This window comes from Phyllobates terribilis, unplaced genomic scaffold (genome assembly GCF_046119375.1).
Source record: "Phyllobates terribilis strain yellow unplaced genomic scaffold, ASM4611937v1 Scaffold_247__1_contigs__length_2908721, whole genome shotgun sequence".
Lineage (NCBI taxonomy): Eukaryota > Metazoa > Chordata > Amphibia > Anura > Dendrobatidae > Phyllobates > Phyllobates terribilis.
This window is the reverse complement of record NW_027363007.1, coordinates 108,701-252,879: the sequence shown is the minus strand read 5'-3', so window position 1 is coordinate 252,879 and position 144,179 is coordinate 108,701. Positions and strand designations below refer to the sequence as shown.

At 47.1% G+C, this 144,179-nt stretch overlaps 1 protein-coding gene across 1 annotated transcript; it reads left to right on the top strand.

Moving 5' to 3' along the window:
* Window positions 1–84,193: 84,193 nt before the first annotated feature.
* Window positions 84,194–138,415, top strand: LOC141217717 (microtubule-associated serine/threonine-protein kinase 3-like). Its single transcript, XM_073665852.1, has 8 exons — window positions 84,194–84,202; window positions 87,628–87,793; window positions 87,900–87,998; window positions 88,241–88,363; window positions 88,508–88,617; window positions 88,719–88,810; window positions 89,207–89,343; window positions 138,324–138,415. The coding sequence occupies exons 1-8, from the start codon at window positions 84,194–84,196 to the stop codon at window positions 138,413–138,415; spliced, it is 828 nt and encodes a 275-aa protein (XP_073521953.1).
* Window positions 138,416–144,179: the final 5,764 nt, after the last annotated feature.

Below are 144,179 nucleotides of genomic sequence, written 5' to 3'. Positions count from 1 at the left end.
TCTGATGTGTGACCTAATAGTACATCATGGTGACCTGGGCCGATTGGACCAATGACGTACTATTAGGTCATATGGCCATCGCGCCCGCACACAAGCGGTGCGGGGCGATCGCCGCCGGGTGTCAGCTGATAGCACCAGGTATTAGCTGTGACTATGTGCAGGGAGCGGTCCCGCACTGCTCCCGGCACATTAACCCCCTCAATGCTGCGATCGAAGTCGATCGCAACATTGCGGGGGCAAGGGGAGGTGATCGCAATACTCACCTCCTCTCCCGGCCTCCAGCGCTGTTTGCCGCAGCTTCCCGGATGTCGTCATGACAACATCCAGGTCATCAGACAGCAGGAAGATATTTTGGTCATGCGCAGTGCATGACCAAAGTATCTTCTGCATCTGCAGCGTTGACAGCCTGTATAGCTCAGGGATGGTGCTCCATCCCTGTGCTATACAGGCGATCAGAATAAAAAAAGTGAAAGTCCCATAGTGGGAAACAGAATAAAAGTTCAAAAAGTGTTAAAAAATGGAAAAAAAAATTGTAAAAATATATAAAAAAATAAATAAATAAATAATCCACCAAAAAAAATATATATATAATGTACCCATCAATAAATATTATTAGGAAAAAAACAACAAACACAATAAAAGAACACATATTTGGTATCGCCGCGTCCAGAATGACCTGACCTATAAAACTGTCCCACTAGTAAACCCCTTTAGTGAACATGGTAAAAAAAAAATAAAAAGCGAAGCAAAAAACAATGCTTTATCATCATACCGCCAAACAAAAAATGGAATAACATGCGATCAAAAAGACGAATGTAAATAAAAATGGTACCACTGAAAACTGTCATCTTGTCCCTCAAAAAACAAGCCGCCATACAGCTCCATCAGCCAAAAAATAAAAAAGTTATAGCTCTCAGAATAAAGCGATGCAAAAAATTTTTTTTTCTATAAAATAATTTTTATTGTGTAAAAACGCCAAAACATAGAAATACGATATAAATGTGGTACTGCTGTAAACGTACTGACCCGAAGAATAAAGCTGCCTTATCAATTTCACCATACGCGGAACAGCATAAAAAAAAACATAATAACAATTCTGGAATTGCTGTTTTTTGTTTATTCTGCCTCCCAAAAATCGGAATAGAAAGCGATCAAAAAATGTCAAGTGCCTGAAAATGGCAACAATAAAAACGTCAACTCGTCCCGCAAAAAACAAGCTGTCACATGGCTCTGCTGGCCAAAATATGGAAAATTATAGCTCTCAAAATATGGCGATGCAAAAACTAGATATTACAAAAAAATGCGTCTTTTAGTGTGTGACAGCTGTCAATCATAAAAACCTGATATGATTCTGGTATCGCTGTAATCGCACTGACCCGAATAATAAAGCCGTCTAATCACTTATACCGCACGAGGAACGGCGTGAAAAATAAACTCTAGGGTTAGGGTTGTGTTAGGGTTGGGCTAGGGTTAGGGTTGGGGTTAGGGTTGGGCTAGGGTTAGGATTGTGTTAGGGTTGGGGTTAGGGCTGGGCTAGGGTTAGGGTTAGGGGTGGGCTAGAGTTAGGGTTGTATTAGGGTTGGGGTTAGGGTTGGGCTAGGGTTAGGGTTGGGGTTGGGGTTGTATTAGGGTTGGGGTTAGGGTTGTATTAGGTTTGGGATTTTTTTCAAAAGTAAAAAAAAAAAAAAAAGATGACGATATGGTGACTAGTGTTCGCTACTTGAGTTTTCATCGGATGCTTGGGTATGCACCGAGTATCGCGGGTGCTCAAGTGACATGCTCGAGTCTCCACCCCATATGCTTCGTGGCCAAAAAAAAACTCGCAGGGATTGCCTGCCATGCACGAGCGATCCCTGGATGTTTTTTTTGGGGTGTCTAATAACCGTGAAGCATGCGAGCGGGGACTTGAGCATGTCAGTACATGGTGCATACCTGAGTACCCAATGCAAACTCAAGTAGCGAGCACTTGCACTCAAGACTAATGACAACTTATTCAATTTGATGAACTAATGTTATCAAATTCTGTGTCGTACCTCTGGGTTCAAAATGTTCAGTATACCCCTTGATAAAATCCTTGAGGGGTCTAGTTTCCAAAATGGGGTCACTTGTGGGGGGTTTCCACTATTTAGGCACATCAGGGGCTCTCCAAACGCGACATGGCGTCCGCTCTCAATTCCAGCCAATTTTGCGTTCAAAAAGTCACACAGTGCTCCTTCCCTTCTGAACTCTACCGTGCGCCCAAACACTGTATTTTCCCCACATATGGGGTATTGGCGTATTTTTTCCTGTTACCCCTGCGAAAATAAAAAAAATTGTGTCTAAAATAACATTTTTGTGAAAAATGAGGGGTGCAGTTTTTAGAATGGTGTCACTTTTGGGTATTTTCTGTCATAAAGGCCCCTCAAAGTAACTTCAAATATGATGTGGTCCCTAAAAAAATGGTTTTGTAAATTTTGTTGGAAAAATGAGAAATCGCTGGTCAACTTTTACCCCTTATAGCTCCCTAATAAAAAAAATTTTGGTTCTAAAATTGTGCTGATGTAAAGTAGACATGTGGGAAATGTTATTTATCAACTATTTATTAACCATAGATATTCACTACAACCCATGGGAGTGGGTTGTAGCGAATATTCATGAGCTTTAATAGCGGGCACACTGACCACAGAGCGCAGCAGGAGCCGCGCTGTGGCTACAGTGTGCCGGCTATTAAGAGAAATGAATATTCATTGCTCTCCACGCCCATGGGTATGGGGAGCAGGGAATATTCATTTTCTTTAGTAGCGGGCACAGCTAGGCTGCAGCAGGCGGCTGCTGCCTCCTGTGCCCCGCTGATCCCCCGCTGCAGCTCCCCCACACCCACCACCATGCGGCCATACAATAATATAGTATTCGGACTATAAGACGCACCCCCTACTTTCCTCCAAAATTTTGGAGGAAAAAAGTGCATCTTATAGTCCGAAAAATACGGTTATTATTAAGAATAGGAGATTTTTTTTTTTTTTTTTAAATGTAGGTACGATTCAATTATTCCCAAGATCTCACCCCATGGATGGATCCTTTGTATTTGCAATTGGTTGAGGAAGGGCATTGCTAACAATAGGAATTCCAGAGAATGGAGGACTTAACTACAACTCCCAGTATGTCCTTAGCAATGGTAAGGAGATACTGGGAGTTGTTACCAGTCATCATCAGACTGTGGACCGTATAGGAACCAATGTACTGATTAGATGCAAGCAGTGGAACTATTAAACGTTTAAAAAGTAACTTACATTTAGGGATATATATTACATGATTTAGGTCCAATAATTTTGAGCAGATTAGTGCGAATCTGAGACCCTGATCACTCAAAAGATCTCTTAGAAGTGAAGAGGTGAGGAGACATGACTATGACTTTCTGCTGCATTTGCTCTGCTCAGTGTACTCTCCTATCTACTGAGCTGCGCTCTTCTAGGAGGTCTTTTAAGCAAAGGAGCAAAGGATTGGGGTCCCCACAAATCTGCTCAGAATTAATGACCCTAAACCACATTAAAAAACGTCCCAAAAGTTGATTTACACTTTAAGGTTAATTTACACACACACACACACACACACACACACACACACACACACACACACACACACACACACACACACACACTAGCTATTGAACCTGTTCTACGCCCGGGTGGCGAGCATTTTTATTGGTATATGGTCTCCCATGCTGGTATGTTCTGCCCCCCATCCTGGTATTTGTGCTGCCCCCATCCTGTCCCCTCACCCCAATCCGGGTATGCATGGCACCCCTCACCCCAATCCGGGTATGCATGGCACCCCCTCATCCCAATCCGGTATGCATGGCACCCCATCTCTCATCCTGGTATGTATGGCACTGCTCATTCGCCAATCCTGGTATGTATGGCACTCAATCCCTCTTCCTGATGTGCATGGCACCCCATCCCTCATCTTGGTATTTATGGTGCACCTCATCCCTATCCTGTTATGTATGTTACCCCTCATCCTGGTATGCATGGCAACCCATCCCTCATCCTGGTATGCATGGTACCCCTCATTCCTATTCTTGTATTTATGGTACCCCTCATCTTGGTATATATGGCACCCCTCATCCCAATCCGGGTATGTATGGTACCCCTCATCCCCCAATCCTGGTATGTATGGCCTCCTCATCCCCCATCCTGGTATGCATGGCTCTCTCATCCCCAATCCTGGTATGCATGACTCTCTCATCCCCAATCCTGGTATGTATGGCCTCCTCATCCCCCAATCCTGGTATGCATGGTCCCCTCATCCCCCAATCCTGGTATGCATGGTCCCCTCATCCCCCAATCCTGGTATGCATGGTACCCCTCATCCCTATTCTGGTATGCATGGAACCCCACTTTCCTATCCTGGTATGCATGGTACCCCTCACCCCCCAATCCTGGTATGTATGGCACCACTCACCCCCCAATCCTGGTATGTATGGCACCCCTCACCCCCCAATCCTGGTTTTCATGGTTCAGTCACCCCCCAAGTCCAGGTATGTATGGCACCCCTCACCCCCCAATCCTGGTATGTATGGCACCCCTCACCCCCCAATCCTGGTATGTATGGCACCCCTCACCCCCCAATCCTGGTTTTCATGGTTCAGTCACCCCCCAAATCCTGGTATGCATTGTACCCCTCATCCCCCAATCCTGGTATGCATGGTCCCCTCACACCCCTTTCCTGGTATGTATGGTACCCCTCACACCCCTTTCCTGGTATGTATGGTACCCGTCACACCCCATTCCTGGTATGTATGGCACCCCTCATCCCTTTCACGGTGCACACATACAAAAAAATAAACACATACTCACCTTTCTTCCCTGTGCTCCAGTGCTACTGTATCCTGTTCTGCCGGGGGAGCAGTGCGGCGCCAGAGTACGCGCGTGACCATACCGTGCTGTTCAACGCCATTTTACTGAAGACACACTGCAAATATGTCTTCAGTAAAATGGCGCCGGATAGAGTTATGCACATGTCCCGATTCCAACACCTTCACTCCTGCCCTGGTCTCCGGCGAGAAGAGAAACGCCGCTGCAACGCTCCTCCCGGTCAGGTAAGTATGGCGCCGGAGATCGCGGTATGTGTTCAGTGTCTACGCATACCGCAATCTCCGGCGCCATACACACTCCCCTTACCTGTAACGTAATGGGTTCTTCTGTCTAGAGCCAGACTGCGCAGGCATGTAGCACTTGCCAAGTCTTTAAAGGCTTCAGACAGAGGGAGGCTTGTAGCATTATATTATATATACAGTACAGACCAAAAGTTTATTTAAAGATTTTTCTGTATTTTCATGACTCTGAAAATTGTACATTCACACTGAAGGCATCAAAAGTATGAATTAACAAATGTGGAATTATATACTTAACAAAAAAGTGTGAAACAACTGAAAATATGTCTTATATTCTAGGTTCTTCAAAGTAGCCACCTTTTGCTTTGATGACTGCTTTGCACACTCTTGGCATTCTCTTGATGAGCTTCAAGAGGTACAGTAGTCACGGGAAATGGTCTTCTAACAATCTTGAAGGAGTTCCCAGAGATGCTTAGCACTTGTTGGCCCTTTTGCCTTCACTCTGCGGTCCAGCTCACCCCAAACCATCTCGATTGGGTTCAGGTCTGGTGACTGTGGAGGCCAGGTCATCTGGCGTAGCACCCCATCACTCTCCCTCTTGGTCAAATAGCCCTTACACAGCCTGGAGGTGTGTTTGGGGTCATTGTCCTGTTGAAAAATAAATGATGGTCCAACTAAACGCAAACCGGATGGAATAGCATGCCGCTGCAAGATGCTGTGGTAGCCATGCTGGTTCAGTATGCCTTCAATTTTGAATAAATCCCCAACAGTGTCACCAGCAAAGCACCCCCACACCATCACACCTCCTCCTCCATGCTTCACGGTGGGAACCAGGCATGTAGAGTCCATACGTTCACCTTTTCTGCGTCGCACAAAGTCACAGTGGTTGGAACGAAAGATCTCAAATTTGGACTTATCAGTAGTGTTGAGCGATACCTTCCGATATCAGGAAATATCGTATCGGATTGGATCGGACCGATACCCAAAAAGTATCGGATATCGCCGATTCCGGTACCGGAAACCAATGCAAGTCAATGGGACACAAATATCGGAACGAAAATAAACCCTTTCTTTTCTTGTAGGTTAATTCTACATGAAGTAAAACAACTAAGAATAATGTAGAATGTATTATGCGAAAAGCCGGCAATTCATCAGCGGCATACACCTTTACCCGACAATTTACAACAGAAAGAATAGAGCTTCACACATAGATTAGATAGATAGAAACATGTCAGTCACATATATATGAAGTACAGTGACAGTGTTGATTACTGTACTTGTCATTTAGTGTTAAAATAAGGATTTATTTTAAAAAAAATTGGCGTGGGGTTCCCCTTAATTTTAGTCTCTAGCGGAGGTTAAGCAGACAGCTGGGGCAGATGTTTGAAGCCTGGGAAGGGGGTAATACCCACGGAGCTTCCCAGGCTACTAATATCAGCCCCCAGCTGAATACCTAGCCTTTACTAGCTATTAAAATGGGGGACCCCCTATTTAATAGCTAGCAAAGGCTAGGCAGACAGCTGGGGGCTGATATTAATAGCCCAGGAAGGGTGCCATGAATATTGGCCCCCTCCCAGGCTAGAAACACCAACCGTCAGCCGCCCCAGAAATGGCACATGCATAGGATGCGCCAATTCTGGCACTTAGCCTCGCTCTTCCACGCTGCCCTGGTGCGGTGGCAGGGGGTAATAGGGTTGGGGTTCATGTCACCGCCAGCTGCCATGAAGCCCAGGTTAGTAATGATGGGCGTCTATAAGACACCCCCATTACTAACCTACAAAGTGTTAAAACGAAAACACACACTACACCCAGAAAAAAATAATTTATTTGAAATAAAACACACAATTTTATTTAATTCTTAGTTTACTAAAAAAAAATAGTTACCTGTCCACGTTCCTGCGCTGATCTCCCATGCACAGCTGTCACATCTGGAGATGGTGACAGCTGTGCATGGCTGCTGTAAGCTCACACTGCCGGGAACACGTCCGCTCCCGGCAGCGGGAGCCACTGACTGAGGTCACCGGAGTGCATTCAGGCAGCACAGCTCTGGAGACCTCCTTTACGGCAGTGCTGTACCGTGGGAATTTCTCACGATACAGCAGGGCCGTAAAGCAGCTAACCGGAGCAGCGCTGCCTGAACTCCGGCGAACCCGCTTATGCAATGACGGGGCTGCTTTACGGCCCCGTCATTCTAGCAGCGGCAGCGGTTCAGAGCGGTCACATTCTATGTGGCTGCTCTAAACTGGAGATCATCGTGGGACACTCGTGGACTACTACGGAGGGGTAAGGATAAGGTTGTGGTTTATTATTTTATATTTTATTACAGGAGATCGATGGCTTCGGGGAATTAGGTGTCTAGGTGAGTATAGGTGTAGTTTTTTATTTTTTACTTTATTTTAGGTGGCGATCGGCGGGGACAGGTAATGTATGAACTAATTTATTGTAGGCAACCACTGGCCACCAATGACATGTATTTAAAATTTATTGGGGACACAGTAGGGCAATTTAAATAGCAGGATCAGGCTGATGGGAACTACTGCTCCCATCGAGCTGATCCTGCTGGCACGAGTGGACGGGGGACAGACATAGGCCGATGGGAGTAGTAGTGTCACATCGGCCTATGTCTGCCTGCACGCACACACCCGCAGACATCGCACAGACACCGCGCACACTCGCAGACATCGCACAGACACCGCACACACCCGCAGACATCGCACAGACACCGCGCACACTCGCAGACATCGCACAGACACCGCACACACTCGCAGACATCGCACAGACGCCGCACACACCCGCAGACATCGCACAGACACCGCACACACTCGCAGACCTCGCACAGACGCCGCACATACCCGCAGACATCGCACAGACACCGCACACACTCGCAGACCTCGCACAGACACCGAAGGCATCGCACAGACACCCGCACACATCGCACAGACACCGCACACACCCGCAGACATCGCACACACCCGCAGACATCGCACAGACACCCCGCACACACTCGCAGACATCGCACAGACACCGCACACACTCGCAGACATCGCACAGACACCGCAGACATCGCACAGACACCGCACACACCCGCACACATCGCACAGACACCGCACACACCCGCAGACATCGCACACACCCGCAGACATCGCACAGACACCCCGCACACTCGCAGACACACGCACAGACACCCACACACACCAATCATGACGGGCTGATCGTCTGGGAGGTGAGGCTGACCTGTGCGACCGTGGGAAAGTTCATGTGAGTTCATGCAATGCAGTCAAGCATGAACTCACATGAACCCTCTGAGGGCAGCGGCTACTTCAAATGAACAGCTGATCAGCATCACCTGATACCTCAGCTGTTCATTTGAAATAACCGGCGGGAAAGCGCAGCACAGAACGGGAAAGCCGGCGGTGAAGTCTTTTCACTGCCGACTTCCCCGCCCGGGTCCTTTGCTCCCCGCTCCTTGGTGCTGCGCTCCCCGCCCGGTCCTAACTTACGATCGGGATGGGAGGTGGTGAGGGGAGCGGAGGATCGGGGTGGGAGGCTGCAGGGAAGCAGTATGGGGCTGTGTGATTGTTTAAAAGCCGGCGGCTTTTTACCACCCGCCGGCTTTTAAACGATCAGGAGAATTCTCCCACGCCGGGATGGCATTCTGATGAGAGGCTGGATCTCAGCTGAGCGCTGCCATCCAGCTTGTCATCCTTCAGAGACACTGCAGAGCGCAGGCATTATGGGAACTTCCGATTCCGGTATTCGATATTGTAAAAGTATCGGAATTAAGTATCGGAATTCCGATACCGCGAATATCGGCTGATACCCGATATTTCAGTATCGGAATGCTCAACACTAGTGATGAAAAAAATGTGAACATTTGTAAATAAAAAAACATTGCAAATGTTTTATTCTTTTTTTGTGAGGTGGTGAGATGTTTTGATCACATTTTATTGCCTTTTGTTAGGAAAGTGTGTCGGCCAAAAACACACTTAATTGAATATTTTGATAATAATATAATTATTTTTTTTTATACTTAATAAAGGAAAAGGGTTGATTCAAATTGTTATAAGTTTTTATTTGGTTTATATTTTTAACACTTTTTTATGTATGTTTACTTTATTTTTTCAGTCCTCTTATGGAATTTAAAGGGTTTTCCCACAAACAAAGTACATTTTAACTAATAGATCTTGGAGTAAAAATAAGTTCTACAATTGGATGTGTTAAAAACATGTTCCTGTGCTGAGATAATCTTATAAATGTGCCCCTGGTTTGTACTGTGTAATGGATGTGTCTGACCTTACAGGGCCATGTTCTGATCATACCACAGCTCCTGGGCAGGGGAGGACACAAAAGAGTATACAGACATTACAACACGGGATCACAGCTGATTCATTTTGTGAGGCAAAACATTTTGCTGTCTGTTTTTAAGCAATATTTTTCCTGAAAGAAATAATCCTTTGTGATCCTGTCTGTATCCTCTTTTGCTTCCTCCTGCCCAGGAGCTGTGGTATGATCAGACCATTGTCCAGCACGGTCAGACACGGCCATTACACAGTACACAGCAGGGGCACATTTATAAGATTATCTCAGCACAGGAACATTTATTTTTACACTCATCCTAGTAGTTCTCATAGTCAGCTGCCATGATAACCCATCCGCAGCCAGTGATCAGTGTAACAGCAGCGATCAGAACAATCTCTGATGGCTGCGGTTACAGATGCCGGCTGTGTACAGGCATCTCCCTGTAGAACCGCGAGCAAAACGCCTGTGGGTGGAGGTCACACAGCCCTACCCCGCTCGTGCCATACTGCCTTTGGATTTGGCTAATCCCATCTTTATTTCTTCATTATATCCTGATATTTATTCTTATGTTGGCCAATGACTTTTGCACTATGTACATTATTACGGCCATATATTCAAGTTATGTGTCACAAGAATTATATGAGATTTTTCCTATTTATTACATTAGATGTACTGTTTTTCTCTTTGATGTTATTCTGGTATATACATATATATATCTGCACATGCACTTTATGTATTTAATATATCGATGGCGTTAATTTACTTGTATTCATGTATTTACTGGATGAAATCCAATATATGTGCATCCTAGGGAGAACCACTATTCAATACATAGGCTGTGTCTCTACACCCCACGTGTGTTTTAATGTATAGTTGTCAATTACATGTTTTGTAACGTATTTTTCATGTCTGATCACTGATTTATCCAAATAAAGAATTTACTCCATTATGTCTGCTGTATTATTTAATCCTTACTGGATTGTTGTAGGTCATTTCATACTTGAATTGTGGTCCAGTGGACCTTAATGATTATACACATCTATTTTTTTCCTGGATGTGTAGCTATACCCCATTCATTGTCGGTGTTATGTGTACAGGCATCTGCCCAGTATGATGCGGGCTCAGCTCCTGAACCTGCTCCATACATAGAGACCTGACATTGGAGGAGCTATTACATCATATGTCGGCAAACGCTTTTCTGCCTCCTTTATAAGTTAGCAGTGGGAGAGCATGATAGAAAGGCTTACCTACCCCCCGAGACCGACTTTAGCTCTTAGGCCACGGCCCCACTATCAGTATTTGGTCAGTATTCGGTCAGTATTTTTTCACAGGAGTGGGAGACAAAACCAGGAGTGGGTGATAAATGCAGAGTTGGTGACTTGTTTCTATTATACCTTTCTTCTGATTGTTCCTCACCTGGTTTTGGCTTTGGGGTGACAGCTAATATTTTAACAATAGTAGGGGTAACATTAGGCCTTATTCAGAAATACTGTCTAATATTAAAATTGGCTTTGTTATCAATAGTAATAAAACCTCAATTTTTTTATTTTTTTTATTTTATTTTTAAAAAGCAGATTTATCAGCCATCACCCCAAGATTCCCATGATTCTTTAGGTCATGGTGCTCTTTGGATGACAGCTAATATGTCTAGAGTTTACAGTAGGATGCACTGGTCCATGTTTATAGACGTCACAATGATTTAGTAACGTGCGGCATTGTACTCATTACACTGAGCTCTGACTTCTTGGGATGGGTAACAAGGACATTTTTGTGGTAAATGAGGCCCAATATACCCCTTACTATAGATTATTACATTTTTACGCAGTGTTCCCTCATCTATATAATAACATCTTAGGTCCTGATGCTCCTAGGGAAACCACTAATATTAGTATCATTTACAGTATGGGGTAAATTATCACATGAATGTAAACATCAAATCCATTTAGTAGCCCTTGGACATTGAAGACCATCTCTGAGACCAGCACAGTTGTAATATGTGATATGTCTGTTTACATGTATTTTTCTGTATGTCTTCAAATATGTTTATGTCTGTATGTGTCTTTGTATATGTCTGTATATGTTTCTGCGACCTGTATATGTGCAAGTCTGCATGTGTATACGTGACTCCATGTGCGTATATGCGTGACTGCATGTGCATGACCGTGTGTGTATGACCATGTGTGCGCATGCCTGCTGGTGTCTGACTGTGTGCATGACCGCGTGAGTGCATGTGACTGCGTATGTGTGACTGCTTGTGTAAAAGACTGCATGTGTGTACAAGACTACGTGTGTGCGTGACTGAGTGTTGACTGAATGTTTGTGTATTTGCAAGACGGCATGCATATGTGCGTGACTGCGTATGTGTGTGTATGTGCGTAACTGCATGTGTGTGTATGTGCCTGACTGCATGTGTGTGTATGTGTGTGACTGCATGTGTGTGTATGTGCGTGACTGCATGTTTGTGTATGTGCGTGACTGCATGTGTGTGTATGTGCGTAACTGCATGTGTGTGTATGTGCATGACTTCGCGTGTGTGTATGTGCGTGACTGCGTGTGTGTGTATGTGAGTGACTGCGTGTGTGTGTATATGTGTGACTGCGTATGTGTGTGTATGTGTGTGACTGCATGTGTGTGTATGTGCGTGACTGCGTGTGTGTGTATATGTGTGACTGCGTATGTGTGTGTATGTGCATGACTTCGCGTGTGTGTATGTGCGTGACTGCGTGTGTGTGTATGTGAGTGACTGCATGTGTGTGTATGTGTGTGACTGCATGTGTGTGTATGTGTGTGACTGCGTGTGTGTGTATGTGCGTGACTGCGTGTGTGTGTATATGTGTGACTGCGTATGTGTGTGTATGTGCGTGACTGCATGTGTGTGTATGTGCGTAACTGCATGTGTGTGTATGTGCATGACTGCGCGTGTGTGTATGTGTGTGACTGCATGTGTGTATGTGCGTGACTGCATGTGTGTGTATGTGTGTGACTGCGTATGTGTGTGTATGTGCGTGACTGCATGTGTGTGTATGTGTGTGACTGCATGTGTGTGTATGTGTGTGACTGCATGTGTGTGTATGTGCGTGACTGCATGTGTGTATGTGCGTGACTGCGTGTGTGTGTATGTGTGTGACTGCGTATGTGTGTGTATGTGCGTGACTGCATGTGTGTGTATGTGCGTGACTGCGTGTGTGTGTATGTGTGTGACTGCGTGTGTGTGTATGTGTGTGACTGCGTATGTGTGTGTATGTGCGTGACTGCGTATGTGTGTGTATGTGCGTGACTGCGTATGTGTGTGTGACGCGCCCCCTGGGACATATTCCTTTTTGAGGGGAATACCCGGCACCGGATCAGATGGGGTTTGTAGTCTCCGAGCGGCTGTGACCCGGCCCGTGCCCAGGGCGTCAAACTCAGTGTTAAGTGGCAGTCCTACAGATGTTTAAGAGTTCTTTTGTGTCGACTACGCCACCCGTTGTGATGCGGTCACTGTGGCCGCCGCTGCAGCAGGGTCCGCTGAGGCTGATGGTGGGTGCGCAGCTTGGTGGGATAACCCCCAACGGGAGGGGTATAGCCTCAGGGGGGACAGGTGCAGAGGATGGGGGTTGTGGTGGTGCAGTGCAGACGGCAATTAAGACAGAGTCGGGTTGTGCAGTTAAGGGTGTTTACTTACTGCAGATGTTGTACTGGTCACTCCAGCTTCGAGTGACCACCCGAGCCGTGCTGCGTCCACCAGGTCCTGGATCCAGCCAACCCCCAAACAAGTCCGGAGCGTGGCCCTGAGCTCTCCTTCTGTCCCGTTCTCTGGCCGTCCCCACCAGTGATCCACCTAGGTCCAGCTCCCTCGGGCCTTCTGTTGGGACACCCTTGGCCTTGGGTTCCCTGACCCTCCACGTGGTATGCCTTCGGGGTGGATATGGTGGGTGGCCGTGGCAGATGCTGCCCACGGCCTCCGGTCTCTGGCTAGGGTGTGTTTTCTGCCCCCACCAGTTTGGGTTCCGGTACCCTGTGCCGACTCCTCACCCGGTGCTTTAATTTGGGTTCTTGGGTCCTCTCTGTTTTCCCCTCTGGGTACTCCTTCTCTGCTCCTCTCTCACTCTGGCTCAGGTCTCCTCTGCTCTGCTCCTCCAGTTACACTCTGACAGACTGACTCTGATCTTGCAGACTGACCCTGATCTTAGATGGTTCCCACCTTATATAACCCTCTATGTGTGAGCTCAGATGACCAGCACACAATGAGCTCCTAGCACTACCCAGACTGCTCCCCCTATCTGCCCCTACACTACTTGGGATGTTCCACCCCCCTCCCACTCCAGCCAAGGACAGACTCGGTCGTACCTGCACATTTCTAAGTGGGAGTACCGTTGGTCTGCCCTCCGGAAATGGGATGTGTGTAGTGCATGCAGCCTACCGAGCTCAGTCCCACTCTCCATCCTTGCCCGGGAGTGGAATATCACACCTCTGGGTTGAGGTGCAATACCCCTGTAGCAGCCGAATCCTCAGGGTGCTACATTCCCCCCTGGTAAATCACAGCACGTCCTCGGGCTGTAAAGACAAAAACACCAAAACATACAATTTTTTTTTTTTTTTTTTTCATAATAACAAAACATATTAACTGCATATAAAACACTATATATAAATAACTTTCTCGTAGAAAACATTCTCTTCTTGCTTCTCCTCCGGTCACTCTACGACTGATGACCGGGCAGAGTGCGACAGTCTTTTCTAAAGATGGTTTCCTTTTAAAACCAGTAGGGGGCGCCTTAGGAAGCGCAACTATGTACAGGGAATATGGCCGCTCTCAGTCCTCGGCCAGGCAAAGAGGGAAAGGGATGGCCGCTCACAGTCCTCAGCCTGTGGGATAAAGGGTAAAACGGGTAAACAGTTCACTGGTCCCAACGGGGACTAAACTTCAAAGCAGCCACGGTTTCTTGGGTACCCCGACGGGTAACTATGTACATTCTCCTTCACTTCCGTCCTCAACGACGGCGTCCTCCTGCTCTTTTCTTGTAATTAACTGTAGCTTCAGACCCATCCGGGTCCTCTTGCTCCTCCTCCTCGCACCGCAACTCCTCCTCCGTCAGGCGGTGTACGTGGAGGGCGTAAGGTCCTTTGGCACACTTGTGCCGGGTGAAGGTGACCTCGTCTCCGATGTAGAGGTCACGACCTCTGTGACCCTCCGGCAGATGGGATTCAACGTCTCTGCGCGTTACAAAAACGTCACCGAAGGTGTTGCGGTCTCGGATGAAGCCCCACCCATGCTGCTGGTTGAACTTGATCACTGTCCCGATGGTGCGGGGACAATGCACTGCACGGGGGTCCCTCCTGGTCCGGCTCTTCTGCTCGGCACTCCGTACTTGGGCCTGTTGCTCTCAGACCCGCCTCTCTTCCCGCTCCCTTGCGAACTCCGCGAGCTGCTGACGGCAGCACTCAGCGCGCTCTGCCGCAGCTGCCCGGGTTTCTCCGGTGAACCCCATTAGATCTTCTCCCGTGGGGTCCCACGCAAATTGGGCTTCTTCCAGAGGAGGCGAGACCCGTGCCACGGGCTTCGGAGCCGGAATCAGGGGCTCACACAAGGGCCCTAGTCTCTGCTGCCGCTCCAGCTCATAGAATTCTTCGGGCCAGATGAAGGGCCGCCCGTCCGGCCATGTGAGCTGGCTAAACAAGTCCTCCCCCAGATGTGGCACCCTTGGTTTCGCGGGCGCGGGCGCGGTGTTGGCGACGCCCGGGTTGCCCAGGCCTTGCGGCCAGGCCTGGGGCATCTGGAAGGTGAAGGGCACCGTTAACACGGCGGCGCCCTGGGCTACCTGGCCTTGCGACCAGGCCGGAGGCTCCGCGGAGGTAGGGGGCGCTGTTGGTGATGCGGCGCCCGGGGGTACTAGGCCTTGCGACCAGGCCGGAGGCTCTTCCTGCTTTGTCACACTCCGGGTCGAGGCGCGTGACGCCACAGGGGTCGCTGCGGCGGCTTCCGGTCGGGGCCTAGTCCATAGCGGTGACATGGCGGCTACGGGCACAGCAGGGGGACTTTCGGGCTCTGCGACGGGGAGCTGGGGCAGGTGGGCGGTTTCCCGGCTTGGGGTATAGGCGTCCCCTTTACCTGCCTCCTTGCGTCCGGCTCCCTTCTCGGCGCCGTCTCCGGCCTTTGGTCCTCCCGCGCCATCCTCAGAGGCGGTCTGTTTCCTCTTCCAGGGTAGCGTGCTCCGTTGACGGGTCTCAGCTTGCTGGGCCATCTCCCGGCTCCATTCCGCCAATATCTCGCGCTGTACCCGGGCCATCCTCCGTGCGAGGCCCTCCAGGGCAGTCTGTGCACACTCCCGGTCTCGGGGGAGCTGTGCAAGGACCTCCACTAGGCCTAGTGGGGTCGTGGATTCTAGCAGGCTCCTGACCAACGGGTCGGTGCTGCTCTGCTCTTCTTCCAGCAGGCTCCTGGCCAGCGGGCCGGTGCTGCTCTGCTCTCCTTCCTCGGTCTCTAGCAGACTCCTGGCCAGCGGGCCGGTGCTGTTCTGCTTTCTCTCCATCTCCGGGTAAGCTCCTCCGCTACTCTTCTCCAGGCTTCTTGCCTCCGGGTGCGCTCGCTCCAGACTGCTCCAGGCGGCACCCATCTTCGTTCTTTCCTTTCGTCTCCTCCCACTTCGAGGGCGGTCCCGGGGCAACTTGGTGACTGTCAGCTCCAGGGGCTGTTCTTTCACGCTGACCGACACCTCCAGCATCACAGTCTCTGTTGGTGGGGGCGGTTTCCACTTTTGGCGCCATTTTCTGTCCTGGCCCACGATGGGAGGCGGCCTCTTGCCCTCCTTTGGCACGCCCATAATGGCGTCCGCTCTGCCAAGGCGGGAAATCTTCGGAAATGGCGGGAATCGCTTCCCAGTGGCGGGAAACTCTGCAGATGGCGGGAACAAGCTGGAAATGGCGGACAATCGGCGGGAAACGACTGGTGATGGAGTCCGATGGCGTGGACCCTCCGGAACCGGCGGGAGACTTCTTTCTGAGGTAAACTTGCACTTTTCTTCAGGCACGCAGTACCCGGGTGTTGCGGGCACGTAATCCTGCCGACTACGCCAAAGTTGACGCGCCCCCTGGGACATATTCCTTTTTGAGGGGAATACCCGGCACCGGATCAGATGGGGTTTGTAGTCTCCGAGCGGCTGTGACCCGGCCCGTGCCCAGGGCGTCAAACTCAGTGTTAAGTGGCAGTCCTACAGATGTTTAAGAGTTCTTTTGTGTCGACTACGCCACCCGTTGTGATGCGGTCACTGTGGCCGCCGCTGCAGCAGGGTCCGCTGAGACTGATGGTGGGTGCGCAGCTTGGTGGGATAACCCCCAACGGGAGGGGTATAGCCTCAGGGGGGGACAGGTGCAGAGGATGGGGGTTGTGGTGGTGCAGTGCAGACGGCAATTAAGACAGAGTCGGGTTGTGCAGTTAAGGGTGTTTACTTACTGCAGATGTTGTACTGGTCACTCCAGCTTCGAGTGACCACCCGAGCCGTGCTGCGTCCACCAGGTCCTGGATCCAGCCAACCCCCAAACAAGTCCGGAGCGTGGCCCTGAGCTCTCCTTCTGTCCCGTTCTCTGGCCGTCCCCACCAGTGATCCACCTAGGTCCAGCTCCCTCGGGCCTTCTGTTGGGACACCCTTGGCCTTGGGTTCCCTGACCCTCCACGTGGTATGCCTTCGGGGTGGATATGGTGGGTGGCCGTGGCAGATGCTGCCCACGGCCTCCGGTCTCTGGCTAGGGTGTGTTTTCTGCCCCCACCAGTTTGGGTTCCGGTACCCTGTGCCGACTCCTCACCCGGTGCTTTAATTTGGGTTCTTGGGTCCTCTCTGTTTTCCCCTCTGGGTACTCCTTCTCTGCTCCTCTCTCACTCTGGCTCAGGTCTCCTCTGCTCTGCTCCTCCAGTTACACTCTGACAGACTGACTCTGATCTTGCAGACTGACCCTGATCTTAGATGGTTCCCACCTTATATAACCCTCTATGTGTGAGCTCAGGTGACCAGCACCCAATGAGCTCCTAGCACTACCCAGACTGCTCCCCCTATCTGCCCCTACACTACTTGGGATGTTCCACCCCCCTCCCACTCCAGCCAAGGACAGACTCGGTCGTACCTGCACATTTCTAAGTGGGAGTACCGTTGGTCTGCCCTCCGGAAATGGGATGTGTGTAGTGCATGCAGCCTACCGAGCTCAGTCCCACTCTCCATCCTTGCCCGGGAGTGGAATATCACACCTCTGGGTTGAGGTGCAATACCCCTGTAGCAGCCGAATCCTCAGGGTGCTACATGTGTATGTGTGTGACTGCATGTGTGTATGTGCGTGACTGCATGTGTGTGTATGTGCGTGACTGCATGCGTGTGTATGTGCGTGACTGCATGCGTGTGTATGTGCGTGACTGCATGTGTGTGTATGTGTGTGACTGCATGTGTGTGTATGTGTGTGACTGCGTGTGTGTTTGTGCATGACTGCCTGTGTTTGTGAGTGAGTGTGTGTGTCTACATGTGCGTGTGGACCAGTGTACAAAAAACAGATGTATATCTGAGGATTAGTAATAACTAGCTAACAAATTTATCCATTTAAAAATTAAAAATGTATTCAATTTAGATTAATAGCAAAGAGCTATGCAGGGGCTCATACTGTATCTAGGAGGCTATGCAGGGGCTCATACTGTATCTAGGAGGCTATGCAGGGGCTCATACTGTATCTAGGAGGCTATGCAGGGGCTCATACTGTATCTAGGAGGCTATGTGGGGTCTCATACTGTATCTAGGAGGCTATGTGGGGTCTCATACTGTATCTAGGAGGCTATGCAGGGGCTCATACTGTATCTAGGAGGCTATGCAGGGGCTCATACTGTATCTAGGAGGCTATGTGGGGTCTCATACTGTATCTAGGAGGCTATGTGGGGGCTCATACTGTATCTAGGAGGCTATGCAGGGGCTCATACTGTATCTAGGAGGCTATGCAGGGGCTCATACTGTATCTAGGAGGCTATGCAGGGGCTCATACTGTATCTAGGAGGCTATGTGGGGTCTCATACTGTATCTAGGAGGCTATGTGGGGTCTCATACTGTATCTAGGAGGCTATGCAGGGGCTCATACTGTATCTAGGAGGCTATGCAGGGGCTCATACTGTATCTAGGAGGCTATGTGGGGTCTCATACTGTATCTAGGAGGCTATGTGGGGTGTCATACTGTATCTAGGAGGCTATGCAGGGGCTCATACTGTATCTAGGAGTCTATGCAGGGGCTCATACTGTATCTAGGAGGCTATGCAGGGGCTCATACTGTATCTAGGAGGCTATGTGGGGTCTCATACTGTATCTAGGAGGCTATGCAGGGGCTCATACTGTATCTAGGAGGCTATGCAGGGGCTCATACTGTATCTAGGAGGCTATATGGGGTCTCATACTGTATCTAGGAGGCTATGTGGGGTCTCATACTGTATCTAGGAGGCTATGCAGGGGCTCATACTGTATCTAGGAGGCTATGCAGGGGCTCATACTGTATCTAGGAGGCTATGCAGGGGCTCATACTGTATCTAGGAGGCTATGTGGGGTCTCATACTGTATCTAGGAGGCTATGTGGGGTCTCATACTGTATCTTGGGAGCTATGCACGGGGCTCATACTGTATCTAGGAGGCTATGCAGGGGCTCATACTGTATCTAGGAGGCTATGCAGGGGCTCATACTGTATCTAGGAGGCTATGCAGGGGCTCATACTGTATCTTGGGAGCTATGCACGGGGCTCATACTGTATCTAGGAGTCTATGCGGGGGCTCATACTGTATCTTGGGAGCTATGCACGGGGCTCATACTGTATCTATGGAGCTATGCACGGGGCTCATACTGTATCTAGGAGGCTATGCGGGGTCTCATACTGTATCTAGGAGGCTATGCGGGGTCTCATACTGTATCTAGGAGTCTATGCGGGGTCTCATACTGTATCTTGGGAGCTATGCACGGGGCTCATACTGTATCTAGGGAGCTATGCACGGGGCTCATACTGTATCTATGGAGCTATGCGGGGGCTCATACTGTATCTACTGTGTCTAGGGAGCTATGCGAGGGTTCATACTGTATCTACTGTATCTAGGGAGCTATGCGAGGGTTCATACTGTATCTAGAGAGCTATATGGGGGCTCATACTGTATCTAGGGAGCTAAGCGCAGGCTCATACTGTATATGGGAGGCTATATGGAGGCTCATACTGTATATAGGAGGCTAAATGGAGGCTCATACTGTATCTAAGGCGCTATCTAGGGGCTCACACTGTATATAAGGAGCTATGTGGGGCTCTTACTGTATGTAGGGGGCTATGTGGTGGCTCATACTGTATGTAGGGGGTGATGTGGGAGGGCTCATACTGTATATAGGGGGATGTCAGCATACTTAATTGTGCTCAATATTAAGTTATTATTATTTATTATTATTAAATATTATAAAAAATAATTATAATTAATATGTTAATATTAACATTGAGCAGAATTAATTTCAGCCTATTGGTTTGGTCTGCACAACAATCATGGTCTCTCATGTGGCCCCTTGGGAAAATTAATCTCCCACCCCTGCTCTATTTTATATAGTGCCATTTTCTGTATGGTGCTGTACATAAGGGTAAACTTTGCGCTGCGCGCTGTGTGCACCGCTGTCTTTGTCCATCTACAGATGTGTACAAGCGCACCTATGTGTTACTTTTCTTGGTCATGCCCTCAGCACTCTCTTAAAGGAGTTATTTGAAGAGCCCCACGTGAATGGCGCAGCAGTGCGCATCATCAACCACAGCTCCATTTATCTTTTCACAGTTCCGTTTCTCTGGATCATGGTGGTCCCAGTGGTTAGGTCCGCAGTGATCAGAAAGTCATCCCCTATCCATAAGAAGGGGGATAACTTCCAAACTTGGGATAACCCATTTAAACAGGATTTCAAAATGTATTTTTATTTGCCCATAGGAATGTAGAAAATTATAAAGCAATAATGACTCTACCTAACTGTAATACAGCCTCTCCAAGAATAGGACAGAGGAAATGGCACTGTGCAGTCTATATGTATACAGAATAATCCAAATACTGAAAATTACACTCCGCATACAGGACAGGAGAAGTGGTACTGTGCAGTCTATATACAGTCTATATACAGTATATACACAGAATAATACAGATACTGAGAATTAAAACCAGTATACAAGACGGGAGAAGTAGTACTGTGCAGTGTATATATACAGATTAATACAGATACTGAGAATATTGCAGTCAATTTATATACACAGAATAATACAGATACTGAGATTTACATCAGTATACAGGGCAGGAGAAGTGGTACTGTGCAGTGTATATATACAGTCTATATACAGTATATACACAGAATAATACAGATACTGAGAATTACACCCAGTATACAGGACAGGAGAAGTGGTACTGTGCAGTGTATATATACAGATTAATACAGATACTGAGAATATTGCAGTCAATTTATATACACAGAATAATACAGATACTGAGATTTACATCAGTATACAGGGCAGGAGAAGTGGTACTGTGCAGTGTATATATACAGAATAATAAAGATACTGAGAATTACACCCAGTATACAGGGCAGGAGAAGTGGTACTGTGCAGTGTATATATACAGAATAATAAAGATACTGATAATTACACCCAGTATACAGGGCAGGAGAAGTGGTACTGTGCAGTGTATATACTGTATATGCAGAATAATACATACACAGGGAATTACACCCAGTATACAGGACAAGAGAATTGGTTCTATCCAGTGTATATACTGTATATACAGAATAATACATACACAGAGAATTACACCCAGTATACAGGGCAGGAGAAGTGGTACTGTGCAGTGTAAATATGCAGAATAATACAGATACTGAGACTTAGGCCACAGCCTCACTATCAGTATTTGGTCAGTATTATTTCCGCAGTATCTGTATTATTCTGTATATACAGTATACACTGCACAGTACCACTTCTGTCTGTATGCTGGTTGCAATTGTCAGTATTTGTATTATTCTGTATATATACAGTACACTGCAAAGTACCACTTCTCATGTCCTATATATACTGTGTGTAAGGCCACGGCCCCACTATCAGTATTTGGTCAGTATTTTTTCTTAGGAGTGGGAGCCAAAACCAGGTGAGGAACAATCAGAGAAAAGGTGTAATAGAAACAAGTCACCAATTCTGGATTTATCACCAACTCCTGGTTTTGTCTCCAACTCCTGAGAAAAAATACTGACGGAATACTGACCAAATACTGATAGTGGGGCCGTGGCCATAGGGAGAATTATACACAGCATACATAGCTCCAAAATATATGCTACAAACATCTAAATATATATATATACCCACACAAACACTGGGACCATTGTATATACATGTAGTAAATATTATAGTATATATATTATAGTATGAACTATGGAGCTGTGTATATAGTTATTTAGTGTGGTGCTGTGCCTGAGCACAAAACTTTTAGTGGGAAGTCCACACCATATACAGAGCTCCACACTATATACTGGGTTATAAAACATGGTATGGAGCTGTGTGTATACTATATAGTGTAGAGATGTGCCTTTTATATAAAATGTGCAGCCCACACTATATGCTATACACACATATTATATTCACATCACATCTACACTATATATTACACACAGCACCTCACTACATGCTATATACACAGGTCCACACTAAATACAGCACTTAATTATGCTGTTTACATCAGATAGTATAATCTGGGGCCGATGCATATACATTACATAGGATACACTGGGGATGATATATATACATTACATAGGATACAATGGGGCCGATGTATATACTTCTGAGGGGATGTGCTGGGGGCGATCTATATACATCACATGGGATACGCTGGGGCCGATGTATATACATCACATGGGATATGCTGGGGAAGATGTATATACATCACATGGGATACACTGGGGCTGATGTATATACGGATTATAATGAGGGCAATTTGGGCTACCGCCCGGGGCCCGAGGCTTCAGGGGGACCCATGGCCAGATTGCCCTCATTATAATGTTTTGTGCGGAGGCAGGGGCAGGTTTGGCAGGGGGACCGCACTGTACCTTTTAGACGCCGGCCACATCACAGGGAGGCAGACACGCACCCTGCGCGCTGTGTGCTGCGTCTCCAGGACTGACATCACACAACAGCGCCTGGAGCTTCTTTATCCTGCGGGAGAGGAGCTGGTGGATCAGGTCAGTGAATGGCGGTAAATATGAGGTCTGGAGAGGATGTCTGGAGTGAGAAGGGGGCTGCAGGACGCTGCTCCCCTCCTGATGAGTTTGCAAAATATTCCATAGTGTCAGTTCAGCGGCCGCTCTGATAGGGCTCTGTATAAGTTATTGCAGGACTTTCATCGTTGCTGCAGATCAGGTCACTCTGGGTCATCGGCTCCAGCATCACCAGATCTGCAGGAAAATTCAGAGTCCTGTAATAAATCCCACTGAGCCCCAGCAGAGCGACCACAGACATTGCATAGAGGATCCTGCACTGACTGATCAACCCTGAACCTGCAGGACATCACATACTGTACTGATCCATATATGATATGTGAGGTCCTGTAGGCAGGTGTGATCAGTACAGTGTATATCCCTGTACAAAATGTCACATCCAGTAAACAGATTAGTGTATATTATACTGTGGTACAGACATGAGATGGGATATAACAATGTGTATAGTATAACATCTAATGTCTGTATCACAGTATATTATACTAGCTATTGAACCCGTTTTACACCCGGGTCACAAGCATTTTTAGTGGTACATTTCTGGCGCCATTTTTTTTAAGACACTGTGTCTGCGAGTTCTCATAAACAGTATCTTCAATAAAATGGCGCTGGATAGCGTGGTAAGCGCATGCACTGACTCCGGCACCATTTCATTGAAGTAATGTGCTACAAAATTAAAGGGTTCCTTTCATCGGAAATAATGCTATTAACCTGCGTTCAGGTAAACAGCGTTTTTATACTGCCCAGTAGCTGAATGCATTGGGGAGAAAATGATCTTTATTCTACTCGCCAGCATTCGGTTTCAGTCATGAGGGCAGTGCCGGTTCGGTCACCACTCTGAGTATACAGAGCGTCCTCTGCAACCGAGCCCCCGGCCCTGACTGACACTGACTCTACATTGAGACCGGCTGTCAGTCAGGGCCAGGATTACAGGGGTTGCTCTGTATACTCAAAGTAATGACTGAACCGGCGCCGGGCCAGACCCCATTACTAAAACCAAATGCTCCCTCATCCTGGTATATGCTCCCTCCCCATCCTGGTATATGCTCCCTCCCCATCCTTATCCTCCATCCTGGTATATGTTCCCCCATCTTGCCTGCTCTGATGTTCTTCTATCCATACAAAAAAAAAACAACACTCCTACTCGCCTTTTCCCCTCTCGCTTGCAGCGCATCCTCGAACACCGGCAAGGCTGAAGGAGTGTGGCGCCAGAGTTCGCACCTGCGCATGCATGAACCACAACGCCACACTCCTCCAACCTCGCCGGACATCAAGGTATGAGTCCTAATGGCGCCGAAGATGGCAGTATGAAATCAGTGTTTACGCACCCCGTGATCTCCGTCATTACAATCCTTTATCCTCGTCCTCCTCCCTGTCACCTGTAACATCTGATGTGTTCTTCTGTCTCCGGCCAGACTGTGCAGGCGCATTGCGTGCACAGTCTGTAGAGGCTTCGGACAGACGGACACATCCCTGATTATATTATAGATAGTCATGTATTCTCATATAGACTCTACAGAGCTGTACCTAGGGGAAGAGGAGGGGCATGTGACCTGGGTACAGCCGTCAGGGCGGTGCCTTCGGGCCACCTCATGCGGTGGTCAGAGGTGTCTCCCAGGCAGCTGCAATTTGCCGCCCCCAGAGTGGGAATCGACCATTCTCTGAGCTTGCTGTGGAACTGACAGTCGATCAGAGAAGGGAGCTATGTGCGGGCTCATACTGTATATAGGGAGCTATGTGCGGGCTCATACTGTATATAGGGAGCTATGTGCGGGCTCATACTGTATATAGGGAGCTATGTGCGGGCTCATACTGTATATAGGGAGCTATGTGCGGGCTCATATTGTATATAGGAAGCTATGTGCGGGCTCATACTGTATATAGGGGCTATGTGCAGACTCATATTGTATCTAAGTAACTATGTAGGGGCTCATACTGTAAGTAGGTGGCAGTGTGTGGGCTCATACTGTATGTACAGGGCTATGCGGTGGCTCATACTGTATGTAGGGGGGTGTATGGGGGCTCATACTATATGTACAGGGCTCAGCGGGGGCTCATACTGTATCTAGGCCGCTATGTGCGGGCTCATACTGTATATAGGGAGCTATGTGCGGGCTCATACTGTATATAAGGAGCTATGTGCGGGCTCATATTGTATATAAGGAGCTATGTGCGGGCTCACACTGTATATAGGGAGCTATGTGCAGGCTCACACTGTATATAGGGAGCTATGTGCAGGCTCATATTGTATATAAGGAGCTATGTGCGGGCTCATACTGTATATAGGGGCTATGTGCAGACTCATTTTGTATCTAAATAACTATGTAGGGGCTCATACTGTATGTAGGTGGCAGTGTGTGGGCTCATACTGTATGTACAGGGCTATGTGGGGGCTCATACTGTATGTAGGGGGCTGTGTGGGGGCTCATACTATATATACAGGGCTCTGCAGGGGCTCATACTGTATCTAGGGAGCTATGCGGGGCTCATACTGTATATAGGAGGCTATGTGGGGGCTCATACTGTATATAGAGGGGCTATGCGGGGGCTCATACTGTATCTAGGGAGCTATGCGGGCGCTCATACTGTATCTAGGGAGCTATGCGGGGGCTCATACTGTATATAGAGGGATGTCAGCATACTTAATTCTGCTCAATATTAAGTCATACAATTAATATAATTTTTTTTTATTATTTTGTTAATATTAATATGGAGCAGAATTAATTTCAGCCTATTGGATCGGCCTCCATAACAGTCACGATCTCTCATGTGGCCCCTCCGGAAAATTAATCTGCCACCCTGATCTACTATATATAGTGCTATGTTATGGAAATTTTTTCCCCTCATTCTCTGTCTATAGATGTGATCAGAACATCTGTGTGTTGATCACATGACCAATCACATGATCTATCAAAGGGGATCATGTGACATGTCACGTGATACATCCGGTACCTCGGGGGGGCACACCTTTTAAACTGCCCGGGGCCCTGGCTACTCTTAATTAGAGATGAACGTTGTTCTACTCGAACTGTTCGCCAATCTCAAATTCGAGCTGTTTTGGGCGGTGTTCGAGCCGTTCGGCGAACACGAACAATTTGAGAAAAATTCGGCTGTTCGAGGTTATGTTCGATAACTGTTCGTGCACCAAAATCATAACTGGATTTTTTCTCAGTAATGATGAAAATTAATGTTAATACGCAGTTTGAGTGTACAGCGGGGTGGGGGGAGGGGCAGGGGATGGATCTCTGCAGGAATAATGAAGACCTCCATTTTTTTTTCTCTTTCCCGCATTTACAGTGGGGAGGTGCAATCTGTCAGCCTATCAGCAGCGCACACACGGAGCGAAGTGCTTTTTTTCACACAAGCAAGGGCATGTGTCATTGGCAGTGTATGTCACATGTCCTTGCCCTATAAGACCAAGCCATTTTTCCCGTCGCCACCATTTTCTCACTGCTGCAGCTGCGTGTTAGACGGCACCGCTGTTGCTGTGTGCGCTATACCTTGTTAATTTCAAGCCAATTTTCGCACAAATATACAGATAGCTTGGGAGTAGGGAATAGTTGTGATTGCAGTCCTTTTAAGGACTAGGTTACAGCATTTCCTACGACTTTTATCAGGCAGGTCTGTGCTCTTAAATAGATAGATTGTGGGAGTAAAGACTAATTGTAATTGCAGTCCTTTTCAGGACTAGGTTACATCAGTTCCTATCAGTTTTTGCCAGGCAGGTCTGTGCCAGTGCTGTGCAAGTTTTTTTTCACAGCATTTGGCTGAATCTAGCAAAGCTAATCCTTTTTGGCCTATTGCAGAGTGTGTTAGTCAGTGGAGTAGCCTATCTGTGTTGCAAGATATACCACCTGTGTATAGAATACCAATTTTTTTACTGCACCTAGTGAAGTAAAATCTTTTGGGCATAGCATCATTCTATTAGTCCATCTATACTGACCTCCATCAGGTTGCAAACTGAATATAATTTTTTTCTGCATCTACCTCTGAAAAAATATTTGGGCTTCTAGCTGTGTGTGGGACTTGTTGTATTAGTCCATCTATACTGACCTCCATCAGGCTGCAAACTGAATATATTTTTTTCTGCATCTACCTCTGAAAAAATATTGGGCTTCTAGCTGTTTGTGGGACTTGTTGTATTAGTCCATCTATACTGACCTCCATCAGGTTGCAAACTGAATATATTTTTTTCTGCATCTACCTCTGAAAAAATATTGGGCTTCTAGCTGTGTGTGGGACTTGTTGTATTAGTCCATCTATACTGACCTCCATCAGGTTGCAAACTGAATATATTTTTTTCTGCATCTACCTCTGAAAAAATATTGGGCTTCTAGCTGTGTGTGGGTCTTGTTCTATTAATCCATCTATACAGACCTCCATCAGGTTGCAAACTGAATATAATTTTTTTCTGCATCTAGCTCTGAAAAAATATTTGGCCTTCTAGCAGTGTGTCGGACTTTCTCTATTAGTCCATCTATACTGACCTCCATCAGGTTGCAAATTAAAAATAATTTTTATCTGCATCTACAGTACCTCTGAAAAAATATTTGGGCTTCTAGCTGTGTGTGGGACTTGTTGTATTAGTCCATCTATACTGACCTCCATCAGGTTGCAAACTGAATATATTTTTTTCTGCATCTACCTCTGAAAAAATATTGGGCTTCTAGCTGTGTGTGGGACTTGTTGTATTAGTCCATCTATACTGACCTCCATCAGGTTGCAAACTGAATATATTTTTTTCTGCATCTACCTCTGAAAAAATTTTGGGCTTCTAGCTGTGTGTGGGACTTGTTGTATTAGTCCATCTATACTGACCTCCATCAGGTTGCAAACTGAATATATTTTTTTCTGCATCTACCTCTGAAAAAATTTTGGGCTTCTAGCTGTGTGTGGGACTTGTTGTATTAGTCCATCTATACTGACCTCCATCAGGTTGCAAACTGAATATATTTTTTTCTGCATCTACCTCTGAAAAAATATTGGGCTTCTAGCTGTGTGTGGGTCTTGTTCTATTAATCCATCTATACAGACCTCCATCAGGTTGCAAACTGAATATAATTTTTTTCTGCATCTAGCTCTGAAAAAATATTTGGCCTTCTAGCAGTGTGTGGGACTTTCTCTGTTAGTCCATCTATACTGACCTCCATCAGGTTGCAAACTGAATATAATTTTTTTCTGCATCTAGCTCTGAAAAAATATTTGGCCTTCTAGCAGTGTGTCGGACTTTCTCTATTAGTCCATCTATACTGACCTCCATCAGGTTGCAAATTAAAAATAATTATCTGCATCTACAGTACCTCTGAAAAAATATTTGGGCTTCTAGCTGTGTGTGGGACTTGTTGTATTAGTCCATCTATACTGACCTCCATCAGGTTGCAAACTGAATATATTTTTTTCTGCATCTACCTCTGAAAAAATATTGGGCTTCTAGCTGTGTGTGGGACTTGTTGTATTAGTCCATCTATACTGACCTCCATCAGGTTGCAAACTGAATATATTTTTTTCTGCATCTACCTCTGAAAAAATATTGGGCTTCTAGCTGTGTGTGGGACTTGTTGTATTAGTCCATCTATACTGACCTCCATCAGGTTGCAAACTGAATATATTTTTTTCTGCATCTACCTCTGAAAAAATATTGGGCTTCTAGCTGTGTGTGGGTCTTGTTCTATTAATCCATCTATACAGACCTCCATCAGGTTGCAAACTGAATATATTTTTTTCTGCATCTACCTCTAAAAAAATATTGGGCTTCTAGCTGTGTGTGGGTCTTGTTCTATTAATCCATCTATACAGACCTCCATCAGGTTGCAAACTGAAAATATTTTTTTTCTGCATCTAGCTCTGAAAAAATATTTGGCCTTCTAGCAGTGTGTGGGACTTTCTCTGTTAGTCCATCTATACTGACCTCCATCAGGTTGCAAACTGAATATATTTTTTTCTGCATCTACCTCTGAAAAAATATTGGGCTTCTAGCTGTGTGTGGGACTTGTTGTATTAGTCCATCTATACTGACCTCCATCAGGTTGCAAACTGAATATATTTTTTTCTGCATCTACCTCTGAAAAAATATTGGGCTTCTAGCTGTGTGTGGGTCTTGTTCTATTAATCCATCTATACAGACCTCCATCAGGTTGCAAACTGAATATAATTTTTTTCTGCATCTAGCTCTGAAAAAATATTTGGCCTTCTAGCAGTGTGTCGGACTTTCTCTATTAGTCCATCTATACTGACCTCCATCAGGTTGCAAATTAAAAATAATTTTTATCTGCATCTACAGTACCTCTGAAAAAATATTTGGGCTTCTAGCTGTGTGTGGGACTTGTTGTATTAGTCCATCTATACTGACCTCCATCAGGTTGCAAACTGAATATATTTTTTTCTGCATCTACCTCTGAAAAAATATTGGGCTTCTAGCTGTGTGTGGGACTTGTTGTATTAGTCCATCTATACTGACCTCCATCAGGTTGCAAACTGAATATATTTTTTTCTGCATCTACCTCTGAAAAAATATTGGGCTTCTAGCTGTGTGTGGGACTTGTTGTATTAGTCCATCTATACTGACCTCCATCAGGTTGCAAACTGAATATATTTTTTTCTGCATCTACCTCTGAAAAAATATTGGGCTTCTAGCTGTGTGTGGGTCTTGTTCTATTAATCCATCTATACAGACCTCCATCAGGTTGCAAACTGAATATAATTTTTTTCTGCATCTAGCTCTGAAAAAATATTTGGCCTTCTAGCAGTGTGTGGGACTTTCTCTGTTAGTCCATCTATACTGACCTCCATCAGGTTGCAAACTGAATATAATTTTTTTCTGCATCTAGCTCTGAAAAAATATTTGGCCTTCTAGCAGTGTGTCGGACTTTCTCTATTAGTCCATCTATACTGACCTCCATCAGGTTGCAAATTAAAAATAATTATCTGCATCTACAGTACCTCTGAAAAAATATTTGGGCTTCTAGCTGTGTGTGGGACTTGTTGTATTAGTCCATCTATACTGACCTCCATCAGGTTGCAAACTGAATATATTTTTTTCTGCATCTACCTCTGAAACAATATTGGGCTTCTAGCTGTGTGTGGGACTTGTTGTATTAGTCCATCTATACTGACCTCCATCAGGTTGCAAACTGAATATATTTTTTTCTGCATCTACCTCTGAAAAAATATTGGGCTTCTAGCTGTGTGTGGGACTTGTTGTATTAGTCCATCTATACTGACCTCCATCAGGTTGCAAACTGAATATATTTTTTTCTGCATCTACCTCTGAAAAAATATTGGGCTTCTAGCTGTGTGTGGGTCTTGTTCTATTAATCCATCTATACAGACCTCCATCAGGTTGCAAACTGAATATATTTTTTTCTGCATCTACCTCTAAAAAAATATTGGGCTTCTAGCTGTGTGTGGGTCTTGTTCTATTAATCCATCTATACAGACCTCCATCAGGTTGCAAACTGAAAATAATTTTTTTCTGCATCTAGCTCTGAAAAAATATTTGGCCTTCTAGCAGTGTGTGGGACTTTCTCTGTTAGTCCATCTATACTGACCTCCATCAGGTTGCAAACTGAATATAATTTTTTTCTGCATCTACAGTACCTCTGAAAAAATATTTGGGCTTCTAGCTGTGTGTGGGACTTGTTGTATTAGTCCATCTATACTGACCTCCATCAGGTTGCAAACTGAATATATTTTTTTCTGCATCTACCTCTGAAAAAATATTGGGCTTCTAGCTGTGTGTGGGACTTGTTGTATTAGTCCATCTATACTGACCTCCATCAGGTTGCAAACTGAATATATTTTTTTTCTGCATCTAACCCAGCCAATAGTTTTGGCCTAATACCACAGTTTGGCCACTCAGCTCTGCTCGGTTACCATCCATTGTTTTTTTGTGCAAACAACTCCAGAGTTGTGAATTAGTTAACCACCAAAATGAGTGGAAAAAGGCCTGCTGCTGGTGGAAAGGGGAATAGGCGTGTTGGGAAGGGGAAAAAAGGTTGTGTCCGTGGGGTAGGTGTTAAAGCAACAGTAACATCTGCAGAAGAAAGACCATCTTCCAGCCAAACTAAAATGTCTACTTCTTTTAGCGGACAATGTGATAAGATCCCTTTCTTACGGCCACGCCAATCGCTACAAATTCCAGATGAGGCACAAAAACAGCAGGTGCTTCAACGGATTTCAAGTGCTCCTTTAAGTGGGCTCTCCTCCACATCAACTTCAACATCACAAATACTCCAGTCCTCAAAGGTGTCACCCCAATCGCACTTGCTTCCTCACAGCTCCCAAATCTCCAGCTGCCCGTCTGAGTATGAGGTAGAACAGATGGTTGAGTCTGCAGAGCTGTTTACTCATACTATAGCCTGGGAATCAGAGGTCGACTCCAGCGCTTCTGTGAATCCAGACGAGGAAATGATCTGCACTGATGCCCAGAATCTTTATGAGTCGGATCCAGGACCAGACGCAGAAGGTTCTGACCATAATGTAGACCCTCATTCCCAAACTGTAACTCCTGTTGGTGGAGACAATGAGGAAGACGATGATAAGACTCAAATACCTGATTGGAGCGACAACTTTAGTTTTTTGTCAGGGCAGGAACAGGTTGGCTCTGAGGACGACGGGTGTGATAACGCACAGGGTGATGATGATGAGGTTGGAGATCCCACTTACTGTCAACCCACAGTCAGCCAAGAGATGAGGTCAACAGAGGAGGTGGAGGAAGATGCTAGTGACGACGAGGTCAGGTTGCGCCTTCCTGGACAGAGACGTAGTACTGGAAGCACGTCAACAACTGCATCCTCAAACACAACTCTGCCTCTCACCACAAGTCGTGGTGGCTCTTCAGGTCGCATGGGTGCTAAGCCTTGCATAGCCTGGGCATTTTTTCAGATCGATAAAGATGACCCAACTCGTGTTATCTGTAACATTTGTCAGCAAAAGCTAAGTAGAGGCCAAAAAATACATAGTTTGAGTACTTCATGCATGAACCGGCACATGGACATGAAGCATAAGTTGCAGTGGGAAGCTCAGTGTGCTACAATGCGGCCTAGCCGGCCGGGCCAACCACCGTCTGCCATATCTTGTGCATCCGCGGCCTCTTCATCCTCTGTGACTGGGGGGACAGCAGTCACACCTGTTTTGGGGCGCAGACCTGCCACCTCTTTACCCGCAACAGCCAGCGTGATTGGCAGGTCATCATTTTCTTTGGAGGTGGGAACACCAGCTGGTGTTGAGCGCTGTCCGACATCGATAGCACCACCTTTGGATCAAGGCAACCTAACATGTCCGCCTGCATCTTCCTCACAGACCGGCAGTTTGCCGGGGACACCCTTATCAACCCCGTCTAAGCACAATAGCCAGCCCTCGGTCCCTCAGATGTGGACAAGTAAAAGACCATTTCCTCCTAGCCATGAGAAAGCTAAGAGGTTGAATTTCACCATCTGCAAGCTCTTGGCTACAGAAATGCTGCCTTTCCGCCTGGTGGACACAGAGGATTTTCGAGACCTTATGTCTGTCGCAGTGCCCCAGTACCAGATGCCCAGTCGGCACTACTTCTCAAAGAAAGGTGTGCCTGCGCTCCACCAGCATGTCGCACACAACATCACCGCTTCTTTGAGAAACTCTGTGCGTGACAGGGTGCATTTCACCACAGACACTTGGACGAGTAGGCATGGACAGGGGCGTTACATGTCGCTGACTGGGCACTGGGTAACTATGGTGACAGCAGGACAAGGGGCTGCTGTCCAAGTCTTGCCGTCCCCACGAGTTGTGCGTCAATCCTCTTTATGTCAAAGTTCCTCCACTGCTTCTGCCTCCTCAACCTCCTCTCGGTCTTCCACCTGCACCAAAAGCCTGTCTGGTCATGCCACAAGCTTTCTAACTGCGCAGAAGGGATCCTGCACACCTCCTTACTATGCTGGCAGTAGGGCTCAACGTCATCAGGCGGTTTTTACATTGAAATGTCTGGGAAATGTGAGTCACACAGCTGAGGAGTTGTGGTCAGCTCTGGAGAACCAATTTCATGAATGGTTGTCTCCACTGGACCTGAAACCAGGGAAGGCCGTGTGCGACAATGCTGCAAACCTGGGTGCGGCCCTTCGCCGGGGCAATGTCACACACGTGCCTTGTATGGCTCACGTGTTGAACCTGGTTGTCCAGCAATTTTTAGCCCACTATCCCAGACTAGATGGCCTTCTGCAGAGGGCACGGTCGCTGTGTGCTCACTTCCGCCGTTCGCATCCCGCAGCTCAGCGACTTACATCTCTACAGAAGTCGTTGGGCCTGCCACTTCACCGGCTAAAATGCGATGTGCCTACCCGGTGGAATTCAACTCTGCACATGTTGCAGCGACTGTGGCAGCACCGACAAGCCCTGGTGCAATACGTTCTGACGTATAGCCTGGGCCAACGAGATTCAGAGGTGGGGCAAATCACGCTGGAGGAGTGGTCTCAGATCAGGGACCTATGCACCCTTCTGCACAGTTTTGAAATGGCGACGAAGATGTTTAGTGCTGACGATGCCATTATCAGCATGACTATTCCGGTGATTTACATGCTGGAGCACATGTTAAACAGAATTCGGAGTCAGGTGGTGGCACAAGAGGAGGTGGAGGAAGTAGAGGAGGAGGAGTTGTATGCGGAAGGGCTAACATCTGCAAGGTCCAGACGGTCGGCAGCACCAAGGCGGCAGGCATGTGAGGGTGGGGGAGATGGTTTTACCAGGGCGCATGGTAGCAGCCAAACTAGTGAGGAAGGTGCAGGAGCCCAGGAAGAAGTGGAGGACGAACTGATGGAAGACTCATCAGATGAGGGAGACCTTGATCACATTTCTGTTGTGCGAGGTTGGGGGGAGAGGACAGAGGAAGGAAGCATGAATGTTACCTCGCCACCAACACAACAGGGACTTGGTGCTCCTGGATGCGCAACACACATGAGTGCCTTCTTGCTGCACTACCTGCAACATGACCCTCGAATTGTGAGAATTAGAAATAATCCTGACTACTGGGTTGCCACACTGTCAGATCCCCGGTACAAAAGTAAATTTGCAGAAATTATTCCTGCCATAGAAAGGGATGCACGCATGCAGGAGTATCAGCAGAGACTGTTGCAGAATCTTACATGTGCTTTTCCACAAAATACCAGTGGTGCACGTAGTGAATCTCACAGTTCCAACTTGCCAACCGTGGGACCGTCAAGTGTTCAGCACTCAAACCGTAACAGAACCACAGTATCTGCTGGTAACATCAATTTTGCGGAATCATTTCACCACTTTTTTAGCCCATCCTTTGCAAGGCCACAGGAGACAAGAAGTCTGACACATAGTCAACGCCTAGAGACGATGGTACAGGAGTATCTCCAAGTAAACATTGAAGCCACGACTGTGTCACTGGACCCTTGCTCTTTTTGGGCTTCCAATCTGGATAAATGGCCGGAGCTAGCCACTTACGCCTTGGAGATCTTGTCATGCCCCGCAGCCAGCGTTCTGCCTGAACGTGTGTTCAGCGCTGCTGGTGGTGTGCTGACAGATAAGCGCACGCGGCTCTCCACTGATAATGTAGACAGACTCACGTTCATAAAGATGAACAAATCATGGATCCGAAACGACTTTTCTACCCCTGTGTCATCCTGGGGAGAGTAAAAGCTTGATGATTGGTTAAAATCACCCTACCAACCGTTTTAAGCTTTCAAATTACTAATCATGTTTATCTGTATCTTGACTGGAAAATAATTTGGGCTTTGTAGCAGTGTGCAGCACTGATCCTATTAGGCCATCTATACTAAAGCTTCACCAGATTTAAAATTAAAAATAATTTTTAGCTGCATCTAGCCCGGAAAATAATTTTGGGGCTCCGAGATGCGCAAGACACATAAGTGCCTTCTTGCTGCACTACCTGCAGCATGACCCTCATATTGTCAGAATTCGAAGTAATCATGACTACTGGGTTGCCACACTCTTAGATCCCCCAAACTTTTCGATCAACCTTTTCATTTTAATAAAGACCAAAAAAATGGTCATTTTTGAAATTATAAGCATTAGCAGGTTGTTAGAAACTGAAATCAAACAGTTTTCAACTCAAAACTTTATTCTAGGTGATGTTACATTTTCACATAGGACCCCTTGTTCGAAAGGAGCTTCTGAACTCTCTCGTCCATTGAATTTGTCAGGTTTTGAATGGTTTCTGCTTCAATTGTTTTGCATGAGGACAGAATACCCTCCCAGAGCTGTTGCTTAGATGTGAACTGCCTCCCGCCATCATAGACACTCCTTTTAATGATGCTCCAAAGGTTCTGAATGGGGTAGAGGTCAGGGGAGCATGGGGGTCACACCATAAGTTTGTCCCCTTTTATGCCCATATCAGCCAGAGATGCAGATGTTTTATGTGCAGCATGAGATGGTGCATTATCATGCAGAAAAATGATCTTGCTGTGAAATACACGGTTCTTCTTCTTGAACCATGGCAGGAAGTGCTGTTTGAGAAAATCCACATACATTATGGAGTTCATCTTTAGCGCCTTCAGGGATCCTAAAGGGGCCGACAATCTCTCTCCCCATGATTCCAGCCCAAAACATTACTCCACCTCCTCCTTGTTGGCACTGTAGCCGTGTTTGCGTGGGGTGTCCATCAACCAGCCATCCTCCACTCCATCCATCTGGACCATCGAGCGCTGCACGGCACTCATCCGTGAACAAAACTGTTTTGAAATCAGTCTTCATGTAATGTTTGGCCCACTGGAGCCGTTTCTGCTTGTGTGAAGTGGATAGAGGAGGTCGACAGGATGGCGTATGCACAGCTGCAAACCTCTGAAGGACCCTGCATCTTGTTGTTCGGGGGACGTTGGAGGCACAAGCAGCTTCAAAAACTTGTCTGCTGCTATGACAAGGCTTTTTTGCCGCTGCTCTTTCAACCTGACGTAATTGCCTGTAGGAAAGAGTCCTCAATTTGCCCTTATCAGCACGCACACGTGTGTACTGTGAATCAGCTACATACTTCTTGATTGCCAAGACACTTCATCCTGATCATCGCACAATGTTGATTGTAGTCATGCCTTGACCTAAACACTCCACAATTTGTTGCTTCTCAGCAGCCGACACATCCTTTTTCTTTCCCATTTTGGCAGAAAATGTAGGCTGCTTAATAATGTGAGAGAGCCTTCTTAAGTAGTCTTGCCTTTCATTGGACACACCTGCCAAACTAATTAGCACAGGTGTCTGCAATTGCTTACAGTGATATAAAGAGCCCTGACACACATCACCATCAATGAGTTTAACTGACAAACAAACAAATTCTTCCCTTATCACTCCTAAACACTTTTTGCATAATAATTTGGAACGCAGTGTACATGTGCTTTTCCACAAAACACCAGCGGTTCACGTAGTGAATCTTACAGTTCTAACTTGCCAACCGTGGTCTGTATGGAGTTGTTCAATAAAGGGCCCAAAATTAAGATAACATAGATGGGAGAGGTATCTATGAATAGGAATTCCTAAGTATTTGATACCCTGTGAGGGCCAGGCAAAGGGAAAGTTGGACTGGATGGAATCCTATATGGATTTGGGGAGGGAGACATCGAGGGCCTCAGACTTCGCTGCATTGATTTTAAAATTTGACCATGTAACAAAGTGATCTATTTCAGCCATAACAGCATGGATGGATATATGTGATTGAGTGATATATACTAGGACATCATCAGCAAATAGAGAGCACTTGTACTCGGTGCCTCCCACCTCAATCCACCTAATATTGGGGTTATGGCGAATTGATGAGAGCAGGTGCTCCGTCACTAGGATGTATAAGAGAGGGGACAGAGGACATCCCTGCCTTGTCCCATTGGTGATTGTGAAAGGTGATGAAAATGTTCTGATGCACCCCCTGGGCCTTGGGACACCCGGAGCCGGACCCTTTTTGGTGGATGCTGGTGGTTGTAGTCTTCGTGGCGGCGACCCGGTTCCGTGGCTCAGGGCGGTCAAACCAGTGGCGGAACTATTTATGTGGTTTTGATGTTTAAATGTACGACTACGCCACCCGTGGATTGCGGTCAGAGTGAACCGCCGCTACAGGGCAGACCGCTGAGGCTGGTGTTGTGGGTGCAGCAGAGCGTAGCATAACTCCCCACGGGAGGAGTATAGCCTCAGGGCAGTGTATGCGGAGGATGGGGGTGATGGTGCAGGGCAGCAGCAGTAACGACACGGAGTCAGTGATGCAGTTCAGGGCCTTTACTCACAGTTCTTATTATCCAGCCCACGTCTGCAGGTAACGGCTGCCCACGTCGTACTGTGAGGGGCTCAGACAACTCCCAGATAACTTTGGAGCACTTCACAGGACCCCCTTTGTGTGTCCTTTGTCTGGCCTTTCTTACCAACACTTCTGTCCGGCTGCCTCGGGCCTCCTCTTGGTAAACTTGGCGCCAGTTTCCCTGACCCTATGTGGTGCCTTCCTAGCGGGTGTAGCGAGGGGCTGCGCCACATAAAATGTCAGAGCCTCCGGTTTCTAGCTGAGGGTCGTTTCCTGCCTCCACTAGTTCGGGGACCGGTCTCCCCCTTTGGCCTGACCCCTCCACGCAGGTGGATTCGGGCGTGCGGTGGCGACTCGCCCGTCCACACCCCTGGGATCCCTTCATTCCTCGTTCCTGGAGCCTTCTCCGCTCCTCTTCCTTCCTTCTCCCTCTTCCAGGCCTGGGCCTCTGTTACTAGGCCCGCCTCCGGAGCAGAGCTCATGCAGAGCCCCTGCTCCCTGCCACTTCTGCTCAGACTTCTCTGCACTGAACTAAGATGGTGCCCACCTTTTATACTCCCTTCTCAATGCACCCAGGAACTGCTTCCTCCCTGCTCCTGCACTACAGGGTTCCCCTTCCTCAGTGTTCCCTCCCCCCACTCCAGCCAGGGACAGGGACTGTCGTGCCCATCTCAGGGGCATATTGGTCGCCCTGCCCCACGGCAATGTGGTGTAATGCATGCAGGTGTCGGGTCCTGATCCACACTCCATCCTTACCTGAGAGTGAGATATCACACCTCTGGGTGAGGTGCAATACGTCTGTAGCAACCGAGCCCTCAGGATGCTACAGTTCCATTTATCTTCAGCCTAGGTGACGTATTGTGATACAGGGCTGTGATTTTGGCTATAAAAGGGTCCCCTAGACCCCTACCCCAAGCTTTTTAAGAGAATCATATATGGCGTGCCAGGAGACTCTATGGAATGCTTTCTCAGCATCCAACGAGAGTATCTAATTACAAATTTTTAACTGCATCTAGCCCAGGAAATACTTTGTGCCTAGTAGCAGTGTCTGCTAGTCAGCGGATTATCCCGGCTGTTAAGCAAGCTACACCACCTGTAGTTTAGACACTTAATTTTTTCAAAGGAAATGCTTTGGGACCACGGGATACTCAGTGAAGAGCATCAGGAGGCACCCCAAGGCATAGGGGCTGGGACTGGCAGTAGGATGCCTTGCGGTGGACAGCCGAGCTCGATCCTTATAAAAGCTTTTTAACTGCAGCAGCTTTAGTGGACGCTACTGGAGCTGGAATTACGCGGCTGCTGGCATGAGACTTGCCCTCCAATAGATCCTTGTAAATGGATTTAAAGTGTATTCATTCAAATTAGAGAGACAATTTAAATTAAAAAGCTTAGAGCTGCCTCCACCACAGGGGGGCTCGCTCGACCCACCAGCGGACAGGCACCAGTATTGGGAGAGGGGGGCTGGCCATCAGGGTTCACCGCGGCTCTGGCACAAACCCGGCGACACGGAGGTGGCACGGGCAGGAGCGGACTGGCCGTGTCGGCTTCTCACTTTTTGGATTTTAGAAGGGCATGACATGCCTATATCTGTGTCTCCCCCTCCTTTTACTCCTCCACCTCTTTTATTTTCGCATGACTATATGTACTTGTCACTTTTCCATGTGTTAGTTATGTCTTCTGAGCAGTTTGTCAGCTTTTGGACACCTTTGAAGGTGTTTTCTATGTGTTTCTATGTGTTTTTGTTTGCCTGCCATTGGTTTTAACGGTGTTCGAAGGTGTTCGACGAACAGTTCGACGAACAGTTCGGCGAACACACGGGTGTTCGACGAACCAAACCGAACTCGAACACTACGGGGGTGGCTCAACACTACTTTTAATCCACCCCTGTGTATATACATCATATAGGATACGTTGGGGACGATGTATATATGACGCGCCCCCTGGGCCATGTTCAAGGGACACCCGGAGCCGGATCTGGATAGGGGTAGTAGTCCTTGTGGCGGTGACCCGGTCCGTGCCCAGGGTGGTCAAACTAAGTGTGTGGCAGTCTTTTGTAGATGTTGTTTAAGTGTCGACTACGCCACCCGTTGATTGCGGCTAGGAGGCCGCCGCTGCAGAGCAGTCCGCTGAGGCCGGTGGTAGGATTGTGCAGCAAGGATGGTATAACCCCCAACGGGAGGGGTATGGCCTCAGGGCAGCAGATGTGGAAGATGGTGGTTGTGATGGTGCAGCAAGGAAGCTCAGAGACATGCGATGCAGTTTCAGGGTTTTTACTCACAGGTGTTGTTCCGGTCACTCCGGCCTTGAGTGACCACCCGAGCCGTGCTGCGTCCACCAGGTGTGGGACTCGGCCAACTCCCAGGCAGTCCAGAGCGTGGTCCTGAGCTCCCCTCTCTTCCTTCCTACTGGCCGTTCCCACCAGGGATCCACCTTTGTCCGGCTCCCTCGGGCCTCTTGGTGGTAAAACCTTCTCTGGCTTTCCTGACCCTATTCGTGGTGTGCCTTCCTGGTGGATGTGGTGAGGGTCGCGCCAAAACTTGACCACGACCTCCGGTTCCTGGCTGAGGATCATTAGCCTCCACCAGTTTGGGTTCCGGTACCCTTTTCTGCCAACCCTTCACCCCTTTTGGTTTACTTCTGGGATCTCAGGGTTCCCTCTTGTCTTGCGTCTCTGGGCCTCTCTTCCTCCTCCTTTCCACTGCAGGCCTGGCCCTGGAGCTGGGCCCAGCCGGAGCCACAGCTCCCTGTCAGCCCTCCTGGCTGAACTCTCCCTCTGACTCCCTCAGCTCTGCTCTCCCTGTCTCTAGATGGTGCCCACCATATATACTCCCTCTATGTGTGAGCCCAGGTGACTAGCACCCAATGGGCTCCTACCTCTATGCCCAGAGTCCCTCCCCTATCTGCCCCTACACTACTGGGATGTTCCTCCCCCCCTCCCACTCCAGCCAGGGACAGACGCTGTCGTACCTGCACATCTATCTGGTGGGAGTACCGTTGTTCTGTCCCCCGGAAATGGGATGAGTGTAGTGCATGCAGCTAGCTGAGCTCAGTCCCACACTCCATCCTTACCCGGGAGTGGAATACCACACCTCTGGATCGAGGTGCAATACCCCTGTAGCAGCCGAGTCCTCGGGGTGCTACATATACATCACATGGGATACACTGGGGCCGATGTATATATAGGTGCATCTCACTAAATTATAATATCATCAAGAAGTTAATTTATTTCAGTTCTTCAATACAAAAAGTGAAACTCATATATTATATAGAGTCATTAATATAATTGTCTTATCCCGTCTGTCTGTCTGTCCTTCTGTCCAGGAAATCCTGCGTCGTTGATTGGTCCGGCGCTGTCAATCAGCGAGGCGGCATTTCAGAAAAAGATGGCGGATGTTAGCGGCTCATCTGCCACACGGAGGTCAGCGGCGATGCAGCCGGGAGATGCAGCCGGCTGCTCGCAGCATAAGTCCCCCACCGGAGGCGCTGCTGACCTCCATGCGGCTACCGTCGGGAGATCAGCGGCTACGGCCGCTTATCTCCCGACGGCAAGTGTGACGCCCCCCCTCCCCTCTCCTCTCCCCCCCTCTCCCCTCCTCTCCCCTCTCCCCCCTCCCCTCTCCCCGCTTGCTCAGGGCCCCGGCACCCGGCGCCATACTTACCCCTCCCTGTGCCTCCGCAGCAGCTCCTGTGTCTGCCGCTGCTGCTCTGTGACGTCTCAGGTCAGAGGGCTCGGTGACGTCTTTACACTGCGCTCTCTCCTGAGCGGTCACAGCGTGCAGCGGGAAGATGCCGGCTACGCTGGAGTCCGGAGCAGCAGCTGAGAAGTGAGGTGAGTATTGGATTTTTTTTTTTTATTGTATGGGGGCATAGGGCATTAAATGGTGGGGTGGGGGTGTGTGACATTGTGGAGGGGCCATTATAAGCGAGGGGGGGGTGTGACATCCTGCATGGGCCACTATGGGGGGATGTGACATCCTGCATGGGGTATTATATAAGGGGGATGTGACTTTCTGCATGGGGCATTATCAGGGAGGGGGGGATGTGACATGCTGCATAGGGCACTATGGGGGGGATGTGAGTTCCTCCATGGGGTATTATATAGGGGGGATGTCACTTCCTGCATGGGGCATTATAAGGGAGGGGGCGATGTGACTTCCTCCATGGGGCATTATAAGGGGGGTGGTGACATCCTGCATGGGGCATTTATATGGTGGGGGGGAGTGACATCCTGCATGGGGCATTATAAGGGAGGCGGGGATGTGACATCCTGCATGGGGCACTATGGAGGGGATGTGACTTCCTCTATGGGGCATTATATAGGGGGGATGTCACTTTCTGCATGGGGTATTATATAGGGGGGATGTGACTTCCTGCATGGGGCATTCTATAGGAGGGATGTGACATCCTGCATGGGGCATTATAAGGAAGGGGGGGGATGTGACATCCTGCATGGGGCATTATACAGGGGGGGGATGTGACATCCTGCATGGGGCATTATCCTGCATGGGCCATTATATGGGGGGGATGTGACATCCTTTTTGGGGCATTATAAGGGAGGGGGGATGTGACTTCCTGCATGGGGCATTATAAAGGAGGGGGATGTGACATCCTGCATGGGGCATTATATGGGGGGGGAGTGACATCCTGCATGGGGCATTATAAGGGAGGGGGGGTGACATCCTGCATGGGGCATTATAAGGGATGGGGGGATGTGACATCCTGCATGGGGCATTATATGGGGGGGGGAAGTGACAACCTGCATGGGGCATTATAAGGCAGGTGGCTACTCCCCGGTCCTCACTAACACGGTTCGCTGATTGGTCGCAGCCGCGACCAATCAGCGATTTCGGCGCCAAATTTAAACACCGCTCTGCTGATTGCTCGCGGCCGCCCGCGGCGACCAATCTGCGATTGTGGCGCCAAATTTATACACGGTCTCCGGCCAATTGGCGGCAGATTTAAAATAAGTATGCCACCGTCGGGAGACATTCTAGAATACCCGATGCGTTAGAATCGGGCCACCATCTAGTATATTATATAGAGTCATTACAAACAGAGTGATCTATTTCACGTGTTTATTTCTGTTAATGTTGATGATTATGGCTTACAGCCAATGAAAACACAAAAGCCATTATCTCAGTGAATTAAAATAATTAACAAAAAAACACATGCAAAGGCTTCCTAAGCATTTAAAAGGTCCCTTAGTCTGTTTCAGAAGGCTCCACAATCATAGGAAAGACTGCTGACATGACAGATGTCCAGAAGGCAGTCATTGACACACTCCACAAGGTCCCAGAGTTCCAATTTTCATTTGGAAATCAAGGTCCCAGAGTCTCGAGGAAGAGTGGAGAGGCCACAATCCAAGCTGCTTGCGGTCTAGTGTGAAGTCTCCACAATCGGTGATAGTTTGGGGAGCCATGTCATCTGCTGGGACTTGACACTAGAGTTGAGCGAGTATGTTCTATTAACCCTTTCGCCGACTATGCTCGGGCCGAGCTCCGAGTATTTCCAGCTGCTCGGTGATAAGGTTAAATTGCTTCTGTGTGCATGATTTGCAACTGTTTGACAGCTTTATTACATGTGAGGAATGTCTATTTCTTACACATTCCTCACATGTAATAAAGCAGTCAAACAGTTGCAAATCATGCACACGGGAGCAATTTAACCTCATCACCGAGCAGCTGGAAATACTCGGAGCTCGGCCCGAGCATACTCGGTCAGAACATACTCGCTCAACCCTACTTGGCACCTGTCCACACTGCCAAAAATACCAATACCTGGTTTAAAAACAACAGTATCACTGTGCTTGATTGGCCAGCAAACTCGCCTGACCTAATCCCCATAGAGAATCTATTATAGAGAATCTATGGGGTATTGTCAAGAGGAAGATGAGAGACACCAGACCCAACAATGCAGACGAGCTGAAGGCTGCTATCAAAGCAACCTGGGCTTCCATAACACCTCAGCAGGGCCACAGGCTGATCACCTCCATGCCACATTGCCGCATTGATGCAGTAATTGATGCAAAAGGAGCCCCGACCAAGTATTGAGTGCATTTACAGAACATACATTTCAGTCGGACAACATTTCGGATGTTAAAAACATTTTTCAAGCTGTTGTTATAAAGTATTCTAATTTACTGAGATAATGACTTTTGTTCATTGGCTGTAAGCCATAATCATCAACATTAACAGAAATAAACACGTGAAATAGATCACTCTGTCTGTAATGACTCTATATAATATATGAATTTCACTTTTTGCATTGAAGAACTGAAATAAATTAACTTTTTGATGACATTCTAATTTAGTGAGATGCACCTGTACATCATATAGGATGCTGGGGCTGATCAGTATACATAATGTAAGATACACTGGGGCTGATGTATATACGTCATGTAGGATACACTGGTGATGATGTACATACATTACATAGGATATGCTGGAGACTATGTATATACATCATATAGGATACGCTTGTGCCAGTGTATATGCATCTCTATAGGATACCTTGGGAGCGATGTACATAGATCATATAGGATATGCTGGGGCCGATATATATACATCATATAGAATACACTGGGGCTGTGTCATGGTGTGACTGTGGGATAGCAAGTGTGCTCCTATTCTGACCCTCAGGCTAGGGGTCCCTAGCTATTTCTGTTCCCAGGATTACTCCTGAATGTGGAGATGCCCGAGCCTCGTTCCTTACTATGCTCCTAAGCAGCACTAGTTTGTACAGTGTATGGGGGGAATACAAAACAAGATAGGACAGAACTGAAGCACAGTCACACAACACGCTCTCAGGGAAATACACAAAGGAATATAAAGTCTAAAACCCGAGAGGCAACAAAGTAATATAAAGACACCTAGGGAAAAAGGAAAGGGTTACCAAACAACGCTTGCAACAACTTTAGCAATAACCACTAAACCAGTATGTGTTCACCTTTCCAGAACAGGATAGAGAAAAACGATACTGGCATTGCCAGCAAAACACAGCCGGCTTAAATGGAGAAACAGCAGACACGACTGGTTCTCCTCTAGCATGTGATCAAAGGCAGTCAACAACCTCAGCCCAGCAAAGACTAACTTTTGCTCACCTGCCAAGGAGCTGCAGCTCTAAGAGTCGATGCCCTAGTCACCCTGCACTGACCATAGCTATCAATGGAGTTACAAGGAGCAGTATATGAATCTGTGGAATCCACAGACTTGGACGCCGCCATCACAGTTTGTGATGTTAGAGAAAACCTCCTTGTGACATGCTGATGTACAAACATCATATAGGATGCACTAGGGCTGATGTATATATATCATATAGGATACACTAGGGCTGATGTATATATAGTACATCTTAAAGGATATACGGGTGCTAATGTAGAGTATATACATCATATAGGATACACTGGGGCTGATGTACAAACATCATATAGGATACACTAGGGCTGATGTATATATAGTACATCTTAAAGGATATACGGGTGCTAATGTAGAGTATATACATCATATAGGATACACTGGGGCTGATGTATATACATCGTATAGGATACACTAGGGCTGATGTATATATATCATATAGGATACACTAGGGCTGATGTATATACATCACATAGGATACACTGGGGCTGATGTATATACATCGTATAGGATACACTAGGGCTGATGTATATATATCATATAAGAGATACTGGAGCTAATGTACAGTATATACATCGTATAGGATACACTGGGGCTGATGTATATACATCATATAGGATACACTAGGGCTGATGTATATATAGTACATCTTAAAGGATATACTGGTGCTAATGTACAGTATATACATCGTATAGGATACACTGGGGCTGATGTATATACATCGTATAGGATACACTAGGGCTGATGTATATATAGTACATCTTAAAGGATATACGGGTGCTAATGTAGAGTATATACATCATATAGGATACACTGGGGCTGATGTATATACATCGTATAGGATACACTAGGGCTGATGTATATATATATCATATAAGAGATACTGGAGCTAATGTACAGTATATACATCGTATAGGATACACTGGGGCTGATGTATATACATCATATAGGATATACAGGTGCTGATGTACAGTATGTACATCACATAGGATACACTGGGGCTGATGTATATATATCATATAAGAGATACTGGAGCTAATGTACAGTATATACATCGTATAGGATACACTGGGGCTGATGTATATACATCGTATAGGATTGACTGGGGCTGATGTATATACATCATATAGGATATACAGGTGCTGATGTACAGTATGTACATCACATAGGATACACTGGGGCTGATGTATATATATCATATAGGATATACAGGTGCTGATGTACAGTATATACATCACATAGGATACACTGGGGCTGATGTATACACATCATATACTGTAGGATACACTAGGGCTGATGTACATACATTACATGGCCTCTGCTTGTTAACTCATCCATAGCCTGGAGATGAATCAGTGTAGCATGCAGCCCTCCCAGAGCTTGAAGATGAGTCTGCAGGAAAGTAAGGAGCCGGCGCGCAGAGAGCGGTAGCCCCTCCTACCAAGAACATCCTGATAACACTATCTGGCACTAGGCCTGGCAAAGAGTACGCCACTGCGGTGTACTGAACGCTGTGCGTGTGCGTCGTGCATGGGCGCGCATGGGCGGGTACACACGACATGGACATGAAAAAATATTAAAAGGCCAGCAGCTGCAAAACCACGGCCGATGGCCCACAATGTAGGTGAGGGCTACAGCCCAGTGAGCATGTGCCTGTTGGGCTTGTAGTAGTGGCATGGTTCTAGAGGTCAATATATCTTTGAACATAAGTATGAGATATACAACCAATACCATTTTAATGGCAACTCTCGTATATATATATATAGACAGTGTCGGACTGGGGTGTCTGGGGCCCACAGGAGGAATTTATCCTCAGGGCCCACCCTACAACTATATGTAAATACCTGATAGCCGATATCCCTGTTATAGTGGAGCGTCTGCTGTAAATCACAGGCGGCTCCTGCACATCTACTGTGCACATGCTATAACTAGGATGTACAATTACGGTAGTTTGCAGTAAAGGGGTTCTTTGGTTAAAACAAGTTATCACCGATCCAAGGGCTCCATGGGATAGGTGATAACTGACTGATCGTTTGGGTCCGAACATTGGAAACCGCACCGATCAGAAGAATGGGGAAGTTTTATCCCTGTCAGGACACTTATCCCCATTTTAAAATGCAGCGGCAGGTGGGACGTTTGACTGCAGCTCCCTTCATTCTCTTTGGGGTTTCCAGAAAAAAAACAAGAACAGCCACTGAGGGAATGAATGGATCAGTGGTCAAGTCGCACATGAGCTCCAGTCTAATGGGGATAAAAGCTCCACATTCTACCAATCGGTGCAGGTCCCAGCATTCAGACCCCCACTAATCAATAACTTATCACTTATCCTGTGGAGAGGTGATTACTTGTTTTCATCGGAGAACCCCTGTAAGTGCATCTTGTTCCAAGTATTTAATTAATCACTAATGGAAATAAAGAATCTTCTCCTAATTAATATCAGAGAGAACAAATGACTGCCATACACAACACAATCCACTGTACCAACACAAACAGTACTACATACAAGGGAGAAATACTGCCACACCATGACTGGACTACATATTACTACCACATAGTGACCGAATAATACTACGTATAAGGGAGAAATACCACCACACGATGACCAGACCACATATTACCACCTCATAGTGACTGAATAATACCACATACAAGGGAGAAATACCACTAAACCATGACCAGACCACATATTACCACCACATAGTGATCGAATAATACTACATATAAGGTAGAAATACCACCACACCTTGACCAGGCCAGATATTACCACCCCATAGTGACCGAATATTACTACATACAAGGGAGAAATACCACCATGCCATGACCAGACCAGATATTAACAGCAAATAGCGTCCAAATAATTCCCCATCATTTCTCTCTACTACCTCCATAATTGCTCTTCTCCATCCCAATCATTGCTCTCCCCCACCTTCTCCAACATTGTCATATCTCCCCCACCTTCTCCATCATTGCCATATCTCCCCCCACCACCTCCATCATCATTGCCATATCTCCCCCCACCACCTCCATCATTGCCATATCTCCCCCCACCTGCTCCGTCATCATTGCCATATCTCCCCCACCTGCTCTGTCATCATTGCCATATCTCCCCCAAACTGCTCCGTCATCATTGCCATATCTCCCCCCACCTACTCCATCATCATTGCCATTTCTCCCCCCACCTGCTCCACCATCATTGCCATATCTCCCTCACCTCCTCTATCACTAATGCCATGTCATATCTCCCCCTACCTCCTCCATCACCATGCCATGCATATCTCCCCCCACCTCCCCCATTGCCATGCCATATATCCCCCACCATGTCATATCTCGCCGCACCTGCTCAATCACCATTGTTCTCCCTCAAAAAAACCCAAAACTTGTCTCTCAGCGCGCTCCCCCGCAGCACTGTCCTCTGCTTCCTGCCCGGCATCTTTCTCCCTGACACAGGCCCATGCTGCATGATGACATCATCAAGCAGCGCGAGCCTGTGTGAGGGAGGAAACGCCGGGCAGAAAGCAGAGGTGAGGACGGATCCCTGCAGCTATGCTGCCATTTTCCTCCTGTCGGCAGTGGAGCTGGAGGGATCGCTCCTTGCCTGCCGCACAGGATGAGGGCAATCTGCCCATGGGACCGAGAAGCAGGCCAGATTGCCTTCATCAGCCGCACTGCAAGGGCCCCTCTGACCCTCCAGGCCCTTGCAGTGCGGAGCACCGGCGGCCATGTTAACCAGGGGCACCCGTGTGTCCTGCTCGGGGGCCCGCTAAGGACCCGGGCCCACCGGAGAATTCTCCGGTGTCTCGGTGCCCCAGTCCGACCCTGTTTATAGACACACTTACACATTGGTGTGTACATACAGTACATGTGCATGTGTGTGAGTATATACTGTATGTGTATATGTGTATAGTGGCGTTGCTCGCAGTTTATAGACCCTGTAAGGCAGCGCTAGTCATCATGCTGCGGGACACTCGCTGCATCGGGTCAATTAAAGCACACCAGCCACGTTTTCCAGTATTTCACAATCCAGCAGTTTATTACACTTCACTACTGCTTATCACCGAGTCCAACTCAGTGGCTCGCCGACATACACATATAATGTACAGGAGCCTTTCAAGTGGCAGACAGGCCCACTTGGCTCCAGTTACAGCCATCAGCAAAGTCACTTATATCAACGTCCATATAATGCAGTGCTTTACCTTTGCCCGGTTTTAGCTGCTTCAGTCAGATTTGTTCTGCCACCACTGTGGCTTTACGGCTTCCCAGATGGGGGTCTCCAGCCCTCGTTCCTTCAAAGGCTACTGGTATGTTTTCTCACCTAACATCCAGCCTATGCCTTCCAGGGCTCTTGCCTTTCAAGCCTCTGGCCCTCCAAGGCTACTGGTATCGCTTACACGTAAGGATCCAGCCTCTGCCTTTCAGGCTTCACTAGGCCTCACTAAGCCTCTCCAGGCTAACAGTGTCCCACACACGGGAACAGGCCTCACGCCTTTCACACCTGTCTCAAATCTACCAGGGTTTATATATCCTCTAGTGCACACACAGGACCTGTGCTGATGTCACAGTCATGTGATCAGACCTTCTGTATGCACAGGACCTGTGCGATGTCACAGTCATGTGATCAGTAACCTCGGGAGGTACATGGCCGGCCAAAACACACCCTGGACCATTACAGTAATGCCGCAAGCCGCTGCCCCCAACCATTACAGATCTTTAATAGTACTGGTGTTCTCTTATGGGCCAAAAGGATATTTTGGCCCCATAGGCTCCAGGGCTAAGTGCGACTGCAACACATGTACCTACTATAGTTATGTCTCTATGTTTGTATCTGGACAATCAGACAGGCATTTACCATGTAGCCTATAGTTATTCTGTCCTATTCTGTAGTAGATGTGTAGGTACTGTAATAATCTGGCAATTCACCTATATCTCTGCTCTGTACAACAGCTGCATTTGCTCCTTGGTCTGAAATACGTGAGCTGCGGGGACTTTTACAGCTACTTACTGATGAAGGGGCAGCTTGACATCCCCAGTGCAAGGTAAAGTTTTATTTTTATGTAATTATACACGAATAGAAATATACAGTATATATAAACAGCAGTTCCGTCATCAGTATTGATTGCTCTTTGATGCCAATATGGATTAGACTAAAGCAATATATTAGTCATCAGAACCTGGACAGAATCCTGACCGGCCACTTTATTACACTATGGATATGTAGCACCCCGAGGACTCGGCTGCTACAGGGGTATTGCACCTCAGACCAGAGGTGTGGTATTCCACTCCCGGGTAAGGATGGAGTGTGGAACTGGGCTCAGTTAGCTGCATGCACTACACTTACCCCATTTCCGGGGGACAGATCAACGGTACTCCCACCAGATAGATGTGCAGGTACGACAGCTTCTGTCCCTGGCTGGAGTGGGGAGGGGGGAGGAACATCCCAGTGGTGTAGGAGCAGATAGGGGAGGGACTCTGGGCAGAGGTAGGAGCCCATTCAGGGCCGGCGTCAGCACCCGGCGCACCCGGGCAAATGCCGGGGCCCTGAGCAGGCAGAGGGGCCCACTGGCGGTCGCGCACCCCGCTGGGCTATGGGCGGAAGAGAGCGGTGTCAGCGCCCGCCCTTCTCCTCCGCTTGCTCAGGGCCCCGGCAGCTGGATACTTACCTCTCCCCGTGCCTCCGCAGATCAGCTGTCTTCCTGCTCTGCGCTCCCTGTGACGTCTCAGGTCAGAGGGCGCGGTGACGCCTTTACACCGCGCCCTCCCCTGAGCCGTCACAGGGAGCGCTGAGCGGGAAGACGCCGACAACGCTGGAGTTCGGACCCGAGCAGCGGACAGCGGGCAGCAGGCAGCAGGTAGCAGGTAGCAGGTGAGGAGAAGGGAGGTGAGTATTTGATTTTTTTTTTTTTAATGTATGGAGGCATGGGGCAGTATAAAGAGAAGGGGGGGGGCATCCTGCATGGGGGATTATAAAGAGGAGGGGTGACAGCCTGCATGGGGCATTATAAGGTGGGGAACAGCCTGCATGGGGCATTATAATGAGGGGGGGGGACATCCTGCATGGGTCATTATAAAGAGGAGGGGTGACAGCCTGCATGGGGCATTATAAGGTGGGGAACAGCCTGCATGGGGCATTATAAAGGGGGAGGACAGCCTGTATGGGGCATTATGTGGGGGGTAACAGCCTGCATGGAGCATTAAAAGGGGGGGGCCTGTATGGGGCATTATGTGGGGGGTAACAGCCTGCATGGAGCATTATAAGGGGGGGGCAGCCTGTATGGGGCATTATGTGGGGGGTAACAGCCTGCATGCAGCATTATATGGGGGCCAGTATCCTGTATGGAGCGTTATAAGGGGACCGGTATCCTGTATGGAGCGTTATATGGGGGCCAGTATCCTGTATGGAGTTTTATAAGGGGACCAGTATCCTGTATGGAGCGTTATATGGGGGCCAGTATTCTGTATGGAGCCTTATATGGGGGCCAGTATTCCGTATGGAGCCTTATATGGGGGCCAGTATTCCGTATGGGGGCCAGTATTCCGTATGGAGCCTTATATGGGGGCCAGTATTCCATATGGGGGCCAGTATTCCGTATGGAGCCTTATATGGGGGCCAGTATTCCGTATGGGGCCTTATATGGGGACCAGTATTCTGTGTGGAGCGATTCACCGGTTTCTGAGCTATTGTGGAATTTACAATAGATATCACTCATGTAATGTAAGAAGTGAAATCTTTGCATTGTACTATATATATATATTTCTCCGCCGTATCTCTGCATCATGAATCGTGGTATATGTTAAAGGGGCCCACTGAGACTCTTTCGCCCGGGGCCCAGAAAAACCTGGAGCCGGCCCTGAGCCCATTGGTTGCTCGTCACCTGGGCTCGGGTGTCAGAGGGAGTATATAAGGTGGGCACCATCTTAGGACAGGGTCTTTTTGGTCTGCTCTGTGCAGAGAGGAGCTCAGCCAGAGAGGGCTGACAGGGAGCTGTGGCTCCGTCTGGGCCCAGCTCCAGAGCCAGGCCTGAAGCAGAGAGAGAGAGAAGTCAGAGGAAGAAGGAACAGAAACACCAGGAAAGGCCCAGAGACGCAAGAGAAGAGGGAACCCTGAGATCCCACGAGTTAACGGGTGAAGGGTTGGCAGAACAGGGTACCGGATCCCAAACTGGTGGAGGCCAATTATCCTCAGCCAGGAACCGGAGGTCGTGGACAAGTTTTGGCGCGACCCCTCGCCATATCCACCAGGAAGGCATACCACGTATAGGGTCAGGGAAGCCGGGAGAGGTTTCACCACCAGAAGGCCCGAGGGAGCTGGACAAAGGTGGATCCCTGGTGGGGACGGCCAGTAGGAAGGAAGAGAGGGGAGCTCAGGACCACGCTCTGGAACTGCCTGGGAGTTGGCTGAGTCCCGCACCTGGTGGACGCAGCACGGCTCGGGTGGTCACTCTTGGCCGAAGTGATCTGAACACCAACTGTGAGTAAAGCTGTGAAAACTGCAATGCACGTCTCTGAGCTTCCTTGTCACACCACTACCACTATCATCTTTTCCTGCTTCATCAGCTGCCCTGAGGCTATACCCCTCCCGTTGGGGGTTATACCATCCACGCTGCACATCCGTACCACCGGCCTCAGCGGACTGCCCTGCAGCGGCGGCTTCATAGCCGCATTCAACGGGTGGCGTAGTCGGACACTAATACCATCATATCAATAACGCCACTTAGTTTGACACCCTGGGCACGGACTGGGTCACCGCCACGAGGACTACTACCCCTATCTGATCCGGCTCCGAGTATTCCCCGCGTGCGCAACGCTACACAAACATGGCCCAGGGGGCGCGTCACCTTTGGCGTAGTCGGCAGGATTACGTGCCCGCAACCACCGGGTACTGCGTGCCTGAAGAAAAGTTCACATTTACCTCAAAAAGGAGTCTCCCGCCAATTCCAGAGGGTTCCCGCCATCAGACGCCATCCGGAGTCGTTTCCCGCCGTTTGCCCGCCATCTGCAGCCTTTGCCCGCCATCCACGAAGTTTCCCGCCATCAGTGGACGATTCCCGCCATCTTGGGCAGTTTCCCGCCCTGGCAGAGCGGACGCCATTGTGGGCGTGCCAAAGAGTGGCAAGAGACCACCTCCCATCGTGGGCGCGGTCCCAGAAGGGCGCCAAAAGCGGAGACCGCCCCCACCAGCCGAGACTACCACCATGGAAATGTCCATCAAGGTGGGGGGTCTGCCCCTGAAACTGACTGTCACTAAGTTGCCCCGGGACCACTCCCAAGGGGGGCGGATAGAGAACAAAACGGAGAAGATGGGTGCAGCCTGGAGGAGTCTGGACAGATCGCACCCGGGGATGGAGGAAGAGACAAGCGGTACCGACCCCGTGGTCCGGGGCCTGCTGCAGGCCGCCACCCCAGAAGGCCTGGTGGAGATCCTGGCACAGCTCCCCAGAGATCGGGAGCGTGCACAGACCGCGCTGGAGGCCTTGGCCCGGAAGATGGCCCGAGTACAGCAGGAAGCACTGGCCGAATGGGGGAGGGAGATGGCCCAGCAGGCTGGAACCCGCCAGCAGAGGACGCCACCCGCAACGTGGAGCATGTCTGCCCCTGAGGATGGTGCAGGAGGGACGAAGGCCGGAGACGACGCCGCGGAGGGAGCCGCAGGGATGGAAGCAGGTAATGGGGACGTCACCACCCTGAGCCCAGTAGCCGAAAACCTGCCCCAGCTCCCCGTCGCAGAGCCTGAAGTCCCACTCACCGCGCCCGTTGCCGCACCGCCACTGCTCCCAACTAGGCCTCAAGCGGCCGGAGCCGCGGTCACGCCCCCTTCCGCGCGCCACGCCCCTTGACCCTGAGCGCGGCAAAAGAGGAAGTGCCCCCGGCCTGGTCGCAAGGCCGAGTACCCCCGGGCGCCGCGGTCTCAACAGCGCCCTCCTCCCGGAAGGCGCCATATTTGAATCCAGACAGGATGCCTACGGCCTGGACACAAGGCCGAGCACCCCCGGGCGCCACTGCCCCTACAGCGCCCTCTACCTCCACCGTGCCACCCCTGGGTGAAGATCTGTTTGCACAGCATACTAGCCCGGATGGGCTGCCCTTCGTTTGGCCACCGGAGTACATCAATTCCCGACTCCGGAGGGAACGGCCCCTGTGTGAGCCTCTAATCCCGGCTCCGGCGCCCGCCAAAATTGTCCCACTCCCGTTGGAGGAAGCCCAGTTTGCATGGGACCCCACCGGTGAGAACCTAATGGGGTTTACCCAGGAGACCCGGGCGGACGCAGCCCGGCGTGAGGAGTGCTGCCGTCAACAGCTAGAGGTCTTCGGGAGAGAACGACGAGAGAGGCGGATCCGCGAAGAACAGCTGCAGGTCCGGAGCGCGGAGCAGAAACGCCGAGCCCGACGAAACCCCCGTGCGGCCCACGGTCCCCGCGCCACCGGGACCATAATAAAGTTCCAGCTGGAGCATGGCTGGGGCTTTATCCGGGATCACCGAACCCCCGGCGACGTCTTTGTCAACCGCAGGGATGTCGAGAGCCACCTTCCAGAAGGACACCGAGGACGCGACCTCTACTCAGGTGATGAGGTCACCTTCACCCGGCATCAGTGTGCCAAAGGACCGTACGCCCTTCACGTACACCGGCTGACTGAGGAGGAGATACAATATGAGGAAAGCCAAGAGGACCCGGACGGGTCTGAAGACTACCCTCAGGAGGAGGCAAGGAGAGGATACCGCTACTGAAGGAAGTAGCATAAACAAAGTACTGTATATAGTTACCCGTCAGGGAATGAGAACTGTTGCTGAAGTTGTTGCTGAGTGAAGTGTGGTCCCCGTTGGGACTAGTGTGGGACTGTTAAAGAACTGTTTCCTGTGTGCCCCTATCCATTACCAGGCTGAGGACTGTGAGCAGCCATTCCCCTATTCCCACTGGCCGAGGACTGAGAGCGGCCATACCCTGTAAATAGTTGCGCTTCTTAAGGCGCCCCCTACTGGTTTTAGAGAAGAACTGCTTTTCTACTTTGGAACTAGTGACTGTTGCACTTTACCTGGTCACAAGTTGCACCGTGGCCAGAAGATCAAGAATATGTTTGAAAATGTTTTATTTGAGAATGTCTTATAATGGAAAGTTAAATATGCTGCTAAAATAATAATGCCAAAAGTTTTAAATGGTGTTTTTCAAAAAGAGTTCCGGTGGCATTAGGAAAATGTTTTATACCTGTAACGTTTAAAAAGAGTAGAGTACCTCCCATAAAGGGATGAGTTCATAAGTTAATATCTTATATATGAGTGCACTTTAAAAATTTTGTATGTTGTAATTTGCTTTTGCTCTATTCCAGCCCGAGGACGTGCTGTGGTTTACCAGGGGGGAATGTAGCACCCCGAGGACTCGGCTGCTACAGGGGTATTGCACCTCAGACCAGAGGTGTGGTATTCCACTCCCGGGTAAGGATGGAGTGTGGAACTGGGCTCAGTTAGCTGCATGCACTACACTCACCCCATTTCCGGGGGACAGATCAACGGTACTCCCACCAGATAGATGTGCAGGTACGACAGCTTCTGTCCCTGGCTGGAGTGGGGAGGGGGGAGGAACATCCCAGTGGTGTAGGAGCAGATAGGGGAGGGACTCTGGGCAGAGGTAGGAGCCCATTGGTTGCTCGTCACCTGGGCTCGGGTGTCAGAGGGAGTATATAAGGTGGGCACCATCTTAGGACAGGGTCTTTTTTGGTCTGTCTGTGCAGAGAGGAGCTCAGCCAGAGAGGGCTGACAGGGAGCTGTGGCTCAGTCTGGGCCCAGCTCCAGAGCCAGGCCTGGAGAGGAGGCCTGAAGCAGAGAGAGAGAGAAAGGAGAAGAAGGAGGAACAGAAACACCAGGAGGGGCCCAGAGACGCAAGAGAAGAGGGAACCCTGAGATCCCACGAGTTAACGGGTGAAGGGTTGGCAGAACAGGGTACCGGATCCCAAACTGGTGGAGGCCAATTATCCTCAGCCAGGAACCGGAGGTCGTGGACAAGTTTTGGCGCGACCCCTCGCCATATCCACCAGGAAGGCATACCACGTATAGGGTCAGGGAAGCCGGGAGAGGTTTCACCACCAGAAGGCCCGAGGGAGCTGGACAAAGGTGGATCCCTGGTGGGGACGGCCAGTAGAAAGGAAGAGAGGGGAGCTCAGGACCACGCTCTGGAACTGCCTGGGAGTTGGCCGAGTCCCGCACCTGGTGGACGCAGCACGGCTCGGGTGGTAACTCTTGGCCGAAGTGATCTGAACACCAACTGTGAGTAAAGCTGTGAAAACTGCAATGCACGTCTCTGAGCTTCCTTGTCACACCACTACCACTATCATCTTTTCCTGCTTCATCAGCTGCCCTGAGGCTATACCCCTCCCGTTGGGGGTTATACCATCCACGCTGCACATCCGTACCACCGGCCTCAGCGGACTGCCCTGCAGCGGCGGCTTCATAGCCGCATTCAACGGGTGGCGTAGTCGGACACTAATACCATCATATCAATAACGCCACTTAGTTTGACACCCTGGGCACGGACCGGGTCACCGTCACAAGGACTACTACCCCTATCGGATCTGGCTCTGGGTATTCCCCGCGCGCACGCGCGCCGCACCCCAGACATGGCCCAGGGGGCGAGTCAGATAGGGCAGGATTTCTTGTATTTCTGTAGACCGTCACTAATTTCTTGTCTCTCTGTCAGATTCTATGCCGCTGAACTCGTCTGTGGAATCCAACATCTCCACTCAAAGGGCGTCATCCACAGAGACCTCAAGCCCGAGAACATCCTGGTGGCTGAAACGGGCCATATTAAGATCACAGATTTCGGTCTCTCAATTGACAACATGCATGGAGACCGAACAGCCACTGGATACGCTGGAACTGCAGGCTACATGGCTCCTGAGGTGAGAAGAACAAGGATTTTCTCTTTTTTTCATACTGTAATTGTATGTCTGCCTGGATCACACACATAATCCAACAAATGTCCATTACAGTAAATGGGACATTCTGACATTGACATCTGGCATGCCATACACATTAGATAGGCAGCTTGCCTCAGCTGAGTGTACATGCGTTCTGAATGGGAGGGGGGAGTATGACCATGCCAGACACAAAGGATCGGGCACTGAAATTCAGCATCCAGTGTTTGAGCTGAATTGGGATGTCTCCATACACATTAGATGATCTCTCCGGAATCTGTGAGTCCGGCCACAATACATGATCATGCTATATGTTTTGCCAGCATTAGAGACCCAAAGAGTTACAAGTCAGCCAGCAAAGGTTCTGGAGCTCAGAAGAGCAGCATGGCTCCTTTCAGTCATTAGTGTAGTAATCATAATATTCAAGTGATGCCACAACCAGAGGAATCATCCACTCTCACTATATTACATAGTCTTACAATTATTATACTGAGAACTTTGTTACACTGAAGATATGGAACTTTTTGACCAACTCTTTATCTATTTTCTTCTTCTTTATGTAGATTTTGGCTGGGAAGGAGTATAACGCCGGAGTAGACTGGTATTCTTTTGGTGTCATCTTAAAAGAAATGGTTACCGATGAGTGCGCCTACCATCAGACACTCAACGATAAATCCTCCGGCATCAGGAACATCATTAAACAGGTCAGTTGTCTTAACAGTCATTAGTACTATGATGTATACAATGTTATAGTTGTAGAGATGAGCAAACCTTTTGAAATTCAAATTAACCAGCTTGTTCCAATTTTTTCCCAAAAATGTTAAAATCGCAAGTACTCAACATAAATGGGTAAACTTGTGGTAACCGTTCTTTACTGCTGTGCTGTCACATACTATCTGTGCAGTCTTTTACTGTTTTATGTCTTTCTCTCTCAATCTCTACTGCTAAGCTGTGATGTGCTCTCCCTATCCAGATTCACCACAAAATGACTCCTACATTCATTGCTTTGGCTTTCATACAGGCTATGATAGTCCCTCCTGATTGTGCTATAACATGTGATGTGACACCTTAAAGCATTATGGTGAAGCCTGGACAGCTTACATCAGAGGTCCCATAAGTCTTCTCTGACTGATGTAATTTTTAGTAATACTGCATGAAAATTGGCTGCAATTATTTTAGGTGATTCCCAAGAAGCAAATCACAAATTGTTGAAATTCACCGGGTTCAGCAGATTCACAAAAATTCAACACAAATTCAGTTCGCATCAAGTGGATTTGCTCATCTCTGCATAGTAGTCATCATTTTCTCTCCAGTTTACATTCATGGATTTTGGTTTTATCTTTATTAGCTCCTTCAGAAAGATCCTGCCAGTCGCTTAGGAGCCAACGATAACATCAGAAAGCACAGGTTTTTTCAGCGTATCGACTGGGTCTCTGTGGAAGCCCTGAAACTGCCTCCACCATACGTCCCTGTAGTAAGTATATGAGCAGATATGGTTTCTTAGTATTAAAATCTTTGTGTCTATTCTTTTACTAGTTTTCAATCAACACAACTTGTTTTTAACGGAGACTCTGATATAAAGTCATAATTTTAATGTTATAATTCCTTTTTTCCTTTATAGCCATCTGAGCCTCCCCGTCGTCATAAACCATTCCATCTGGAGAAACTAGAAGCAGCAGAGGCCACAGCACCTATATCAACAAAGGACCAGGCATTGTTTGAGGGATTTTCATTTGTCAACTTGGAAACCCTTGAGCAGACCCCAGCTCTATAGTCATCAGAGCGAGCGGCCCACCTGAGCCTCTGGAAGACTGAAAATCAGAAGACTGGACATCACTGGAACAAACGCTGCAAGAATCAAGGTGACCATGGAGACGTCGAGGGACCCCGAATGAAGACACAGAGAATGACGGAGCCAGCAGATCCACCTATGGGCTGGCGGTAAGAATAAGCGCCATAATATCTGCGCTTTATTCCAATCATAGGCATGTGCCAAACATTTTTCACTGACCGGTAATAGGATTTCCTCCTGCTCATTTTAGCTCCAATTTTTGGTGCTGTCTTGGGCAGCGATGAAATACTGAGGTGCGTGATGGCCGGCTATTAAGGGGTGGCAGGAGGCCGGATTTTTTTTTTTTAACAACATCTTGCACTTGCCTATGATAAATCTACCATTACCGGCAGTTGGATTTCCTCATACTTATGATAGTGTTGTCATAGGAGTGGGGAAAAAGGTGAGAGATGGCCGGCTATTAAGGGGTGGCAGGAGGCCGGATTTTTTTTTTTTTTTTTTTTAAATAGGGAAAATTTGACCTATGGAGAACACAAGAGCTTACAGCTAGTGGACTTGCACATCCTCCAGATGTAAGTGTAAAATGAGAGCCGCAGTCTTAAAAAGTACATTTTGTTAAGACCCTGAGGATGGCAGAGCCGGCAGATCCACCTATGAGCTGGGGGTAAGAATGGAGGACTATTTCATCAAAGTCCTGTGAAGACACCCATGCCAATGTCATTCCAGTCCATGCCAGGGGTACCCATTCCAGAAGCCATTGAGCCTTCTCATGGAACATCTATATAGTTAAACAAAACAAAAAAACCTGCAAAGCTTTTTAATGCAACTAAAACCTCTTACATTTTTCTTACATCTGTAAATAACAACAGAATGAAGTGGGTTAAAAGTGTATTTTGAATATTCCCATTTTTTAAGGCACCTAAACAGGAAAGGGTTCTTTACAGTCAGAGCAGTGGGACTGTGGAATTCCCTACCACAAGAGGTAGTGATGGCAGACACTATAACAGCTTTCAAAAAAGGGTCTGGATGATTTCCTCGAAACACATAACATTGAGGGTTACAGTTAAATTAGACAAAATGTTACAACTATAGAAGTACATTTAATACCATAATAGTAATTACATAATTAGTATCATAATTAGGTTTGATCCAGGGTTCCTGGACTGATCGCCTATTTTCGGGGTCAAGAAGGAATTTTTCCCCTGTGACACAAATTGGCTGAAGGTGTCCTGGGGTTTTTGCCTTCTTCTGGATCAACAATGTAGGCATAGGGCAGTATTATTAGTGATAGGAAAGTTAGAATAATACTGTAATAAGATAGCAGGATGTTAATAATAGTAACGATATCAAATAGTCACATTTATAAAAATAAAAACAAATTAATTAATAACTGCAGTAGTACAATAAGTAGTGTAATATTAAATATATAACTAGTAATAACATAATTAGGTTTGATCCAGGGTTCTAGGACTGATCGCCTTTTCTCGGGGTCAAGAAGGAATTTTTCCCTGTGATGAAAATTGGCTGAATGTGTCCTGGGGTTTTTGCCTTCTTCAGGATCAACAGATTTAGGCATAGGGATTCTAGTAATACCATTATTAGAATCACAAGAGTAATACAAAATATAAAACTAATTAAAAAATTAAATTATAAACGGGTACATTCTTAATTGTTATAGTGCAGCAATAATAAAAAAGGTAATAATAATAATAATAATAATAATAATACATTTGTGAGGCCTAGTGCCAGTTAGTTAGTAAGTTAGTGTAGTGTTAGTGTACGGAGTACAATTGGGGGAGGAAAGTTGAACTTGATGGACCGAGGTCTTTCTTCAACCTACGTTACAATGTTACTAATATCTGCGCTTTATTCCAATCATAGGCATGTGCCAAATATTTTTCACTGACCGGTAATAGGATTTCCTCCTGCTCATTTTAGCTGCATTTTTTGGTGCTGTCTTGGGCAATGATGAAATACTGAGGTGCGTGATGGCCGGCTATTAAGGGGTGGAGGAGGTTGGATTTTTTTTTTTTAAATAGAGAAAGTGTTTGACAAGTCAATGTATTGTTCAACCCGGCCACACAAGGCTTCAATACTTTATAACCCTAGAGACATTGCTTCATCTTCCGGCTCAGCTGTAAATGGAGAAAATCATAATCTTTGAATGGGCGTTAATATACTTTTTTTTTTTTTAAATCAAAGCAGCAAAAGCATATATAAATATAAGAGCTATAAAATACATACACATTTTGCCAAGATGTTCTTTCTGTAGGCTTTAATTCTGAAAAAGAAGAGGTATAATATAACAGCACAGGCAGAAATAAGCATGCTGTTACAGTGTAACCCAATGAATGAGGTTATGACCCGGAAATATGAGCCCCGAGTCGCCGTCTGCTGTAAAGACTTAATATTCTATTCTGTATTGAATGATCTTAAGGGCAATAAGCACAAGAAGAACAATTACTCGCTCCAACACTTTTAATGCTCTCACTATTGTAAGGCTACAATATGTTTACATGGGGCGTAATTACTGAGGATTCACCATCCAAATCTGCAATAAAGTTCAGTACAGAATTTGTGTTTATAAAGGAAAAATATCTCAGCAGATTTGAGAATTTCTTGTAAGGCATGGATGCTCCTAAAAAATATATATTTAAAAAATAAATCCAACGCAGTTCGCTCTGAGGTCGGTGCTGCCTGCTCCGTTTGGAGGACCCAAGACTGCTAAAGCCTGTGATTGGCAGCAGCGCTCAGGTGACTAGAATTGGATGTTTCTTTATTGTCCCCATCACAGCCTCGGTGCAGGAGATTTTGGGAAGCGAGTGACGTCTTACACTAAAACTATGACAGGGACATTGAACTCTTCTTCAGTCACAAAGAGGGGGCATGATTATAGCACATGAGGCCGGGCTAGTCCCGGCCAATAGATGCTCACCCCCCTCTGGACTAGTATTGGCGGCCAATAGATTGCGCATCCCCACTTCCCCCTCTGGACTAGTCGCAGACAATAGATGCCGCTGCCCCCCCCCTCCAGACTAGTCCCAGCCAATAGACCCCCCCCTCTGGACTAGTTCCAGCCAATTTGCATATTGCTAGCAGCGATGTAAGAAATGTTTTTACTGCACGTAGCAATCAACTTTTGGTTCCTGCATCATAATGAAGGATAATAACAGTTTGGGAGACTTGGAAGACATCACAGGTTTCCTTTGATAGGAATATCCCATAAAGTGTCATACATGACAAATCTATAGCCTGCGTCTCTTGTTGGGATACCCCTTTCACTTTCCAGTAGAATAGGATTTTATAGCATAAGTATAAAAAAAAGTGCTAGGGGCCACACATGCTCAGTCTCCACAGCCAGATCTCTGTGTCCGTGCACAGGAAACTATTCCCATTGGTCCTTTACAGTGAACAGAGGATAACTGTGCAGAGGACAGGATGGGGGGACATAGGTCCATTAGCATTAAGCTTATTAGATGGACATGCAATTTGATACACACTTTGAACACTGTTAAATGGTTAATTATGGAAATTCATTTGGAATGTTAATTAATAATGGATATTCATTTTATCCTTAATTTTGAGTTCTATACAAGGATTGCCTCAGCCATTGTGTCTAGTTGACATGCGCTATTTGTGTGTGCATTTTTGGTTCACTACCATATGTAGAACAGGTGTGCCATACGACTGGCTATAAAAGCCCATGGTACAGAAAGGGGGGGGGCTCTCTTGCTCTTCCCACCCCACAAGAAGAATCTTCATGCTGAGAAGTATCTGACATGTAGGCCTGGACACGTGCTGGATAAAGACATGATTTACCAGCCAGGATCCAAGGAAAGATGGGTGAATCTCAACAATTAAGCTAATTATGGACAAATGGACAATTACTTTATAACTAATTATTGTATGTACCTGCTGCAATTTGATTCTTTTTAATGGACAATCCAAGAATAAATAGATACATTTTTTTATAAGAATATCGTGATATTGATACTTTGCGAAGTCCTCAGTAGGAAAAAATAATACAGGAAGAGTATTATTTTACAATGGTGAGCCAGCCAGTCCTGTTTTTTCGTTTTTTTAAATTAAGTAAGTGAATTTCTTCCGTGAACAAGGGGGGAAGTCCTGACGAGCTGAACAGCTGTTGTTCACGTGTCAGTAAATTCACTAGTTTGTCACGAGAAGCAGAAAGGAACCTATAGACTGAGGACTAACAGGAAGCAGAGGTACTAACAAGGAATAGAATCACACAGGAAAAGAATCAGACGAACTGAAGACAGGACGTGCTGATAAAGGGAAGCCAAGGAATCTTAAGGTAAGCAAAATATGGATATAATTTCTTCTTTTGCTAAACAAAGTAATATTAATTTCAAAGTTAATGTAGGAGATGACATAGAAGTTTTGTGGCTCAGTTTATACAAAGAATGTGAATTGCAGAATTTACAGTTAACTTTTAAATTGGTAAATAGAGACAAACAGAAATTGAGAAATATTCTACATTTGGTAGATTTTTTTCATAGTCTTGTGTTAGAGATTTCTAAGCAGGAAAATAGTGTAGAAGTGTCAGATGGTGATACTGATTCTGACTGTAATGTGGAAAATGAACAAGAAGTAAGACACGTGTCTGTAACTGAAGGTGACCTTGGGTCTGACCAAGAGACGGACATACAGAAACCTGACATGGGAGGAGACATGACTGACATACGAGAAACCGACATACTAGGTGATGTGGGAGGAGACGTGAGTGACGTAGGAGGAGCGGACGTACAAGAGCCACTAAAAATATCAGAGAATTCAGGAATTACCCAGGCTCAACTGCAAATTAAAATGAGGAAAAATTTGCTGAAATTATACAAAATCATGCCAAAATATGATGTCAAAATCCATGCCTGTAGAAATTCAGAGACATTTGAGAGCTTTTCTGATAAGTTTGATCTAACCAATGAGGAGAGGAATCAATTATTTAAAATATGGATTCCTGTGACATTGTCCAGACGTTTACATTTAATGCCCTGTGAAAATGACTCTCCTAATGGATGGGAAAATGATTTGGACAGGTTAAGATATTTGATTTATTGTGTCACAAAGGATTTTCCCAACATAGAAGATCTGCAGAAACTAAGGATTGGTAGGAAGGAATGTACATATACATTCATGTCCATATTTGAACGGTTGTACAAAGCTCTCATCAAAAATGGAAAAGTACAACAAATGGTAACAACTTTTGTACAAAAATTCAAATTTCTAGATCCAGTATCTAGAGTTATAGCGTCACAAAAAGAATCCCTATTCAAATGTGCGCAGTTGCTGGATTCTGTTAGAAAACATGAGAATCGTGAAAAGAAAATAAATCAAGTTAAATTTATAAAACCAGGAAAGGTAAAATCTTACCAAAAGCCAATATCAAACTCTCCTAGACTGAGTCATCCCCATAGTGAACTCTATCAAATACGCAGGAGATTTCATATCTGTTATAAGCCATATCAGATGATTCAAAACTCCATATCTCCACAGAAAGAGTTAAAAATGCAAAGCTGTGACTTTTCCCTAGAAAAGAAAATGGCCGAAATAGACGGACAGAGACAGGTGAGACGACCAGGTGAGAGTGACGTCAGTGAATGTGGACAGAAGGACAGGCAGTTCTCTGAGGTTTTGAAGGATAGAAAAATGTCTTTCCTAAATAGGACGTTCCTGGAGATATTTGAGAGAGACAGAAGATTTGGTTTAGGGAGTGGCTAAGGAAAAACTGTAATTATAATGTAGCATAGAAGTGTTATAATGTCTCAATATTTATTTATAATCTTATACAGTAAAATTGTAGTTACATAGTTTCTAATAGTTCATATATATATATATATATATATATATATATATACACTTGTCTAAGTAGAGATTGTGTATAATTGTATTTATATATATATTTATAAAAAATATATATATATTAATTAATAAATTAGAACTTCATATATAAATTTAAGTAGCAATATTTTGAATTACATTAGAACCAACCAATATATGTATAAGATATTTAAATAATTCTTTTTCTGTATGAATTTGATATTTAATTTTATCTTCTTATATTTCCTTAGAGGTTTCATTCCAAAGCAGGATTTGATCAAACAACTCTAAAATGGATTTATTTCTTTATTCACACAGGAAGTTGAAAAATTGCATGATTTTATGTGTATAACATTTTAAAATAATAACAATATAACTAGTTGGATCATTATGTGTAGCACTTATGAATTAATATTTTCTGTGCATGAAGTGTTCGTTATAACAAGTAGCTTTACAGCATGACGTGTGACAGCTGCGGCCTTTGAACTTTGAGCTAATAGTATAGATCCCATTCATTCTATTTTCAGCTGATGTAACTTAAAACCTGGCAGCCAGTGAAAAAAGAATCTAAGTCAAGAGTTTTTTCAAGTGTCTGAAATTCCAGTGACTTACTCTCATATTATATAATATGTACTTGGGGAATATTCAAAGAAATATTAAGATATGACAATGCGCATTAATAAATTGGGATACAACAATTTTGGGTTAAATATATATATATATATATATAAAACTTCATATGTGGAATGTTTGAGTTGAACAGATCTGTGAATGTCAGAGTGAAGGTGACAGATGAGTAAATCAGCAGCTGCTAAGTGTGATTGATGTGACAGAGGCCTCGTATGTTTGTATGTTTGGAAAGAAAAAAAAAAGTTTCTTTATGTGAAGGTACAAAAATATATTTAATTCTGAGGAAATTATAATACATAATTAGGTATTATCTACATATATATATTTCTATATTTCTTTAATAATTATTATTTCTTGATTTAACTAATAGTGGATAAGAGCAACCACACATCAAATGGTTTACAAAGCAAATTTACATTTAGAATAATTTTCCACATGATAATATTCTTGAATAACTATGATATTATTTTTAATGGTTACCTAAATAGGTACACACCTCTCTTTAGACAAATCTATGCTACTCATCGATATGAAATTTATGCAAAATATTTCTAGAAGAATAATTATTTTAATTTGGTTCTGATATATACATAAATTTTATAAAATAATATTTTTTGGTATTAAGGGGGAAAATGTGTTTTTGATCCTGATTACATAATCACTTTTGATCAATACTTATTTTCCACACATTTTAATAAAGAAGAAATAATAATAAGGTACTATGGTATAATTAAGAAGGGTATTACATGCAAAGTTGCATAGTTTAATAATTTTTTGGTGATACAAGGTTATGACAAATATGAAATCATCCAGATAATGGAGATATAAGGGTATTTTTTATGGAGAATATAATTACTCTGCATTTGTCATTACAATTTAAAGGCCTTATTTTTATTTTTATTCTTATTTTTACTCTTAATTTTATTTTTCATTTTTAAAATTGTATTCTTACTTATTTTCTTATTTTTCCATTTTTCATTTTTAATTCTCAATTTTTGATTTTAATTCAGTTCAAGATTTCAATTGAGAAAACACATTAATATTTAATGGGGTAATGTCAAGTACAAGAATATTGCTTCATCAAATATAATGATGATTTGAATTAATATAAGAAAAATTTTTACATTTTCTGAGTAAACACAACAATTCATTCATTCATTCATTCCTTCATACATTCATATATTTATTCATTTTAGTTCAGCAGTATACATTCTTTGGTATTATTGGTTTAATAAAGATATAAACACTTGTTTCAAAACACACTGACACCTATGGGTTGGAAAAGGTAATTACCCCTATGACATAAAAATGTTCTATCATATGGAGAACTTGATTAATAATGAATTATTATCTATTATTGTTTATTATTCCAAACATAATTTATTTTAATATTTTGATAATAATTAGATGGATATTATTGATTGCTATGGTACGCTGTGATATTATAGGTTAGGAAAAACTGCCAGATTTGGTACCAGATTAGGGAATGAAGACATCAATCAAGACATCGCAATTATGAATTCTATCTTAATAAAGACTTTTCATATTTATAAATCAAAGAGACTCTCAAAAGTTACAAGAAGAAGCAACTGATATCCGGAAGTCTCAGAAGGTAACAGGTGTGAATGCTGAGTGTTATAATAGACTGTGTCCATTACATACAATACAATTGTAATGCACACGCCCGGGATGAGCGGCGTGTGCGTGTGATTGTAGTGATTCCACTGGACCGTGCCGGAGAGTGAATGCCTGGAGGGGCGTAACTAGGTATTCACCCGATCCGACCAGGGTCGCACGACGGCATACGACGCCAGTGCACCAAGGAGGAACCGAGCAGAGGGACCAGGTGCTACTCCAGGACAGACCCCGGACACGGCTGTTGACCCACACAGGGGAATACAGGAACAGACTGGTAGGCTGGCACACAGACTGGTGGGTATAGGCAGGCACGACTGGTATGCAGGCAGGCGGGTATGCAGGCAGGGGGGTACAGGCAAGCACAGCTAGAGTGCAGACAGGGAGGCACTAGCAGGTAGGAACACAGGCGGGATAGGACCCAGTACACACTGGGACTCAGGAACAGAACCACAGATGTGGCGGACAAACACAGCAGAGTGAGACCTCCCAGAGAGGTGAGCGAGAACAGGGCAGGACAAGGCCGCCTGGAGCGGTGAGCAAGAGTAGAGCAGGACAAGGCCGCCAGGAGCGGTGAACAAAGGGTCAGAGCTGAGCGAGACTGCCGGAGCATTGAGCAAGAGTAAAGCAGGACGAGGCCGTCTGGAGCGGTGAGCAAGAGTGGAGCAAGACTGCCGGAGCAGTGAGCAAAAGGATAAGAGCGGAGCGAGACTGCCGAAGCAGCGAGCAAAAGGGTCAGAGCGGAGCAAGGCTGCCGGAGCAGCGAGAAAAGGAGTCAGAGCAGGCTAGAACCGCCGGAGCGGTGAGCAAAGGAGTCAGAGCAGGCTAGAACCGCCGGAGCGGTGAGCAAAGGAGTCAGAGCAGGCTAGAACCGCCGGAGCGGTGAGCAAAGGAGTCAGAGCAGGCTAGAACCGCCGGAGCGGTGAACAAAGGAGTAGGAGCAGGCAAGAACCGCCGGAGCGGTAAGCAAGGCAGAGCAGAGGGGACAGGGCTCTGTTCACACGGAACAGACAGGAAGAGAAAGGCAGAGCCAGATACCCACAGGATACTTGCAGTGAAGTAGCGAGTGGACCAAAAACTCACAAACGGGAGTACAGAGACAACAAGCAGGAGTTAGGTACGAGTTCAGACTCTGCAGAAAAAGGAAGGGAACGGACATAGAGGCAAAACAGGTAAAGGATAGGAAAGAGTACAGACTGGAACTGAGTGTACAGAGGAGACCGACACTGCAGCGGGATACAGGAGCGGGTCTGGGAATACGGCCCCCAGAGAGGCGGGACGAACAGGCAAGGAGCGTGTTCAGACAGGACAGACAAGATACAGGAACAGGTCTAGGTAATCGGCCCCTAGAAGGCGGGAGGAACAGGCTAGGAGCGTGTTCAGACAGGACAGACAAGATACAGGAACGGGTCTAGGTAATCGGCCCCTAGAAGGCGGGAGGAACAGGCTAGGAGCGTGTTCAGACAGGCCTGGAAATACAGCCTCCAGGATAGGCAGACAAGAGAACACAGACAGGACTCAGTTCAGACACGGGAACTGATACCGCAAGGCAGGAGACATAGACAGGACTCAGTTAAGACACGGGAACTGATACCGCAAGGCAGGAGACATAGACAGGACTCAGTTCAGACACGGTAACTGATACCGCAAGGCAGGAGACAAAGAACGGGACCTGGCACCTACAGAGTGCAAGCACACACTGAATGAAACACTATGCTCAGGCAGGGATTGATTGCCGCAGCTGGGTTATATACCAGGTGACAGACAGCAATAGGCTGAGGACGCACAAGGGGTGTGACCCACAGCAGGTACAAAAAGCAGGAAGTGATCGGGTGCCGCCCTTAAGCAGCAGAAACAGACACAAACAGACAGCATGGAGGGAAGCCAGAGAGACATTCTGGACAGGAGATCAAGTGCGCGCTCTTGCACAGTGGGAGATGGACCACTATGCAAGGACGCCGCCAGGTATGTTACAGTACCCCCCCCCCCTTACGCCCCCTCTTCTTCAGGCCTGCCAGAATCTTCCGCAGGGAATTCGAGGGCCAATTCTTCACTTCGAAGAGATCACTTCCACTGTCCACCGGAAAAACTGGTCTCCTCTGGGTAGCTAGGATGCTACCTCCCATCCAGCCACCCTTAGCAACAGACGAAACGGGTGGAGTACCAGGAACAGCACACAAGGAAGTCTCTCTCCACATATTTTCAGGTGGCACCCCAGAGAGTACAGGAGACAACTGGAAGTCCTCCACCGGGTTGGAGGGGGACAGAGACTTGGGGGTAATCTCTGCTTCAAGGTACATCTTGTCAAGCTCACAGGAAGAAATAGACGGGTTATCAGGTACATAATGAGGAAAAGTCACTGTCTCTTTGTTATCTGGTGGTACCCCGGAGGATTCAGGAAACAACTGGAGGTCCTCCGCCGGGTCAGAAGAGTGCAGAGGCTCAGAGAAAACATCTGCTTCAGAGAACACTAGGTCGGACTCACTGGACGAAGCAGGCGAGGTATCGGGTACCGAGTATAGGAAAGTCTCTGTCCATTCACCACCAGGTGGCACCCCGAAGGGTTCTGGAGACAACTGGCGGTCCTCCGCCTGGTCAGAGGGGTGTAGAGACTCACCGGTAACCTCTGCTTCAGAGTACACTAGGTCGGACTCACTGGACGAAGCAAGCGAGGTATCAGATCCAGGATATAGGAAAGTCTCTGTCCATTCACCACCAGGTGGCACCCCGAAGGGTTCTGGAGACAACTGGAGGTCCTCCGCCTGGTCAGAGGGGTGTAGAGACTCATGGTTAACCACTGCTTCGGAGTACACTAGGTTGGACTCAGTGGACGAAGCGAGCGAGGTATCAGGTACAGAGTATAGGAGAGTCTGTCCTTTCGCTACCAGGTAGCACCCCGAAGGGTTCTGGAGACAACTGGAGGTCCTCCGCCTGGTCGGAGGGGTGTAGAGACTCGGGAGTAACCTCTGCTTCGGAGTACACTAGGTTGGACTCACTGGACGAAGCGAGCGAGGTATCAGGTACAGAGTATAGGAGAGTCTCTGTCCTTTCGCTACCAGGTAGCACCCCGAAGGGTTCAGGAGACAACTGGAGGTCCTCCGCCTGGTCGGAGGGGTGTAGAGACTCGGGGGTAACTACCACTTTGGGGTACCCATTGTCATGCTCACAGGACGAAGCGGACAAAGTATCGAGTACCGGGTGTAGAGAAGTCTCTCTCCATTTGTCATCGAGTGGTATCCCGGAGGATTCAGGAGGCAACAGGGGGTCCTCCACCAGGTAGTAGAGGTGCACAGACTCTGAGGTAACCACAGCTTTGGAGCATCATTGGACATGCACACCGGTTAAAGTGGGTGAAGCATCTGATGCCGGGTGCAGGAAGTTCTCCTGTGTGGAGTCTGGATGGGCAGAAGTCTCTTCGGGCAGGAGAACTAGTGCACTACCCACGCACATTACCCGTTGGGGCTTCTCCGGGATACAGGGAGATGAAGCTTCAGTAGGGACTTCAAGGTTGGGGTCAGGAGGTCTCAGGGAGGACAGACCCTGGCGTGACGGCTTGCCTCTACGTCTAGCACGTCTGGACTGCCTCTTGAGGTTGGGAGAAGTATTCCGGAAAGCGTAGTCACCCTGTGAGGATTCTGGGTGGGCAGTAGTCTCATTGGGCTGAAGGACTATTGCGCTACCCACACACATTACCCGTCGGGGCTGCTCCGGGATATTGGGAAGTGAAGCTTCAGCAGGGGCTTCAGGGTTAGGGTCCTCGAAGACCATACGAAAGGCCACCAGGAAGGCCTGCAGGTCAAGGACGACAGGATCCCATGCTTCCCATAGGGGGGTGACCCATTTCAAGGCATCACCCGCTAGGTAGTCAATCATAAAGGCCACTTTAGCCCAATCGGAAGGAAAATAGAGAGGGTAGGCCTTAAAGTGTAGCATGCATTGCTCCACAAATGCACTACACTGTCTTGGATCCCCATAGTAACGTGGCGGATGCGCAGGAACGAGAGCTGATAGATCCATCTGGACGGTGCGTAATTCGCCTGGAACTCAGCTAAGGAAAAAAAAAAAAATTATTTATTTATTTTAATGCATGTATTCGCTGGAAAACTTCTCAGAGAGCGAAGGCCGTGGGGCTCAACGGGAACCATGGCCTGAGCATGCTGTAATGCACACGCCCGGGCTGAGCGGCGTGTGCGTGTGATTGTAGTGATTCCACTGAACCGTGCCGGAGAGTGAATGCCTGGAGGGGCGTAACTAGGTATTCACCCGATCCGACCAGGGTCGCACGACGGCATACGACGCCAGTGCACCAAGGAGGAACCGAGCAGAGGGACCAGGTGCTACTCCAGGACAGACCCCGGACACGGCTGTTGACCCACACAGGGGAATACAGGAACAGACTGGTAGGCTGGCACACAGACTGGTGGGTATAGGCAGGCACGACTGGTATGCAGGCAGGCGGGTATGCAGGCAGGGGGGTACAGGCAAGCACAGCTAGAGTGCAGACAGGGAGGCACTAGCAGGTAGGAACACAGGCGGGATAGGACCCAGTACACACTGGGACTCAGGAACAGAACCACAGATGTGGCGGACAAACACAGCAGAGTGAGACCTCCCAGAGAGGTGAGCGAGAACAGGGCAGGACAAGGCCGCCTGTAGCGGTGAGCAAGAGTAGAGCAGGACAAGGCCGCCAGGAGCGGTGAACAAAGGGTCAGAGCTGAGCGAGACTGCCGGAGCATTGAGCAAGAGTAAAGCAGGACGAGGCCGTCTGGAGCGGTGAGCAAGAGTGGAGCAAGACTGCCGGAGCAGTGAGCAAAAGGATAAGAGCGGAGCGAGACTGCCGGAGCAGCGAGCAAAAGGGTCAGAGCGGAGCAAGGCTGCCGGAGCAGCGAGAAAAGGAGTCAGAGCAGGCTAGAACCGCCGGAGCAGTGAGCAAAGGAGTCAGAGCAGGCTAGAACCGCCGGAGCGGTGAGCAAAGGAGTCAGAGCAGGCTAGAACCGCCGGAGCGGTGAGCAAAGGAGTCAGAGCAGGCTAGAACCGCCGGAGCGGTGAGCAAAGGAGTCAGAGCAGGCTAGAACCGACGGAGCGGTGAACAAAGGAGTAGGAGCAGGCAAGAACCGCCGGAGCGGTAAGCAAGGCAGAGCAGAGGGGACAGGGCTCTGTTCACACGGAACAGACAGGAAGAGAAAGGCAGAGCCAGATACCCACAGGATACTTGCAGTGAAGTAGCGAGTGGACCAAAAACTCACAAACGGGAGTACAGAGACAACAAGCAGGAGTTAGGTACGAGTTCAGACTCTGCAGAAAAAGGAAGGGAACGGACATAGAGGCAAAACAGGTAAAGGATAGGAAAGAGTACAGACTGGAACTGAGTGTACAGAGGAGACCGACACTGCAGCGGGATACAGGAGCGGGTCTGGGAATACGGCCCCCAGAGAGGCGGGACGAACAGGCAAGGAGCGTGTTCAGACAGGACAGACAAGATACAGGAACAGGTCTAGGTAATCGGCCCCTAAAAGGCGGGAGGAACAGGCTAGGAGCGTGTTCAGACAGGACAGACAAGATACAGGAACGGGTCTAGGTAATCGGCCCCTAGAAGGCGGGAGGAACAGGCTAGGAGCGTGTTCAGACAGGCCTGGAAATACAGCCTCCAGGATAGGCAGACAAGAGAACACAGACAGGACTCAGTTCAGACACGGGAACTGATACCGCAAGGCAGGAGACATAGACAGGACTCAGTTAAGACACGGGAACTGATACCGCAAGGCAGGAGACATAGACAGGACTCAGTTCAGACACGGGAACTGATACCGCAAGGCAGGAGACAAAGAACGGGACCTGGCACCTACAGAGTGCAAGCACACACTGAATGAAACACTATGCTCAGGCAGGGATTGATTGCCGCAGCTGGGTTATATACCAGGTGACAGACAGCAATAGGCTGAGGACGCACAAGGGGTGTGACCCACAGCAGGTACAAAAAGCAGGAAGTGATCGGGCGCCACCCTTAAGCAGCAGAAACAGACACAAACAGACAGCATGGAGGGAAGCCAGAGAGACATTCTGGACAGGAGATCAAGTGCGCGCTCTTGCACAGTGGGAGATGGACCACTATGCAAGGACGCCGCCAGGTATGTTACAACAATTCACACCACTGATCACCGGGACGGCAGAGGACGATGATCCTATATGAACTGTGTTGTGTTCAAGTTTCATCACGTTCCAGTGGTTTCCTATCACCTGCAACGCTTCAATGAAAGCTGGTGAACAGGTAATACCTGGCATATGTGTCCTGTATATAAAGGACTGAGTACTGGTTATGGGGCTATATAAAGCAGGGAAGTGTCAAGTTAACCCTTGCTTTACTGACCAAAGACGTCACATCTGTTCCAAAAGTGACACGAGACCAGTGCGGACGACACGGAAGATTCCAGAACTATCCAACGTAAGTCCAGGTGACATCACACAGATATTAAAGCTACATTTCATCCATGGACTTTGTTTTTTCTTATCAATTGACACATGATCTTTCTAATAAAGAATACAGTTTATAGACTGCACAATAATGAATACAATTATGGACTGTACAATATCTACACGCTGTCATTTATTTCAAAGGAGTTTTCATCTAAAGACTGTTATAAAAGAACCAAGAAGAAGACGAGACGAAGACCCGATGACATCAGATGATGACGATTGGACCCGCGATAGCTTCGATTTAGATATAGGGAAGTATAATTATACATATTAAATGAATATTAGTCACGGCTTACCATAACATGAATTCACATCATTATATAACAATAATCAGATATTGACATTATTATTATTATTATTATTATGGAAATTTAATAATATTGCCAAGGAAGAAGAAAAGGAAAAAAAATGATTGTTATCCTAATGATAAACCTGTCTTCTTTTGAGGATTTTTCAGTCCTTTTTATCCTCAAAAAGGGGGGAATGTTAAATAATTATTATTCGATAATCATTTTTCTTAAATCTGAGTTCTATGCCTCAGCCATCGTGTCTAGTTGACATGCGCTATTTGTGTGTGTATTTTTGGTTCACTACCATATGTAGAACAGGTGTGCCATACGACCGGCTATAAAAGCCCATGGTACAGAAAGGGGGGGGCTCTCTTGCTCTGCCCACCCCACAAGACACAGAATCTTCATGCTGAGAAGTATCTGACATGTAGGCCTGGACACGTGCTGGACAAAGACATGATTTACCAGCCAGGATCCAAGGAAAGATGGGTGAATCTCAACAATTAAGCTAATTATGGACAAATGGACAATTACTTTATAACTAATTATTGTATGTACCTGCTGCAATCTGATTCTATTTAATGGACAATCCAAGAATAAATAGATACATTTTTTTTATAAGAATATCGTGATATTGATACTTTGCGAAGTCCTCAGTAGAAAAAAATAATACAGAAAGAGTATTATTTTACAGTGTTACAGGGGCCCACTGAGACCCTTTCGCCCAGGGCCCACGAAAACCTGGAGCCGGCCCTGGTTGAAAGCAATGATGGAGGAGGGAGCTTCATGTGACACTCCCTCTCCCATCATTCCTCCTCTGCGTCTGACGCAGCGGCATGATGACGCGCCACGCTGTGTCAGACAGTGGAGCTGGCAGCTGCTGAGGTGATCAGCTGCAGAGACTGAAGCAGCAGGGAACGAGGAGCGGTAAGTATGTATTTATTTATTTATTTATTTTTAAATCAGTGTGTCCTGATAATACTGGAGGACTGGGGCTGCATTTTACCCTATGGTGGGGGACCGCATTTTACTCTTTGGGGGGCTGCACTATACTGCGTACAGGACCATGGGGAGTGCATTATACTGTGTGCAGGACCATGGCGAGTGCATTATACTGTGTGGAGGACCATGGGGTGTGCATTATACTGTGTGGAGGACCATAGGGTGTGCATTATACTGTGTGGAGGACCATAGGGAGTACGTTATACTGTGTGGATGACCATAGGGAGTGCATTATACTGTGTGGAAGACCATAGGGAGTGAACTATACTGCGTGGAAGACCATAGGGAGTTCATTATACTGCGTGGAGGACCATAGGGAGTGCATTTTACTGCATGGAGGACCATAGGGAGTGCATTATACTTAGTGGAAGACCATAGGGAGTGCAATGTACTGTGTGGAGAACCATAGGGAGTTCATTATACTGTGTGGAGAACTGTGGCACCCCAGGGGTCTGGTTTCCACAGTAACAGCAATGTTATGTCTGAGAGCAGGTGGGAGGTCTCTTGGTCAGGAATCCTATGCATGCCACACCTCCTGCCCAGTCCTGGGAGGGGAAGAACTTCCCCTGTATAAACCTGGGGCTGAGGCAGGGTTAGAGGGTTCAGAGGGAGAGTTCAGCCAGGAGGGCTGACAGGGAGCTGTGGCTCCGGCTGGGCCCAGCTCCTGGGCCATGCCAGAAGTAGAGAAGAGAAGCAGCATAGGAAGAAACAACAGGAGCTCTGTGGGAGCAGTGTTACAAAGAGTCAGGGGCTGGCAGCTGCAGAGCTCGCCCTGACTGAGAAGATTTCTTACCGGACCCGGAGTCCGAGGCTGTGGGGACTAACTCCTACCCAGCAGCAGAATCCGTCAGGCAGGGGATTTCAGGTCCTCTGGCCAAGAAACCCGAAGGCACGGTCACACGCATGGGACCAGCACCGCCGTCGTGGAGCGGAAGCTACTAGAAGGCCCCGAGTCACCGGCCATACGGGTGAGCACCACACGGTACACTCAGGGACGTGGGCTACTTATACTCGCTTCTAGCAAGGTAGCCAGAAGAGTATCGTTAGTTTGGGAGGCCTACAACTCCGCCTGGCCAGGGGAGATCCCATCTGCTCAAGGACTGACCAGGCCCCAACCGCTAGCCAGTACTCCGGGAGGGTCTATCTTTGTCACCAGTAAAGACCCTGAACTACACCGCATCGTCTCTGAGTGGTTCCTGCTACCCCCATCATCCACGTCGGCTGCCCTGAGGCCATACCCCTCCCGTTGGGGGTTATACTGTCACGCTGCACAATCCTACCACCGGCCTCAGCGGTCTGCCCTGCAGCAGCAGCTCCTTAGCTGTACTCAACGGGTGGCGTAGTCGTCCAACATCTACCGCTAATACAGCGCCACTTAGTCTGACTCCCTGGGCACGGACCGGGTCACCGCCACGAGACTACAACCCTCAACAGATCCGGCTCCGGGTAAGCTCCCGCGTGTGCAACGCTGCGCGACACAGGCCCAGGGGCGCGTCAGAACCATAGGGAGTTCATTATACTGTGTGGAGGACCTTAGGGAGTGCATTATACTGTGTGGAGGACCTTAGGGAGTGCATTAATCTGCGTGGAGGACCATGGCGAGTGTCTTATACTGTGTGGAGGACCATGGCGAGAGTCTTACACTGTGTGGAGGACCATGGTGAGGATCTTACACTGTGTGCACTTTCTGCTGCTCACGGCACTTTACTAAAACTGTGGATGGATGTTAGCAGAAATAACCATATCAAACCCACTAAAATGTAACGCTAATTCCCAGGTGCCGGTACGTGTGATCCTGATGCGGCACACTGTTGCCACACGTGTGACAAACAGGGACACGGGACACGGATATCTCTGGTACCGTTTTTTCCTTTCCGGTACTGGAAATATATGGACGTGTGAAACCGGCTTTATAGGGAGTCTGGCCGACTGACAGCGGCTCACCGCTCCTGCAGCTGCACGATCTCGCGACCTAAACACAACAAGGTAAAGGATTGAACTTTATAAAGACACAACGATCAATGACAATGATGTAAATGATTTATCACTTTTTATTAATTCTTCAATACCTTCAATATTTGTCACAGTTGTTAATAGTAAACTAAAATGTTCTATGGAGAAAAAAAAGACAAATGAGGAATAAACCTACACATTATTTCCCATATGACGGAGTATATCTTTTGGGTGTGTTCACAATTGGCTGTTTTTCTGCGGCAATAACACTGCACTTTAAAGTACGAGCTTAGTGAATGAGATTTCTGAAGTCTCATTCACATGCTGCGTTTCTTTTCTAGTGTTTTTAGTATTCTGCAGCTTGTCAATCGTTTTAGGGCCGTTGCAGCGTTTTTCACCAATTCAAATGAATGAGAAAAAAAACAATTAAAAACACAGCAAAAACGTGCGTATTTTACTCAATGTTTTTCCTGCCACCAGTTTGGTTTTTGTTGAACAAAAAATGCTGCAAAAATGCAACGTGTGAACTTACCCTTATACTGGTTGTGTTCTAATTGGAAATAAAAGAGAACGGTCATGATAACATGGAGATGGATTTTATTCTATGGAGTTTCCACTGTACACATTGCTCGGCAGCATCTGTTTGTGCAGAGTCGCCTCTTGAAGATTCTATCACAAGATTCCATCATGACATCACTGGTGATGCTCGCCCATTATGACATCACAGCTCACAGTCACTACTTCTACAATGTACACAGGGTAGCGGGTGCCATTTTGGCTCCATAGCTAGTTACTGAGCGCACTTACAGTTTCTCACTATGGCCGGATTTTTTCTGGATAATTTTCAGGTACAAGCACTATGGGGTATTCTTATCAACAATCGCCCTAACATTGTGCTTCTACCACCCGATGGCGTCCTCAGCTTCACTCACCGGCTGGTGGTGCAGCTAGTAAGGAACTGCCTGACCAAATACCAACAAGGTCATCTCACCTCAGAGTATGTGACGGATTTACTTCATAACATCAGGACATTACTACAGCAGGTAAATAGCGGACGCTCCGCACAAAACTTCTCCATATAGATAATTGAACCCGTTCTACACCCTAGTGACAAGCATTTTTATTGGTACAATTTCGGCACCATTTTTTTAAAGACACTGTGTCTGCGAATTCACACATAGAGTGTCTTCAATAAAATGGAGCCGGATAGCGTAGTATGCGCACACGCAAACCCCCATAGCCTCCCCACGTCCAGCAGGAGACCCCCATAGCCTCCCCACGTCCAGCAGAAGACCCCCATAGCCTCCCTACGTCCAGCAGGAGACCCCCATAGCCTCCCTACGTCCAGCAGGAGACTCTCATAAACTCCCCACGTCCAGCAAGAGACCCCCATAGCCACCCCACATCCAGCAGGAGACCCTCATAGCCTCCCTACGTCCAGCAGGAGACCCCCATAGCCTCAATGCATCAAGCAGGAGACCCCTATAACCTCCCCACGTCCAGCAGGAGACCCCTATAGCCTCCGCACATCTAACAGGAGACCCCCATAGTCTCCCCCGGTCCAGCAGGAGACCCTCATAGCCTCCCCACGTCCAGCAGGAGACCCCCATAGCCTCCCCATGTCCATCAGGAGACCCCCATAGCCTAAACACGTCCAGCAGGAGACCCACATAGCCTCCCCACCTCCAACAGGAGACCCCCTATAGTCTCCCCACGTCCAGCAGAAGACCCCCATACCCTCCCCATGTCCAGCAGGAGAACCCCATAACCTCCCCACCTCCAGCAGGAGACCCCCATAGCCCCCCACCTCCAACAGGAGACCCCCATAGCCTCCCCACATCCAGCAGAAGACCCCCATAGCCTCCCTGCATCCAGCAGGAGACCCCCATAGCCTCAATGCATAAAGCAGGAGACCCCTATAACCTACCCACGTCCAGCAGGAGACCCCTATAGCCTCCACACGTCTAGCAGGAGACCCCCATAGTCTCCCCCGGTCCAGCAGGAGACCCTCATAGCCTCCCCACATCCAGCAGGAGACCCCCATAGCCTCCCCACGTCCATCAGGAGACCCCCAGAGCCTCCACACATCCAGCAGGAGACCCCCATAGCCTCAATGCATCGAGCAGGAGACCCCTATAGCCTCCCCACGTCCAGCAGGAAACCCCCATAGCCTCCGCAGGTCTAGCAGGAGACCCCATAGCCTCCCGTGGTCCAGCAGGAGACCCTCATAACCTCCCCACATCCAGCAAGAGACCCCCATAGCCTCCCCACATCCAGCAGGAGACCCTCATAGCCTCAACGCATAGAGCAGGAGACCCCCATAGCCTCCCCATGTCCAGCAGGAGAACCCCATAGCCTCCCCACATCCAGAAGGAGACCCCTTTAGCCTCCACACATCCAGCAGGAGACCCCATAGCCTCCCCATGTCCAGCAGGAGAACCTCATAGCCTCCGCACATCCAGCAGGAGACCCCCATAGCCTCCCCTGGTCCAGCAGGAGACCCTCATAGCCTCCCCACATCCAGCAGGAGACCCCCATAGCCTTCCCACGTCCAGCAGGAGACCCCCATAGCCTCCACACATCCAGCAGGAGACCCCCATAACCTCCGCACATCCAGCAGGAGACCCCAATAGCCTCCCCACATCCAGCAGGAGACCCCCATAGCCTCCATACATCCAGCAGGAGACCCCCATAGCCTCCCCACATCCAGCAGGACACCCCCATAGCCTCCATACATCCAGCAGGAGACCCCCATAGCCTCCGCATGTCCAGCAGGAGACCCGCATAGCCTCCCCACCTCCAGCAGGAGACCCCCATAGCCTCCATACATCCAGCAGGAGACCCCCATAGCCTCCACACGTCCAGCAGGAGACCCCCATAGCCTCCGCACATCCAGCAGGAGACCCCCATAGCCTCCCCACATCCAGCAGGAGACCCCCATAGCCTCCATACATCCAGCAGGAGACCCCCATAGCCTCCCCACATCCAGCAGGACACCCCCATAGCCTCCATACATCCAGCAGGAGACCCCCATAGCCTCCGCATGTCCAGCAGGAGACCCGCATAGCCTCCCCACCTCCAGCAGGAGACCCCCATAGCCTCCATACATCCAGCAGGAGACCCCCATAGCCTCCACACGTCCAGCAGGAGACCCCCATAGCCTCCGCACATCCAGCAGGAGACCCCCATAGCCTCCCCACATCCAGCAGGAGAGCCCCATATCCTCTGCATGTCCAGCAGGAGACTCCCATAGCCTCTGCACGTCCAGCAGGAGACTCCCATAGACTTCTCACGTCCAGCAGGAGACCCTCATAGCCTCCACACGTCCAGCAGGAGACCCCCATAGCCTCAATGCATTGAGCAAGATACCGCATAACCTCCCCATGTACAGCAGTAGAACCCCATAAACTCCTCATGTCCAGCAGGAGACCCCCATAGCCTCCCAACATCCAGTAGGAGACTCCTATAGCCTCCCCACGTCCAGCAGGAGACCCCATAGCCTCTGCACGTCCAGCAGCAGACTCCCATAGACTCCCCACGTCCAGCAGGAGACCTCCATAGCCTCCACCCCTCCAGCAGGAGACCCCCTTAGCATCTGCATGTCCAGCAAGAGACCCCGATAGCCTCCCCACGTCCAGCAGAAGACCCCCATAGCATTCACACGTCTAGCAGGAGACCCCCATAGCCTTCCCCGGTCCAGCAGGAGACCCTCAAAGCCTCCCCACGTCCAGCAGGAGACCCCCATAGCCTCCCCACGTCCAGCAGGAAACCCCCATAGCCTCTGCACGTCCAGCAGGAGACTCCCATAGACTCCCCATGTCCAGCAAGAGACCCCCATAACCACCCCACATCCTGCAGGAGACCCTCATAGCCTCAACGCATCGAGCAGGAGACCCCCATGGCCTCCCTACGTCCAGCAGGAGACCCCCATAGCCTCCGCACGTCCTGCAGGAGACCCCCATAGCCTCTGCACGTCCAGCAGGAGACCCCCATAGCCTCCGCACGTCCAGCAGGAGACCCCCATAGCCTCCGCATGTCCAGCAGGAGACCCTCATAGCCTCCGCATGTCCAGCAGGAGACCGCCATAGCCTCCTCACGTCCAGCAGGAGACCCCTATAGCCTCTGCATGTCCAGCAGGAGACCCCCATAGCCTCTGCATGTCCATCAGGAGACCCCCATAGCCTCCGCACATCCAGCAGGAGACCCCCATAGCCTCCCCACGTCCAGCAGGAGACCCCCATTGCCTCTCCACGTCCAGCAGGAGACCTCCATACAGAGGCGTACATAGGAATCATGGGGCCCCATAGCAGAAGCGCTAAATGGAGCCCCTCCAAAAAAGTGAAAATTGTCGGGGATCAAGGAAGAGCATATCTCATAACTTTCCAGCCTTTACACAGTAATTTTTCTCCTGCTGAAGTCCTAGATTCCTCTTTTATTTCCCCATAAGGTATGATGCCAACAACAGTGCCCCCCCTAAACACAGTATGTTACCCCCATGGTGAATTCCTCCACATGCACAGTATAATGACTCTACCGTACCCCACCTCAACTCTCAAGGCAAAGTATGGTGACTCCAACACAGTATGATCCCCCAACTGTGACCCCCACACAGCCCTCCATGTAGTATAATGGCCCCACACCTCTCCACACAGTATAATGCACTCGCCATGGTACTCCACACAGTATAATGCACTCGCCATGGTCCTCTACACAGTATAATGCACTCACCATGGTCCTCCACACAGTATAATGCACTCCCTATGGTCCTCCACGCAGTACAATGCACTCCCAATGGTCCTCCACACAGTATAATGCACTCCCTATGGTCCTCCACACAGTATAATGCACTCCCTATGGTCCTCCACACAGTATAAGACATTCTTCATACAGAATACTGGCCCCCATATAGTCCTCTCCATACAGTATACTGGCCTGCATATAGTCCTCCATACAGTGTACTGGCCCCCATATAGTCCTCCATACAGTATACCGGCCTCCTTATAGTCCTCTATAGAGAATACTGGCCTCATATAGTCCTCCACACAGTGTATGGGTCCCAATATAGCCCTCCATACAGTGTATTGGCCCCCATATAGTCCTCCATACAGTATACTGGCCCCCATATAGTCCTCCATACAGAATACTGGCCCCCATATAGTCCTCCATACAGTGTACTGGCCCCCATATAGTCCCATATAGTCCTCAATACAGTATACTGGCCCTCATATAGTCCTCCACACAGTGTATGGGCCCCCATATAGTCCTCCCTACAGAATACTGGCCCCCATATAGTCCTCCCTACAGAATACTGGCCCCCATATAGTCCTCCATACAGTATACTGGCCCCCATATAGTCATCCATACAGTATACTGCCCCTCATATAGTCCTCCACACAGTGTATGGGCCCCCATATAGTCCTCCATACAGTGTACGAGCCCTTATATAGTGTATGGGCCCCAGGCCTCCATACATTAAAAAAAAAAAAAAATGACATACTCACCTCACCTGCTGCCGCTGCTCTGCTCTGGACTCCTCAGCGTCGCTGTCTTCCCGCTCTGCACTGTGACTGCTCAGCAGAGGGTGTGGTGGAAAGACGTCATCCCACCCTCTAACCTGAGACGTCACAGCACAGGACGCGGAAGACACCGGAGCTGCGGAGGCACGGGGAGAGGTAAGTATTGTGCCGGGGCCCTGAGCGGAGCGGGGCCCCCCGCCTGCTCAGGGACCCGACACTTGCCCGGGTGCTAACGCCGGGCCTGGGAGCGGAGCCTGTTGCAAGGGCCCCGCTGCGGGGCATACACGGTGCAGGCGACTGCTATGGGCCCCCCCCCGGCTCACGGGCCCCATAGCAGTGGCGTGGCCTGCCGCCATTGGCGGTACGCCACTGCCTCCATAGCCTCCCCACTTTTAGCAGGAGACCCCCCATAGCCATGATGAAATGACGCATACCTCTATTTCTGGCACCACACTCCTCCTCCATCCCCGTCCTCCTCCCGGTGTGGATGTGTTCGTACAGTGCGCTTGCGCAGTCTATAGCGGCTTCTGAAAGAAGGACCCATCCCTGGTTATATTATAGATAATGGTGGGATAGAAGTTTCTTTCCTCCAATATAAAACACGATGAGTCCCCAGAGTTATTGTATCTGCAGAGAGGAGCAAATGTCACATACAATGGCGGCCTCCTCCATTGTGACCTTTCTCATCTCAAAATTTTCCTTTTTGTTTCTTTTCCTCTTTTTAGGCTGAAGAAAGATCTCAATATGGAGATTTGGCTTTTATTAAAGACCTGGCCGAAAAAGTCCTGTGTGTACTGGAGCGTCCGGCCCGCTCATTGGAACGCCTGGTAAGGAGCCGTCATCTTCTCTAGCACACGTCTGATTTGTACAGTTACAATTGGCTGCATCTGTAAATGCAGGTTTAGTCCTTCCTGATTTATCTATGTGATGATTTAGTGTAAGGTTCCACATGTTAATTATATATATATTATATCTATCAGGAAACAGCAGAAGGCGACACCAAAGACGAGCAAAATCTAATCCCGGGACTGAACAGCGATCTGACTACAGGTAAGCCGATCACCCGACCTCCTACAAGAAATATCCAGATATTATACAGAACAGGGAATAATCTTACATTTACTCTGTATATTCTGTGTAATGGGAGCCTGTCAGCACATTTTTGCATATTGTGGTATGACTGTACTGGCCATTTCTCTGTAATAATTTTTTGCAGAAATCCAATGTCTCAGTCAAGGGAAATCTAATGTAGAAGCCGTATACAAATCAGCATGGAAGTGCACTGGGGGCGTGGAAGAAGAAATCCATACTGTGACACGCCCCCAGTGCACTTCCAGGATAATCTGCATATTGCTCCTATGCTTCAGCTCTCTTACCATCACTCACATGTACAGCGAGGGTGGGGGGGTCCTCATTCATGTGATCATTGGGGGGTCCTCCATCATTTCCATTACATTTATTCATGGATGCGCCGTACGTTCACATATTTGGAATCCCTATATAATAAGTATTATTCCCATTTACAGACATCTTGTCATGTCTGAGTTATATTGTTGTAATATATATGTAGGATTAATATCGTCTAATACATTTTATTTCTTCATAATTTTTTCACTCTTTTAGAAACAACTGTGTTGGCGGATGCTGACAGTAGAATCTGTGAGATCCCGGAGATCCAACAATCTGACGGTGTAAGTATCATGGAGAGAGATGTCGGTGTATCACCAGATTATGGGGTGGGAATGACACGTCCAGTATTGTCCCCATATAACCATGGGATGTCTCTATTCTAAGAGGAGATGACAGAAGGGAGACGTTTTTGCATCTAGAGCTTTTTTCCAGCAGCTTCTATATCTTTATATAATTTCTTATTCTTTTATAGAGCGTGATCAAATCATTGACCCCGTCAAGACAGCCGCATAAGAGCGACTATGGGACATCCAAACTGATCAGCAGTGGAAGTTTTGGGTGAGTTTTCTGTTGGCATAATCCACGTTTCTCAAGGTTCCCAATGACAATGCTCCAGACTCTGTGCTCTGCCCTTCAGTGTTATCATAGGGAAATTATATGATCTGTAGGAAAACAAACTGTTAAGGAAAGGGATTAAAATAGAATAATATATTACACCTGCCTGTCCTAGACCCTCATCTGTTCTTACACTGCCACCCCCATCAGAGCTTCCCCCTCCTCCGCACCGGTCTGTTCTTTTCGGAATCCATTAGCGAACTGATAAGAGTAATTGGCAACACATGGTCAAGTGAGGGGGTGACACGAAATTTCATCAATGACATCTGCACCCCCCATCCTCCACCATGACCATGTGAGTCTACTCACTGGTCTCAGCAATAAAGACTGGCACAGAGGACAAGTGGCTATAATGGGTTTCATTTTTTGTAGCTCCTTCGCTCCCCTCCATTTAGTATGTTGTTATGTCTTGGGGTATGCGGGAGCATAATTAACGTCATGTTATGGCAATTGGAGCACTTTTAATTTGGGCCAACTTTTATTTGCACTGAATCGTATCTACTGGTCAAATGTAGTGAATCTGCCCAAGAATAATTTCAGTAGATTCTCTCATCTGTAATGTGACCTGGGTGAGGGCTCCGGCGGACGTGGCATTGTGGACACCTCCCATAGGTGATCTATGTAGTGATCTTTTATCAAATTCTAGACATGGACTTCCAGTGACGGACAGACTTCTAGCATTAAACATTAGTACAAAACATTATATAATGACTTCTATAGATGTTCTTGTAGTAAAGATTCATTCTAACCATTGATTCTCTTTCTCTCCAGTGCCGTCTACTTAGCGCACCATAAAGACTCACACCAGATCTTTGCTTTGAAGAAAATGTTCAAGCGAAACCTGAACACTCCAAAAAGAGTGGCATTGGCCTTTCTGGAGAGGGACATCCTAACATTCGCTGATTGTCCCTTCGTGGTCTCCATGCTCTGCTCCTTTCCAACGAAATCTCACCTGTGTATGGTCATGGAGTATGTAGGAGGTAGGACATGTATATTGTAGTATATTCAGCCCATGTCTGCTTACATCTTATCACTGCTCATATAATTAGGAAAATTAGGACAGTTACATCCTCACAGTGCATTTACTGTAGGTTTTCTATTACCAAGATGCCTGGAAATTCATTGATCTGTGTGCAGCAGTGCTATGGTGCCAGTGAGTCAGATCGGGCCTGGCACCGCTCGGCACTGGGCCCCATTCCACCACCTGTCATCACAATTTCAGTGGTATTCACATTGTCAGAATATGAATACCGATGAAAACAATGGTGGATCAGGGAGCCAAAGGTTCCTAAATCCACCATTCAGCCTCCGCAGATGGGTCCGAGACTCCGTGTACTGCAGGTTCTTCGATGACGCCACAATATTGCATCTGTAGTGTGGAGTCTCAGTACTTACACTGCACAGGTGGGGCTGGTGGGGGCCATAACACTGAGTGATGGGGCAGGTGGAGACCATATGCTGAGTGGTAGGGCTGGTTGTGGCCATAATACTGAGTGGTGAGGCTGGTGAGGGCGATAATTCTAAGTGGTGAGGCTGGTGGGGGCCATAACACTAAGTAGTGGTGGGGGTCATAATACTGAGAGGTAGGGCTGGTGGGGGCTATAGTACTGAGTGGTGGGGCTGGTGGGTGCCTTACTACTAAGTGGTGGGGCTGGTGGGGGCCATAACACTGAGTGGTGGGGCTAATAAGGGCCATAATTCTGAGTAGTGGGGTTGGTGAGAGCGATAATACTGAGTGTTGATGCTGGTGGGGGCCATAATACTGAGAGGTGGGGCTGGTGGAGGTGGTAGTACTGAGTGGTGGGTGCCTTACTACTAAGTGGTGGGGCTGGTAGGGGCCGTAACAATGAGTGGTGGGGCTGGTGAGCGCCATAATACTGAGTCTTGAGGCTGGTGGGGGCCATAATACTGAGTAGTGGGGCTATTGTGTGCCTTACTACTAAGTGGAGGGACTGTTGGGGGCAATAACACTGAGTGGTGGGGCTGCTGAGGGCCATAATACTGAGTGGTGGGGCTGGTGAGAGCAATTATACTTAGTTGTTGGGCTGGTGGGGGCATAATACTGAGTTGTGAGATTGGTGGAAGCCATAATACTGAGAATTGAGGGTTGTGGGTACCAAAATACTGAATGGTGTGCCGTGTGTGGGGCTATGGGGGACTGTGAATGCCGCTATATTGAGTTGGTGACTGTACATGCCCCTACACCCCCTGGGGGTCCTCATATTGAATGGTGTGCAGTGGGGGTCCTTATTCTGTGTGGGGATCCTAATTCTGTTTGATTGGCTTTGGGGGCCATCATACTGATTGGCAGTGGTGGAGACCATTATATTGTCTGAGGGGCTATGGGGGCCATTATATTAAGTAGGGGGGGGTTTGGGCGCCATTATACTAAGTAGGGGGCTGTGACTGGCCTCATACTGAGTGGGGACATTATAGACAGGTGCTACATCATATCTGTAAGGTGAAACTGGATTAAGATTTCACTGTGGGGATATCTAACTCAGTCTGTGGGTGGGGGCATTTTTGGGAGCATCATACGCTAAAATGGCTATAAAAGGTGTATTGCTGTTGAGAACATCGATTGACTTCAATAAGGGTTTTTTTTTGAAGGGGCGTGCAGTTAGAACTTTTGCTATGGGGCCCTGAGATTTCTCTGTCCGCCACAGTCTGTGTGATCTCCCTGTAAGTCCGCACTGAGCATGTCAGTATCTCCAGCTGTAGACGAGATGTGACATCACTTTATGTTATTAGTTACATGGAGGACATTTCTCCATCGATTCAGACTAATATTATGTGCACTATACATTATATCTGTTTATATTCTCTCCTATCCCAATGTCTCCGCTCACTTCCCATTATACATCATGGTGATCTGCTGTATAAACCACTCACCGGTCATATTTCCTTTCTTCTATAGGTGGCGACTGTGAGACCCTCCTAAGCACCAGGGGTCCTCTATCTGTCCCCTTGGCCCGCTTATACTTTGGAGAAGCGGTTCTTGCTGTGGAATACCTCCATAGCTACGGTGTGGTGCACAGAGACCTGAAGCCGGATAAGTAAGTGCCCCTCGTAGTATAATAAAGGGGGGAAGTTATCATTTATTATCATACGGTCTGTGAGGCTAAAACCATCTTCTCTTCCACAGCCTCCTGATTACATCTGCTGGACACATAAAAGTTACCGATTTTGGGATTTCAAAAGTTGGTGTCATGATGCCAAAAACCAACACCTACAAGGAATTAGCGGAGGACATCACCAGGGAGTTCCTGGACCGTGAGGTGGGTAACACTTACAGGAATTTAGATTGTTCTTTACAAATCTCCAAGGACCAAAGCAAAGAAAGACCTTAAATATAACTTTTAATAGATACATTTAAAAGCACCCATATCAATATATAAAGACAAAATCCATAAAATGTGGCGGCAGCAGTATTCTCCGATCGGGGTGTATTTATCTCCCGCGTCTGTCCACTGACTCATTGTGGCTATCTCCTAATATGATCCCCTGATGAACCCCAAATTAGGAGGGGGAGAAACGTGTTGGGACAATTTACAGATAAGTCCTCTGGTTACTGCTGACTAAAATGCTTTTTTGGCAACTTTTTTTGTAATTCGCACACTGGATAATGCTCTGTCCCAACATTTGGACGTGTCCTGTGTAGATCAGTCCTGACTATAGATTAGCCAGGGTGGTTATGAGGTTGTCTATATATACCGTCTGTCCTAGACTATTATCTTCATGCTCAATGTCATTATATAGGTGACTTGTTACTACTTTGGACATATTTATGTTCCTATATTTACCGTTAATTGAGCACACGTGCTTTTATAATATTGTTCTTGTTGCCCGTAATTGCCAGCACTAATGTACTTTATGTATCTATAATAGGCTTCTGAATGATGGTTTATATATCATACTGAATTGTGTATAGATTGGTGCATTTGATATCGCTCTCTGTACTAGTGGAACTACATTATATCAGCTTCCCTGTTTCCATATAATTGATACATTGAATATTGCCTTTTTTTCATTCAGCATGTTAGCAGCAACATGACTGTCTGCCTTTCATCATTATCTGTATATGTGTATGTCTGTCTAGGGGTGGATAGCGTCACGGAGGGAGTGCCGATGTGGAGGGGGGCGCCAAACCGATTAGCTAGGGTGTCAACCTCCACTGGCAGGCGGGATCTCAGCCCATTTGGGATCTCTAGGGCAAGCCTGCATGTCAATTATCCTACGTTTATCCCACTACCCATATATTGTACATTTTATGGATTTTGTCTTCATATATTGATATGGGTGCTTTTAAATGTAGCTATTAAAGATTATATTTTAAGGGGTTTTCTTTGTTTTGCTTTGGTATTTGGTTAACTAATATACCCCATCTGTTCACCTTGCCTTTGGCATATGTTTTTTTTTCTTTACAAATCTCATCACACTATTGTGTCTTCTCTACATTCTTCATTTCTAGAGAACGTTTCCATTGATATTTTATCTTTTGTCATTGTGTTTTTATGGCGAGAACGTGTTATAATAATCATTTTATCATTTTCATCTCTATCTTCTGTTGTTTTCCAGTTATGTGGCACCCCATATTACATCGCCCCAGAGGTCATCCTGAAAGAAGGCTATGGAAGACCTGTTGACTGGTGGTCAATGGGGATAATCCTACATAAATTTCTCACGGGATCTGTACCATTTGATGGAGATTCTGTAGCTGAGCTTTATGACAGGATTGTCATTGGTAAGTGGAATGATCCGACCATTGCTTTGATCAGTTACATTGGTTTAGGTGTTTACTTTGCTTTAGCTTACAGTCCAGTAAAGAGATTTTATTTTCTGTATAACAGGTGACATAATTTGGGATTGTAATTCCGCTCCTACTCCCAATGCACAGAACCTGATTACTGAGCTGCTCAGAACAAATCCTGCAGATAGACTTGGGACAGGTAAGAGATATAATACTATTCATATTAGTATTAATATTCACCTATCACACTTATCACTCATGTCCTTGAGGATCAACACTTCTCTATCAGATTGTCCATTTCTAGTTCTCCACACTATGACTTTCAGTCTTCTTCCTTCATGTTGACTCAGTTATGTCATTAATTCAGATTAAGTTAAACTGTTCAGATGTGAAGCAATCTCTGACAATGTCCACATCACTTTTGTTTTGTTCTTTTTCCAGGAGGATCACTTGAGATCAAGAGTCATCCATTCCTGAGTGACTTAGATTTTAACAACCTTCTAAGTCAGAAGCCAGAGTACATTCCTCAGCTTGCCTCAGATGTGGACAACAGCTTATTTATCGGTAAGTAGAAGAAGACATCATCTAGACTAAGCGGCTGTTTGTCTTGTCTTCCATAAAATGTAATAATCAGTACCCACTAATATTGTGATAAATGACGCCTGTTTTATACTAACAACCTCTAATAATACTTCATTACTTTTGTAGATCACTCTGAAATAGACCATTCGGTCTCAGAGGATGAGGAGGGTACAAGTGTGAACAATGAGAACCTTGACTTCCAAAATTTTACATCTTCTTCTGAAAGGCTTTCTAAAGTAAGTACCGTATGTACGCAATAAATCCAAAATATGTGAAACAAAAAAGACCTCTAAAAGTAAAAAAAAGTATTTCATATCTTGTTTTTGTCCATGTTTAGCTCTGTACCATCACTACCAGAAAGATGAATGATGAGGACCAGAAGTCTCCTCCAGAGTGTACGCCAGCAACCAATACAAATATCTCAGAAATGTGAGTAGATTATGGGGTCATTAATGGGAGTTCCAGGCTGATATATATGCACAACACATAATATAGGACATAAATACCATAATATCAAATTCAGCCTCAATGATTAGCGGTCATTGTGCTTTTGGCTTCAGAAACCGTTGGTGATAATAGCTCATAATTGCAGCCATTCACACGTATTAGAGCTGCCCATACTGTAGGAGAGATGTAGTATGACATGCCAGCCATTATTGCTAGTTGTTTTTCGCTCTGATCCATAGAAGGTAGATTGGAGCATAAAACCTTCCTCACTATGACTGTCATATGTCCTATTAGGCCCTCTAGTCGGTGTTCTTCTAGTGAGACCACCCCTTTTATTCTGCATTGACTTGTGATTTACATGTTTTTCTTAAATCATAGAATGGGAGAGTTGGAAGTTACCTCCTGGGTCTTCTGGTCCGACCCCCTGATTCTTCCTGACAGGCAGAAAGAATCGTTTTCTGAATCTGATAGCGACAATGCTATAAACAGCTTGTCATCCTCGTCCCCATCATCAGGTATGTATGTACAGCATCAAAAGGTGAATGTTGACTTCAAGGCTCAAATATTTGGTTTTTCTGTATTAGGTCTCCTATGTTGTCCAGGTTTCATGGATCCCAATTATGTTTTCCATGGGCCCATACTGTATTTCTATTTCCTTCATTTTATCCAGGAATTGTTTTCATGGATTCTGTAAAATACGTTTTAGCATCCAGGAACTCACTTCAATATAAGGAGACATCGTCCCCTATAGTAGAATATCGCTCATTAGTGATGCACCACGTGGCGGCACACAGGGCGCTTACTGCTCCATATCAGTGATACATCTAATGCCCCTCAGATTAGGTCATGAACGGTATATAGGACTTATTCTGCCCTATAATAATGCAATGCCAGATTATCAGGACTATAGGGGACAGGACTAGAACAATTCTTCTATATACAGTACACAAAGCAGATCCTATAAGAATATTTCTTTACTGAGTTTTTTTTACTTTCTGATCAGAATTTCCAACTGAAGAGGAAAGAAAATCTGAAATGAATCTGAGTATAGACCAACAAAACTCAGAAAATGGGAAAAAGGGGAAAAAGAGACGAGGTAAGTGTGAGAATCATCTCCATGTTGTGTGATGTTAGTGATGAGAATAAGTCATGGGGAGCAGATGTCATCTGTCAGTGATGGGATTGTCACATGTATGATGGCTGACAATGACCCCGGACATCTGTGTGAATAAGATTCCTCTGCTGTCCGGCCGGCCACACTGACCGCACAGTAGCATCATGTAATATGGAGTCCCATCACTTACATTGTATTTATTTCTCTTCTCTTAGGTTCCATCTTCCGCCGGATCTTATCATCCTGCCGGCGTGGACTATCCAGGGCAGCTCGTGCATTTGCATGCTGTCGCTGTTGCCCAAGTGTCATCTAAAAGACGGAAAAGCTCCGCATCTAGCGGAGTACAGCCGATCCACCATCACTGCTGGACCTGTAAAGAAGGACCTTCACCATCTACCTGTGGCCTTCTAACTGTAACACCTCTACCCGGACTTGTTTCAGTAATGCCTCTGTCACCAGGCTCCGCTGTATCCAAACTGCTCGCCTGACTTGGCTTTTTAAACTGATCACCTGGTATCTGACCCGGATTTCTTCCTGACTATGATTTTGTCTACTGCTTCTGTCCCTGATTTTGTTCATCCCTTATCCTTCTACCCTATCCTTAATAAAAAAAAAAAAAACAACTTCTATATTTATTGAGATTTTCTTATATCTATCAAACTTCACTCTGCATTCTGCTAAGCGATAAAAAATACATATTAACACTTCTGCTTTTAAAAGCATTTTTATATATATATATATATATATATATATATATATATATTTATATATATATATATATATATATATATATAAATCAGGGCTGGACTGGGATGAAAAATGAAAATGCACGCCTGTCACACAAACCCCACCAGCCCACATACCACATCACCACCCCCCTCATCCCATTGAGGCACAATGAAAAGTTCAGCACATTTTGCTTTCTTGTTCATGCCCCTCACCACTCCATTATAGGGGATGTTTATTAAGCCACGTGTGAATGGAGCTGCAGTGCGAATGATCGACTACCGCTCCATTCACCCAGAGCTCTTCAAATCCCTGGTTCTCGGAAACAGTGGGGGTCCCGGCTGTTGGACCCCCAGCAATCAGAAAATTATTCCATATCCCAATGATAGAGGACAATTTCCAACCTTCAGATAACCCTTTTAAACAAGTTGTTCAGGATTAAGTTTTATTTAACCATAGGATTGTAGACATAGAAAATAATAAACCCATCAGTACTGACCCTCCCCAAAGCCAATGCCACCTCTTCTTCAGCAGAACAGGAGAAGTGGTACTGTGCAGTGTATATATACAGAATAATACAGATACTGAGAATTACACCCAGTATACAGGACAAGAGAAGTGGTACTGTGCAGTGTATATATACAGAATAATACAGATACTGAGAATGACACCCAGTATACAGGACAAGAGAAGTGGTACTGTGCAGTGTATATATACAGAATAATACAGATACTAAGAATTACACCCAGTATACAGGACAAGAGAAGTGGTACTGTGCAGTGTATATGACGCGCCCCTGGGCCTGTGTCGCGCTGCGTTGCGCACGCGGGAGCTTACCCGGAGCCGGATCTCTTGAGGGTTGTAGTCTCGTGGCGGTGATCCGGTCCGTGCCCAGGTAGTCAGACTAAGTGGCGCTGTATTAGCGGTAGATGTTGGACGACTACGCCACCCGTTGAGTACAGCTAAGGAGCTGCTGCTGCAGGGCAGACCGCTGAGGCCGGTGGTAGGATTGTGCAGCGTGATAGTATAACCCCCAACGGGAGGGGTATGGCCTCAAGGCAGCCGACGTGGATGATGGGGGTAGCAGGAACCACTCAGAGACGGTACGGTGTAGTTCAGGGTCTTTACTGGTGACAACGATAGACCCTCCCGGAGTACTGGCTAGCGATTGGGGCCTGGTCAGTCCTTGAGCAGATGGGATCTCCCCTGGCCAGGCGGAGTTGTAGGCCTCCCAAACTAACGATACTCTTCTGGCTACCTTGCTAGAAGCGGGTATAAGTAGCCCACGTCCCTGAGTGTACCGTGTGGTGCTCACCCGTATGGCCGGTGACTCGGGGCCTTCTAGTGGCTTCCGCTCCACGACGGCGGTGCTGGTCCCATGCGTGTGACCGTGCCTTCGGGTTTCTTGGCCAGAGGACCTGAAATCCCCTGCCGGTCGGTTCCTGCTGCTGGGTAAGGATTAGTCCCCACAGCCTCGGACTCCGGGTCCGGTGGTAACTCTTCAATCAGGGCGAGCTCTACAGCTGCCAGCCCCTGATTCCTTTTAGCACGACTTCCCCAGAGCTCCTGATCTCTCTTTCCTATAGCTGCTTCTCCTCTCTGTCTCTACTTCTGGCATGGCCCAGGAGCTGGGCCCAGCCGGAGCCACAGCTCCCTGTCAGCCCTCCTGGCTGAACTCTCCCTCTGAACTCTCTAACCCTGCCTCAGCCCTAGGTTTATATAGGGGAAGTTCTTCCCCTCCCAGGACTGGGCAGGAGGTGTGGCATGCATAGGATTCCTGACCAAGAGACCTCCCACCTGCTCTCAGACATAACATTGCTGTTACTGTGGAAACCAGACCCCTGGGGTGCCACATTCCCCCCTAGTGAAATTTAGTACTCCGGGACTAAACATATTTTTAGAAAAACATAACAAGGTATAAACAATAATAATACAATAAGAAAAACACATAAAGATGGTTACGGCGTGTCCGCAACTGGGTGCAGTCTTTGAAGAAAAGTAAGGTGTCCATTTCACCAAAACAGGGAGACGTAACCAGGTAGGGGTCTGTCCTGCCCCAAGTCCTTAACAGTCTTTAGTCCATTCCTGGGTTACGCTCCAACCATGTACAAAGGATTCCCGGTAAATCCACCAAAGACTCCCATAAATTACTAGAAACACATAATTATTTACAGGATATGGCCGCTCTCAGTCCTCGGCCAGTGGGATAAGGAATGGCTGCTCACAGTCCTCAGCCTGGTTTAAGATAGGGGCACATGGGGAACAATTCACTAATCCCAACGGGGACCATATTTTAATTAGCAGCAGTCCTTGTACCCTTACGGGTAACTATTTACAGCTCTTTATTCACGCTACTTCCCTTCAGTAGCTATGTCCTCTTTGTGCTCCCTCCTGAGGGTAGTCCTCAGACCCGTCCGGGTCCTCTTGGCTTTCCTCGTATTGGTAGTACTGCAGCTCCTCCTCGGTTAGCTGGGTTAGTATCTCTGCGACAGTCCTCCTCCCAGGTGGCCAGGACTTTACCTCCCTTTGGGCTGCCCCGGTTAATTGGGCCACCAGGATGCTCACTTTTTGCTCCTCTGTGAGGGGGTACACCTGGAAGAGGCTATCCAGCTTTTCTCTAAAGTCATGCAGGGTATATGACTCCCCTGAGTACTGGGGTAGCCAGGCTGCCCCCGGGATATAGGGCATGGTGAAAGGCATGACCGCAACAGCGGTGGCGCTGGCGGGGGTTGAAGCGGTGAAGCTCTCCTCCGTATCCGGCATCCTTCTCCCCCCTAGTGGACCGTGGCCTACCTTGCGATGATCCTCTTCCGTAGGCCGCGGCTCCGCAGTGGATCGTCAGGGTTGAGGACCTTCCGTCGCGCTCCTGTGACGTCGGCGTCTGCTGGGCTCCTTCCAGGACCTTACGCAACGTCCGGACGTGAGGCGGGGCTTCAGTTCTCGCGCGCTTTCGGAGTCCACGCCCCTCTTCTTCCCGCGCGGCGTCCTCAAGATGGCGTCCAATGGCGGGAAAACTCCACGTATGGCGGGAAGAAGGCTGAAGATAGCGCCGGATGGCGGGAAAACTCCACCGATGGCGGGAAGGAAGCGGAAGATGGCGCCGGATGGCGGGAATCTTCACCACAGGTAAGTTTGAACAGTCTTTTTCAGGCACGCAGTACCCGGTGGTTGCGGGCACGAAATCCTGCCGACTACGCCAAAAGTTGACGCGCCCCTGGGCCTGTGTCGCGCTGCGTTGCGCACGCGGGAGCTTACCCGGAGCCGGATCTCTTGAGGGTTGTAGTCTCGTGGCGGTGATCCGGTCCGTGCCCAGGGAGTCAGACTAAGTGGCGCTGTATTAGCGGTAGATGTTGGACGACTACGCCACCCGTTGAGTACAGCTAAGGAGCTGCTGCTGCAGGGCAGACCGCTGAGGCCGGTGGTAGGATTGTGCAGCGTGATAGTATAACCCCCAACGGGAGGGGTATGGCCTCAGGGCAGCCGACGTGGATGATGGGGGTAGCAGGAACCACTCAGAGACGGTACGGTGTAGTTCAGGGTCTTTACTGGTGACAACGATAGACCCTTCCGGAGTACTGGCTAGCGATTGGGGCCTGGTCAGTCCTTGAGCAGATGGGATCTCCCCTGGCCAGGCGGAGTTGTAGGCCTCCCAAACTAACGATACTCTTCTGGCTACCTTGCTAGAAGCGGGTATAAGTAGCCCACGTCCCTGAGTGTACCGTGTGGTGCTCACCCGTATGGCCGGTGACTCGGGGCCTTCTAGTGGCTTCCGCTCCACGACGGCGGTGCTGGTCCCACGCGTGTGACCGTGCCTTCGGGTTTCTTGGCCAGAGGACCTGAAATCCCCTGCCGGTCGGTTCCTGCTGCTGGGTAAGGATTAGTCCCCACAGCCTCGGACTCCGGGTCCGGTGGTAACTCTTCAATCAGGGCGAGCTCTACAGCTGCCAGCCCCTGATTCCTTTTAGCACGACTTCCCCAGAGCTCCTGATCTCTCTTTCCTATAGCTGCTTCTCCTCTCTGTCTCTACTTCTGGCATGGCCCAGGAGCTGGGCCCAGCCGGAGCCACAGCTCCCTGTCAGCCCTCCTGGCTGAACTCTCCCTCTGAACTCTCTAACCCTGCCTCAGCCCAGGTTTATATAGGGGAAGTTCTTCCCCTCCCAGGACTGGGCAGGAGGTGTGGCATGCATAGGATTCCTGACCAAGAGACCTCCCACCTGCTCTCAGACATAACATTGCTGTTACTGTGGAAACCAGACCCCTGGGGTGCCACATATATATACAGAATAATACAGATACTGAGAATTACACCCAGTATACAGGACAAGAGAAGTGGTACTGGGCAGTGTATATATACAGAATAATACAGATACTGAGAATTACACCCAGTATACAGGACAAGAGAAGTGGTACTGGGCAGTGTATATATACAGAATAATACAGATACTGAGAATTACACCCAGTATACAGGACAAGAGAAGTGGTACTGTGCAGTGTATGTGACTCGCCCCCTGGGCCGTGGGGCACTCAGATCCGGGCAATAGGGAAACGGTGGGAGTAGTAGTGGCAACCCGGTTCCGTGGCTCAGGGTGGTCAGGCCAGTGGTAGTCCGTTATGTGCTGATGATTATGTCCGACTACGCCACCCGTGGATTTGCGGTCATTAGGAACCGCCGCTGCAAGGCAGACCGCTGGGGCTGATGATGTATGCAGCTGGGATGGTGTGACTCCCCACGGGAAGAGTGCGGCCCCAGGGCAGTGTAGTGGATGTTGGGAGTGATGGTAGTGAGAGTCCCGGTGCTGATAGTGCTGGAGGAGCAAGGAGCACGCAGACAACAGGTTGCAGTCCAGGGTCTTTACTAGAACAGGTAAATTGACCCACAAACAGTCCCAGCTAGGAAGGGACCTGGATGTCTGAGAGCAACGGGGAAATTGGCCCTGGTCAGGGTGAGGGTGTAGGCCTACCGTGCTTTCTGCGCTCCTTCTGGCTAACTCCTTGTTATAGGGTAACAGCCCACGTTTCCGAGCTTTCCGTGTATTCTCGCCTGTATGGCCTGCGACGTGGGTTCCTTTCTGCTCCCGGCCTGGTACGGCTTTACTGGTCCCTTCGGTTGTGGCAGGGCCTCCAGGCTTCTTAGGCCAAGGAATATACAGTCCCTTGCGGACTGGTTATCTGCTGGGGGATGTGGAATCCTTCCAGCCTCAGACACCAAAGTCTGGTAAATTAAGTCTTTTATCTGTCAAGACAGGCTCTCTTCGCCTCTTGTCTCTGGCTTGTGGCTCTCCTCCTGCCACACTTCCTCTTAGGTGCAATACAACTGTCTGTCCCTGCTCTGCTCTGGGACAAGTCTCAGTCCTGAGACAGGCCATCAAGTTCTCCCTAACCCTGCCCTCAGTACCAGCTTTTATAGGGGCAGACAGCTCCCCCTATTGGCCTGAGGCAGGAGGCATTGCATGCTAATGTTCCCCTGACTAGAGAACCTCCCCCTTGCTCTCAGACACAGCTTTATTTACACTTGTGGCATCAAGGCCAGGGTGACACATATGTATACAGAATAATACAGATACTGAGAATTACACCCAGTATACAGGACAAGAGAAGTGGTACTGTGCAGTGTATATAAACAGAATAATACAGATACTGAGAATTACACCCAGTATACAGGACAAGAGAAGTGGTACTGTGCAGTGTATATATACAGAATAATACAGATACTGAGAATGACACCCAGTATAATACAGATACTGAGAATTACACCCAGTATACAGGACAAGAGAAGTGGCACTGTGCAGTGTATATATACAGAATAATACAGATACTGAGAATTACACCCAGTATATAGGACAAGAGAAGTGGTACTGTGCAGTGTATATATACAGAATAATACAGATACTGAGAATTACACCCAGTATACAGGGCAAGAGAAGTGGTACTGTGCAGTGTATATATACAGAATAATACAGATACTGAGAATGACACCCAGTATAATATACAGAATAATACAGATACTGAGAATGACACCCAGTATAATATACAGAATAATACAGATAATGAGAATTACACCCAGTATACAGGACAAGAGAAGTAGCACTGTGCAGTGTATATATGCAGAATAATACAGATACTGAGAATTACACCCAGTATACAGGACAAGAGAAGTGGTACTGTGCAGTGTATATATACAGAATAATACAGATACTGAGAATGACACCCAGTATAATATACAGAATAATACAGATACTGAGAATTACACCCAGTATACAGGACAAGAGAAGTGGTACTGTGCAGTGTATATATACAGAATAATACAGATACTGAGAATTACACCCAGTATAATATACAGAATAATACAGATACTGAGAATTACACCCAGTATACAGGACAAGAGAAGTGGTACTGTGCAGTGTATATATACAGAATAATACAGATACTGAGAATTACACCCAGTATACAGGACAAGAGAAGTGGTACTGGGCAGTGTATATATACAGAATAATACAGATACTGAGAATTACACCCAGTATACAGGACAAGAGAAGTGGTACTGTGCAGTGTATGTGACTCGCCCCCTGGGCCGTGGGGCACTCAGATCCGGGCAATAGGGAAACGGTGGGAGTAGTAGTGGCAACCCGGTTCCGTGGCTCAGGGTGGTCAGGCCAGTGGTAGTCCGTTATGTGCTGATGATTATGTCCGACTACGCCACCCGTGGATATGCGGTCATTAGGAACCGCCGCTGCAAGGCAGACAGCTGGGGCTGATGATGTATGCAGCTGGGATGGTGTGACTCCCCACGGGAAGAGTGTGGCCCCAGGGCAGTGCAGTGGATGTTGGGAGTGATGGTAGTGAGAGTCCCGGTGCTGATAGTGCTGGAGGAGCAAGGAGCACGCAGACAACAGGTTGCAGTCCAGGGTCTTTACTAGAACAGGTAAATTGACCCACAAACAGTCCCAGCTAGGAGGGGACCTGGATGTCTGAGAGCAACAGGGAAATTGGCCCTGGTCAGGGTGAGGGTGTAGGCCTACCGTGCATTCTGTGCTCCTTCTGGCTATCTCCTCGTTATAGGGTAACAGCCCACGTTTCCGAGCTTTCCGTGTATTCTCGCCTGTATGGCCTGCGACGTGGGTTCCTTTCTGCTCCCAGCCTTGTACGGCTTTACTGGTCCCTTCGGTTGTGGCAGGGCCTCCAGGCTTCTTAGGCCAAGGAATATACAGTCCCTTGCGGACTGGTTATCTGCTGGGGGATGTGGAATCCTTCCAGCCTCAGACACCAAAGTCTGGTAAATTAAGTCCTTTATCTGCCAAGACAGGCTCTCTTCGCCTCTTGTCTCTGGCTTGTGGCTCTCCTCCTGCCACACTTCCTCTTAGGTGCAATACAACTGTCTGTCCCTGCTCTGCTCTGGGACAAGTCTCAGTCCTGAGACAGGCCATCAAGTTCTCCCCAACCCTGTCCTCAGTACCAGCTTTTATAGGGGCAGCCTGCTCCCCCTACTGGCCTGAGACAGGAGGCATTGCATGCTAATGTTCCCCTGACTAGGGAACCTCCCCCTTGCTCTCAGACACAGCTTTATTTACACTTGTGGCATCAAGGCCAGGGTGACACATATGTATACAGAATAATACAGATACTGAGAATTACACCCAGTATACAGGACAAGAGAAGTGGTACTGTGCAGTGTATATATACAGATTAATACAGATACTGAGAATTACACCCAGTATACAGGGCAGGAGAAGTGGTACTGTGCAGTGTATATATACAGAATAATACAGATACTGAGAATGATACCCAGTATAATACAGATACTGAGAATTACACCCAGTATAATATACAGAATAATACAGATACTGAGAATTACACCCAGTATACAGGACAAGAGAAGTGGCACTGTGCAGTGTATATATACTGAATAATACAGATACTGAGAATTACACCCAGTATACAGGACAAGAGAAGTGGTACTGTGCAGTGTATATATACAGAATAATACAGATACTGAGAATTACACCCAGTATACAGGACAAGAGAAGTGGTACTGTGCAGTGTATATATACAGAATAATACAGATACTGAGAATGACACCCAGTATAATATACAGAATAATACAGATACTGAGAATTACACCCAGTATAATATACAGAATAATACAGATACTGAGAATTACACCCAGTATACAGGACAAGAGAAGTAGCACTGTGCAGTGTATATATACAAAATAATACAGATACTGAGAATGACACCCAGTATACATGACAAGAGAAGTGGTACTGTGCAGTGTATATATACAGAATAATACAGATACTGAGAATGACACCCAGTATAATATACAGAATAATACAGATACTGAGAATTACACCCAGTATACAGGACAAGAGAAGTGGTACTGTGCAGTGTATACAGTGCCTACAAGTAGTATTCAACCCCCTGCAGATTTAGCTGGTTGACACATGCGGAATTAACTTGGCATTGTGACATTTGTACTGTAGATCAGCCTGGAAGTGGGAAATGCACTGCAGCAAATATTGTTTTTTTTTTTTGTTTGTTTTTAAACGTTAAAAGTTAATTCAGAGTGTCATTTATTATTCAACCCCTCAAACCACAAGAATTCTGTTTGGTTCCCCTAAAGTATTAAGAAGTAGTTCAGGCACCAAGAATAATGAGCTTCACATGTGTGGATTAAAGATCTCTTTTGCCAGCCTTTTCTGACTATTTGAGACCCTCCCCAAACTTGTGAACAGCACTCAGACATGGTCAACATGGGAAAGACAAAGGAGCATTCCAAGGCCATCAGAGACAAGATCGTGGAGGGTCACAAGGCTGGCAAGGGGTACAAAACCCTTTCCAAGGAGTTGGGCCTACCTGTCTCCACTGTTGGGAGCATCATCCGTAAGTGGAAGACTTATGGAACTACTGTTAGCCTTCCACGGCCTGGACAGCCTTTGAAAGTGTCCTCCCGTGCCGAGGCCAGGCTTGTCCAAAGAGTCAAGGCTAACCCAAGGACAACAAGGAAGGAGCTCCGGGAAGATCTCATGGCAGTGTGGACATTGGTTTCAGTCAATACCATAAGTAACGTACTCCACCGCAATGGTCTCCGTTCCAGACGAGCCCGTAAGGTACCTTTACTTTCAAAGTGTCATGTCAAGGCTCGTCTACAGTTTGCTCATGATCACTTGGAGGACTCTGAGACAGACTGGTTCAAGGTTCTATGGTCTGATGAGACCAAGATCGAGATCTTTGGTGCCAACCACACACGTGACGTTTGGAGACTGGATGGCACTGCATACGACCCCAAGAATACCATCCCTACAGTCAAGCATGGTGGTGGCAGCATCATGCTGTGGGGCTGTTTCTCAGCCAAGGGGCCTGGCCATCTGGTCCGCATTCATGGGAAGATGGATAGCACGGCCTACCTGGAGATTTTGGCCAAGAACCTCCGCTCCTCCATCAAGGATCTTAAGATGGGTCGTAATTTCATCTTCCAAAAGACAACGACCCAAAGCACACAGCCAAGAAAACCAAGGCCTGGTTCAAGAGGGAAAAAGTCAAGGTGTTGGAGTGGCCTAGTCAGTCTCCTGACCTTAACCCAATTGAAAACTTGTGGAAGGAGCTCAAGAATAAAGTCCACATGAGACACCCAAAGAACCTAGATAACTTGGAGAAGATCTGCATGGAGGAGTGGGCCAAGATAACTCCACAGACCTGTGCCGGCCTGATCAGGTCTTATAAAAGACGATTATTAGCTGTAATTGCAAACAAGGGTTATTCCACAAAATATTAAACATAGGGGTTGAATAATAATTGAACCACACTTTTATGTTTAAAATTTATTAAAATTCAACTGAGCAACATAACTTTTGGTTTGTAAGATTTATGCTTCTGTTCATAAAATCTAATCTCGTTTGCAGTTTGAAGGCTCTAACTTATTTGCATCTTATCAAACCAGCTAAATCTGCAGGGGGTTGAATACTACTTGTAGGCACTGTATATACAGAATAATACAGATACTGAGAATGACACCCAGTATAATATACAGAATAATACAGATACTGAGAATTACACCCAGTATACAGGACAAGAGAAGTGGTACTGTGCAGTGTATATATACAGAATAATACAGATACTGAGAATTACATCCACTATACAGGACAAGAGAAGTGGTACTGTGCAGTGTATATATACAGAATAATACAGATACTGAGAATTACACCCAGTATACAGGACAAGAGAAGTGGTACTGTGCAGTGTATATATACAGAATGCTACAGATACTGAGAATTACATCCACTATACAGGACAAGAGAAGTGGTACTGTGCAGTGTATATATACAGAATAATACAGATACTGAGAATTACACCCAGTATACAGGACAAGAGAAGTGGTACTGTGCAGTGTATATATACAGAATAATACAGATACTGAGAATTGCATCCACTATACAGGACAAGAGAAGTGGTACTGTGCAGTGTATATATACAGAATAATACAGATACTGAGAATTACACCCAGTATACAGGACAAGAGAAGTGATACTGTGCAGTGTAAATATACAGAATAATACAGATACTGAGAATTACACCCAGTATAATATACAGAATAATACAGATACTGATAATTACACCCAGTATACAGGACAAGAGAAGTGGTACTGTGCAGTGTATATATACAGAATAATACAGATACTGATAATTACACCCAGTATAGAGGACAAGAGAAGTGGCACTGTGCAGTGTATATATACAGAATAATACAGATACTGAGAATTACACCCAGGATACAGGACAAGAGAAGTGGTACTGTGCAGTGTATATATACAGAATAATACAGATACTAAGAATTACACCCAGTATACAGGACAGGAGAAGTGGTACTGTGCAGTGTATATATACAGAATAATACAGATACTGAGAATGACACCCAGTATAATACAGATACTGAGAATTACACCCAGTATAATTTACAGAATAATACAGATACTGAAAATTACACTCAGTATACAGGACAAGAGAAGTGGTACTGTGCAGTGTGTATATACAGAATAATACAGATACTGAGAATGACATACAGTATAATATATAGAATAATACAGATACTGAGAATTACACCCAGTATACAGGACAAGAGAAGTGGTACTGTGCAGTGTATATATACAGAATAATACAGATACTGAGAATTACACCCAGTATACAGGACAAGAGAAGTGGTACTGTGCAGTGTATATATACAGAATAATACAGATACTGAGAATTACATCCACTATACAGGACAAGAGAAGTGGTACTGTGCAGTGTATATATACAGAATAATACAAATACTGAGAATTACACCCAGTATACAGGACAAGAGAAGTGGTACTGTGCAGTGTATATATACAGAATAATACAGATACTGAGAATTACATCCACTATACAGGACAAGAGAAGTGGTACTGTGCAGTGTATATATACAGAATAATACAAATACTGAGAATTACATCCACTATACAGGACAAGAGAAGTGGTACTGTGCACTGTATACATACAGAATAATACAGATACTGAGAATTACACCCAGTATACAGGACAAGAGAAGTGGTACTGTGCACTGTATACATACAGAATAATACAGATACTGAGAATGACACCCAGTATACAGGACAAGAGAAGTGGTACTGTGCAGTGTATATATACAGAATAATACAGATACTGAGAATTACATCCACTATACAGGACAAGAGAAGTGGTACTGTGCAGTGTATATATACAGAATAATACAAATACTGAGAATTACACCCAGTATACAGGACAAGAGAAGTGGTACTGTGCAGTGTATATATACAGAATAATACAGATACTGAGAATTACACCCAGTATACAGGACAAGAGAAGTGGTACTGTGCAGTGTATATATACAGAATAATACAAATACTGAGAATTACATCCTCTATACAGGACAAGAGAAGTGGTACTGTGCACTGTATATGACGCGCCCCCTGGGACATATTCCTTTTTGAGGGGAATACCCGGCACCGGATCAGATGGGGGGTTGTAGTCTCCGAGCGGCTGTGACCCGGTCCCGTGCCCAGGGCGTCAAGCTCAGTGTGATGTGGCAGTCCTACAGATGTTATTAAAGTTCTTTTGTGTCGACTACGCCACCCGTTGTGATGCGGTCACTGTGGCCGCCGCTGCAGCAGGGTCCGCTGAGGCTGATGGTGGGTGCGCAGCTTGGTGGGATAACCCCCAACGGGAGGGGTATAGCCTCAGAGGGGACAGGCGCAGAGGATGGGGGTTGTGGTGGTGTGGTGCAGCCGGCAATGAAGACAGACTCGGGTTGTGCAGTTAAGGGTGTTTACTTACTGCTGATGTTGTACTGGTCACTCCAGCTGCTAGTGACCACCCGAGCCGTGCTGCGTCCACCAGGTCCTGGATCCGGCCAACCCCCAAACAAGTCCAGAGCGTGGCCCTGAGCTCTCCCTCTGTCCTTTCTTCAGCCGTCCCCACCAGTGATTCACCTAGGTCCAGCTCCCTCGGGCCTTCTTTTGGGACACCCTTGGCCCTGGGTTCCCTGACCCTTCATGTGGTGTGCCTTCGGGGTGAATGTGGTGGGTGACCGTGACAGACACTGCCCACGGTCTCCGGTCTCTGGCTGGGGAATGTCTTTGCCCCCACCAGCTTGGGTTCCGGTACCCTCTTGCTGACTCCTCACCCGGTGCTCTAATTTGGGTTCTTGGGTCCCTTCAGTCTTCCCCCTCTGGGTCTTTCTCTTTCTTTCTCCTCTCTCTCCAGGGCTGCTGTTTCCTTCTCTCTCCTCTCCAACTGACTTGTTCTCAGCGTCTGACCCTGATCTAAGTTGGTGCCCTCCTTATATATCCCTCTATGTGTGAGCTCAGGTGACCAGCACCCAATGAGCTCCTATCACTACCCAGACTGCTCCCCCTATCTGCCCCTACACTACATGGGATGTACCACCCCCCTCCCACTCCAGCCAGGAACAGGCTCGGTTGTACCTGCACATTTCCAAGTGGGAGTACCGTCGGCCTGCTCCTCTGGAATGGGATGTATGTAGTGCATGCAGTCTATCTGAGCTCAGTTCCACACTCCTTCCTTACCCGGGAGTGGAATATCACACCTCTGGGTTGAGGTGCAATACCCCTGTAGCAGCCGAATCCTCAGGGTGCTACATATACATACAGAATAATACAGATACTGAGAATTACACCCAGTATACAGGACAAGAGAAGTGGTACTGTGCACTGTATACATACAGAATAATACAGATACTGAGAATGACACCCAGTATACAGGACAAGAGAAGTGGTACTGTGCAGTGTATATATACAGAATACTACAGATACTGAGAATTACACCCAGTATACAGGACAAGAGAAGTGGTACTGTGCAGTGTATATATATACAGAATAATACAGATACTGAGAATTACACCCAGTATAATATACAGAATAATACAGATACTGAGAATTACACCCAGTATACAGGACAAGAGAAGTGGCACTGTGCAGTGTATATATACAGAATAATACAGATATTGAGAATTACACCCAGTATACAGGACAAGAGAAGTGGTACTGTGCAGTGTATATATGCAGAATAATACAGATACTGAGAATTACACCCAGTATACAGGACAAGAGAAGTGGCACTGTGCAGTGTATATATACAGAATAATACAGATACTGAGAATTACACCCAGTATACAGGACAAGAGAAGTGGTACTGTGCAGTGGATATATACAGAATAATACAGATACTGAGAATGAGACCCAGTATACAGGACAAGAGAAGTGGTACTGTGCAGTGTATATATACAGAATAATACAGATACTAAGAATTACACCCAGTATACAGGACAGGAGAAGTGGTACTGTGCAGTGTATATACACAGAATAATACAGATACTGAGAATTACACCCAGTATACAGGACAAGAGAAGTGGCACTGTGCAGTGTATATATACAGAAAAATACAGATACTGAGAATTACACCCAGTATACAGGACAAGAGAAGTGGTACTGTGCAGTGTATATATACAGAATAATACAGATACTGAGAATTACACCCAGTATACAGGGCAGGAGAAGTGGCACTGTGCAGTGTATATATACAGAAAAATACAGATACTGAGAATGACACCCAGTATAATATACAGAATAATACAGATACTGAGAATGACACCCAGTATAATATACAGAATAATACAGATACTGAGAATTACACCCAGTATAATATACAGAATAATACAGATACTGAGAATTACACCAAGTATACAGGACAGGAGAAGTGGTACTGTGCAGTGTATATATACAGAATAATACAGATACTGAGAATGACACCCAGTATAATATACAAAATAATACAGATACTGAGAATTACACCCAGTATAATATACAGAATAATACAGATACTGAGAATTACACCCAGTATACATGACAAGAGAAGTGGTACTGTGCAGTGTATATATACAGAATAATACATATACTGAGAATTACACCCAGTATACAGGACAGGAGAAGTGGTACTGTGCAGTGTATATATACAGAATAATACAGATACTGAGAATGACACCCAGTATACAGGACAAGAGAAGTGGTACTGTGCAGAGTATATATACAGAATAATAAAGATACTGAGAATGACACCCAGTATAATATACAGAATAATACAGATACTGAGAATTACACCCAGTATACAGGACAAGAGAAGTGGTACTGTGCAGAGTATATATACAGAATAATACAGATACTGAGAATTACACCCAGTATACAGGACAAGAGAAATGGTACTGGGCAGTGTATATATACAGAATAATAAAGATACTGAGAATTACACCCAGTATAATATACAGAATAATACTGATACTGAGAATTACACCCAGTATAATATGCAGAATAATACAGATACTGAGAATTAAACCCAGTATACAGGACAAGAGAAGTGGTACTGTGCAGTGAGTATATACAGAATAATACAGATACTGAGAATTACACCCAGAATACAGGACAAGAGAAGTGGTACTGTGCAGTGTATATATACAGAATAATACAGATACTGAGAATGACACCCAGTATAATATACAGAATAATACAGATACTGAGAATTACACCCAGTATACAGGACAAGAGAAGTGGTACTGTGCAGTGTATATATACAGAATAATACAGATACTGAGAATTACACCCAGTATACAGGACAAGAGAAGTGGTACTGTGCAGTGTATATATACAGAATAATACAGATACTGAGAATATTGCAGTCAATTTATATACACAGAATAATACAGATACTGAGATTTACATCAGTATACAGAGCAGGAGAAGTGGTACTGTGCAGAGTATATATACAGAATAATACAGATACTGAGAATGACACACAGTATAATATATAGAATAATACAGATACTGAGAATTACACCCAGTATAATATACAGAATAATACAGATACTGAGAATTACACCCAGTATACAGGACAAGAGAAGTGGTACTGTGCAGTGTATATATACAGAACAATAGAGATACTGAGAATGACACCCAGTATAATATACAGAATAATACAGATACTGAGAATTACACCCAGTATACAGGACAAGAGAAGTGGTACTGTGCAGTGTATATATACAGAATAATACAGATACTGAGAATGACACCCAGTATAATATACAGAATAATACAGATACTAAGAATTACACCCAGTATACAGGACAAGAGAAGTGGTACTGTGCAGTGTATATATACAGAATAATACAGATACTGAGAATGACACCCAGTATAATATACAGAATAATACAGATACTGAGAATTACACCCAGTATACAGGACAAGAGAAGTGGTACTGTGCAGTGTATATATACAGAATAATACAGATACTGAGAATATTGCAGTCAATTTATATACACAGAATAATACAGATACTGAGATTTACATCAGTATACAGAGCAGGAGAAGTGGTACTGTGCAGAGTATATATACAGAATAATACAGATACTGAGAATGACACACAGTATATTATATAGAATAATACAGATACTGAGAATTACACCCAGTATAATATACAGAATAATACAGATACTGAGAATTACACCCAGTATACAGGACAAGAGAAGTGGTACTGTGCAGTGTATATATACAGAATAATACAGATACTGAGAATGACACCCAGTATAATATACAGAATAATACAGATACTGAGAATTACACCCAGTATACAGGACAAGAGAAGTGGTACTGTGCAGAGTATATATACAGAATAATAAAGATACTGAGAATTACACCCAGTATACAGGACAAGAGAAGTGGTACTGTGCAGTGTGTATATACAGAATAATACAGATACTGAGAATTACACCCAGTATAATATACAGAATAATACAGATACTGAGAATTACACCCAGTATACAGGACAAGAGAAGTGGTACTGTGCAGTGTATATATACAGAATAATACAGATACTGAGAATTACACCCAGTAAACAGGACAAGAGAAGTGGCACTGTGCAGTGTATATATACAGAATAATACAGATACTGAGAATTACACCCAGTATACAGGACAGGAGAAGTGGTACTGTGCAGTGTATATATACAGAATAATACAGATACTGAGAATGACACCCAGTATAATATACAGAATAATACAGATACTGAGAATGACACCCAGTATAATATACAGAATAATACAGATACTGAGAATTACACCCAGTATACAGGACAAGAGAAGTGGTACTGTGCAGAGTATATATACAGAATAATAAAGATACTGAGAATTACACCCAGTATACAGGACAAGAGAAGTGGTACTGTGCAGTGTGTATATACAGAATAATACAGATACTGAGAATTACACCCAGTATAATATACAGAATAATACAGATACTCAGAATTACACCCAGTATACAGGACAAGAGAAGTGGTACTGTGCAGTGTATGTATACAGAATAATACAGATACTGAGAATTACACCCAGTATACAGGACAAGAGAAGTGGTACTGTGCAGTGTATATATTCAGAATAATACAGATACTGAGAATGACACCCAGTATAATATACAGAATAATACAGATACTGAGAATGACACCCAGTATAATACAGATACTGAGAATTACACCCAGTATAATATACAGAATAATACAGATACTGAGAATTACACCCAGTATACAGGACAAGAGAAGTGGTACTGTGCAGTGTATATATACAGAATAATACAGATACTGAGAATGACACCCAGTATAATACAGATACTGAGAATTACACCCAGTTTAATATACAGAATAATACAGATACTGAGAATTACACCCAGTATACAGGACAAGAGAAGTGGCACTGTGCAGTGTATATATACAGAATAATACAGATACTGAGAATTACACCCAGTATACAGGACAAGAGAAGTGTTACTGTGCAGTGTATATATACAGAATAATACAGATACTAAGAATCACACCCAGTATACAGGACAAGAGAAGTGGTACTGTGCAGTGTATATATATACAGAATAATACAGATACTGAGAATGACACCCAGTATAATATACAGAATAATACAGATACTGAGAATTACACCCAGTATACAGGACAAGAGAAGTGGTACTGTGCAGTGTATATATACAGAATAATACAGATACTGAGAATTACACCCAGTATTATATACAGAATAATACAGATACTGAGAATTACACCCAGTATACAGGACAAGAGAAGTGGTACTGTGCAGTGTATATATACAGGACAGGAGGAGTCGTGCTGAGAGTAGCACCTGCCTCCTGAGCTCAAGCACTTCCAGGAGGAGGGTCGTCGTCTGCCTCTCTTCTCCCCAGGGAGAGGCAGGCCTACTGGGAGGCCGGCATGGCTTCCCAGCCTCCTATTCCCCGGTCTATGCCGGCGGGGGAGAAGGAGCCTCAACAACCGGCCCAGGAGGGAGTGAGGAGATCGGGAAGGGTGAGGAAGAATACATCCACCTGCTCCAACCCCGAGACTGTTCACCGCCAGCCCAGAGAGGGAGACCGGGGCACCCCAGGCCCCAGGAACAAGAGCCCAGCAAGATCCTGGGGGGAGATGAGCTCCAGCGAGTCCACAAGTTCCTTCTCCTCCCGAGTGGTCGCCACGTTGCGAGAGTACGAGGACGCCGGCAAAGCACTAACCCAGCTGAAAGAGGAGCTGAGGGAGGCCCGGGTCCTGAACACCAGGGCGTCCAACAAGGAAAGACCCGCGACCTCCCAGAGGTTTGAAGCCCTCAGAGACGAGGTGGTCAGGTTAGTGCTCCTCCGGGAAGGGATTGAGAAAAGCGCAGGTCCCTTCCTGGAGAGGTTTAAGAACCAGCGGCGGTTCTCAGAAATGAAGGGGTTAAACACCTCAGGAGAACTTCCAGCCGGCGTCCTTAGTGTGTCGGGGTAAAAGAGAATATATATTTTTGTAACTTTTATACTTTTGTAACTTTTATACGCTTTTTTGCTTATGTACTAACCACCATTTTGTGTCATATAACAATAAGCTTTCCTTGCTACATATTACTCAAATCGAAACTTAAACTAAGACAGTTCCAGTGTTGCCAAGACTTATTTCAGAGAAACGAAACAAGATTATAAGCTGACGGCTGCAATATCTGCCCAGAGACTGAGATAAGGAGATGTGGACCAATCAGGAGTGGCCAGACACTGGACTTTCATGGCTTACCCCGCCCCGGACAACCCCTTTCCCCTCCCCATTATGTAGTGTATTTAGTTTTGTGTATGTAGGAATAAACACAGAACATTGCTGAGAACGTTGTCTGTAGTAGCCTTCTGAGCATGCTCTGAGTTTGAACCAGCTTGTTGTCTGACTCATTCTTTGAATGGTTGACCCATGCTCATAGCCTTAATTTGGAGTGACTGGAGGATGAGTGGAATGTCATCACGACCCCCACAAGTGAAGAGGAGGAGGAGGATGAAGAGGTGACTGGAGTCTCAATTGCTGGAGCCAGTGAGGGGCAGAGCCGGAGTTCCAGTGGTCTCCCTGCAGGGCAGAGGACTCCGACAGCAGAGGCTGGAGTGTCGGGGGAGGAGGAGGAAGGAGGACTGCTGAGGGAGATCCGACTGCTGGAGTCTCCAGTGGACCTGACGCGGTTTTCCTTCGGTGAGGACAAACCAGTGGAGGTGACCAAGAGGAGGAAGAGGAAGACCGGAGGAGCTGCACAGGAGGTGGTGAGTTATAAGTATGTACCAATGTCTGATGTTGCGCCTGCCACCTTCTGTTTAAACCCCACCAAACCTAAAGGCACGGGCTCTGCAGTGGGCTCGAGGCAGAGGCAAGGTGGGGAGAGGAGGAGGACGTCCGGTGATGCTGCCATCTGTGCGGGGAACAGTGCAGGGGGCGAGGCTGTGGAGGTACTCACAGCGCCGGACATAGGGAGTTCTGTGGAGTTTCCCTCCCTGCCCTCTGCGGCTAAGCCGGTTATCACCGGGGCCGGGGGGGCAGGGAAGGATGTGAAAAACACATCTGCAAAGAACACTGGGCACACTGCTGCGACAGGGGGGCAGTGTGCCCCAGCGCCCAAAAAGGACACTAAGACCCCAAAGTCTGTGGGTGCAGGGCGGGCAGAGGTGCCGAGAAAACAGTCTGGCCAGAACAAGGACCAAAATGCTGCAGTAGGGGGGCGGGGCGCTCCAGCAGACGACCTGCAGAAAGCCAGCAGCAACCAAAAGAAAACGGGTGTGGTGCTGCAGGGAAAGGAGTCTCTGGGAGTGCTCCCCTCCCCCGGCCCAGCAGGTGTGAGTGCAGAGACACCAGACACAAGGGAGGAAGGAATGGAGGTGACTGTGGAAGGTGCAGAGAACAGCAGAGGTAATGGGGTGACAAGTAAAGGGAATGGAAATAGTGGTGCAGTGAATGATGGGAGTAATGGTGGAGCAGATGGTGAGAGTAATGGTGGAGCAGATGATGAGAGTAGTAGGAATGGTGGAATTAGTGGTACAGTGAATCATGATGCAGCAAATGGTGGGGGTAGTGGTGCAGTGAATGATGATGTAGCAAATGGTGGGGGTAGTGGTACAGTGAATGATGATGTAGCAAATGGTGGGGGTAGTGGTGGAATGAATTCTGGGAGTTGTGGGAATGGTGGGAGTTGTGGTGTAGAAAATGTTGGGGGTAGTGGTGTAATGAATGGTGGGAGTAATGGTCTTGCGAATGGTGTGAGTAGTAGTGGAGTGAACGATGGGAGTAATGGTCCTGCGAATGGTGTGAATAGTACTGGAGTGAATGGTGGGAGCAGCACTGATGTTGGTGGGGGGGAAGTAGGCGCTGGTCCCGCTGCCCCCCCAGCATTGGCGGGGGCTTCAGCCCAAAGCTATTCAGGAGCTGTCAGTGCTGGGGGTAGTAGTGCGCCCTCGTCTGGTGGCCCTGGGGATGGTGACTTGCAACAGCAGCTCCTGGACGCCCTGAGGAGAGGAGAGAGCTCCATCACTGTAGAGGGGAGGGAGGTTGATCTGTCTTTCTGGATAGAGAGACATGGTCTTTCAGCCTTCCGAGATAGAGGGGCAGAGACTGTCTGGTCTCTGCCGACAACGGGGCAGAGGAGTAACCGTAGGAACGTGGTCCGTCTCCAGTGGGTAAGCAAGGATGCCTGTCCTGATAGGTCGAAGGTGGTTGAGCTCCTGCTGGGGATGGGCTTTGCGGCATATGACATCTTTGCCTTGATCCATCCCTACGGGACCTCCTACTTCGATGTCAGCTTCGTGAGACCGGAGGGCCTTGAGCTTTTCTGGTCTCGCCATGAGCTGGCTCGGAGTCGCCCTGAATGGCATGGTCTCTTTCCCCTGGCAATAACCCGCCAAGATTCAGTCAGGAAAGTGACCGTTTTGACTAGTAACGAGTCGCTTTCCTGTATGGACATTACCACCTGGGTGAGTCGATACGGAGAGGTCACCAATATTCCCGAAAAGAATCTGGATGACCATGGTATCTGGTCAGGGGCCTGGACCTTCATGGTGAGATTGAAGGTTTCGGGAAACACTGTTACCCATATCCCCTCCTCAACCTTTTTGGGGAGGGATAGGATCTTGATTTTCTACCGGGGGCAGCCTAAGGTCTGTCACAGGTGCGGTAGTCCCACACACTTCAGTGCGCAGTGTACCACCCAGAAATGCGCACTGTGTGGGGACCTCGGTCATCTTGCTGCTGCCTGTCGCAGGATTAGGTGTAACTTGTGTGGTGACCTCGGTCACCCGTTCAGTCGCTGTCCGCGTTCCTTCGCCAATGCGGTCCTGAAAGCGGCGAGTGCGGGACAGGCGAAAGCTGGAACTAATCTTGCCGGTGAAGGGACCAGTAGGGGCGGGGGAGGCAGGGAACCGGTGAGGAGCAAGCTGCCGCCATCCACCATCAGGTGGCAGGAGAAGCGCCGTGGGGACAGGGGGCAGGGAGTAATGTCCCTAAACTCTGACCCAGGTACTTCACTTGCAGCTGAGGATCCTAAAGACAGTGAATTGAGCGAGGAAGTCAAGAGACTTGAAAGGGAAGAGCGAAAGGACGCCACGTCTTCCCAGGAACCCTCTTCTGGTGACAGTCTAGATGAGGGAGAGGGGGAGTGGTCACAGAAAAAGAAAAAGGGTAACAGAAAAACGGCCAGAGGTAGGAGGGGGACCAGGTCTCGAGCTGCCTCTTTGGAGTGCGACCCCTCTGACTCTCTGGCCGTGATCCAAGCGCCATTGGAGGGTTCAGCCACCCCCCCTCTGGTGGATCTCTCCAACCGGTTCGGGGCTCTCCAGGACCTCCCTCTGGAGGGGGGAAGTGGGGACCCGGGGCCGGAGGTTGCGGACAAGGTGGTTGGGGCTCAGGAGATGGCTGGGTCTTCCTCTCGGGGGGCAAATACAAAGCCCTCTGGGGGGACGACTAACCCAGTACCACCAGACGAGGGCAAGAATGTATGTAAGGAGAGAATGGACGAGTCTGTTTGTCTTAAGCGCACTAAAAACCCGTCATTATCGGAGGAAGAGGTTGGGACTGTCAGTGGTGGGAAGAAAAAGGCTATCTAATTCAATTAATCATGATGGCGGCACCCACCCCGTTGACGCTGGCAACTATTAATGTTTGCAGCATAAAGTCAGATGCGGCAAGGTACACGGCCTTTCATTTTCTCGGCCAACTTGACGCCGACATTTTGTTTTTGCAGGAGACCAGGTTGACCGATATATCAACCTTGCATAAAGCAAGGCGGGAGTGGAGGCATGGGCCCTCCTACTGGTCTCTTGCGGCCGAGCCGTATAGCGGGGTGGCGGTCCTTTTTAAGACCGCAGCGGTTGAATGCAGACGAGTGATCAAATTAGAAATGGGGAGATGCTTGATCCTAGATGTCTCCATGGGGGGACATGAGCTTCGGCTCATTAACATCTATGGTTCCCAGTCCAAGTGGGACCGCAAATGTCTCTTCCTGAAGATCAAACCTTTTTTATTTTCGAGTCGGCAGGTGGTCTTCGGAGGGGATTTCAACAATGTCACGAGATCCTGTGATAGAGGAGGTTCCGGAGACCGGCTGGCTTATGACTGCGTCGCGTTAAACAGGATAGTGAGTGAGGCTCGCCTGGTGGATGTCCACATCCGGCACAACCAGGGCGACACGGGATTCACCTTTTTTAGAGGTAGTCAGTGCAGGTCTAGGCTAGATAGGTTTTATTTGAAGGAGGAGGCCGTCTCTTCACCGTTGTCGGTTGTGGAGGTGGAGTTCTCCGATCACTGTTTGATTATGTTTTCTCTCAACGTTACAGAGACTCCTCGGATGGGAAGAGGCTATTGGAAGCTGAATTCATCACTCCTTGAGGAAGAAGCTGTAAGACTGTCTTTTGAGGAATTCTTTCAGAGCCAAGTACCATTGCTGGGCCTAAGTAACACTAAGTCGGAGTCGTGGGAGATGTTCAAACATCGGGTGGCGAGATTCTTCCGGCAGCTCTCGAACCTCAGAAGCCTGAACAGGGATCGCCTGTATCAGAGCCTGAGGAGGAAACTCGAGCATCTTGTCTCGACTGGAGGTAGCCGCGAGGAGATCTCCAGAGTGAAGTCCTTGCTGAAGAGGTGTCAGTACGATAGGCACGCATCTTTGGTTTTCGAGAGGGACTACGGGAAGTACTGCTCGCCCGACCCTTACAGAAACTGTAAGATGTCAGTGAATAGTAAGATAGTGACGGGGCTGGTGGACAGTACGGGGTCCCTGAGAAGGTCCAGATCAGGGATCTTGGAGGTTGTCAGTTCCTACTACTCGCACCTCTTGGGAAGGAGGGAGCTTGATCGTGACGGGATGTCGGCTTTCCTGGCTGAATCTGTTCCTGAGCCAGGGGCTGACCTCTCGCTGGGCGATTTGGCAGAAGCGATCAAAGAAGAGGAAGTGAGACTGGCGATCGATGGGCTTAGGCCCAAAAAGTCGCCAGGTCCGGATGGCTTAACATCCGAGTTCTTTAGGACCTTTAGGGACTCTTTGGTCCCCCTCTTGACTCAGGTGTTTAACAAGTGTCTCTCCTCGGGCACTCTGCCGAGATCATTAAGGAGGTCAGCTTTGATCATTTTGTCAAAGGGTAAGGATCCGTCACGCATTGAGAACTGGCGTCCCATAGCACTTCTCAATGTGGACAGGAAGATTTTGGCTAAGATACTTTTCAACAGGCTGGTGAAGTTTGCACCCCGGCTCCTTTCGGAGGTTCAGCACTGTTGCGTTCCTGGCCGTAGCACTTTTAGTGCTGTTCTAGGTGTCCGAGAGGCCGTGGAGCAAGGCAGGGCGGGCCTCTGGAAGGGGTTCTTGCTGACCCTGGATCAGGCAAAAGCCTTTGATCGGGTTAACCACGAGTACCTCTGGTCCACTCTTTTGAGGTATGGTCTGCCTGGAGGGTTTGTGGACTGGCTTAAGACCTTGTATGCAGGGGCTAAGACTTTCCCTCTGGTGAATGGGTGGATTGGACGACCTTTTGGGGTAGGATCCGGTGTCCGTCAGGGCTGTCCTCTTAGCCCTTTGCTTTACGCGTTTGCGATCGATCCCTTCCTCAGAAGGATCGATTGTAGACCGTTGGCGGGGGTGCGGGTTGGCGGGGCGGCGCCGGAGGCTATCCTGAGGGTGGTGGCCTACGCGGACGATGTCACCGTCTTTGTTTCTTCGCAAGAGGAGGCAGCAGCGGTGATGTCAGAAGTGGAGCGCTACTCGGAGGCATCCGGGTCCAAGGTCAACCAGGATAAGTGTGAGAGTCTCTGGCTGGGAGGCGGAGATCCCGGGTTTGATCTTCCGGACACCCTCCCCGAACCCCAAGAACATGCCAAAGTCCTGGGCATCGAATTCGGCCAGGGTGATTACCCCACGAAAAACTGGGAAGGCAGAATCAAAGGTGTCGCCCAAAGAGTGGACCAATGGAGGGGTTGGTCTTTGACCCTGAGGGAAAGGGTTGGCCTGTGCAAAGCTTTCCTGCTCCCCTTGCTAATCTACCTGGGCAGCGTCTGTGTCTTGCCAGAGCCTCTCTGGACACGGGTCTACAGTCTGTTCTTCCAGATGTTATGGGGGAACAGACTGAACCTAGTCAAGCGGGAGGTCACTTACCGCACGAGGAGACTAGGGGGTTTGAATATGGTGAACCCCGTGGTGTTCCTAGTGAACACTTTCTTGAGGGTGAACGTGCAAACCTCTGGAAAGAGAGGGCTCTTCCGTGGGTATTCTCCTGCAAGGGATGGTTTCAGCCTTTCTTCCAGGAATGGGAGACAGGGGGAAGATTGAACGATCTTCGCACACCACACGGGCATCTCCCGGCTTATGTTACCCCGGTTCTGAAAATGATCCGCCGGTGGGGTCTGGGAATGTGGGAGGTGAGGTCCCTCCCGAGGAAACTCCTCGATATGAGGGTCTTGCTTTCTCGTTTTCAGAGTCCATTGGCCCTCAAAGACTGCCCAAGTCGGGATCTGGAGGTTGGGTTGAGTTTGTTAAATTCTAGCAGGATCCCCGAGAAGTACTGGGACTTGACTTGGCGCTGCTTCCATGGTAAGCTGTATGTGAGGGACAATTTGAAGTACAGGAGCTCCGAGGACAGGAATTGCCCCCGTGAGGCTTGTGCTAACGTGCTGGAAAGCATGGAGCACTTCCTGCTTCATTGTCCCTTTAATACAGAGGTGTACAACAGGGTGGGGGCTTCCATTGGTTGGCCGCGGCTGGCTACTCTGTCCTACGCCGGGTGGGCCTATGGAGCATTCGGAGACCTTGGGAGAAGGGACCGAGACACTTTATTCATAGTCAGCGCAGTGGTCAGGTATTTCACGTGGAACGCACGAGTTTTAGTCTCGACGCAGAGTAAAATCCTCCATGTAGATGAAGTTTGTAGGAACATCCTAGGTGACCTGGTGAAGGTACGTTCTCTGTAGTATGAAAGACTGGGTGCCCGGAGGGCGGCCCGTCTCTGGAGGGGCTTTTCCTTCAGGGTGCCTTAGTCCGGTAGTACTCCTATATCCTGGTGGTGGGCTCATGTCTTTCCACCCTAGATTTTTGTTTTGTATTTCTGTCTCCTGGATAGAAGGTTTGCCGGCATTGAACTTGAGCCTTGGATGGTGAGTGTGTAGATTGTGTTCTGTATATATTGTATATAATGTATAATAGGGGGTTTTAGTTAGGTTGGGTGGGGGATTTGGGGGGGTTTTCATCGGCGGTGATAAGAGGACTGATCTGGCCTGGTCCAGGCACCGCCTGGGGAAAAACTTTGGGGCCTGATCCTAGCTCGGAGTAATCCTGAACTTTGTGGCCAGAGCTGGATCAGGGGTGGCGGGATAGTTAGTGTAGGTCTGTGTTTTATGTATATATTAAAAATTACATATTAGGTTTTATAATATTTATTTCCTGTATATGTATATATTCCTGCGATGATTTATTTTGTTTCTATTTTCTGTGATTTGTCGTCTTGTTTTGTTCTTATGTTCGGTGTCCTGTAATGTATTATTGTTCTGTCATGTACTGTACTTATTCTATCAATAAAAAAAAGACCTGCAGTGTATATATACAGAATAATAAAGATACTGAGAATTACACCCAATATACAGGACAAGAGAAGTGGTACTGTGCAGTGTATATATACAGAATAATACAGATACTGAGAATTACACCCAGTATACAGAACAAGAGAAGTGGTACTGTGCAGTGTATATATACAGAATAATACAGATACTGAGAATGACACCCAGTATAATATACAGAATAATACAGATACTGAGAATTACACCCAGGATACAGGACAAGAGAAGTGGTACTGTGCAGTGTATATATACAGAATAATAAAGATACTGAGAATTACACCCAGTATACAGGACAAGAGAAGTGGTACTGTGCAGTGTGTATATACAGAATAATACAGATACTGAGAATTACACCCAGTATAATATACAGAATAATACAGATGCTGAGAATTACACCCAGTATACAGGACAAGAGAAGTGGTACTGGGCAGTGTATATATACAGAATAATACAGATACTGAGAATTACACCCAGTATACAGGACAAGAGAAGTGGTACTGTGCAGTGTATATATACAGAATAATACAGATACTGAGAATTACACCCAGTATAATATACAGAATAATACAGATACTGAGATTTACATCAGTATACAGGACAAGAGAAGTGGTACTGTGCAGTGTATATATACAGAATAATAGAGATAATGAAAATTACACCCAGTATACAGGACAAGAGAAGTGGTACTGTGCAGTGTATATATTCAGAATAATACAGATACTGAGAATGACACCCAGCATAATATACAGAATAATACAGATACTGAGAATTACACCCAGAATACAGGACAAGAGAAGTGGTACTGTGCATTGTATATATACAGAATAATACAGATACTGAGAATGACACCCAGTATAATACAGATACTGAGAATTACACCCAGTATAATATACAGAATAATACAGATACTGAGAATTACACCCAGTATACAGGACAAGAGAAGTGGTACTGTGCAGTGTATATATACAGAATAATACAGATACTGAGAATGACACCCAGTATAATACAGATACTGAGAATTACACCCAGTATAATATACAGAATAATACAGATACTGAGAATTACACCCAGTATACAGGACAAGAGAAGTGGCACTGTGCAGTGTATATATACAGAATAATACAGATACTGAGAATTACACCCAGTATACAGGACAAGAGAAGTGTTACTGTGCAGTGTATATATACAGAATAATACAGATACTAAGAATTACACCCAGTATACAGGACAAGAGAAGTGGTACTGTGCAGTGTATATATATATACAGAATAATGCAGATACTGAGAATGACACCCAGTATAATATACAGAATAATACAGATACTGAGAATTACACCCAGTATACAGGACAAGAGAAGTGGTACTGTGCAGTGTATATATATACAGAATAATACAGATACTGAGAATGACACCCAGTATAATATACAGAATAATACAGATACTGAGAATTACACCCAGTATACAGGACAAGAGAAGTGGCACTGTGCAGAGTATATATACAGAATAATACAGATACTGAGAATGACACCCAGTATAATATACAGAATAATACAGATACTGAGAATTACACCCAGTATACAGGACAAGAGAAGTGGTACTGTGCAGAGTATATATACAGAATAATATAGATACTGAGAATTACACCCAGTATACAGGACCAGAGAAGTGGTACTGTGCAGTGTATATATACAGAATAATACAAATACTGAGAATTACATCCACAATTCAGGACAGGAGAAGTGGTACTGTGCAGTGTATATATACAGAATAATACAGATACTGAGAATTAAACCCAGTATACAGGACAAGAGAAGTGGTACTGTGCAGTGTATATATACAGAATAATACAGATACTGAGAATTACACCCAGTATACAGGACAAGAGAAGTGGTACTGTGCAGTGTATATATACAGAATAATACAGATACTGAGAATTACATCCACTATACAGGACAGGAGAAGTAGTACTGTGCAGTGTATATATACAGAATAATACAAATACTGAGAATTACATCCACTATTCAGGACAGGAGAAGTGGTACTGTGCAGTATATATATACAGAATAATACAGATACTGAGAATTACATCCACTATACAGGACAAGAGAAGTGGTACTGTGCAGTGTATATATACAGAATAATACAGATACTGAGAATTACATCCACTATACAGGACAAGAGAAGTAGTACTGTGCAGTGTATATATACAGAATAATACAAATACTGAGAATTACATCCACTATTCAGGACAGGAGAAGTGGTACTGTGCAGTATATATATACAGAATAATACAGATACTGAGAATTACATCCACTATACAGGACAAGAGAAGTGGTACTGTGCAGTGTATATATGCAGAATAATACAGATACTGAGAATTACATCCACTATACAGGACAAGAGAAGTGGTACTGTGCAGTGTATATATACAGAATAATACAGATACTGAGAATGACACCCAGTATAATATATAGAATAATACAGATACTGAGAATGACACCCAGTATACAGGACAAGAGAAATGGTACTGTGCAGTGTATATATACAGAATAATACAGATACTGAAAATTACACCCAGTATACAGGACAAGAGAAGTGGTACTGTGCTGTGTATATATACAGAATAATACAGAAACTGAGAATTACATCCACTATACAGGACAGGAGAAGTGGTACTGTGCAGTGTATATATACAGAATAATACAGATACTGAGAATTACATCCACTATTCAGGACAGGAGAAGTGGTACTGTGCAGTGTATATGTATTTCACCCAAAATTGTACTAATAAAAGCATCATCTAGCCAAGGCAAAAATAAGCCGTCACACAGCTCCAGTATATAGAGGAAATGTCCAGTGAACTGTAGTATATAGAGGATGTGTCCCGTGTGGTGTAGTATATAGAGGATGTGTCCTGTGTGGTGTAGTATATAGAGGATCTGTCCCATGTGGTGTAGTATATAGAGGATGTGTCCCGTGTGGAATAGTATATAGAGGATCTATCCTGTGTGGTGTAGTATATAGAGGATCTGTCCCGTGTGGTGTAGTATATAGAGGATGTGTCTCTTGTGGTGTAGTATATAGAGGATGTGTCTCTTGTAGTGTAGTATATAGAGGATGTGTCCCATGTGGTCTAGTATATAGAGGATGTGTCCCGTGTGGTGTAGTATATAGAGGATGTGTCCCGTGTGGTGTAGTATATACAGGATCTGTCCTGTGTGGTGTAGTACATAGAGGATCTGTCCTGTGTGGTGTAGTATATAGAGGATGTGTCCCGTGTGGTGTAGTATATAGAAGATCTGTCCCGTGTGGTGTAGTATATAGAGGATGTGTCCCGTGTGGTGTAGTATATAGAGGATGTGTCTCTTGTGGTGTAGTATATAGAGGATGTGTCCCATGTGGTATAGTATATAGAGGATGTGTCACGTGTGGTGTAGTATATAGAGGATGTGTCCCGTGTGGTGTAGTATATAGAGGATCTGTCCCGTGTGGTGTAGTGTATAGAGGATGTGTCCCGTGTGGTGTAGTATATAGAGGATGTGTCCCGTGTGGTATAGTATATAGAGTATGTGTCCCGTGTGGTGTAGTATATAGAGGATGTGTCCCGTGTGGTGTAGTATATAGAGGATGTGTCCCGTGTGGTGTAGTATATAGAGGATGTGTCCCGTGTGGTGTAGTATATAGAGGATCTGTCCTGTGCGCTGTAGTATATAGAGGATGTGTCCCGTGTGGTGTAGTATATAGAGGATGTGTCCCGTGTTGTGTAGTATGTTATGCACACGCCTGGGCTGACTGGCATGTGCGTGATTTAGTGATTCCACTTTGCCATGAACCGGAGAGTGCCTGGAGGGGCGTAGCTAAGTATCAACCCGATCCGGCCAAGTTCGCACGACGGCTAACGACGCCGTGCACCAGGGAGGAACCGAGCAGAGAGACCAGGTGCTACTCCAGGCCAGATCCCAGACACGGCTGTTGACCCACACCGGGGAATACAGGAACAGGCGGGTTAGGCTTGCACACAGACAGGTGGGTATTGGCATGCACGGCTGGAGTGCAGACAGGAGGATACTGGCAGGCATGGCTGGTATGCAGACAGGAGGGTACTGACAAGTGTGGCTGGCGTGCAGACGGGGAGGTACTAGCAGGTTGGAGCACAGGCTGGATAGAGTCCAGTACAGACTGGGATACAGGAACAGAACCGCAGATGCGGTAGACAAGCAGAGCAGGGAGAAACCTCCAGAGCGGTGAGCAAGGCAGAGCAGGCAGGAACCGCTGGAGCGGTGAGCAAGGCAGAACAGGCAGGAACCGCCGGAGCAGTGAGCAAGGCAGAGCAGGCAGGAACCGCCGGAGCGGTGAGCAAGGCAGAGCAGGCAGGAACCGCCGGAGTGGTGAGCAAGGCAGAGCAGGCAGGAGCCGCCGGAGCGGTGAGCAAAGCAGAGCAGGCAGGAACCGCCGGAGCTGTGAGCAAGGCAGAGCAGGCAGGAACCGCCGGAGTGGTGAGCAAGGCAGAGCAGGCAGGACCCGCCGGAGCGGTGAGCAAGGCAGAGCAGGTAGGAACCGCCGGAGCGGTGAGCAAGGCAGAGCAGGCAGGAACCGCCGGAGCGGTGAGCAAGGCAGAGAAGAGGGGACAGGGCTCTGTTCACACGGAACAGACTGGAAGGGAAAGGCAGAACCAGATATACACAAGATACTTGCAATGAAGTAGAGAGTGGACTCTAAACTCACAAACGGAAGTACAGCGACAACGAGTAGGAGTTAGGTGCAGGTTCAGACTCTGCAGAAAAAGGGAAGGTACGGACATAGAGAAAAACAGGTAACAGGCTTGGAGAGTGTTCAGACAGGAACTGAGTGTTCAGACAGGAACTGACACTGCAGCGAGATACAGGAGCGAGTCTGGGTATGCGGCCCCCAGAATGGCGGACAAACAGGCTAGAAGACACAGATAACAGGTCTGGGTATGCGGCCCCCAGAAGGCGGGACGAACAGGCTAGGAGAGTGTTCAGACAGGCCTGGGAATACAGCCTCCAGGAAGGCGGACAGGCAGGAAAAACAGAACAGGACCTGGCACATCAGGCAAGAAGCCCTCTGAGGATAAGAGTTGCTCAGGCACCAGCTTCAAGGTGGAGCTGGTTTAAATATCCAGTGACAGACAGCAATAGGCTGAGGACGCATTAGGGGTGTGCCCACAGCAGTTACAAAAAACAGGAAGTAACCGGGCCGCTGCCCTAAGCAGTCAGAGCAGAGACAAACAGACAGCATGAATAGAAGCCAGGCTAGCAGACTGGACTGAAGATCAAGTTTGCAATCTTGCATAGTGAGAGATGGTACACCATGCAAGCCCGCCACCAGGTATGTTACAGTGTATATAGAGGATCTGTCCCGTGTGGTGTAGTATATAGAGGATGTGTCCCGTGTGGTGTAGTATATAGAGGATGTGTCCTGTGTTGGTGTAGTATATAGAGGATGTGTCACATGATGTGTAGTATATAGAGGATGTGTCCCTTGTGGTGTAGTATATAGAGGATCTGTCAACTCTCCTGTGTGGTGTAGTATATAGAGGATCTGTCCTGTGCGCTGTAGTATATAGAGGATGTGTCCTGTGTGGTGTAGTGTACAGAGGATCTGTCGGCTCTCCTGTGTGGTGTAGTATATAGAGGATCTGTCCCGTGTGGTGTAGTATATAGAGGATGTGTCCCGTGTGGTGTAGTATATAGAGGATGTGTCCCGTGTGGTGTAGTATATAGAGGATGTGTCACATGATGTGTAGTATATAGAGGATGTGTCCCTTGTGGTGTAGTATATAGACGATCTGTCAGCTCTCCTGTGTGGTGTAGTATATAGAGGATCTGTCCTGTGCGCTGTAGTATATAGACTATATGTCCCTTGTGGTGTAGTATATAGAGGATGTGTCACATGATATGTAGTATACAGAGGATCTGTCCCGTGTGGTATAGTGTATAGAGGATCTGTCGGCTCTCCTGTGTGGTGTAGTATATAGAGGATCTGTCCCGTGTGGTGTAGTGTATAGAGGATCTGTCGGCTCTCCTGTGTGGTGTAGTATATAGAGGATCTGTCCTGTGTGGTGTAGTATATAGAGGATCTGTCCCATGTGGTGTAGTATATAGAGGATCTGTGCCGTGTGGTGTAGTGTACAGAGGATCTGTCGGCTCTCCTGTGTGGTGTAGTATATAGAGGATGTGTCATTTGTGGTGTAGTATACAGAGGATGTGTCCCGTGTGGTGTAGTATATAGAGGATGTGTCCCATGTGGTGTAGTATATAGAGGATGTGTCCCGTGTGGTGTAGTATATAGAGGATCTGTGCCGTGTGGTGTAGTGTACAGAGGATCTGTCGGCTCTCCTGTGTGGTGTAGTATATAGAGGATGTGTCACTTGTGGTGTAGTATACAGAGGATGTGTCCCGTGTGGTGTAGTATATAGAGGATGTGTCCCGTGTGGTGTAGTATATAGAGGATCTGTGCCGTGTGGTGTAGTGTACAGAGGATCTGTCGGCTCTCCTGTGTGGTGTAGTATATAGAGGATGTGTCACTTGTGGTGTAGTATACAGAGGATGTGTCCCGTGTGGTGTAGTATATAGAGGATGTGTCCCGTGTGGTGTAGTATATAGAGGATCTGTCCCATGTGGTGTAGTATATAGAGGATCTGTGCCGTGTGGTGTAGTGTACAGAGGATCTGTCGGCTCTCCTGTGTGGTGTAGTATATAGAGGATGTGTCACTTGTGGTGTAGTATACAGAGGATGTGTCCCGTGTGGTGTAGTATATAGAGGATGTGTCCCGTGTGGTGTAGTATATAGAGGATGTGTCCCGTGTGGTGTAGTGTATAGAGTATCTGTCGGCTCTCCTGTGTGGTGTAGTATATAGAGGATCTGTTCTGTGCGCTGTAATATATAGAGGATGTGTGGCGCCCTGCTGCGCAATAGTACCACAGATCCTAGAGGGGTGCTTGGACGGATTTCTCCACAAGAGGCCCTCAGAGCATACACACACCTCCACCCTACCTCAGACCACCAGAAGGAGCACGGATAGGGACATATATATACGGAGGGTGGAGTTAGGCAGTCAGAACAGAGCAGGAAGCTCCTGCAAGTACAGCCTGTGAGTCTGCTGCAGCCACAGAGCAGAACAGTCTAGTTGTGTTCTAGTGTAGGCTCAGACTCAGAAACAGGTCTGCAGCCAGTTCCTGCAGGAGTCAGTCTGCAGAGGTAGGCCAAGCTAGACTCAAGTAGCTCAGGTTAGTGAGCTTAAGGTGTACCAACGCCATAAGGGCGGTGAAGCGCAGCCTGCCAGCTGCTAGTGTGTATAGCCTAGTGAGGGCCCCGAGTAGGCTGAAGGCTAGTGGAGTGAGTAGCATTGGGGGCAGAGGAGCTGTACAAGCTCACCCCAGAAAAATATACCGGACACCGGGTCCGCGTCTACAGGGACATATATTCCCCTGTAGAGACAACCGGATTCCCTGGAAGACTTTAGGTCCCAGGATCACCCAAGAGCTGATACGTACCAGAGCCAGGAGTCACGGAGGCCCCGCAAGCAGGGAGTGTGAACTCCAAGAGAAGGCCCTATCAGAAGATCAGACGTTGCAGGACAGTGACAAAGTTAGGCCTAGCTCCAGGCAGGTCAGAAACTTACTACACAAAGGCAAGAAACAGGAGGCCCTATACCTGCTCACTGGGGAGAATCCTGATATGCACCCTTCACCCTATAGTGCTCCGGAATGTGCCTGAATTTCCACCAGTAAAAGGTACTGAAGTGAACTGTGTGTGCTTGCCAATCCTTCTTCAGACCCGGCTGGGTCCCCTCTGTCCTGCATCCCTACATTTACACTGCCCTGAGGCCCAGCTCCACCTGTGGGGAGCTATACCACCCAAGCTGCCTTAACACCGGCTTCAGCGAACTGCCGCAGCGCTGGTGATCCTCACCAGACACCACAGGTGGCGTCACAAACTTTCACATAATTATCCACCTTTTTAAATCGAGGCCCAGGGTACGGGCCCAGGAGCCGACTACCGCGACATCCCCCAAGGCCAGGCATCAAGGCCCGGGCGCCAAGTACATCCCCATCCCCTGGGCTCGTCATCTCTTTCCTGGCGTCACGAACAGGATAGCGTGCCCGCGGCTACGGAAGGAGTTGTGCCCGTTGCCACCGGGTACTTTATTCACGAACTGTATAGTGTACTGTGGCGAAGATTGCCGCCATTGTTACGTCACTGTGCGAGAAGAAGGGCGTAACCACGCGAAAACTAGGAGGCGTACCTGTGTAACCGCGCGAAGTCTCTGACACGCCCCACGCATTGACGCAGCATCAGGTCCTGGCAGGAAGCCCCAACGCACGCTCTGACATAAGACGAGAAGCGACGCAAGGTCCTATCCGAAGACTGTCACCTGCAGAGCTGCGGACTACAGAAAAAGAAGGTAGGCCACGGTTCGCTAGGGGGGTGCCAGGATGTCGCAGGAGCAGCCCGATACCGGGGTCCGGGTCGAGAACCCCGATGATCCCACCGGGGATGATGCCGCGCGGGATCGAGCAACCGCCCCATCAACAGGGCCTGTAGCGCCTATCGTACCATTGACTTTACCGTACATGCCGGGAGCAAAGTGGCTCCCCCAGTACAGCGGCAAGCCAGACACCCTGTCGGGATTCAAGCGAAAAATATGCAGCATACTGGACATGTATTCTATGATGGGCAAACAAAGAGCTGCAGTTGTTGTGGGACAATTGACTGGTGCTGCAAAGAGAGAAGTAGAGACTTGGTCGGCCACAGACCAGGAGTCAGTGTCCGTAATCTTCAAAAAGTTACAAACTTCTTTGAGGACCGCACTGAGGCAGACCTCCAGATGAGGTTCTACCACTGCTCACAGAAACCGGTGGACAGTGTTCGGGACTATGCCTGCCGTTTGCAAGGGGCCCTGCGGGCTCTGAAACAGGTCAGTCCAACCAGCATAACCGATGAAAGTAAAATGCTAAAAGAACAATTTGTCCGGGGACTGAGGTCCCAAGAGGAGAGCAGGACTGTGCGTTGGTGGTCCTTGGATCATCCAGATGCTACCTTTGACACCCTTAAGGACATGGCTATAAAGGAACTGCAACCCCTGGAAACAGCAGATACTGCTATACAACATTACCAGGGTAGGGCCACTCCAACGCCCGCAGCACCCACCTTTTCCCCGCTGGCTGATGAAGCCAAAGTGCAGGCAGCGCCCCCTTGTGAGCTGGACAGTCTGGGCTCAGAAGTGCGCCAGCTGACTAAAAACCTGGCCACTGTGATGAGTGCCCTGCAGCTACGGACGGAGCCAGAGACAGAGGGAAGGATCCTGCTAGCCGACTGCCCTGAGGATGTCCCCTGGATGAGAGGAAGGAGGAGGACGCTGCCGCCCCGGAGGAGGACAACGCCGCCCGGGAGGAGGACAACGTCACCCCGTGGAAGGACCAACAACCAGCGCCACCCTCAACGAGAGTTTGTCTGCCACCGCTGCCAGAAGGCAGACCACACAGTGCAATTGCCCTTTAAAGGAGCAAACCCTGGGTCCGAGGGCCAACACCCAGAAATAGACTCAGCAGGCCCCTCAGACTGGCACAGCAGGTTCGTGGGAGGAAGACCTTTCCTGTCCATAATCCTGGACAGCATTGAGATACCTGCCCTGCTGGACACTGGATCTCAGGTAACCATAATGCCTGATGCCCTTTACAAGAGATTCTGGTCCATGGACAATCGCCAACCCCCAGATACAGATTTCTCCATTTATGCCTCTAACAACCTCCCTCTTAACCTAGTCGGGGTTAAGGATGTGGCGGTAAAGGTGGGGAGAGTGGAGCTGAAGGACCAGGGGCTCATTGTAGTAGAGACTCTCTCTGATGAGAATGGACTGTATATGGTACTAGGTACTAACATTGTTGATAACTGTTTGGAGGAAGTGGTGTTTTTACTCCAACAGCTCGCTGACGTCGCCAGACCGGGGCAGAGGAGAGCCCTCCAGAAGGAGATTCGAGCCCTGATGTACCACCAGCAAGTAAAGTTATCCGGTGGTGAGATTGGTAATGTGCGGGTAACAGACCCGATACCCATTGTGATTCCTCCAATGAGTGAAATGCTTATATGGTGTAGAGCAGCAATAGGTCTTAAAGGACAGAGTTACCAGGCAGTAGTAGAACTCCTTAGCTCAGAGCACAGACCTACACTCTTAACTGCCAGAGGGGTAGTGGATGTACGCAATGGGAGGGTGCCCGTCCGTCTTCTCAACTATGGGGAAGACGAGGTCAGATTACCACGATATACCACTGTTGCCAAGTTACATGCTGTAAATAACAACTCCATCCACACGGTGGAGTCCTTAACCTCCCCAGACCAAGTGGAGGATAATGACCCGGCAACCCAGGTGGAGGACTGGTGTCAACAGATCCATGTTGGGACAGACACCACTCCAGCTCACCAGAAACAGGGGGTACCCCGGGTGGTTCAGGATTACGCGCAGGTATTCAGCAAGCATCCACTTGACTTTGGAAGGATTAAGGGGGTACAACATCACATCCCCACAGGCAACCATCCTCCCATCAAAGAACGGTACAAGCCTATACCACCAGCACACTACCAGAAAGCCAAGGAGATGTTGCACGACATGAAAAAGGCAGGGTAGTAAGGGATAGTTGTAGTCCCTGGGCAGCTCCCCTAGTGTTAGTCAGGAAGAAGTATGGAAGCATGAGGATGTGTGTAGATTACAGAAAAGTAAATCGCATTACACATAAAGATGCATACCCTTTACCACGAATAGAGGAATCCCTGGCTGCCTTAAAGTCTGCAAATCAAATTACTTTTCCACACTTGACCTCACTAGTGGGTACTGGCTGTGGCTGTGGCTGTAGCTGTGGCTGAGGAGGATCGGGAGAAGATGGCCTTCACCACCCCGATGGAACTCTGCGAGTTCAACAGTATGCCTTTTGGACTCTGCAATGCCCCTGGAACGTTTCAGAGATTGATGGAGTGCTGCTTGGGACACCGCAACTTCGAGACTGTGTTACTATACCTGGATGACGTGATTGTGTACTCCAAGACGTATGAGGACCACTTGAAGCACCTGGCAGAGGTATTTCAGTCACTGTCCCAGTATGGGATGAAGGTGAAGCCCTCAAAGTGCCACCTGCTCAAGAGAAAGGTACAGTACCTGGGGCACATTGTCAGTCCAGAGGGAGTGGCACCAGACCCGGAGAAGGTCACTGCCATCCAGAAATGGCCGGAGCCGAAGAACCTCAAGGAGGTACGTCAGTTCCTGGGACTAGTAGGATACTACCGGAGGTTTGTAATAGATTACACCAAGAAAGCAGCGCCTCTGCAAGACCTCCTGGTAGGACAGTCCCCCCAAAGGCAGAAATCCCCCATTCCACTGGGGTGAGGAGCAAGCCGAATCATTTCAAGAGATGAAGGAGATACTGACAGGCGACGAGATCCTAGCCTACCCTGACTACAGCCAACCGTTCCTGCTGTATACTGATGCCAGCAATGAAGGATTAGGAGCTGTCCTAAGTCAGAAGCAGAATGGCCTAGAGAAAGTGATAGCCTATGCAAGCAGGAAGCTCCGCCCGACTGAGAGGAACCCAGAGAACTATAGCAGCTTCAAGTTAGAGTTCCTGGCCTTGGTCTGGGCCATCACTGAAAGGTTCAAGCACTACTTAGCCTCCAGCAAGTTCACTGCCTACACTGACAATAACCCCCTGACTCATCTTGAAACAGCCAAGCAAGGAGCCATGGAACAGCGATGGATGGCTCGGCTGTCCAATTACCAATTCACAATTAAATACCGGGCGGGCCGCAAGAAAGCCAACGCCAATGCCCTGTCCAGGATGCCTCACCAGTCAGACACAGAAGAAGAAATGGATGACCTGGAGGAGATTGAGCTACCTGCCTTTCACCGGAATGGGATGATCCACGAGTAACGAGCCTTCAGGAGGCAGCGTGGTAAGATGTTAAACCCTTTGCCTCACCACAGCTGGAAGGAGACCCAGGACAGCGACCCGGTTGTCAGCCGTATCAAGGAGTTGATAACCCAAGAAGGTTCCTCCCTGGAGAAGGATGCGTCTCTCCAAGCAAAACAGCTGTGGAATGAGAGAAGCCGGCTGTTCATCTATTGAGAGAAGCTGTGCCGGAGGTACGTCAATCCCAAGACCCACAAGATGGTATGGCAGATAGTGGTCCCCAAGATGGAGATCCAGATGGTGTTGGAGGCCTACCACGATCAGGCGGGGCACTTTGGCTGGAAAAAGCTAGAAACCCTGCTAAAGTGTCGATTCTACTGGGTGGGAATGCGCAGCTCCATTGAGAAGTGGTGCAGAGACTGTGGACCCTGTAGCCTCAGAAGAAAAGACTACAGCAGCCAGAAGGCGCCCCTGCAACCCATCAAGATGACTTGACCCCTGGAGATCGTGGCCCTGGACCATGTCAAGCTGTCACCCAGCAGGTCAGGGTACTCCTATGCCCTGACCATAGTGGATCACTACTCCAGGTTCCTGGTGGTTGCCCCTGTCAAAGACCTAACAGCAGAAACAGCAGCAAAAACGTTCCAAGCATATTTCTGCAGACCCCATGGATACCCTGAGCAGGTGCTGACAGACCAAGGCCCAGCCTTCGAGGCCGAGTTGTTCAAAGAGTTCTGCCATTTGTATGGGTGTAAGAAGATAATAACTAGACCGTACCACCCCCAAACCAATGGTCTCTGTTAAAAGATGAACAACATTGTCATCGACCTGCTGAAGACCTTACCACTTGAGGAGAGAAATCAGTGACCAGACCTACTACCTGACCTGGTAGATCTGTACAATCACATACCTATGAGTTCCACCAATTGCACTCCAGCATATCTCATGCGAGCAAGACCAGGAAAGTTGTCCATGGACCTGGAGCTTGGTGTTGTAGAACCAGAAGCAGATATGTCCACTGAGGACTGGGACACATCCAGACAGGAGCAGTACAGAAGAGTACAAGCCTGTGTCGAAGACAGTCTCGCTAGGGTGAGGGACAAGCAGGAAGCCCACTATAATAAGAGTGCGCCAGCAGAACCCTTCACACCAGGAGAAGTGGTATTGAAAAGGAAAAGGAGAAACCACAAACTTGATGACCAGTGGGAGAGAGAACCCTACACTGTGTTGAATTCAAGGTTTGATAACAGGAAGACGTGTTTGATTAGCAAAGATGAAGGAAGAACAACTGCAATGGTATCTAGAGACCACCTGAAGTTGTGTCCAGAACTGCTAAAGCCCCAAGAAGTGCCTCTCATCACCCCGGAGGAACCTGAAGAAGCAGTAATCCATACTGATTTAGGAGATTTCCTGGCAGATTGGCCTCAAATAGGAGGAGCAGTCATAATCCCAGTACTCCACTTCTTTCGACAGCCAGAAGACCCTACCACAGCAAGATGAATCTGTAAGTGCTGCAGAAGAGCCTAGTGCTGCAGAAGAGCCAGCTCAAGAAGAATTCCCGGATGAAGCATCCCCGGCAGGAGCAGAGCAAGAAGGCCCAGCCAATGGTGAACTTGCCAGGCCCAAAGGGAGGTTAAGGCAGTTTTTCAATACCATCACTAGTAGAACAAATCGGGTAACTGACAACACAGATACCACACATTCTATGAAGACTCCTTTATCGTGATTAGTAATTCTTCTATATAAAGTAAATGACATGTGGGAGTATGGTGATGATTACCGCACCCATCCTTCTAAAATAATTCCAGTGCAGAAGAACAGCATGTAGTCTGACCTGGGTATCAGGGGTGTATTAAGGATAGCCAGGGCCCCGCGTGGCCCCCCCACGTGACGGGTCAGAGGTCACCATATACCTGAAACATTATTATTGAAAAAAATAGCTGCCGAGTGAAACTAACCTAAAAAACATCCATTAATCTAAAATTTACCTTCAGTTAAAAAAAATACTTTACCCATAGTATTGAACAGACCAACTTTAATATGTAATCAAGTCTCTTGCCAATTTTCACAAGGTTTTCATATCAATAGTGCAACAAACACAGAATACAGTAGAAAACATTAACAATATAACACTTCCATTACAACAGAAACATCAGTCATTATATCTAAAAGTGTCAAATGCATAACAATAAATAAATATATATTTTTCAAAAGCTGTCAGAACCATAAACTGTAGAAGCAAAGTATCCTCTCACTAAGCCTAAGCTCCAGCATACCAGATAGTTTGGGGTATGTTACTTGCTACATTTAATAGGTTAATTTGAACTTTAACCAAGGGATGTTAGTAAAGATTTGTCTCTGGAAGTGTCACCCATTTCCCCTGTATGAGGTTGACCAACCAAACTGGAGGCATGAAGGAAAAAAAAAAGAAAAACCAACAGATTAAGGCAAGACCTCACCTTTTCTGAGTAATATAAGACTCATGTTTAAAGCAATACTGCAGTTTTTTTGTATTATGGCACTGGAGTAGAGCCACTAATCTAAGTTCCCTGCCCCTAGTCTCATCCTTACCAACCGGCATCTTCATCTGTATTCCGTGAGGCTCCTGACGTTCTCCAGCAGTTTGTGACCTGCTGGCTTGCTCCAGTGTTTGCTGGCCTATCAGGAAGTCATAACTCAATTTAAGCCCATGAGATCCAGAACAAGGCCAGCAACAGGCCCCCACACTTACACTGAGAGCTTCTGACCATTACTTCAGGTCAGTCCAAAGTTGCAGTCAAAACATGGCTGTGGGACTGAAGCAACGCTGGGAAGAGCTGAAGACAGTGGCTAGTAAGTATAATAATAGGGTTAAGGGACCACTAGTTTAGTTGCACCACTCCAGCGCTGAAATAAAAGAAAACAAACCCTGGAGTGGGGCTTTAACCAGGTGACAAAACTGTCACTATCAGTGATTACTGTGCAGGCGGAGGAGAGCAGAGGTGTGTGATTCCATATACTGCTCTGCATCTATCTCAGGCTGTGTGGAATAAAGCCCTGGTACCTGAGGTAGATGCTGAGCGCTGTATGTGACACGTGCTGATCGGACACTGCAGCTCTCATCTCAGTACTGTCCTGCTGCTGTGAGACAAGAACTGTAATGTGCCATCAGCACTTGTAACAAACAGCGCTCAGCATTTAGCCCAGGTGCCTGAAAGTTATTCCCCAAAGCCTGGGATGGATGCAGAGCAGTATATAGAATCATACACCACTGCACAGCAATCAATAGAAGGCAGATTTTATTTTGAACTAGTTAGACATGAGTATTATATACAGAGAAAGCCAGCTCTCATATCCTCTGCGATTGTGCGCTTTATCCTCTGCCTGACACCGCCTGCACATTATTGGGTAACATCATACAGGGAAAAAAGTAAATGCCCCCTTAGTTGAAGGGGAAATTGGCATAAAGTTTACAAGTAATTACAAAAACTAAAAATGGCTGCTGTGTCAGTCTGTGTGTTTTGTGAGTAACTTACAGTTTGGCTGGTACTTTGAAGAGGAAACACACGATGGTATGTGCTGTGCTTGAATTTTCAATACCTAAAAGAAATGAGGCAAAAAATAATTTTTCTTAACATCTGTTTACACATATACATAGTAACAGTCATCCTTCAACCTTAAAAAATAAGTCCATCTAGTTCAAGCCATAGCCTAACATGCTGATCCAGAGGAAGGCAAAAAAAAACCATGTGGCAAACACTAAGCTCCACATTGGGGAAAAAAATTCCTTCCTGACTCCATACGACAATCAGACTAGTTCCCTGGATCAACGCCCTATCAAGGAATCTAGTATACAGTGCTGTGCAAATTAATTGGGACAAAGCCAAAAAAACCCATATTTTTGAATATTTAATAATAAAATGTTATAATGCACTGTTACATACAAATTATAGTAAGAAATATGTCCTCCTTTAGCAGATATGAGATTTTCAATGCGTTTTGGCATTGATTCTACCAAGTTTTTGCATAAATTCTTCCATTCTTCATCATGGAACCACACTTGTATGGCACTGTTTATCATGCGTTCTTTGGTTGTACAGTCCATTTTGCCAAGACGTCTCTTCACAATGCTCCACAAATTTTCTATAAGATTTAAGTCTGGTGAATTGCCAGGCCAGTACAGCACTTTTACTTTATTTTCTTCCAGGAATTTCTTCACACACTTGGAATTGTGGCATGGAGAAAAAGTACACTAAACCACTCCTCACAGAAACAAGCTCTCAACTGAAGCTGAGGGGGCAGCTAGCTGTTATTTTCTGACTAAAACCAGTCAAACCACATTTTGTTACTCACGGTTGTACACTCACACCTGTTCAAAAAAGTTAAAACTGGTTTGAATCACTGACTGGTAACCAACTTACGATTTTACTTAAAAAATGCTTTGTCCCAATTAATTTGCACAGCACTGTATATAATCTGTAATATTATACTTATCAAGAAAGGCCTCCATGCCCTTCTTAAATGTTAGTAGTGAATCCCTCATTACAACATCATGCGGCAGAGAGTTCCATAGTCTCACTGCTCTTACAGTAAAGAATCCGCGTCTGTGATTATGATTAAACCTTCTTTCCTCCAGACGTAGAAGATGCCCCCTTGTCCCCGTCTCAGGCCTCAGAGTAAAAAGATCAGTAGAAAGGTCTTTGTACTGTCCCCTCATATACTTGTACATACCGTGTTTCCCCGAAAGTAAGACCCCCCCGAAAGTAAGGCAGGGTGGGGGGTTTCGGGGGGGTCCGCCAATGTAGGGCACCCCCCGATTGTAAGGCAGGGTAGCGGGGGGGGGGGCCGGGGAATGTAAGGCTGATTCGCCACAGGCTCCCTAGCCGGCTCGCAGCTGATTGGCCGATCAGCCTGTTCGTCACAGGCTCCCTAGCCGGCTCGCAGCTGATTGGCCGATCAGCCTGTTCGTCACAGGCTCCCTAGCCGGCTCGCAGCTGATTGGCCGATCAGCCTGTTCGTCACAGGCTCCCTAGCCGGCTCGCAGCTGATTGGCCGATCAGCCTGTTCGTCACAGGCTCCCTAGCCGGCTCGCAGCTGATTGGCCGATCAGCCTGTTCGCCACAGGCTCCCTAGCCGGCTCGCAGCTGATTGGCCGAATCAGCTGCGACGTCACCGCCTGCAGGCTCGCTCCGATTGGTCCAGCTTCCCCGGCATCCGAATCGTCAGCCCGGCACCGCAGAGGAGATCGAAACAGAAGGAAAGTAACGGTAAGTTCCGAAACTCTCTCTGTGTGTGTGTGTGTGTGTGTGTGTATACGATATGTGTACGGTATGTGTATGGGTGCCGTATGGGGCTGTGTGTGTGTGTGTATACGATATGTGTACGGTATGTGTATGGGTGCCGTATGGGGCTGTGTGTGTGTGTGTATACGATATGTGTACGGTATGTGTATGGGTGCCGTATGGGGCTGTGTGTGTGTGTGTGTGTGGTGGCAGAGTGGGGGGCAGAACCACTGTATGGGGAGGCTGCATACTGTTCAGCCTTTTTTTTTTCCCAATGTAAGGCCTCCCCCGAAAGTAAGGCAGGGTGGGACTTTTGGGGGTAAAATTAATGTAAGACAGGGCCTTACTTTCGGGGAAACACGGTAGTAATAAGATCACCCCTAAGCCTTCGTTTTTCCAAACTAAATAACCCCGAGTGAAATTGATAAGAAAGTGTGTGTCATATGCGAGTGTACTTGAGAAACACTTACTAGAAAGTCACTGGATCTCTGTTTTGTCTTTCTCCAAGAGCTTCTTGGTCCTGACACGTGTTCCATTGATCAAATCATGAGAGAAGTTCCTGCAGACAAACCCTGAAAAACATAATGCGAGTCACTTCTGACCAGATTGTCATCTACTTTTCTCAGAACGTCTACTTCTACTTCTCTTAACGTGAGAAAATGGCTGTGGATTTTTAACATTTCTTTTACTTTGTTAGTCCCCTTAGGCAACTTGAAACTGAACGTTAGATCACTTGTCTATATTCAAAAGTACTTTTGCATTGCTACATATAAAATCACTATTGCCTGTGAAGCCCAACCACAGAATGACAGTGGCATGTGAAGAGAACCTAGTATGTCCATATCCTCAAACGCTATTGACGCGCCCCCTGGGCAGCGGGGTACTCGCCAACCGGGCCTTGATGGATTTGGGGGATGTCACAGTGGCTGGCCCATTCCGTGACCCAGGGTGGTCAGTCCAAAAATAAAAGGGGGGATAAAAATGTAAACCAAAAAGGGGAAGTAGGGTAGGTTTGTAAATGTTCGTGACGCCACCCGTGGTACCCGGTAATGACTACTGGCGCTGCGACAGTCCTCTGAGGCCGGTGTTCCGGGCAGCTTAGTTGGTGCTACTCTCCACGGGTAGAGTAGGCCTCAGGGCAGTGTAGATGTGATGTAGAGTGGTGGCGGGTGCTGTGCCGCTGTAGAAAGAACAGGCAGAGATAGCGGTTGAAGTCATCCGAGTCTTTACTCACTTTTTATCAGCTCAGAGCTTCTCTCTGCTGTCACACGGCGAGCTGCGGCCGCCAGGGTGGGGCTCAGCACTTTCCAGGTAGTTCAGGAGCACCTGCCAGGACCCCGCTCTAGTGTGTTCCTCTCTTGCTCAATTTCTCCCGCCGTGTGTTCCCCACTGAGTCCCGTACGGGTGCTGCAATCTCTCTATGGGCAACGTGTAGTTCCCGGACCGACTGGGCGCCCTTTTTGGTGACTTGTGGTGAGGCTGAGGCGTAAGGCTGGGTCCCTCTGGGTAAACTCAGATTAGGGCATACAGGTGGCGACTCCGCTCCATCCGTATCCCCCTGGGATCCACATAAGCCTCCGGATTCTTCCGACAGAGACGTGAAGTACAAAGTCAGATTGGGGACCGGTTACCCCTCTTGCGGCCGGGTCCCTCTGGCTAGGCCAGAATAAGGTATGCAGGTGGTGGCTCCGCTCCGTCCATATCCCCTGGGATCCTTTCGCCTGTGGAGCTTGACTCCTCTGCTCCCCTCCTGGGCCTCCTACTCTCAGGACCCTGACCGAGACAGAGCCTACAGCAACTCTGCCCTGCTCCTCGTCTCGAGGCCTGAGACCGAGGACCGTGGACCCTCAGCTGGCTGCAGCGTTGTGCTGTCTACCGACCAACGACCCACAACCAAAGACAATGATACCAAGATGGCCTCCATATATATATGATCCAGCTAAGTGCTCAAAATAAATGCTTCCTCCACCCTCACTCACTACATGGTTCCCCCCAACTCCTCCATTCTGGCCCGGGGCGGCACTATGGTGCATATAGGCCCCCTTCAGAACTGGAGTGGTGTAGTGTTGAGTGTGTGTTTGGGGTCCTGTATGGTACTCCATCCTTACCTGGAAGAGGAGATATCACACCCTTAAGTGGGGTGCAATAACTCTGTGGCGACTGAGCCCGCAGGGGCGCCACATTATTGACCTGCAGTGCAGGTTAATAGTATAGAAAAGTGCCCAACCGCTGTACTGAACGTGCAGCTCATGGGAAAAAAATGGAATTTAAATCATTCCAAGAACCTTTACTGGCCTTCAGTCATACAGGTGTGTACAAAGCATCTACAATTGCAGCCCATAGCACTGCGAGTGGCTCCTGCAAGCACGTGTGACGCTCACAGCCCTCCCTGGGAAGATGGGGGGGTACTCAGAGCCGGGTCAGATGTTGGGGGATGTAGCCGTGGCCTGGACCCGTTCCGTGCCCAGGGCCGTCACATTAAAAGATTTAATGGGCTTTCAGGGTTGGTGTTAATTGAGTGGTTGTATTGACTACACCACTTGTGGTGCCTGGTGATTCTCCACCAGCTCTGCATTCAGTCCTCTGAAGCGGGATGTAGCGGCAGCAGAAGATGGTACTACTCCCCACAGGCGGAGCAGGGCCTCAGGGCAGAGAGGACAAGAGGATGGGAGCTGTTGTGGAAGATGTTGTGCGGTGTAGTGCGGTGCCGCGTTGCAATAAGAAACCGGAGGCCATAGGGGTAGTCCTCCAAGCTTTACTCACGGTAGAATGCTCAGCTGCAAGGCTTCTCCCTGCTCCTCACGGCGCGCTGCGGCCACCAGGACCGGGGGTCCGACAACCTCCGGGTAGTTCAGGTGCTTTGGTCAGGACCCCGCACCAGAGTGTTCCTAGACTTTCCCACTAGGTCCTCTCCTGTCCGTTTGTGGTGCGTTTACTAAGGCCGGGTCTCCCTCTGGACTATGCACAGAACAAGGGTACGGGTGGCGACTCCGCTCCGTTACCCGGTGGGATCCACTGAGCCTCCGGGCTTCTCTGACTAAGACTTGTAATGACAGAGTCAGATATCGGGGGCCGGTACCCCTTTTGCAGCAGGAATCCCTCAGACTAGGCCAGAATAGTGAGGACAGGTGGCGTATACTGCTCCGTCTTCATCCCCCTGGGATCCTTTTGCCTGCGGAGCTATACTCCTCCGCTCCCCTCCAGACCTTCTTAAGTAAGGACCTTGACCGGGTAGAGACAGCCGTTAACTCTTGCCCGTTCCTCGACTCAAGGCCAGAGTTCGAGGACCGTGTCCCCATCAACTGCAGGTTCACACAGAAAGCCACGTTCAGCGATGAAGATCACAATCAAAGACCTTGAACTTAAGATGGCTGGCTATTAAATATGAATTTAGTACGTGTAACCTCTAAGTGTATCCTCCACCCTCACCCACTACTAGGTTCCCCCTTACTTTGGTTCCCCCATCTCCACTTATCCCGGCTGGGGCAGCACCCTGGTGCCTTAAAGCCCCCCTACAGGTGGGAGAGATGTAGTGTTGAATGCAGAGGTGGGGTCCTGACAGCTGCACCATCCTTACCTCGAAGGAGAGATACCACACCTCATTAAAGAGATGCAGTACCCCTTTGGCGACCGAACCCTCAGGGGCGCCACACACGCCCTGGCACTTTGACTGATAGCTGACTCTACAGTGATGCACTGCATCGCGAGAGGTCAAATTGCTAGGGTGTGCTTACAGCAGCCACTCGCATGTATGACTGAAAACCGGCAGTTCTTGTGATGAAGTCTATTTCTCTCTTCTCATCTCTCAAACAATCCTGCTATTACATATAGACGCTTAAAAAAATTAAAATATCTTCTGGTAAACAGCCACCTTGGGGGGCCAGCAGCTAAGGGTTTATTTGGATCCAAGGGCCCCAGCTGGGGCTGCCACCCATGTGGCTCTTGCGTGGCGTGCCTCAATATAGAGTCTACGAAAATCTTTACAAATTCAAATGGTACGAAGCAATATAAGATTACTCATACCATCACATGTACCACAGTTGGGGTGATCTACAGTGCAAAATGCCCTTGCAACAGAATATATGTAGGCCTTACATCAAGAGAACTCCGAAGAAGAACTAGAGAACGCGTCTTGGATATCAAGGCAGCAAAAGAAATTTACAATGTGGATGAGCTCAAGACATTACCGCGTCACTTTATGAAGTTTCATAACAGTGACCCTTCTGGTCTCCAGTTGAGTGGTTTTGATAGGGTCTACCCAGGCACTAGAGGAGGTAACTGGAAAAAAATCCTGGCACAGAAGGAGGCAAGGGGGATCACTGTGTTGAACACCTTAACCCTCCATGGTCTCAATGAGACAAATAGTTTTGTTTCATTTCTTTAATATTGTTGGGTGGTTCCTAGTGGAGTGCATTGTATTATGGTCATTTTACTTTTAATCTTATTTTAATTGTTTTTATTCGTTTATACTTACGTTTTCTTCTTTCCTTCTCTTCTTAGTTCTTTCGCCTGACGTTTGCTATTTTTCAGAGTTGGTCATCTTCTTGAGCGTCATCATCACCAGTGCATTTGAACCTCTTTTTATATTTTAAAGAATTTAAATATCTTCTAGTAATATATGTATAATGTCATGCATTTATGTGCCCCATGCCTTTTTGTTATATAAATATATTTTTCATCTCATCATATTTTTCACTATATATTCACTAGCACAATTGCACTGTATGGGTCATATTATATGATAGGTGTCACACTATCCATCATATATCATAGATATATAATTTTTTCATATGATATATATTCTCCTATAACATTTTCACGTTATTATCTCATATACGTCCCTGGTATCCTGTTATTAATTTCCAGGGCAGGTCCTTGTTAGCTAGTGGACTGAAAAAAAGGTAATTAGCTCATATCACCTGAAACTCACAGGAATCCCAGGCTCACGGATTAGTGTCCAGCATAAACTTGTAAAGATATATAGAAAAAGTAAAATCCGGTGCCACAAGCGATAAATCCTTTATTCCAAAAATTAAAAATCACATGTCCCTAGGAGGGGAACAACTGGACGCGTTTCGAGGACACAGCCCCTTAATCGTCAGTATACAAATGAATTAAAAAACAACACATTTATAATAAAAACTGTGACCACCCCTAAGCATGTGTGATAGATTAGTATACACATTAGGATATTAACTCCTACTTAGACAAGATTTGCGTGCAACAAATTCTCATAGAATATACAGACATAGACTTAGGGGGAAAAAAAAACAAAAAAAAAACTTTTTTGTAAATAATTTGCCATATAGATGCACAGAACAGAATATGCATATAATATTATAAATGCAAGTATATATATATATAATTCAATAAAAAAACATTAAATCTGATCTATAATTCATACCTTGCGGTATCCGTGCATTTAATTTCAATATCCACAATTTTTCTTTGTTATGGAGCATTTTTTCCCAATTACCGCCACGATGGGGACGTGGTACTCTCTCTATGCCTGTAATATTTAATGTGCTTATATTGCCCGCATGTACCTCTCTGAAATGTTTGGAGAGACCTGATAACCTGATGGATTTTGAGGCAGGATTTGCTCCTGTAATATGTTCTGATATTCTTGCCTTAAGGGCTCTGGTAGTGCGGCCTATAGAATATTCTGAACAGCTGGCACAAGTTGCCATATAGACAACATGGGAGGTGTTACAATTTATATAAGACTCTATGTCATATTTTCTACCTGTATGTAAATCAGAGAAACTTGAACCCATAGCGACATATTTGCACATACAGCATCTATTTTCACCACATTTATACATGCCGACATATTTCAGCCAGGTGGGACTTTGTACTTTATTATCCAAAAATACGCTGGGTGACAACATATTGCGTAGATCCTGACCTTTCCTTGAAACCACCCTACAGCCTGCTTCCAATATATTAGACAATTTGTCATCCTGATATAATATGGGTAAGTTCTTGAGAAAGATTTGTTTAATGTTGTAAAAATGATCACTATATGGCGTAGAGAAAGTTAATGAAGATTTAGCCTTATTGGAACTATGTTTTACTGATTGTGTCAACAAACCTTCTCTATCTTTAGATATAGCTATAGATATAGCCCTATCGATCATCCATTTTTTATATCCCCTAGACCTCAGTCTCGCTGACATGGTTTTAGTTTCCTCCTCAAAACACTCTTGTTCACTGCAATTGCGTCTAGCTCTAATGAACTCACCCACTGGTAAATTTTTTATAACATGTTTTGGGTGGCTGCTTTCAGCTCTCAAGAGAGAATTGCCGCTAAGGGGCTTGCGGTAAAGTTTAGAGGCAATTTTCCCTGTACTCACACAACCAGTCAATACGACATCCAAAAACGGAGTGGACTCCTTGTGAATCTCCATAGTGAATTTCAAATTGTAGTTGTTATTCTCCAGATAATTTAGAAATTCAGTAACAGGTGGTGCGGGAGACCCCGATGACAGACCCCATATGAGGATCATGTCATCAATGAATCTCCCGCACCACCGAATATTGTTCCTATATGGACAACATTCATTGAAAATATATTCTTCCTCCCATCTTTTCATATAAACATTGGCCAGTGAAGGGGAAAACTTAGAGCCCATCGGACAACCGCAAAGCTGTAAGTAAAATTTATCATTGAAGATGAAAAAATTACTCTTCAAAAGAAATTCCAAACTCAAAAGCAAAAATTCCTTGACACCATCAGTAAAAATGTCAGTTAGATTCAAAAAATATTGCACAACCCTCAATGCCTTATCGTGAGGTATTGAGGAATACAACTGGACAACATCACATGTTATCCAATTACAGTCCTCCTGCCAAGACATAAGATTAATGGCCTGCATTAAATGCTTAGTATCTTTTATCATACCTGGTGATCCCTCCAGTAAGACACGCAATCTGGAATCCACCCACCCTGAAAGTCTCTCATGGAGGGAATGTATACCCGCCACGATTGGCCTCAGGGGAGGTGGAAACACTGACTTATGCGTCTTAGGGAGGGCATGAAAAATCGGAATAACAGGCTGATCTGGAGACAAAAATTCCTTCATTTTGGAATCAATGGCTCCAAGAGCTACTCCTTCCTCCAGTAGCCTGTTTAATTTTATAGTAAAATTCTTTGTGGGATCAGAGACTAAGGGGCGGTAGGTGGTGGAATCAGATAATATATCCTCTACCAATTTTTTATATAATCCTGAATCCAGAATCACCACCGAACCCCCCTTGTCTGAAGGTCTAATGACAATGGTAGAATTAGCCCTTAGGGAAATTATTGCTTCCCTTTCCCTTTTGGAAAGATTATTTGATACTCTCAATTTTCCATCATCCAAGAGATTATTTAGATCCCTTTCCATTGCGGCTTGAAAGGAATCCATAGCTGGTATCCTCGCCGCAATGGGATAATAACTTTCGTTGGATGTAGCAAAATTGGATATTTCCAAGTCACTTACCCATATTATATCAGGATGACAAATTGTCTAATATATTGGAAGCAGGCTGTAGGGTGGTTTCAAGGAAAGGTCAGGATCTACGCAATATGTTGTCACCCAGCGTTTTTTTGGATAATAAAGTACAAAGTCCCACCTGGCTGAAATATGTCGGCATGTATAAATGTGGTGAAAATAGATGCTGTATGTGCAAATATGTCGCTATGGGTTCAAGTTTCTCTGATTTACATACAGGTAGAAAATATGACATAGAGTCTTATATAAATTGTAACACCTCCCATGTTGTCTATATGGCAACTTGTGCCAGCTGTTCAGAATATTATATAGGCCGCACTACCAGAGCCCTTAAGGCAAGAATATCAGAACATATTACAGGAGCAAATCCTGCCTCAAAATCCATCAGGTTATCAGGTCTCTCCAAACATTTCAGAGAGGTACATGCGGGCAATATAAGTACATTAAATATTAGAGGCATAGAGAGAGTACCACGTCCCCATCGTGGCGGTAATTGGGAGAAAATGCTCCATAACAAAGAAAAATTGTGGATATTGAAATTAAATGCACGGATACCGCAAGGTATGAATTATAGATCAGATTTAATGTTTTTTTATTGAATTATATATATATATACTTGCATTTATAATATTATATGCATATTCTGTTCTGTGCATCTATATGGCAAATTATTTACATAAAAGTTTTTTTTTTTTTCTTGTTTTTTCTCCTAAGTCTATGTCTGTATATTCTATGAGAATTTGTTGCACGCAAATCTTGTCTAAGTAGGAGTTAATATCCTAATGTGTATACTAATCTATCACACATGCTTAGGGGTGGTCACAGTTTTTATTATAAATGTGTTGTTTTTTAATTCAGTTGTATACTGACGATTAAGGGGCTGTGTCCTCGAAACGCGACCAGTTGTTCCCCTCCTAGGGACATGTGATTTTTCATTTCTGGAATAAAGGATTTATCGCTTGTGGCACCGGATTTTACTTTTTCTATATATCCTTACAAGTGTATGCTGGACACTAATCCGTGAGCCTGGGATTCCTGTGAGTATCAGGTGATATGAGCTAATTACCTTTTTTTCAGTCCACTAGTACTCAGCATAGCTCTCACCTCTCACATTTTTAAGACATTGCTCTTTTCATTTGGGCTGGTTAAATCTCACCCATGGAATCCACGCGAGACTACCTATCATTATGCCGGGATTTGCGTGCAAAAAAACTGGACTCTATTTTCTCTGGTGGTGGAAATATGGACAGGAGTGCTCCTGAAATTCATGAGGCATTTTTTACTTTGGAAAAAGCTTTGATTCAGCATCTAAAGGTTTGGTGGGATCATGCCACCTTGAAGAAATACGTCTTGAAAAAGATGATTCCTCGAGGCCTCCGTATTAAAAAGATTGCAACTACTCCGTTCAGTGATGAATTTACAAGTAAGTGGAACGATGTTCTTTCGGAATGTTCTTTTAAATTAATGAATCTTATCATTTTGGAGGAGGAAAATAAATTGGAGTCTTTAGAGAATGATATCAAGGTTTTGCAAGATGCAGCGGATAAGTTTATTTCTCAGAATGTATATGAATCACTATATGAGAATATGCATAAAAAAAATTGATGAACTTGAAAAGACTATCATTGATTTAAAAAGTTCCAAGTACAAACGAGATTTAAAAGACTATGAAAGTAATTCTGTCTATGTATGGAAACATCGTACTCCTGGAAAAACTCGTTTTTTATCTACCGCTAGCACACCTAAAACTCCTAAACATTCCACAAAATCAGGCACCATAAAATCCATTCTGAGAAATCCACCTGAACAAGTGAGCAACCGTAATGTGAGTTTTTCTTCACCTGTCTCATCAGCAAGTACAGATGAATCAGATGTGCCGTTTTCTGGTCAGGATGGAAATGGCTCTTTTAGAGCATACAATACTAGATATGCCTCCACATCTGCTGTTTCAAAAAACTGCTACAAAGGCCGAAAAGGCGCTCACGGAGAAGGAGGAAAAGAGAAACACAGGAAATAAATAACATAGATATAGTTTCTGTTCACAATTTATCTGCTTGCATTTTTTCTGAACATGAACTTAAAGTTTTGGAGAAAGATTTAAATTTTGTACCTAATAAAAATGCTGATTTATTTCAAACATTGAAGGATGTAAACAAGAAATTTAGCAGTTAAAAGACATTTTTATGATAGAAACATCCTTCAGGTCTCTACAGATCATGATTGTGTCCCTCCTATATTGCCTGACTGTTATCCATTACATATGGGGTTACAGGAAACCATGTGCATCAAGGATTTACATCATTTGGAAAACAATGTTAAGATCAAAAAATGTATGAAATTAAGAAATGACTTGGAAATATTCAATTTTGCTACATCCAACGAAAGTTATTATCCCATTGCGGCGAGGATACCAGCTATGGATTCCTTTCAAGCCGCAATGGAAAGGGATCTAAATAATCTCTTGGATGATGGAAAATTGAGAGTATCAAATAATCTTTCCAAAAGGGAAAGGGAAGCAATAATTTCCCTAAGGGCTAATTCTACCATTGTCATTAGACCTTCAGACAAGGGGGGTTCGGTGGTGATTCTGGATTCAGGATTATATAAAAAATTGGTAGAGGATATATTATCTGATTCCACCACCTACCGCCCCTTAGTCTCTGATCCCACAAAGAATTTTACTATAAAATTAAACAGGCTACTGGAGGAAGGAGTAGCTCTTGGAGCCATTGATTCCAAAATGAAGGAATTTTTGTCTCCAGATCAGCCTGTTATTCCGATTTTTCATGCCCTCCCTAAGACGCATAAGTCAGTGTTTCCACCTCCCCTGAGGCCAATCGTGGCGGGTATACATTCCCTC

Excerpts from the sequence above, each read along its gene's own strand:
- LOC141217717 (XM_073665852.1), top strand. Across the intron at positions 87,999-88,240 it reads TGCAGATAGACTTGGGACAG|GAGGATCACTTGAGATCAAG; the intron begins GTAAGAGATATA and ends TTCTTTTTCCAG. Across the intron at positions 88,811-89,206 it reads AATACAAATATCTCAGAAAT|AATGGGAGAGTTGGAAGTTA; the intron begins GTGAGTAGATTA and ends CTTAAATCATAG.